Source organism: Melanotaenia boesemani, chromosome 9 (assembly GCF_017639745.1).
Source record: "Melanotaenia boesemani isolate fMelBoe1 chromosome 9, fMelBoe1.pri, whole genome shotgun sequence".
NCBI lineage: Eukaryota > Metazoa > Chordata > Actinopteri > Atheriniformes > Melanotaeniidae > Melanotaenia > Melanotaenia boesemani.
In genome coordinates this window covers 12,383,513-12,497,149 of record NC_055690.1, presented here as the reverse complement: position 1 = coordinate 12,497,149, position 113,637 = coordinate 12,383,513, and the positions used below count along the sequence as shown (strand labels likewise).

Sequence of the window (113,637 nt, the reverse complement as noted above, 5' to 3'; positions counted from 1 at the left end):
ATAACACTCTTTACCAAAGATAGATAGACAGACAGACAGACAGACAGACAGACAGACAGACAGACAGACAGATAGATAGATAGATAGATAGATAGATAGATAGATAGATAGATAGATAGATAGATAATATTATATAATAGATAATTGGATGGATACTTGTTTTTCTATTTTCATTTTCCTGTAAAATATTTATAAGTAAACAACAACAACAAAACAAATAAATAAAACCAAACGATTAGCATTTTCTGGTGATATCTACAGTTGAAGATTGCAATACTGAACCTGATAGTCAATAGTGCGTGAAGCAAAAAGTAGCTCTTGCTTCTCTTCAGAACACATACTGATGACTTGGACGAACCGCTCACAGACACGTCAACCAAGGTCCTCCTTAAAGTAATATAAATGTAGGTACACGTATTCAGTTCATTTATACACAACCAAATAGCAACAACGTCCCAGATCTGAATAAAATTAGAACACTCTGGGAAATATATAAATCTTGGAATCTCTATCTTGGAATTTGGGATTCATCGTAGGTTGTTCTAATACGCATGCGCACAACGCCTGTGAGCGATGGCGAAATTCCTGCCTTTTATTCGAGGAACAGGGTTGGATGGAAAGTTATCTCGATAAAACTAGCAACTAGGCTAGCATTATCGATAGTGATATCGTCACCGTTGCTCGCTAGTTACTTTGAACTGTCTAAGGCGCAGTTAATACAAGATATCGCCGTTCATACTACGAGAAAAGCTCATCATCTTGCTAACTATTAGCTAGGTAGCATTAGATAGCTAACGCTAGCATGTCACATTTTGCCTTTTCTTGTGTTTATCCAGGTAGCTAGCGAGTTATCTCTCTCAGGTGTTGTGGAAAGTAGCTGGCCACCGTAGCTTGGTGACATTAAGCATTCCGAGAAGAGCTGCATAGAAATCATCACTGTGCATCGGCGTGTCAGTCAAGACTGCTGCTGCTGTGCCAACTGAGTGAGTAACGTCAGCTGTACCATTCGTAATAACTCGTTTGTGTTGGGATTGTCTGTGGTGTATTAACCGTGTCTCTTAAGGGAACTGGAAATCATCTGTAAAGGTTATTATATGTCAGCAATGCTGACTAAAGGCTTATGTTGCTGTTAGATAACAAACAGCTATGACATAACGCTAATCACACACCTGTAGCAGAGTAAACAATTCTGTTAGGTTAGGTGCAAGGTAGCTAACGTTATAAACGCAGCCATGAAATAAGAAGCACTATTCCTAGACATAAACTTAAGTAACTTCGTTTGGCATGTATGCAGAATAGATCTTTAAAACTCAATGCCAAGTAAGCCAAAGATAAGTTTAGCTAAGTGGGCAACAATAAACCTCACTCAGATGCATCCACAAAAGGGATGCTAGCTAGTATGGCATTTAAACCATTTCTCCAGGTGATTTTCTGTAGATTTCTACTTTAAAACTAAGTTCTAAACAGAATAGATGTTGGTTTTTAAATGCTGAAAACAAATTATAGGCTTTTCTAAAACATGATACACCTTAGGCCATGTTCCTTAATATTTCCAGTTGGCCCCTGTCTAATTCAGAATAATGTGATTGAAATGAAAAGCTGTGTGCAGAATAATCTTTATCTCCTCAGTTCAAAGTGTCAACCGGAACTATAAGTGTAACCGAAAAACAGCTGTTGCACCCCCATGCACTGCTCTCTTAGCCACAAGCAAATATGAGCTACAGACAGGGCAACAACAGATGTCACCACAATTTAGCAAGAGAAGTTCTGTTTATTGTGTTCAGCAACAGGAAAAACTGCACTCTGGCTTTGGTGTCATGCAACCACAACAGGAATGCAGTGTTTGAGTCAGCTGGTGTTTTTCCACTGGCTTTTAATGGTGGGTAGTGGTTATTCCTGATTTAAACTTTTATAGCCACCTACTTTTTTTTTTTTTTTTTTGCATCAGAGCATAAAGGCAAATGGAAAGTACCTACATCATAAGTTAGTATGCGCAACATGCTAATCATTGAAGTATTTGATAACCAGAGTACACAAACACTTCATAATTAATCACTCACCTAAATGAAGTGATAGATAAGTTGAAAAATAAATAATGAACTTCAATGTTCTTTCATATGGGAGACCTGAAAAACAGCTTTGCCTCACCAAATGTGGAAAAGATGTGTGGTCAAGGGGAAAAGGGACTTTATTACTTGCCATTTTACTGGTTTATACACAGCTGTTGTTTGTGTGTGTTCTCTGCACATATTGTTTTTTACATGAACAAATTGATAGTGGAAGATTTGTAGAGCAATAGGCCAGCTGATTGCAGTGACTGGTTTGGTGGTCGTGGGTGGGGGGGTGTCCAGGTAGTTTGCCATTAATCTTAATTATGCTATTAATACGGGGCTAATCTCATGTCAGTCCTGCACTATAGCAATGGTTCCTGCAAATCTAGTTCATTGGCCATTAGACTGTAAACTGACTTTGTTGTTTAAGCATAAGGAGAGGAGGGGCTAAAGCAAACAGATAAGCCAGATCACTGTGAGCTTTAGAGATGCATGCGCTAGAGTGTAATTAGGTTCAAGGACATGTTACACTTCTATCTTGGTGGTGTTTTTCTTTTTCTTTTTTTTTCTTTTTTCCTAATTATATGTATTTTCTTAGCTATATTATCAAAACAATTTAGTCTTAAGTATTATTTTCTATTTAGGCTTTGATTTGACACTGTTTTTTTTTTTTTTTTTTGTTAATTTGTAGAATACACATTGGTATGACTCCATTTTCTGCTTTTGCACTTAGGTTTGTCATATAAAAGGTGAGCAGTCATTGGACAGCCCTGTGTACTTGCCTTTGGTTTAAAAGGAGGAGATGGTTTGGAAAACTGTCTTTAAATGAGGAGGTAGACAGTTTTCCATGTGGTAATTTATTTCAGATTTTTGCATCTCAAGTGGTCTGTGAAAGTCTTTATATGAACAGGATACGATGCTCATGCTCGGTTCATCACTCATAACTTGTCACTTTGCAGTTATGCTGCACAGAACATTTAGTCATTGTACTTAAGTCTCACTTTGTTGAATCAAGTTTCTTTCAATGTGATCACTAGGCAATGATCAAATAAAAAATAAAAAACATCAGTTTGGCTTTTTGGCACTGCTTTTTGTGCATTTAGCAGTTGGGAAAAAGTAATGGAATATCCAACTCTTGGAGGAAAGAGGTTATACAGAATAATTAGTGACCAGTTTTTAGTATGACTGATTCATTGTTGCATTACTTCAATGAAAACTGATGCAAATGCTAAGAAAGATACTTTCCTACTTTTTCTTTAAACTGTTTGATACTATTGGGCTGCCTTAGGCTAACTTCTTCTTGTGTGTGTCTTGGATCATAATTTGCCATTTAATTTAGATTAGAAAGACCTTTATTCATCCCTCACTGGGGAAATTTGGTCTGCATATATTATACACACAGTATACACAGAACCAAAATAGAAAGCACACAATCATATATATACACAAACCAAAGAAAATAGTGCAAAGGAGAAATGCTGTAGAAGTATGAGGGGAAAGAAACAGTATTAGGATTAATAGACAATATAGATAACACAAATTGCATGTTGGAAAAATTGATTATGATGCACATAAAATTCTCTCTGTATGTTTACCTCTATGTCTTGAATTTAGCGATTATCTAAATCTAGATCGAATTCCTTGTATTCTAGAGGGGACTTTTAAAATGAATTTTCACCTTGTATATGGCTTTCTTTTCTATTGTTTTACCAGCTGTCTTAGATTTAAAAATGGGTCTACACAATTTCGCAACTTGAAAATCCAAATATTACCATGTTTGTTTGGTTCAGCATTTGTCATTCTATCATATTTGTTTTCATTCCAAACAACAATGCTTTCAGCTTTGAACTGTTAAATATGAACCATTTTTATTAATCAGCACAAACCATAGATTATATTCAGAAATGGCGATAGGGAGGCGTGACAGCAGCTGGTGCTGCACATTTTGTGATTGGCACCAGATTTTCAGTTTGGAGCCAGGACTTTGCAGTACAGCTAAACAGTGGGTGAGGGCTGTTGTCTTAAACAATCTAAAACATCATCCTCTTGCTTACTGGATCTACAGACACACATGGCAGCACCAATCCAGTGATTTTAGGGCAACGACTTCAAGTTCACTAGATAATGAACATCAGCCTCAAGCATTTATCTATACCTCTATAAAGAGACGAGGATGCATGACTTTTTTTGTTTAGTTTAGGTATAGGATTGTGTCATCTAGCAGCTTTGGTTTGAGTTCATGAGATGCCATATTATATACTGGTATCTAGTTCTTAATGCATCGGTATGGTATGTCACATAACAAGAACATTTACATTCCATACATTCGTTTTTTGGTATATCCATGACATTTTTTTAAACAATATGGCCAGAAAATGTTATTATTCAGTATTTTACATTTGTTATGTTATATTATTCAACATAACTGGAAAAGAGCCAATTTGAAAATATATTGAATTTAATCTTAAAGTTGAGTTAATAGTGAGTGGTAATTTTAATTTACTGCACTGCACCATTGTCTTTAGTACACTTAGTTGAGGACACATGTAAATATGCAATCTGGGAAAGAGATTGTGCATCACGGACACATGTGCGTAAATGGTGTTATCAGCTCAGGCTGAATAACTGTCAAGACAATGACGTCACAAACCTTTGTGATATACTGTGTGGTCTCCCATTTATCGTTGTCTATTGCAGCAGTACCTCTTCAGTGGTGTGAATGAGGGAGACATGGCAGACCGCACGCCACCTCTGGAGTCTGGCCAGCTTCTCAGCCCTGAACTCCCAATCCTGGCCTCACCACCACCCTCAGCCATGGTCAATGGGGATGGTCCCCAGCAGGTACACACAGACCCCTGTTCACTCTTTTACACACATGCTGCAGTATGTTATGCACAAACTTATTTCTAGCTATATGGTTTGTAATTACAGCTGAAGGCAGTCAGAAATGGCGTTCACTACTTTTGTCTTTAATCAGTTTGCCTTAAGTGTGCTGGTGCTGAGTAGTTTTATCATGTTAAGAATAAAACCACAAATGTAATTTTTTCTCTTTCTTCTTTTGTTCATTTTGGAAATATTTACCCTGTTATGTATAATGCTGGATTTCTGTGCAGCTCTATGGACATTAATGCTTTTCTGCACACTGGACTTAGTGAAATTCAACATTTTAGCTGGGACACTTAAAGCTTGAGTGCTAGCTTAAGTATTATCACTGGAAACACCAAGATGGTGTTTTTAGTTTGATCAGAGTAACAGGGAAACAATAAAATGGTATTTGGCCATTTGTGTAATTGAGCTGGGACTTGTGTTGCAGGTGTTAAGGCATTCAAAAGTGTCTGAGCCCCTGCATATAGTTGTTTACTGCTTTAAAGATGGCGACATGATGTATTAATTTATTTTCTTACATGTATTTAATAATGACCTATCCTCTTGTAAAACATTAGTGGGTTTTTTCAGGCTTTTTTCGGATACTAAACACACTGAGCAGATATTGCTCTTACTCAAATAAGTATTGAAACATTTCAAATGGATTTAGTGTTCCTTTCATTGGTTGCTCATGAAACACAACAGGTGCAGTGTTAGTTATGAACCTGATCTCTCTCGGTTTTGATAGTTTTGCCTTACATGTACAGGATATGGGTTGATATCTACCATCATGCATTGTCAGTATGAGAGTGAGATTGAACAACCCCGACAAGACTGGCTGATTTCCTCGTCATTTGGAGGGGTTAGCAGTTTGATTTGCTTAAGTTTCGCCTGACTTCCAGATAGCATCAAACTGACACTGATATCTTTTCAGCCATTTCCTCAGTCTTATGTTCTACGTCCTGATAATGCTTGCTGATATTAGCACTGCCACATAAACTCGCCTGTCCACCCATCTCTGCTATTTTCCACAGTGGAAAAACCCTCTTCTGAATCAGGCTTTGTTCATGTACAGATCAAATTTTACTTGTTTTGTTCACTGCAAGGGGGGGTTGTTTTCTCATGGAATTCAGTTACCTTACCACCTCTCCCGAAGGTTCCCTGATTACCTGAACATGCCCCCTGTGACTGTTTACACTATTTTATGAATGCTAAAGGAATAAAATGCTGCTGTTGCTTTCCAGCTTACATCATTACCAGTCTGCTGCTCAGACCAATTTGAGACACAGCATTTTCATGAAAGCTGAAATTAAGGTTTTTTTTTTTTTGTTTGTTTTTTTTTTTGAGTGATTTTTTTTTTATAATTTTTTTTTTATATTTAATCTGGCACATCACAACCATGATACATTGTCTTTGATTTTAGTTATTTAGCCAATATTTGATATATCATGTTTACAGATGTATGCATTTCATAGATTTACTTCCACATTGGTGTGAAATTGATCAACAACTACTTTAGATATGGAGTCCTCTTTTCTAACTTCTTGAGGATAAGGATAATTCATTTTAGTTGCTAATTTAAGGTCTTTAATTTGACATTAAAAAATTATGTTTTTTTAATAATAAAAAAGAATAATAAAAAACATTAGGGAAACATATTTAATTATAAAATATGAAGCACCCGACACTTGAAGAGATTAATTCAAGTTAATAATAAAATTAATAATCAAATTAATAATAGTGAACAAGTGAAAGTGATCTTTTTGGCAATATCCTTTAATTCTATTAAAACTATGTCAGAGCTACTTGATATGCTTGGTGTAATTTTGTTTATATCCATTTTTATTAATACTGCATAGGTGTTTGCCCTTGGAAATAGGATAAAATGTTATTTGAATAGGGTTTGCGTGTAGTTTGTTTTTGTTAGCAGCAGTTTGCATGTGGTTGATTTTTTTTTCCTGCAGGTAATGTTGGAATAGATACTAAAGGCAACGTAAAGTATACAGCAGTCTGTTTTAATGTTTGTTTTAAAGGCAGGTTATGGTGATTAACACATCTTGGTTTTGACTTCTGTATTGATTAATTACCCCATAGGCATCAATTTACTTTCACATAGCAATTTACAGTGTTTTTTTTTTTTTTTTTCTTTTTAAATTGTATTAACCTTTAAGCTTTGTTCATGTTTTCATATAGCGTTTTCTTGGATTAAAAGTTTTTTAGTACCTTGTGCAGCGCACATATGGTTAAAGAGATTGAATGTAACTGATTTTTGTGTCTGACCCTTGACCAGCTGAAATTGACTAGGGAAGAAAAAAAGGACTGCCATGTTGTATTGTTTGATGCTGGGACTTTGAAGCGGTGTTGTTTGACCGATACTGTGAATGAAAGTAGATTGTGTGTTCTGTGTCTGATAAGGTGCGTAAATATCATGACAGCTTCAGAGTGAGGAGCAGGGACTACTGGAGGGGTCTGGGCCCTGACAGAATGAGGCAGGATTGTGGTGACAGTGAGGAGGATTCATGGCGATGGCTGACCCCTCTGTTTCTGACCTTTTTAGTTAGAGAAGCAGCAAGGATACTTCATTCTTTGTTCTTAGATTTTTTTTTTTTTTTTTTTTTTGGCTTGGTATTAACGCTCTATTGGACCAATTATTCTGAGTCAGAGAGGAAGCTGTTGTCTTGGGGTCATTACCTGAGATGATTCCTTTTAAGAGATGACTTTGGCTTCAGTATGATTCACTGCTTCCTTCCACTTAAGCTTCCCTCCTCCCTTTGCTTTTTCCTGCTCTTTCTGTTTGGTTTGTAGCTAAATTGGTAACAGATGAATCGGTCTGTTTCTGTCAATGTTTAAGCCTCGCTAATGGCCTATGCGCTCAACTGTTGGCTGTGCTAATAGATATGTATATTTTCTCCCACTTTGGTCATTACTTTGTTTTTTATAAACAGTTTTTTTTATATATATAGTTATACGGGTATTTTAATGTTCCTCAGTTTTGATGGATTTTAGGTCTTTGTTAATAACCTGAGATTTTAAGGGATTAGTGTTGCTTCTTGGTGCAGACTTCTTGTTTCAAATAAATATCAACCTTTTGGGAAATCTATATAGTTACAATGGGTGAGTAGGTATTATGTTTTTTAAGAGTGTTGTATTTTAGATGTGCATATTCATACATATTCATGTTGGTTTTACATGCTTCTTTTTTTTAAGATATGAGGAGATATCTAGAGCTCAGAAACCCGGTGTTTGTCCAGTTGTTTGTAAAAAAGACTGCAGCATATTGTTACTTCGCAAACTGTGCAGTGAACACAGAGCTATGAATGTGTGGTCTGCTTGTGGCTATGTGTATTGTGTGGGCTAATATTACTGTGGGATGGAGAGACTTGACTCCTAATTCAGCTGTGTTTAGTACTGGCCTTGTATGCTATTGCCAGACAGAAGAGACAGGGCCTTGGATAAGTTCCCCTCACAACTTGCCAGAGGGCTCAAGATGTTGTGACAAAAATGCAACCCACTCTTCTCGTCTCTTCATCGGCCACTGAATCATCTGTGAAGACGGGGGTGAGCCCACTATTTGTCAACTACTGTGAGGAGGCAGACAGTATGTGACTCAGCAGTGTTTAAGGCACTTTATTCTAAGCAAGTAAAAACAAACCGTATCAGTTAGGATTTTCTGGGGCAAAAACCACTTAGGCTCTATGCCTAAGTCTTATAATGGTGGTGAAGCTCCCACTGTTTGTCTTGGGGGTATATGCTATGTGTGTATAAATGCATGTTCCTGCGTGCAACTGTAATTTCTTTCTCTTTTTTTTTTTCTTCTCCCGTTATGCAGTTTCTTTTTGTTTTAATATGGAAGAATTGATTTTTCATGTAAAACACTTTGTGTTGCCCAACCATGAAAAGTGCTTTATAAATAAAGTTTGATTTGATTTGAAGGTTACCAGGACAGACATGAACTTCTCCACTAGCTCACTCACCTCACTAAGACCACATCCACACAGAGATGAAACAATTTTGTTTTTAAAAGTAAATTTTTGTTCCGACGAAAGCTTTTCCAATAAGGTGGGGATCCACACAATTCCAGTGAAAATGCTGTTGTCAGTGCCAGGCCTATAAGTGGCGCTGCAACACTCACAGAAATACACCAAAACTGAAAAGAAGACATGAAGCATATGCAGATGCAAACCACCAGCAAAGAAGAATAGGGAGGTCTGTGCTAGTGTGGTTCTGGTTTTAGCCCCAGCTTCGTTCTTGAGTCTCAGAACCTGTGTGCACGGATGGCTAAGCTTCGTGAAAACAGACCAAGTTACGTGCGTAACTGACGCAGGACACGGGCATAACTGTCCGTCTGTCTGTGTATCTGTCTTGTGCGTTGAGCATAAATGGGCCTTTAAAGGCAAACCTCAGTTCCTGCATCTGTTTGACTGAAGGCCAATAAAATGAATACTGCTATCCTCAACAGTACATAGACATCCCCTAGTAATTGTAATTCTGCAGACTGAACACACTGACTACACACTTCGACTGCACATGCACCTGGATCAGTTCCTGCTTGGAAAAAGTGCATACCAAACTACAAAGATCGTGAGCAGAAGGATGCTTGTTTTGAGGAGAGACTGGTGGGGAAGTATCACTATCCACACCTCTATATTGACTGTAGACTTATTACATTTGGCCTTGGTGTTGCTGAAATTTAGTGTGTGTTGGCTTGACTGGGACTATACTGAATTCTTGAGAGAAAAATGTGTATTAGTTTGTAAGACTTTTAAAGTTGCACTGCTGGCTGCAGTGGTTAATTTAAAGGGGTAATATCAACCCTAGGAGACTATTGTAAGCAGTAGCTAGTCTGTTACGAGACAACAGAAAGCTTATAACCAGTGGAAGGGATTCACAAATGGGAGAGTGTGTGTGGTTAGGTAAGAATATCAATACATCACTAGATGTTCACATACCATGTATTCTTTGGCTGCTGCAGAAGTAGGGCTGTGTTTAAAAATCGATTTATCGAATTTAATCGGTTCAAAGGAAAACGTACAATATCGATTCATAAAATTTGAGCTGTGTACTGTCAGTCTCGCTCATCTACTGTTCTTAAAAAATAGCTTTACGTATCAAATAGAAACATGAAAACTACTTAACAACGTTCATAGTTTGTAGGAAATACTTATGACTCAGATTTCAGTTAACACAATTTCTATGATTCACTTTTTGCCTTCATGTTTTGTGGTTCTGATATTTACATTTTCTGTGGGACTTATTCACAAGTCCCCCACCTCCATTTTTTTCTATCCACTGTGCTCTTATGCAGCGTTTCTAGGAGATACTGGAGGGTGGTGGATCATCAAATTGCTTTGAATCATCATTGCACACGCAAGTGTGATCCATCAGCTGCAGGGAGACTGCGTTAGTTCCTGGCTAGTTCCGACCCTGGCAGGATTTTCCCTGTGTCATTTGGCTCCTGTTTCCTGTCCACCCAGCTGCTATGCCGCATCAACACACAGTAAACAATTAAGAGGAACAAATACTGAGAAACCCGAACTCTGAGTCATCAGTGGCAGAGAAACGTCATGAGCACAGTGCAAGCTCATTCTCTTGGGTAATAAAACACAGCAGTGGCCACCTGTGTGACATTTTGTGTTAACTGATCCTCACTTTTTTTTTTTTTTTTTGCATAAATTTATATCTGAATGCCAGGCTTTACAGTGGTGAGGACAAGGTTTATCCCTGCACTTCTGGACATGAAGTTCTCTAAATTTGTATCACATATTTCCCATATATGTGTTTGTTTTGTTTGTTATTCTCTACATATTCTACATATTTTCAATACAAAGTACAGCTTGGTTTACATTGGTTTCCCATTGTAGATTGCAGCAAATAACTGATACTGATGTGCTTTTGTACCACCTCAGTTAGGGTAACTAATGAATACATTAACACAGATTTAGAGATTGATCTTTATTACTCAGCAAACCAGAGTAGTATTCATTTGTAACATTACTCTACATAAATATTCCATCTGACCTTATGGTCTCTTGCAGTCAAATTCAGTGCGATGACAACCCTTACCCCCCATACTTCTCACTTTTGCATTGATAACTTAGTAAAATGCCACAAACACATGCTGCAATGGTTATTAGGAGATCATGCTCACATCGTGGGAATATATTTTGCCGTGGAAAATTAAACCAACTGAAAAGCCCAGTAAAACTAAACTTAAAACATGTCCAGATGCTGTGCCACTTTGATAAAATCATGATTGTATGACCTCTCTGCAGTAAATTTAGCTATGCTTCTATGTGCCATTATCTCCCACAGAGGAAGTTAAAACCAGCGGAATACCGTGTTCGTTTGCTTACACAGTCCACAGCATTGCAGTCGGACATCCAGTACCAGTCACAAGTTTTGACGTGCTACCATTAATTTCAGTGGGTAAATGTTTCCGATCTTTTTGACTGGTGGTGTACTTGAGTTAGTTAATTCCTCTCCTGTGCATGTAAAATGGTACAAGGATGGTGGTTTAATTAAATGGTCATGTCGAGTTATATTCGTAGTTTGACTTGACGGCAAATGTAAATCTGAGTGTTCTAGCAGAGCTGTATTGTGGGAGAAAAACTTAGTGCTTTGACAACTCTCCTCAGTAAAAAGTAGCAATAACTTGTTTAAAATGTAACTTAATTTGTCGAGAAAAAATTCTAGCCGCAAAGTTGGAAGCAGCCACTGAATCAGCAGCTTACAGGGTTTAGAGCGGAGCTTAAAATAACAGAAACAAAAAATAAAGTTATATCAGTATAAGTAATGTTCACTCATTTTATATATCATTTTGTAAAGATACCATAAAAAATTAAATAGCAAAAATATCACCTGCTCTTGAGACGCCTTCAAATCAGATTTCACCACAGTTGTGCGGTGGGCACTGATGTTTTATCTCTGCAAAGAAGTTTAAAGTTAGCATATAAAAACTGCATGCTTGTTGGAACACATTTTAAATAAGATTAAATCTGGTAAGAAGCTAAATTTAGCTTTTTGCTCTACCAATAACTACATTAGTTAAAAAAAGAGAAAATAAATGGAGAAAACTCATTATTTAGTGGTTTCTCAGCTTAATGAGTGAATTTGGTTTATTTAATGAAAACGGTATTAAACGTCTTATTAGCTTCTGTGCTGGGTAAACTATGTGGTTTCGCTCTGTTATTTTTTTCCATAAATTAATTTTTAAAAAATGTTTTTAGTTTTTAAGCCTATTAAACACAGATTCAAATGATTACTGCATGTATCTATTCTTGTATAATAGCTTCAGTCCACATGTTTTTGCATTCAACACAGTAAAGCAAACTGTCGTTTCATTTTCTGCAGCATTTATTTATTTATTTTTTGCTTAGCAGTATTGTGATGCATCTGTTAACATGACACATGCTGATCAAGTGATCAGTACTGTCGCTTTAAGGAACAATCCATTTAGACTAAATGAGGACAGATGTTGAAGGCATTGAGCGCTTGCAAGCTGTGTGTACTGTGTCACTCTACAAATAGTGTCTGTTTTGACTGAGCATAATGCTTTGTGATCTTTGAGGACTGTAGCAAACTCAAACCTGCAATTGTCACCAACGCAATTGAACTTCCACTACCTCATCTCATGATTGGTCGGTGCATTAAGAGGATGTATGTCATGTTGGTCTGTGAATGGGAGAGAGAGAGCCAGAGAGTGTGTGAGGAGGAGGGAGTGAAGGGAGAGAGAGGGAGACAGAGGGACTGTAGCGTAGTCGTATATGTCAGCCTCAGAAGCTGCGTGGGTCGCTCAGTTCTCTCACGCCATTGTTGTTGTTGTGAAAAAGACTGAACAAAGGACTCCCCACGCTATGGACCCCTTATACCTTTGCCGGCTCAGCAGCGCTATGATCACACCCTGATGGAATGCTATTGAAATTAACCATATTAAGGAGCACAGCAGGCGTTAACTGAGCTGGCACACAGTCAGTGACAGAGGCAACAAGGAAAGAGAATAGCAATCTAAGGCAGCATTTAAAGTAATTTTTAATTTTTGCTGCTGTTTTCATGGGCTCATCTGCCTCCTCTTCCGAAGAGTGGCCACTGCTGATAAGGTTTCAATCCCTTCTGTGAAGGTTTGGCGCGGACGTCGCTGTGGCTTATTTGTTGAAAGGGTTGCTGTGGATACTGACGGCAGGGAGGCTGCACTAGAGCCAGAGGCAAGAGTGAACAAGTCGCCTGCTGCAGAGTGCGCCGCTATTGGAGCAGATGCGGCTGAACCAGGCTAAGCAATGAGATTCACGCCACACTTTCTGTGAAGACTATTTTCAGAGCAAAAGACCAAGCCCAGTACTGCTGTTTTTCTTGCATCTGGTCAGTCTGTTGCTGGACTTAATGCAGGAGTTGATGGAAGTCGAGGGTGTAAAAGACCAGTTCGACCAGATGTGTTAGCATCGCAGGTCATGTGATTTCTCATGAGGGTTGGGTGAAGTGGTAAAGGGTCTAGTAGACCCTGGAGCATCTTTTCCTGTCTGTGACTGCATGAATAGTGACACTTGAATGAGAAAAAGCAATGCGGGCAACAGTAAGTAGCATATTTTGCGAGCAAAATTCCCTTCCTTTAATTTTTATAATTAACGTGTACATTTCAAAGTAAATTCTGATGTAAAATTTAATGGAAAAATCAGAAAAATCATCCTGTTTGTTTTTGCTTCGCATCAAAGGGAGAGAACACCGAACATACACATGTACCTGAGTGAAGTACCCAGACTTTGATTTAATTCGACTCCCTTGCCCCTCCCACCACCACCATCATACTACACACACCGCTGACGTTGCTTGTGTGGGTTTGTATGATCTTATGACACTCTATGTGTGGCAGTCAAAGGGCTCTTTCCTGTCCCTGCTGAGCACATGAATGGGAGCATTGTCAGAGATGGAGGTGCTGATGATTTCAGTGTTTGAAGACAGCCATAGCCAAAGCCCTTTGCCAGAAGAGAGTAGATTCTATGACAGCGACTTCCACAAGAGTGAGGTACCTAGCGCCCACACACAGTGCCAGGCAACAAAAACCTTGTTATGCATGTTTTTTTTTTTTACTTTAAAAGGATAAGTTAAGGGAATGATGGATTTTGATTGAGTTTGGAAAGTGGAGTCTGAGTTTGTTTTAACATATTCAGATTTGCCAAATAAATTATAGGGTAACTGTTTATTTTGTGGGAAGCATGTAATTCTTTTTTTTTTTTTATACAGAATTGTATTGGAAAACTATAATAACTTGAAAGGTTTATTGAAAGAAAGAGCATATTTTCCATAGGGTTTTGTTCTTTTTCAGTCCATATTGAAGTCTTTTATAATGACTGAAGCAGCATGACTCATTGAGAACATGGCAGTGTGTACCTGATATTTCATCTGGAACTAAGTCCCTTTGCTGTGTGTATTGAGAAAAACAGTTTTGGTCTCGTCTGACTATTTTAATTTTTGTTTGTTTTTCTTTTTTCCTCATCGAAATTGTAATTTTTGTTTTTTCTGGAAATAGGTTGTGTTTATCTGATATATACAAGAGGGAAAGATGCAACTGTTCCACCAATTTAAACTTCAATAATCACAAGTAGATTTTATTTATTCAGGTTCATTTATTTTTGAAGAAATACAAGCCCACAACAAGTGTTTGTCTGTTTGCCAACTTGCTCTAGTTACTGAAATTAGAAAGCCTGTAGTTTTGTTTTTTGTCAGTAACATTTGGCCAAATCCAATGCCTCTATGTTTCTTCACAGGTAATCCTGGTGCAGGTAAACCCAGGTGAGGCCTTCACTATTCGACGAGAGGATGGTCAGTTTCAGTGTATCACAGGTAAGAAAGCGACTCTGCTTCAAATTTTACATCTTGTAAATATCATTTGTGTAGGTGCTGGTGAAATCTAGTGGTTAGTATTGTAAATTTTAAAGACACTAAGTATTTGTCACCCCATCTAGTGACCTGGTCTGGTAAAGGTCTGTCTGATACAGACATTTGCGTTTTTACGTGCAGTCCCTCCAGAAAATGTTCCAGCAGAGCAGAGCAGGTGTGAAACTAGCAGCTGACTTGAAAGGCTAATGTGTAATTTTACAGATGTAAAGAAATTATTGAAAGGATGCTAATTACAAATATCAGTAACGTTAGCCCAGTTCACACAGTGGTTTGACCTTATTGGCAGAAACAAACAAAGGACCCCCCCCCCCCCCCCCCGTCCCTGTCAAACACAACAACAATAATGGTGTTTGTGACCAACTGTGTTGTGATGCTGCTCCAGACAGTCTTGGCTTGTGTACAGGTTTAGCACCAAAACGCACTGCTTTTATAACACAGTATTGCACTACAGTACCATCAACAGCGGGAGCAAGCAGATATGTCATTATCTGTGCACACGCTACGTCTCGATTTAGCTCTGGAGTGTTAATCTTTAATTATCGTAGCACCCCCCACAGCCTTGTAGTATGTACCACAGATATTTCGTGGGGATGGTGTAGCCTTTCTCCTAGTTTTCGCCACCATTTTCCCACCTGAACTGGCTTCGGCGCCGTGTGGACATAGCCTTAGTTAGTCAGAGCATTGTTTTATGATCCTGACTCTCTCTTACAGAGTGTTATGCCTGTGTGAGGTGTATCAATGGGAGATCTACCCCTTCCACCTTTGTACTTTCACAGAGAACACGATGTGCAAGAGAAGCACAACAGTCCTGTCTTAAAATGGAAAGTGTGAAAAGGGCTATTATAGCCACTGTGAGCAAAGCATAATTTCTATAGAGAAATGTTTACTCAGTCATCTCTATTAAAACGTCCTGTGCTGCAATACAATACAAGTTATTGTCCAAAACAAGATAAATTCTATTTTTGACAAAGTGTATTCATTTTGTGTTTCATTGACAATGTTAGGCCAGAATTCACTTTTTTAGGCCTCTGTGATGGTGTTATAGAAGTACATATTTGTTCCTCACAGAAGTGAGTAAATTTATGGCAGATGTAGTTGTTTTGGACTAGTTTCTTCAATACATTAATTGGTGACTACGTTAGAAAACAGTGTGTTTTAGTTTATGTAAGAATAATCTAAAAACAGGGCAATCATTTAGTTAGAAATATTAGCTCAAAATTTAGTTGTACTTTTTTCCCCACTAAAACCAGACGACAAGTTAGTCACATTTTATTAGTTAAACATCACTGAGACCCTCCTTTGAGTCTACAACCCCACATTTCCGATAAGGAAAGGACAAAGAATAATAATAGAAAATAGGCAAAGAGCAAATCCATCTGACTTGAAATGCTTGCAGAGTTATAAAAAAGTAATATGTGTTTTTTAATGACTTGATCCCAAAGTTTAAACTTGAAACATCCAAGGATAGCTGCACTGACTTCATAGACTTTATTGAACCCAAGGAGAATTTCCAAGCCCCTGGACTCCCATCAACAAGTAGGCAATACTGCACAGAACACACACAAAAAGATGGAACTGTGGTGCAGCTGCATGAAGCATTTTTAAAAAAAAAAAAGAATCTCTAATTTTTCTGCAGAATGTAATGAGAATGTGGATCATTGTGCCCTTTGGGAAAAGAAGGAAGATTTGACAAGTCCTGCAACTTATGCCTAAATAGGACTGTTATGTTTAAGCATTGCTCTTAAATTTTGTGCAGGTAATCTTAAAATGTTCTGTTAAGAGCACCAGTAGTAACAGTAAAACAGATAGTTTAGAGCCCTGGATTAAGGGCTCTTGAATATCTTTGCCCACTTTGTAATTCCTAGTAATCACTGGGACCTGGAGCCATTCAGCTGTTTTCACTGTGTGCTTTTAAAAAGGGAGGTTTTGTGGTTTTGGTTCTTTACGGAAAGTAGAGAAGGCTGTCAGTGTCACAAATGCATATCGTGGTGTGAGCAAATAAATGAGAATGCACCTACGTCATGGTTCTTTTTAGACACTTCCCCAGGGTGGTAAAACAGTCAACAAGACTGCTGCCACTAGTCACCCAAAAAACTGGGAGAATAACATGTAAATATTATCTTAAGTTAAAGGTTATCGGACTTGACAAGGATCCAAGGATCCTTGGAACCTAACAGTGGAATATGGACATTACCATCATCAATATTATTTCATGATATTTATATGCACCTCATTTTTATGGTGGGAACATTTATAAAGCAAATCCTGAATGCATGTAAAAGCTCAGCCAAGCTTAATAACAGGATTTGTCAGTTAAAATTAAGGTGACAAGGATCCTAATGGATATTCTGGTTGTACTTAAGAAATTTAACTACTTTTTTTCTTTTACCATGCTCATAATTTGTAAAAGAATGAAATTCTACTATATTACCCACAGCGGAGCTCATGTTATAGTATGTGAGCGTTGTTGTCCCTTTCTCCATTTATCTTAAGTTATTGGTAAATATTTGAACTTATTTAAACAAATAAAAAAAAAAAATCACATCATTTTCTCTGCAGATATCATTTACAGAATATAGCCATTAACTTTGAGGTTTTCTTGACCGTTAACTGTCAATCACTAAACGCTTCAAAAGGGGCGTTGTTGAAGATGTTTTTGTGTGTGTGTGTGTGTGTGTGTGAAATTGTCACAGAGTTATTACAATTACACAGAATCTGACAGAGTAGTGGTCAGAAAATTATTCATATAAATCCAAGTTTTCGAGCGTGGAATCCAGCTGTTCCTGTGAAGGGCAGTAATCTATTTTACTCTCTTTTCTCTCTATAATTAGCTAAAAAAAAAAAAAAAACACACAAACTCCAGATTAATCTGTTTGTAACTGGTGTCAGAACAACTTCACAGGTGTGGATAAACAGCCTGTAATCGTTAAGTGAATTGCCTTTTAGCCACTCAGTCGGTGTAACCCCAAGTACCATGAGGTCTCTGAGGGTGTCAAATCGCAATCCTCCATATAGAAAATGCTACATCTTGACAGAAAATGTTATGGTACTTTGAAATTTGACTACATTTCTTGTTTAGGTTTTTGGTGTTTGTGTTTCTGGTACTCTGGTTTTTGCTTTGATTCATGTTTTTTTCTCTTATAGGTACTCATGATGATTGTCATCATTGCTTTCCTGTAAAAATGGTAGAAGATTCTTTGTTGTGTTTCTGTACAGGTGTAGCAGTTGGTTGTCTGGTGTTAAGTTTATTTTTTCTACTGTCCTTTTAATTTTTGTTCACACTTTCTGTCCCTTCCAGTCAGGTCCAGCAATATTATGGAAATGCTGTTATTCAAGATAAATAAAGAATTTAAATAAAAATCAAGAAGAGCCTTATAACTTAAAGCTCCCCTTGGCAAAACAAATTTGCAGATCACAGCAGCCAGACCATCATTCTGCTTGCTACGATGCTGGACAGGACAAGTTAAAAAAAAAAAAAAAAAAGAAATTTAACTACACATCATTAAAGAGGCACTAATAAGTTAATGACTGAGCTTAAAAATTGAATATACATTAAAAAGGATTCACAAGCCTGCATGTGCATTGAGATGTTTCTTGTGCGCTGCGATAATTCTTGTGTCTGCAGTGGCCATTAAATGATCCATTCCCCATAAGCCTCCAGTTTGAGTCAACTGTGACGGTGTTCACTGTTAGTGGTTGTATAATTACTCTCCTGAAGACTCTAGTTAAAATTTGTGAACCTGTTCTTTAAAATGCATGAAAATCTGTCAGACAAAAGAATAAACTTATGAATCTAACATAATTTTCATTCCTTACATCCCTCTATTGCAAGAGCTGCTTTTGCTGTTGACTTTGAGAGCTGATAAATAAGCCAGTGATTTATTATAATGTGACATCAACATATTGCATAATTACTGTGTTTAGTAAAGGAGTTCAGATGTTTATATTGGATGTGTTACTCATTCATATTTATCCTGATGGATGCAGTCGCCAGACTGGGAGAATAACAAGTGAATATTATCTTAAGTTAAAGGTTATTGGATCTGACAGGGATCTTTGCAACCTAACAGTGGCTGCAAGGATCCCTGTCAAGGGTTGAACATAGGACTGCTGGAGGAGATGTAGGAGGGAGTGTTGTGGGGTCATAACTGTAAACCATTATGATAAACAGTTGCCTGGTAAACATTGATCTGAAAATGATTCTCTTTTATGATGGATTGCTACACAGGACATTCCCTTCTGTATAATTTCCTTGTGCTCATAGCAACAGTTTTGTTTTTTTTTTTTTTATTTTATTATTCCTTGTGGCGTTGACATAAAACATAAAATAATAAAGATTTATGAGAGAATGTTTGACACCTGTTGTGACCCAGACAGAAGCAGAGGCAGTCACCTATACATCAACCAGTATTTAATATCTCCGTTTGAAGACAACTTGAGGTCTGTAGCCTTTATCAGAACCTTGTGTTGTATATAAATAATAAAATAATAAGCCTGAAATGCCTAGTGCTGATAACAATGCAGCAAAAATGAAAGATAAAAGGTGATGCTGCAGAGCCAGGAGAGCATCTTATGGTGTGTTCACAGCTGGGAATGATCTTCATGCTTTTGTCTAACTGAGCTCTAACACCAGCCCCCCATTATGAGCTGAGTAAAAGTTCGTAATAGGGAGCAAGAATACATAGTTTTTCCATCAGAGGAAAAACCTGGAACTAAGAGGTGCCACATAGATCAGTATGACTGCTACTAACTGGCCTGTCACAGGGTGCACTCATCTCTGTGACGTGAATAGAGGGATGACTCACCGTTTGCAGTGCAAGGAGGGAGAGGAAGAGTGTGTGTGTGTGTGTGTGTGTATATATGTTTGTGAGTCCAGGCAAGCATGGATATGCGTATGTGGTTGCTTTGGTTTGTTTTTTGAGCACAACAACAAACTATCTCTGCTCACTTAGGCATCTGTCATGCATATATGCATGCGATCATCTTTAACCCAAAAGTGTACTGGCAGAAATGGAAAAAGATACAAATCTAGACCGATCAGGCCAGCACATGTTTTTCTTGATTAGATGTATTCCAATTTAGTTTTTGTGTTTTGTTCTTGTATTTTTAGCTGCTAAGTAAGTAGGCATGATGTCTATGTGACAGCATGACAGCCTGCTTAATGTTGAAAATCGCAGTTTATACAGGGCATTTGGCTTTTTTGATATCTGCCTTGGAGGTTGGATCTTTAGCAGGAGAAGCTTATTAAAGAAGCCATTTAGCCTCCTTTTGCTCATTATCTCCCTTGCCCTAAGGGGGGCTCTGTATGTGAGTTGACATGCCTTCATAACTTCACCCCATGCGCTGCCTATGTTTACTTTTCTCTGAATTTGCCACAAGATTCCTGATCTGAAGGCTGTATTGAAGGCATCTGTAGCCACCTGATAAGCTTGGTAACCGATGAGGCAAGTCAGGATCGTAACGTTGATTAGATCTCTTCTTCTGGTGATTCACCATCACTTTGTATGATTCATTCTTTGGGTGATGGCTTAAAGCACTGTGTGGTTCCAGTGGGCTTTTTGAGCCAAACAGAGATGTACCACAAATTTTAGGATGGTCATTCTACCATTTTTACTAGAAGTTATTTGGAGATTGAGCATGATTTTTGTACTTTTGCTTTCTTTGTTTGGAAAGCATTGACACCTAAACATGAGTGTGTAGGACCTGCAATTTAGACATCTTAAACTCTAAAGTGAAAAGAAGTATATGCTATGAAAAGTAGTAATGTCTGACTTATAGGCCTTGTTTGTTTGTTTGTCTTTTACCAGAATTTACATCTAGAGAGGTCAGCAATTGACATTTTCCATAATTTGTGTTCAAAGCAAGCTTGACTTTTCAGATGTGGTGAAGCAGTATCATAAGTTTGACTCTGTTGGTCAGGTCCTTGTTATTATTTCAAAGATGCAATTATAAGCATAACATTTTTTACAGAGCTCTCCATTAGTTGGAATTGAATGCATTTCACTGTCATACAGTATCATATGTAAATTGGCACAAATAGTTAGGACATATATATAATAGATATAATAGATAAATAAAAGATAAAGGATCCTGTGAGAGCAGTTGAGGTTCTTTCCTGCTAATCCCTGAGCAGTGCACCAATTACAGCAGGAAATGGATGTGATTGCTTGTCTGCTGCAGAAATAAGTGGATGCCGTCCGCTAAGTCTGGCATTCAGAAGAGATGAGGGGCTGGGAGGTTGTAGTCATTCACCGAAAAAGAAAATGCAGCTTCTTGCAGTTTTAATTGTTTTACATATCAGGGCATCATAAAAAATCATCTGGTCATCACCAAGTCGTATGATTAAGTAAATGAAACCTCCAGATGAGCAACATCCTGTGAAGTATTACAGTCATCACTTATTTAACAAAAACCAAATCAAAATGTAGAAGGAGCACGTAAAAGACAAAGCACACCTCCTCTGCATTCATAGGAATTTAAAAGGTAAATAGCAGTCAAGTGCTATTGATCAAATACACCTATACAAGGTTGCTGGTCAGGAGCATTTAGGTGTGTGTTGTAGAATGCCAAGGATGAAAGACATCAGACTTGATCATTATGGGAACACTCACAAGGCCATTTAAAACAAATTGGGGTTCTTCAGGGTGGGGAAGAAACACATGGACATACTGTAAAATATATAACAATTAGACATTAAAAGCAGTTGCCAGTCTTCTCAAACGTGGAAGTCACAACAAGGTCAGACTGGTCTATGTTCAGAGAAATTGGAAAAAAAACAAACAACATCAAACAAAAGCTATATTTCAAACTCTCTAGGCTCCAGTTAGCATATTAAATGTTTAAGTTTGCGTCAGTACAATTAGAAAAATTCTGAATTAGTGTTTTTTTTCTCTAAAAACTTACAGGAGTTTGAATGGCACAGTCAAAGTCCAGAACTTGATTGGAATGCTGGTGCAGGATTTCTGCAGAAACAAAAATTTCAATGAACTGAAGCAACAATGTAGAGGCCAAAATTCCTCCACTGGCAATATTGCATACACAAAGATTACTAGAGATTATCCCTACTAAACGTGCTTCTATTTAGTTTTTCACACACTGTTCCTTCATTTGCACTTCATTTTTGTTAAATAAAGACATGTTGTAGGATGTTATGGTTACTCTGTTGTTCTGTTTCATTAGACTGTTCATAGTTATTGATTTAACAGGATTTTTTTTAACCCCCAAGTTTGCCTGACTCCATATTATATCATTTAAGAAAAAAAGCCACATGCACTTCTATATTACTGTGGTATTATTGTTTTCTTACCCACAACACCCTCTCACAAGCCCAACTCTTCACATATGGTTCACATAATTGGACTGCAAACACCAGACACATTAGCACTTTCTTTTTATACTCCTCACCTCCCCCACCTAACTCCAAGGACATGTACACAAACTGGTGTGCAGATGGTTCATTCACAGCTGCAGCAGTGAATAGCTTCAAGAAAGCTTGAGCGCAGCATTCATTCTGTCATTACCATGACAAAATTAGAAAGGCTGGAAAGTATAAGAAAAAAATCTTCTGATGATTCTATGTCATGTCAACTGTTAATGCATTTATGAAATTATGTCTGGGTTTTGGGGGGTTAACTTTTCTCAACTAGATGAAACTTGGGAGGAAATTGAGTTTTTAGAGTGGAATCTTTTATTTCCTAAACAAAGGCAAATAATTCATTATTAATACATATATATAAAAAGAGAGAAATCCAGCCCCTGCAGTCATGGCATCTCTCTTGCTGGTTTAGTCTGGCTCAGAGAAGCAGCCACAGCAGCGGGGCGTGATGTTCTGTAACAAGCACAAGCATGAAGGTTACAGATTCACTTCCTTCCTGTAAACATCATTCATACCAGTAGGATTGTAAGAACCACGTGGATGGCTTGACATATAAGGAAATCAAAGTATACTAACACCTGAGGAAAAATTAGCTGTTCTTATTAAATTCTTCCACTGTTTACTGCACCGCTTCCTCCCGTCGGCTTTGGTTTACAAACTGATCAGCATGGAAAGCTCTTTCCTCTTTCCTTTCCCCCAGCTCCATCTGGCTGGATTGGTGGCTGTTACTGACACATTTTAAGGTCACACATGGTTGTGTAATTTGCTGCATATTACCACATTCTTTATCAATGGAAGAGCATTCCTACCTTCAAGAAATGTAATCTCAAAACAGTTATAATTTGCCATTGTAGTTATTACTTTTATCACTTCTTTCCCTTGCTCTGCAGGAATTATTCTGCTAGGTGACCTTCTATGTCCCTTCACCAGTTTCTCTCCTGTTTACTTGTGGATGCAGACGATCTATTAACCCTAATCAATAATCAAGCCTACTCCATCTTTTTGTGGCTAATGTGAGATGTCTCATATGAAGCGTTTCTGTTCCTCTGTCTCATTATCATCTTCATCTACTTTTCTCCTTTTTCTTGATTTTTATTATTTACAACCTTCTATTAATACATACTTACTCTTTGTAGCATATTTTTCCTATTTAATTTTTTCCCCCAGTTTACTCAATAGTCTATTGCACATCTGATTAGACCTGGCAGTTTGCTTAGATAGTTGCCATAATTTCATCTGCAAGTCTTCTTAGCTTGCAAAATACCTAAAAAAAAAAAAAAAAAAAAAACCCTGTGAAGTTCCACTTGTGTGCATGCTGTGATCTTTTTCCATTTCTAGACTAGAGGAAACGGCTGAATGTTCAGCATTGGCTCACAACAATAGCATAGCTTTGTGCGTCTGTATGTGATCATGGAGAATACCTGGCGTTTTAGTTTCTCCCTTGTGTTTTTTTTCTTTCCTCTGGAGGAGGACTGATGTTTTTCCTGTGGCTGCTTCCTCTGGAAAGGCTGGCACTCCATGGCCACGTCAGCACTACCAATGCTCCCTCAGGGGAGGGGGATGGGGATGTGGCTTGTTTTTTTTTTTTTTTTTTTTTTATAATCTGATCTGTGTCAACAGTCTTGCGTCAGTTTGATGTAAACGAGTGTGTGTCCCCCACCCCTTTCTCCACCCTACCTCTCTTTTTTTCTCTCTCAGTCAGTTGCGCAAGAGTCCCTCATCCCAGCTTTTTCACCTTGCCAGTCTTCCTATCCCTATGGTCTCCAAGTCTGTATACAGTCTTTCAGTCTAAATGGACAACAAATGAGGACATGAATGTGATTTATTTGATTTGCTGTTTGTCAGAATCACCAGCACTAAGTAGAGTTGCCTTAATCAGTTATTAAGCAGGTGCACAGCTGAGCAGTATGCAGCATAATATCCACCTAATGGATCTTAAAAGTGAGTAGAGTTAACAATAAACACTTTGAACTTGCTCACAAATTGTATTGTAATTATAATTATGCAATTATGGCTGGGTCAGCGTGACTGTGTTCATGCTCTTCATGTGCAGGCTTTGTTCTCAGGGGTGTACATTAGTCCTTTTGTTTTCAATACAATAGGTCTACTTCTGTAAGTTTGATGCAAGAGTCTATTAACAGTTATTGGTCTCCATAGTTATGGCTTGCTGTGAGGTTGGTGTTTGTTAGAACATGACTGATTGATGGCAAGGTACACTGGGTCAGTGGGGTAAGATCATAATCGGGTGTCCCACATACAGACCAATGTGTGGCACCACAGATTCCACCCCGCCCCTCCTTGATGTTATCTCAAGCATAAAATCAGGATATTTTAAGAAACGTCGTTATTAGCTTTATTGTTAGGCAAGGCAAGGCAAGGCAAATTTATTTGTATAGCACATTTTATGTACAAGACAATTCAAAGTGCTTTACATAAAACATTTCAGCAGGGTGCAGAAAGCAATACAAGTGCATTAAAAAAAGGTTTCAGCTGATCTGAGGCTTTCTGGGAGTTTGTTCCAGATATGTGGAGCATAGAAGCTGAATGCAGCTTCTCCATGTCTGGTTCTGACTCTGGAAACCGATAAGGAACTGTTGACTCGCAACCGCTAAGTGTGGATCAACTCGCGCATCACTGGCACATGCACGCACACTGACACTTGACTTGTCCACTCCTCCTCTCCACGCACAATACATGAGGTCTGTCAAAAGAAAACGTAAAGCAACGGGATATTTGGCACAGAGAAGACTGTTAAGAACATCTTGAGTTGCAGTCTGGAAAGTTGATACACTGTGCTCAACCACACCTGCACAAAAATTATTGTAACTCAGAAAAGGTAATGTTAGCCTTATGAGCTAAACGTTATTAATAATGAACATCCTGCACCCTAAGTCAGAATATTGGTAACGCAATAAAGATGAAATGCAGTTATAGTTGGGATAGGCTATGGTAGTCTTATACCCATACAGGGGTGTCACACCTGTGGGGGATGTGGGTCTTTTGAGACCCATACTTTTCATGATGATGGCCCACTTTTTCCACAGCTTTTTAAATTTTTTTTTTTTTTTGCTTTGCGCAGTTTTGTGCAAATGTTGCTGCTCCAATCGGTTATCATGATGTGACTGTGGGTGATCAGCTGATTGGCTTTTTTGCTGCAGGTACCATCTCTCTTGCTTATCATTCATCTCGTGTTGAGAAGGAGGAAACTAGCAGGATGCTGATGCGAAACAGTAGCCTGTTTTAATTAGAGAGCCCATTGTTTGCATTTATTTTTTATTATTTTCATTATTAGCTGAGGTTTGCAGGAGTCACAGCTGTTAAATCTGCTGTTTATAATACAGCCAGATGGATCAGGTACAGATATCTAGTGAGAGTGAAACAGCAAGATGTAACAAGGAGATGTCTTCACTAAACTATTGGTTTACCTCTTAGGAGCCATGAATGTGGCGAAGGGAAATTATGAACAGGTTGTGAAATACAAATCAGAGCAGGCCCCTTCTCTAACCAGGTGGTTGACAGGTAATAGAAAAGATTTATATGCAGGTGCGGGTCTAGAAAAGTCTTGGTGAGGGGACCAGGCAGGGGCACTCATCAGGAACAGGAATTTTTTTTAAGGCCTAGATTTTAGAAAATAGTCAGATGGTCGTCAGATGTTATATTTATAAAAACAAAAAGCCAATGACATTTTTTAATGTTGATGTAGAAAAATATATGGAAGTGCATTACATGCTGCATTCACTGACACTTGGGACATCTGAAGTTTACCTAAGTGAAGATTAATTTACACTTAATATTTGTTAGCAGTTCATTTCCCCCAACCATGCCTTTTATGCAAATAAACGGCCTCTGATGGTAAAATAGGTATTTTGTTCATTCGTTATTCCCAAGCCACAGTTATGATTCAGAAGATAATCCTGACTTCGTTAAGCAGTGTGATACCGGAACAAGCAGACAACATTGAATAACCCCCTTTTGCAGTATAACTTGCAATATAAGAACTTAAAGAATTAAGATTGAGCTGAATAGTTTTAAATGTTTTTTCTAGCTTTTAAATGGTCTCAGCAGGTGACTGAAGAACAATAGATAAGTATATAGGTGTATATTTAATATGGCAGCTCAGCAAGTGTGTTTGAACGCCACCCATTGCAGACACTTTGTATACACCCCAGTGATCAACTCCACCAACCACCACGACACCGCAACACTCGATTCCCTCACCAACGCCAGGGGAGCACTACATATTGCTATCTGTTCTGTGGGAAACGCTGCATAATATGGTGTATTGTGCCTGGCGCTTGACAGCATTAATTCATAAAATAGTAGACAGCTGAGGCATGTATGATGTTTGTACACTCAGTGTATGTTCTACAGGGATTGGGCCCATTCATAAGGCAGCTGTGGCCCTGCTTCTTTCTATTAATACATTAATATCAAAGAAAAACTTACAAATCTAAAAAAGGCTTACTTGTTTACTTCTGTGTACATTCGTTGTAACTCTAAGCTCATCTGTCTCAGTCAATTAAATATAATTTTGTTTATATAAAGTGGATTTATTTAGCCACATCAGATCACCAGACTTTAACCTCCAGCCCTGAAAGTGTGACTGTCTGTATGGATGTCATCAGTTTTTTTTTTTTTTGTTTTTTTTTCTTTTTTTTTTCTTTTATCTGGGAAATGGTGGACTGCTTTACAAAAGCAACCAAATAAACACACACACACGTTTCCAGTCATATAACCAAATGGGGGTCATGCATTACTTCCTTTAGCACAAAAAAAGTTTCCTCCTTTCTTTCAAACAGCTGTTTTTCTATTGAGTTAAGTAAAGCTGTAAACGCCGAACCCCAGTCATTCTTGGTGGAGGTGTTGCCCAGTTACTACTGACGCCTTTATAACAAATCCTGCTTTCATGCCTGTTTGTCATCTTGATGGTTACGTTTCATAGATGAACAATGTTGGTTTTTTTTTGTTTTTTTTTGTTTTTTAGGAACAACTGAATTGGTTATTCTATATGTAGTTTATAAGGGGGCTGTATTCTTAAGCTGCCTAAGTTTTATCTAGATTACTGAACATGTATCTGCCTGAACTTTCTGTGACTCTCCTGTTAGAGCTTGAGGCTTAATGTCAGCAGGGAATGGTGCCATGTGCCAGAATGACTGTAGGAAGTTTCAGTATGTTCGTCCATAGGTCATCTTCTATAGCTTTGACCCCATAATGGCTGCTCATTCAGAGATGCTTTCTCTCCTTACACCTTTTTGATTAAAAAAAACAAAACAAAAAAAAAACAATTCACCATACAGAGTCCCTCTGGTCTAAAGTATATCTAGTATTGAGTCCCCGTTGTTTCTGCCTTGGGTTTAAAAGATGAGAAATGTGCTAATCTGCAAACTTGGCTCAGAGATTGCTCTCTGTTTCTCTCTGAGAGGCTTTCTGCTGAGCTGTCACTTCCCTGAGCTGAGCTAAGCCATTGAACTGGCCCCTACAACAGAGGAGGAATCTTTGTTTCTCAGCACTTTTGTAAAGTGGTCCTCTTTCATTTGCCATGTTAAAAATGGATTTCTCTGCCTTTTTTTTACCCACAGGAGTTAAAGTAAATAAATTAATGCATTAAAAAATATATAAAATAACTGAGTCGGGATTTACCCTACTAGAGGTTCATACTAGTTAAAACTAGGAAGTTTTCATTTGCAAGATCTGAGGAGTTTTATGTTTACCCAGTGCAGTAAAATGCATACATTATCTATACTAAAATACTTGAAGAAAACCATTTATAGCAGAAAAGTCTTGCTTTTAGTTTTTAATTCCACTACTTTTAAATAGTCTGACTTTGCCTCATTTCTGGTCCGTTTTTTTTTGCAGGCTGCCTTTATAGAACTATTAGACTGTAACTAGGGAATTAATGGCATTTTTTCATCTGCTGCAGATAAATCAGCTGTTGTGTTGAGTTTGATCATTTTCTCTCCTCTTTCGCAGGTCCTGCTCAGGTTCCCATGATGTCTCCAAATGGTTCAGTGCCTCCAATCTATGTGCCTCCTGGATATGTTTCACAGGTATTCATTTCCAAAATGTTTCCTGTCCATTTTTTGTCATCGTCATCTTCTACTAACTCTGAGCAGCTTTGAAAAATGTTGGTCGTGTTTGTTTCTTTCCAGATCATAGAAGAGAACGGAGTGCGGCGGGTTCTGGTTTTACCTCAGCAACCAGATTTCCACCCAGGGGGTCATTCCCCTCTCCATCATCCTCCACCTCCACCCCATGCACACCTGCCTGCCTTCATCCCACACCCCGCCATGATGCCCCCTCCACCTCACTTGTACACAGGCATGGCAGGGGGCGTGGGTGACTTGAGCTCCCAGTACATTTCCCAGTACCATCCAGCTCATATCTTCTCAGAGCAGGGTGAGTTGAAGGTAGCAGTCACACTGTTGGTTTGTTGAGATATTATTTACTTGCATACAATCAAGGCCAGAGTCAATCTGTGTAGTCTTTGAGCTTCTTAATCTTATAGATGTCCTGCTTTTTGTTTTCAGTCTCTACAGATTCTCACTCCCAACATGGCCGCCCATCCTTTGTCCACAGAGATGACAGAACTAGCAAAACGCATGAACGTCTTCAGAAAAAACTGAAGGAGCGTCAGGGAGGTGGAGGAGGAGGAGGGCAGGTGAAGGACAGCCCTCCATCATCACCACAGAAGTCCTGCAGCAGTCCCCCAACAGTGGACATTCATAACGGCATTGGTGGGAAAGGGCTGGACGCAGAGCATAGGCATGCAGTAGCCTGCTCTGATAAGCAGACTGGCAAAGGAAAAAATGGAGAGTCACGAGGTAAGGAAGTTTTATGGTACAAATTTGCCAAGGTTTTTCCCCCTGTGCCTCGTGGTTACATTAGTTAATTACCCCTTGTGACTTCATAAAGATTTAAGAACTCTTGGGCCAGTCTACAACTAGTATATAATATAATACAGTGTGAAAACAATTGCATAATTTCCTATAGGTCACGTGTGCTGGATTCAGGACTAGTTAAGCTACAGTTGGCAGTTTAAAGTGACAGTTTTACGTTTTCATACAGTGTTTGTTCAGAATAAAAAAACTATTTATACTAACAACTAGTTTTGTATTCATGGAGTAAAATTACACCCCATTGTAAACTTTTTCTATCAATTCTGTCAGTCTATTATTATGTTCACTCATTTAATACATAGCTAGATTGATATCACAGAACACCCTAAATCCAGTGGAGACAAACAGAATTTGCTGATAACATTATATCTCATGTACCCTTTTCTCTATGTCATGATTTCTGTTTTCTTTTCCTGATTTTTTTTCCCCTCCTTCAGAACTAGACAAAGAAGCTCAGGCCCTTCTTGCACTTTTGAATACCATCAGTAAACCAGTGGTAGGTTTTCACTTCTTTCCCATTTTTTACTGTCTTCATCTTAGAATTACATGGTTTTATGTGATTTCTGTCAATATCATGATGAATTGTTACTTGTCAGCTTTGTAGAGTTTAGCTTTAGTAGGAAGTGGATTCTTTTCCAGCCTTATAACAAACCACAGTGGTTTCTTAAATGGCTCTGACTTGAACTGTTGGAAGTAAAGGACTAAGGTGAGGCCCCAGGGCATGGGGTTGGAGTTACAAACTTGACCTGATTGAGTTCTTCCCCATATGATCCCCCCCCCTGCAGTCAAGCTCAGGCTATTTTTAAACTTCCAACAGAATGAAAAAATCTCAGTATTGCAAAGCACATCCCTGCAGCTGAAAACCTTTTTCCAGTGCTGCATCAGCTTGCATATTTTGATCTCTTGTCTATTTTTTCTCTACTAAGAAGTTAGATTGTTGTTTGAAAATGTAGGGTAGGAAATCTTATATGATGTTATTCTAAAACTTGGAAACTTTCTGAGGTGGTACTTTTTTTTTCTTTCTTGTTTAAAGACATTATGGGTGACATGTGAATTTTCATTGGCTAGGTGTCAGACATCCAGGCCAGAGGGGCAGTAGTCACCTGGAGTACACCCACCAGGCCAGAGAATGAGAATGGCAGTGTCGAGGAAGACTGCAGCCCACCAGAGCCCCTCAGCTTCGAGGTCTCTATTTCAGTTAGCGGCAAAGATGGCAAATACCAGAGTGCATACTGGTGAGTGTGAATAGCAAGACACCACAAGACTCAGCACAAAATGGTGCAGGAGATTTTAATATTCTGTTATAAACACTAAATAATACTGTTTATTTTCCTTTCCTGTGATACAGTGGGGAAGAATTAAATGCAACTTTAGAGGGTCTACGACCAGCAACAGACTGTCATGTCAGGTTGGCATAACCCTCTAACTGCTTTAGCTTCTGTCAATACCCAGAGAAACCTTGTGTAAACATGTTGTTTTTCTTCAGGGTCCAAGCAATGTGCAACTGTTTACTGGGAAGTCCATCAGAGGCTGTGAGCTTTACCACTCTAAACTGTGAGCCAGATCCTCCCAATCCTCCCAAGAAGGCCAGTGGGACCAAGAACTCGCTCGTACTCCAGTGGAAGGTAAAAAAAAAAATGGTTTATGATTGATGCAGCTGGGGTTTCAAACCACACAGTTCTTAATTTTTGGACAAATGGGAATAGCTTCTACCTGATAATAAAGGAAATAATAATTTTGATTTGATTCTTTTGACATTAAAGTCGAGATTAAAGTTTGGGACAACTGTACATACATCTTGATTTTACACCAAATAAAAAGGGACAGACCCATAATTTGTAGGAGAGTTTTTATTTTGATATGTAGCCAGAAACTGGTTGTTAAAATCAGATCGACAGATAGACTGTCCAGTTGACTTCTTCTTTGTAAGATACATGTCATTCAACTATTGTTACATAAGCTGGGAAACAGTTTACATCTTTGTCAGATACATATAGTATATAATTTCCTAACTGGTGTATTGTAATAAATAATGTCTTCTTCATCCGTAGGCTCCATGTGACAATGGTTCCAAAATTCAAAACTACATTGTTCAGTGGGATGAGGTAAAGTTGAATTTTCCATGAAACTATGCTGTCATTTTTTACATGTGTAGCTAAGCTTCATAGCAGCTTGGTTTGTGACTAAAGATGTTTTTTTTTCCCTTTAGGGGAAGGGCACAGGTGTGTATGAACAGTGCTACTATGGACCTCAGAAGCAGTACAGAGTGACCAAGCTTACCCCAGCATCAAGATACTCCTTCCGCCTTGCAGCAAAAAATGACATGGGTGTAAGGTAGGTGCATTAACATGCTAGATTCTTTCCTGAATTGCACCCTCACTGCTGTCCATTTTCATGTTACCTTTTCATCCATTGGCCATCTCCATCTATTTGTGCATGTGCATCTCTCACTCTGTCTCTGCTGTCTCTTCCTCCCATTCTATCCCATCCTCTGTCTCTGCCCTTCCCAGCGAGTTCAGTGAAGTGGTGGACCTGTTCACCTCATGCAGTGTGCCATTGCCACCCTTCCCTCCAGAGCTGGAGATGGCGGGAGTGACCTGGCTGTGTCTGAAGTGGCAGAGGCCCAGTAGCTCTCCAAAAGAGGATGACATCTACTATAGTTTGGAGATGGAGGAAGAAGGATCGGTAAGTCTGTCATTATCAGCATTGCCATATTTAATTTAGAAAATAAATAAATAAATACAATTTGCATATTATTGTTTGACACTTTTGCTCAAAACTTATGCGGCATTTTTATGTTAACCCCCCTACTTTTTTGTGTAACTCCACCCACTGCCGAATTTTAAAAATGCCAGTAACTGCAAGGGTTGGGGTGATCAGGGAGCGGAGAGTGGGCGGGTCAGGACACACGGGCAGAAATGATTGACACACAGCAGCTCAGCGGCCACTAGATGGATGGGAATGAGATTCACAAAGCACCTACGCCACAGAGCTGTCTTTGAGGTGGAAGACTTTCCCCTCCAGAATCTCCTCAGCTACATATGAACAAGGTGGTCCTGAAATGAAATGAAATGAAATGAAAAATACTTTATTAATCCCTTTGCAGGGAAATTCATGTTTTCAGTACAACCCATCCAACAGGCATACTGACTGAGCAGCATATCATTAGCAAATCTACACTATATAAGTTCACATCCCTTCATATGCATCGGTGGGCATGGTTTCTACGTCTGGAGGGAGGGGCTGTGGGGGTTTTTAAAAAATTCTCGTGACATAGATAATCTCTCTTTCATGAAAAACATAACCTGGTTTTACTCTGTAGAGCCATTTTCTTAACCACAAAATCCCATTTTTTTATTAAATAAATAAATAAAAAACAACAGATTTTATCAACAGAATATGTGGTTTTTATCACAATTAAGTAATACTGTGTTTACAGCTAAAAAAAAAAAAAGCACATTTTTGGGTGCACTACCATTTTAAGCAGCTGCCTGCAGATAAAGCTTTTGTAAGAGAACACAGAGAACTTCCTGTAACTGTTTCTCCTGTGGACTACTTTGTTTTCTGAGTGATTGTGAAGTAAGTCATTGCTCAGCATGTTGTTTTCTTTCTACCTTATTTTTCTTTGTCCCAGGGCTATGGCTTCCAGCCAAGCTACGACGGTGACGAACTCTCCTGCACCGTGAGGAATCTCCATAGGAGTACCAAGTACAAGTTTAGGGTAAGAGAGCTCAGTGTCAGAACTGGTTATCTGCAGGTTTAATTTTGGAAGTAGAGTATATATGAGTGGAGAGGGGCCAGGCATCAGGGAGGGAGGGGTGCCGAGTCCTACGTCGGCCCTATGACTCATCCATTTACAGGATTCTGCCAGCAAAGCAGTGGGAAACTGACAGCATCAACAGGAGGACTTGAGTGCGGAGCCCCAGTGAGATGCTAGTGGAACAGTGTTTGACCAATATGTGGCCTTTTGGCTTGCAGGAATTTCACAGAGTCTAGGGACAGACTGTGGTGTTTCTCTCCATGTCACTGTGTGTCTGTCTTTTCTCCGTCACTCTGTGTCACACCTTCACCGTCATTCCTCATAATAATAAAGCTGTATAATGTCACCTCAGTTAAAAATAGGCATAGATCAGAGATCCTATTTGAACTGTACAGACCTGCATGTAAGGTGGAAGATTTGTTATCTTAAAGCTTTTTTTATAACTCTTTTTATAGGTCATATGTTTCCAGATACATTTATAGATGTTTTAAACCTCTTAAATGTGGCTTGTGCTGTAATCGTGTTCACTTGTGTGTATCCTTTACACCACAGAGCTTCTTTAAAGAAAATAAAAAGATTAGTTAAGCTAATTTTTCCTTTATCCTTCAATCTGCTGTCAGTAACACCATATAATAATTGAATTATGGGTATTTTGTGCAGCAATTTTTAATGAACTCAACAAAAATCCCCAATAGAGTTCAGTCCTTTTTGATTAACAGTAAAGACTTCATTGCTGATGGGATAAAACTGACAATGTAATGGAATAAATTGTTGGTTAAAACAATTTAGAATTACAAACATTTTATCAGCATGTTTCTTTGCACATATTTTGTGTTATACCAAAGTAATCCTCTTCAAATATCCATAAGTGTTTATACTCTGTAGTTATCAGCCTGGCAGCTGGATTACAGGTATTTTGCTGCAGTTCAGTCAATAGCTGTTGTTACTGCCGCTTGCTGCGAGAAAATGACTGCTGGCTTTTTTTCTGCCCACTTATTTAAGAAGATGAAATTAGACTGGTAAAAGAAAGTGTAAGTTTTACTCAGTTAGCCAGAACAATCTGTGACACAGCTCTAATATGTTACTGATAGAAATCACTCGAACACATTAACACATGCATAACTGATGGAAGTTCCTCTTTCCCCTAAAACCAATTATCCAGCTGCACAGTGTGAAGGGAGGTGGGGTGCTGAGGAGTTTTTCGTTGTTTAATGTGAATGAGCTCCACGCAGCAGGCTCAGAGACGTCTGTATTATTGCAGATGTTTCTCACTGAAATGCAACAACACTAACGCTGTATTGCCTCATGGTGTTAATGATTATGGTTTCTAAACAGTTTTGTTGTAAAGTTTCTTCAGATACTTGTTGATTATGTGATATTTGTCAAGGGTCATTTTAGTTGCAGGCGCACTGAATTTGCATCTCAGTCTAATTAGTGCTCGCTATCAGGAAATGTAATGGCCTTTTTATGTTTGCCTTCATTAACCTGCAGTGCAAACTGTTGCCAGTTTTCTAGGAATTATTACTGATCACTGTTGTGTGTTTTCACCAGGTGGCAGCATACAACTCCGAAGGGAAGAGTAACCCTAGTCAGGTGGTTGAGTTCGTCACAAAGCCAGACAGACCCAGCTGTCCCTGCAGGCCTGTCATCAGAGGAAAAGTCCTGCCCAACAGCTTCAAAATGGCCTGGGGTGAGATTTTCCTCTGTTTCCTTTCCTAAAACCTCTCAGCCCTGCATGTCAGCAGCCTGGCAAGTCTAGCTTACAGATTCACTCTTTTCATGGAGCTCTGCTTGACAGTAGATGAGGCAGATGACATTCCAGGTAGTCCGTAAAATGGATGGTATACAATTCTCTCTTCTATTTAGTCGTCGGCGAGGATCATTCATACAGCCCACTGTGCAAACACATCCCTCACTGCTGTGTGCCTGGTCTCTGCTTCCCTTTTTCAAATAGAAAAACATGTCCATAGTTATGAAAACATTTAATTTCTCTGTGTGCCATAATGAGCTTAAATTTTTATCTCTAATAGCTTTACCTGTATGCAACAGAGGCAAAAGGCAGCGAGTCATCACGAAATTATTCCTCATGTCATAGTTTCCAGCTCTGCCTCAGATCATAGAAATTTGTAAATCCTCATATGGATAAGCAGGAAAAGCAGATGGATTAATAAGCTACTGAAATTTTGTTTCTCTTAAAATTAAGAGCCCCCTAAAGATGATGGTGGAGCAGAAGTCACAGAGTATATCGTTGAGCTGTCCGAGGGCTCAAGTGGTAAGTTCCACAAGCTGATAATTAAACTGCTGAACATTTTATTTTGGGGCATATTAGAAACACCACTTTTTTTTAGCTGTAATTTAAATGAATTTTAAACATTATTTTTTTTCTTAGGTTTATCATGGGAATTGATCTACTCAGGGCCAGCTCTGGAACACATGTGTGATGGTTTGAAACCTGGCTGCTCATACCAGACGCGAGTTTACTGCAACAGCGAGGGAGGGAAGAGCCCAGTGAGTCATTCAGCATCAGTACACGTGCACACGTGTTGTGTGTACAGCTTTGTGTTTCCAAAAAAAATAATTCATGATCGCTTAGATTTCAGTGATTGAATTAGAGAATATTTGCACTTTTATCTAGGCTACCCTTCTTTTTTTTTTTTTAAATCATTAACACATTTCTTGGCTTTCACTTTAATTGTAATTGTTACAGCAGGAAGCCAATGATGATCTGATTTCATTTTAATGCAAACAGTTCTTGATGTGCATTTTATTTCTGGTGAGTTTTAATAGGAAATTGTCATTTAGTGAATCTATAGTAGGAGATTAGATTATTCTTTTTGGTATGTAAGTACAAGACATAAGCCTACTAATCAATTAACGTTACCTGCATGTCAGAGGATGTTTTTCTTAATTTGTTCAGTTCACAGGCTCTCTTCGTTAATTTCTCAATAAGCTGTTTGTGCATGCATTTATTTGCAACGGGGCTGGTAAAGTCATATGAGTCATTGTGTTGAGTTCCTGCTTTTCGGTGCAGCTCAATGTGACACAGAACTCACATGTTTTGCTTTGTCACAGACGTTTGGTCTGATTTTCACTTGTGAGATCATCTAACTTTAGAAAACAACATATTTCTTAGTGTGCTCATTTACCTTTAGACAATGTATTCACATTTGTCTCCTCCATGGTCCGATGTAGCCTGAATCAGTCTGATAAGCTGTTGAAAATGAAAATTGTATCCAGTATCTTTTGTGAAGGCAAGTGAGAGGAGGGTGTGAGATTGTCAATTTGTTATTTTCTGTGGGTCTTAATTGGCACATTGTATTCCTTTGCAAGCTGTCAGAGACCCTGCAAGTCCAGACTCCCGCAGTGCCCCCTGGGTCCTGCCAACCCCCTCGACTGGTGGGCAAGCCCAAAGCCAGGGAGGTGCAACTGCGCTGGGGTGAGTCATTCCTCTCAAACATAGATCTGTGTGGGATGTATGCATTTGTCTTGTTAACTACCACAAAGTGAGTTTTAATTATGCAACATCTTATTCATTTTCAGTTGTATGTTTTCTTTGTATATATACTGTTTTTTTATGTGTTTAAATTGCACTGATTTAACCTGTTATGTGCAAACATCTCAGGTCCCCCTCAAGTAGACGGTGGAAGCCCGGTGTCCAGCTACAGCGTAGAAGTGAGTGGGCCGCAGTCTGAGGAGAGCCGAGAGGTTTACCAGGGTCCAGAGCTGGACTGCTCTGTGGGTGGGTTAATGCCTGGCAAAACCTACAGCTTCCGGATCAAAGCTGCAAACAAAGCTGGGGTGAGAACTGATCTGTTAATAACAGGAGGAATAAAATTTCTTTGTAAAACGCATATTAAAAATCTACTGTGAAAACAACCCATTTGTTTCAATAGTTGTTCTTCTTTGGCAAAAACAGTTCGGGCCTCTTTCGGAGCGCTGTGAGGTTACAACTGGCCCCGGAGCTCCTGAGCAGTGCAAGGCCCCCTCAACCACATGCAAATCCCCCAGCTGTGTTGTTGTGAGCTGGGAGGTAAGACCGGCTTCATTTCCATCTATATGCATCATTATTTAATGGAAGAATTGCTCAAAACTGCTTCTTGTATTCTGCAACTGTCACTTTCAGGTACCTGCTTGCAACGGAGCTCCAGTGACAGAGTATCGTCTGGAGTGGGGAGCAGCTGAAGGAGCCATGATGATGTGTTATAGTGGACCAGGACTCAGCCATGAAATGAAGGGACTGCTGCCTGCAACCAACTACTTTTGCCGGGTGCAGGTGAGCATTAACAGTCACATTACTGCTTGCTTTTTGTTTTTGTGAAGCTTCACTTAATGTCATTTGTTTTTTTGTTGATTCAGTCTACACAGTTGTTTAAAAGCATCAGCATAGATTTACACCTCATATTAGATAAAGAATAGTTTTATATTTTAAGAACTAATTTCAGCTTGAAAAAATTGTGAGGTCTTTACAAGAATCTAGGACACTTGCAGTAAAAATAATTTCTATTGAACCTACAAGAATTTTGTAGGTTCAGTTTGGGATAGAAATCTAATGATGGATAATAGTGATGTGCGCTCCATATTTTTTAAATTCCTTCTTTGGATTTTTAGTTGTTAACTGATAATTTGATGAACAAGTTTAGCAATCGTTTATTTTTTAAGGTTTTCGACGTTGCTGTTTGCATGTACTGCTTGATATTCCTGGCCATGACAACTAGCTAATTAATCTTATGTTACCAGTGTTCAAAACTTGTTGGCCTTGTTAAAATGTCTACATTGGAACACCACCTTGTGGTCACATAGAGACATTACATATAAGTCCTCGCTTTGCCCGTCACAGCTGACGTTGGCATGTCAGGATCAATCTCATGTCTTCCTGTGCAGGCTGTCAATGTGGCTGGTGTGGGGCCCTTCAGCGAGGCAGTGCTCTGTCAGACGCCGTGCTCTGTGCCTGCAGCTGTCAGCAACATCTACGTGCTCAAAGAGTCTGAGCTACAAAAATACGAGACGCCAGCTGATGCAAATGAAGACGAGGAAGAAGAAGAAGAAGAAGAGGAGGAAAGTTGTTCTCAGCCTCCACCAGTCTTCTCTCCATCCACCTGCCTAGGTATTTGCTGGGATCCTCCATGTGATCATGGCTCAGAGATCACTTCCTACCTGATTGACCTCGGAGAGAGACAGCCTGTTGTTGTTGGCCCCGTCACCAAACACATCGTCCAGCATCTGCAGCCTGACACCAGCTACAGGTTGGTGCTTTATTGCTATCTCAGATGGTTGCAAAAGGCTGCATTATGCTTGCACTGCACGAATTTAAACTTTTCAGATGTCAGCTTGAGTTAGTGGTTTGAAAGTGTTGGATCGCTGCATGCGTAAATCATAAAAAATGATATGATTAAGAAAGACACAGAGTTTGTATATAGACTGTCTGCAGTGCTTTGCATGTGAAACTGTTCTTAATTTCCCTCTTAAACATTTCAGGTAGTTATGCTGCTCCCTTTCTTCCATTTAATTTAATCATTTATTTAATATATTAAACACTGCAGTACCAATGGGGGACTCTTATCTGTTTGTCAAGTTAAATCCAGGTGGGGGAGGTTTTTTTTATAGCTGGGCAATGAATGTAATTATCTATTAAGAAAGTCTTATTAATCTAAAATTTAATTTTTCTCTGGATGCACAGCTTTAATAAAGTCTGTTCATGTTCAGTCACCTAGTTCTGTTGCAGGGCAGAGTCAAATAAAATCTTTCTTCTTGTGTCTTAGGATCCGAATTCAAGCGCAGAATAGTCTGGGAACAGGACCCTTTAGTCACACCTTTAAGCTGAAGACGAAGCCCCTGCCCCCACAACCTCCACGCCTGGAGTGCACCGCCTTCAGCCACCAGACTCTCAGGCTCAAGTGGGGCGATGGTCCAGCCAAAGCTGCCACCTCAGACGCCCTCCAGTATCAGCTGCAGATGGGGGACAAGAACGGCAGGTCGGTGGTCCGGAAGTCAGGCAAAGGGGAAAAGAAACAAGATATGAACAGATAGTAATGAAAGCAACTCACCAGACAAAGTGCCCTAGAAGAAGAAGATAGAGATTGCTTAGGCTGCTGCATATTAAGAGTTTCTTTTTTATTTCTTTTTTTTTTTTTCCTTTCCATATTTACTCTGTGCTCATTAAATCCTTTCTCTCCCTTTTTCATGTTCCTGTCATTGCAGATTTATATCCTTATATAAAGGGCCATGCCATACACACAAAGTCCAGAGGCTTAATGAGTCTACCTCTTACACGTTCCGCATCCAGGCCTTTAATGAGGCGGGCGAAGGGCCCTTCTCCAATGTTTACACATTCACCACCCCACGTTCTCCTCCAGCCCCTGTGAAAGGTACAGTGCCACTTTTCTTTCTTTTTTCCCTCTCATGGTACAACAGTTCTTATTATCTTCACAAGCATTTCTTTCTGACAGCCGGTGTGCTCAGCTTTTAACCTCACTTAACCAAGACTAGACTTTCATTTGAGTAAGACTCAGCCGTCACAGATTCACTTGTTGGCCGTCATCATGAGTCGGGTTGTTCAGCTCTGTCGTCTGTTCTCTGCCAGCCTCTTTTGATCCTACGCAGTGCAGTCAGTAATGAAGTTGTAGGCTTTATTGTCACTCTGGCAGCTTTTTTTAATCAGACCAGAATGCACCAGAATTGTCAGTGCTTCTCAAAAGCGAAGGACTCAGACAAAAACAGTTCATGATAAAGTCTAAATGCTGTGTTCTTCATTGGTGTGTTGATATTGACACAGACTGGGTGTGGTGGGTATTCTTTCGCCCATCTTGATGGCAGTAAGGAGGTACTGCCTCTCTGAGGGAAGCTTAAATAAATGGATATTCCCTTTTTCTTTTTGTTTGGTTCTTTTAATAAATAAGTAAAAGGCCAAGAGGTTTGCAAGGAGTACGTTTGTGCACCTCAAATTTCATCTTTTAAATTGTGTTAGTGATGCTGAACAATATGTGCTGTTATTATTTGTCAGTAAATCTATTGCAACTTGTTGTCCTTTGATCTGATTGGACACATTAATATTACATTAAATTGTCTCTCTTCTGTCTTTTATCTTCACCTTCCAGCCCCTAAGGTGGAGCGTCTAGATGACAACTCCTGCGAAGTCACATGGGAGGCCCTGACACCCATGAAGGGGGACCCAGTTATCTACACCTTGCAATGTATGATGGGAAATTCTGAGTTCAAACAGGTACTGGTGTTGCTGTGTTCTCCATCTTCATGTCCTTCCCTGTTACCTCCGTCTGACCTGTCATTCATCACAGTGGCCTTTTATGCAGATCAGGATACAGATGGATTCAGGGCCTTTAATGTTTTCATGGTGGCACTGTTGCATTCTGTATTAGTCACCACTGATTTTAAATTGCCCACTTATGCAAAGGTCATTGATCCATGAGGTATCCCAGGTGTCTCGCCCCCTGCCAGCACATTCATCCCTCATAATGGCCTGCAGCCATGTTAACATGGAATAATGGCCACTGCAGGTTTATGGTAATCTCACCAGATAGCAATTGAATCAGGAACTTGAAATCTGTGGCTGTCCTTCCTGTTTGTTTTTCTCCTTTATTGTTGGTGTCAGTGGCCTCACTAGATTTAAAGTCCGGGTTTAAGAAAGGGACATTATTCTTTTTGTGAGGATAGGAGCAACTGCTGGACTCTTCACAGTAACTGTAATACTTCTTCTGATTTGATGCAGTAATGCTGGTCTCCAGAAGATTTTTTTACCTCCTTCTTCAAATGTATTATTTTTTTCTTTACCAAGAAATCTTCAGTTTGATTAGTTAACAGTTTAAATAGTATTTAGCACATTTTTTAAAAAAAGAGAATAAAAAACCAAACCACAGAGATAGTGGTCACTAAAAACCTAAGGGAATCTGAGGTTGGCAAAAGCAGATGGCATCCCACTTTTACCAAGGGTTAGTCTTAACAAATTCAGCTCAGATATACTTTATTATTTCAAATATGGTCAAGGCTACAATAGGAATAATATATAAGATGGGAAGCTTTTTTTTTTTTTTTTTTTTGTCAAATTTTCATTTATATGGGAGATTTAATAAAATAATCCTCTTATCTCTTCCTCCTTCCTGTTTACAGGCCTACAAAGGTGCTGCCACATCCTTCCATGTTCAGAACCTACAGCCCACTAGCGACTATCGTTTCCGAGTATGTGCTATTAGGCAGTGTCAAGACGCCACAGAGCTGAGCGGCCCCTACAGCCCCACGGTGACCCTCTCCCCCCAGCGGAACGATGTGGTGCTGGGCAGCAGCATGGCCGGCTCAGGGTCCAGAACCGGCACAGAGTCCAACCGAACCAGACAGAGCCTGACAGACGAGCAGTGCGCTTTCCTCCTCCTCATGGTTTTTGCTGTCATCGCTATCCTCATTGCTTTTGTCATCCAATACTTTGTCATCAAATGAGCCGTATGCGCCACCCAGCTGCAGGGTTATAGCTTTACCCCCCCTCACCTCCATCTCTCTGTTGTTTTGTATTCTTTGTTTTGTATTTAAACTGTTTTCCGGTTTCAACAGAGTAGTTGCATTAGTTGAAAAGGAGTGCTGCGGGAGGATGAGCTGGTGAATAAGAGAGTGATAAAATGAGGATGTAACATCTCATTTGGCACCTGTGATACCTTCCGGACTCTCCTGCCTTTTGTCCCCTCGTCCCAAGTTTGTTGTATGTGTTCGTTTCAAATCTCTGATACGTAATGATTAGCCTTTGCGCAAAAGGAACTCAGAAAGCATATAGTTCTGGTTTGTTTTGGGGAGGGGAGGGAGTGAGGAGAGAAGTGGCGCATATATAAAATGTATAGAAATAGTCTTTATTTATATTTCCATTTACGTGTCCAGTATAAAACTGTTTTTGATAGATGTGTTCCAAAAATAGTATGTAGGTGTGTCATTAGCCTATGCGCTATTTGATCATGGGACCTGATGGGCCAGTGTTTGCACAGTGAGATGTGTCCAGATGTGTATACTGTATGTAGTTTGTACACGGCTAGGAGGACTTCAGGGCCAGATGAAGGGACTTATCTTCCAGCATGCAGGATTTTCAGGAGACCAGAAGAAAAGGAAAGGAAAAAAAAAAATCTTGATCACAGTATAGAACGCTCATTTAGCACTTTCCAACCTTTTTGATGTTCACAATGTTTAAGGATGCAAAAATGACTGGAGAAATGTTAGTATATTTTTGTACAGCGAGGACACGAAGATCTGTAGGATTGAGGAAAAAAAATGCTCAGTATAAAGTTAGAAAACAAAAACCAAACTAACAGTGAATTCTAATTATTTTTACTATCATATAGTTATACTGTAGCTTGTTTTTACAATCATGCAGCTGCTTTACTCTGAAATATTGTTGTTCAGCACAAAAAAAGTGTATGCTTTCTTGTATGTTTTTTTGTTTGTTTGTTTTCCCCTGGTAATTGATTTTGCACATTAGTGGAGAAAACCTTGACTGACTGTGTTTTGGTCTTGTGATGCATTTTATAGAACACACTTTGAGATTGTGCAAGCCCTACTTGGGTTTTGGGTGTTTTAAAAGTTGTAGTATCACATGATGTGTCACTGAAACAGCTAATCTCTCAGCAAAAAAGGTAAAAAGAAAAAAAAAAAGAAAGGAAAAAAATTTGAGAAAAAGGTATGTACCAGTTGTTTCAGAGGCCTTAATTTGAGAGGAAAAAAAATCTCGGGAGAATTTTCTTTTTCTTAAGTTCTTTTATGTTTGGCTGTTTTTTTCTTTTAGTGTTAGGAAATAAAACACTTTTAGTGTTTTCTTTCCTTTTACTTTTGCAGCATTCATTTGAAGTTAGTTAACATGTAATCATAAGAGAAATGGAAAGTAGTTCTATATATTAAGATTTATCTTGGTTTCTTTTGTCAGGTCATACATGTGTGAATTTTATTTTTTTATAATATTGAAGTAATATAAGTTAATACTTTCCACAGAAGATGATAAATCCTGAGTAGTCATCAATCATGGAATGCATAAGGCAGATACAAAACGTGTTATGTACTTCCTGTGAATCTAAATTTGCCTTTTCTCTGTGTTAAGTATTTGTGACAGATTGCAGACACTGAATCAGTGGTAATCTGGCTGTAGGGTCTAGTGTTGTTTGGTTCTGGGCAGATCACTGCTGTTTGCAACTGTAAAAATTAAATGCAGGTACCTTGCAAAACGTCCTGAATAATTACATGATTTGGTCCTTCAGACATTCTGCAAATGTCTTCTCTTTGTCATTTAAAGAATTCAAAATTCCTATTTTTGATAGCGATTGCAACGTGTGCCATTTTAACACCTCTTCACCGTGGGCTAACTACCTTTGGCTGGGGAGATTAACAAAATGCTACAAAATGAGTAAAATATGCACAAAAATAGAGACCATTTTTATGTAATTTTAATGTTTGCAGTTACCTCATACACCGTACATTCCAAAATGAAAATTTGTTATACTATACATACTACCAGACATATCACTTTACAATGTTCGTTATGGGAAAAATGTATAATCATAGATATGTATCTAAAGTGTATCTGTATAGCCATGATATCTACAAAGGATCCATGCACAATAAAAGATTTATAATTCTTCATCATGTTTGACATTTCAGCATGTTTGTCTTTGATTCCTCTTTGAATTTAACAAGACTGTGTTTGAATGGCAGATACACACCTAACAGCAGCTATTAACTCACCTTTTTGTATCCTTATGCAGAGCCTTAATCTGCACATCCTGCTAGTTTGAGCTTTAAAGACTTTGCCCATGCACATCATGATGACATTCAAAATGTGGAATTTATTGTGAAATTTGTGGTTTCTAGGTGTTTAAGCTTTTTCAGCTGTGAGGATTTGCTGGGAAAAGGTTTGTAGAAAACAAAAGTAGTTGTCTTTCATCATGTTGCCCAACTTAATGTGATGTCAACTTGGGGCTAAGTAAACCTCAGAAACGGTGAGAAAAATCCACAGACAGTTTAAAAAAAAACATCAGTATATACCTTTCAAACTACAATGACATACTTTTAGCATCAAAACACGAGTCAGTTATTCCTGCCATCATGAAGATTGATATTCTATCCAACAAATTACAGAAAGTATTATACCTTTGTACACAAGCCAACTCAATTTACTGAGACATTAATCTCTGAAATCTGACATGCTTTGATCAATATGACAAAAAAAAGCACAGCAGCTTCTTGTTCTTCCATTGGTTTCCACCTCTGTTCAAATGGATCCTTTATGGGTGTGGAGGGACTCCCATCTCTTTCTCGGGTCTGTCTCTTGAGATCCTTATCACAGCACAAGAGGGCACACAGTAAACTTTCTAAAACGGGAAGGTGAGTTCTGTCTTAGAGAGCCATGGTTCTGAAGATTTTAGATGTTTCCCTGCTTCAACACACCTGACTCAAATGAAATGAATCCCAACAGCTTATCAAGTTCTCCTCAGTGACTCATCCATTTGAATCAGCTGTTTCAGGGAAACAGGGAAACCTCTTAAACTTGCAGAACTGTGGCCCTTAAGGACAGAACTTGCCTTGTGTACCACACACTAAATTAAGAGAAAAATACTTTACTGGCAACTTTATTCTCAGGTACTTTAATTTTCCTTGTGGACAGCTATTAAAACCCAACTCTGAACATTAACTACTGCTGATTGCTTAATATCACCCCTGACAACTCGCCTCACAAATCCTTTCCTGCTGCTTTATTCCTCCATGTTTTAAGCTTTATGTGGTGTAAATGAAAAACTTGCTTATATGGCCAATATTTGACTGTCTTTTAACTCTTCACTTCCTAAGGTACAAGTACATGGACAGGAAGGAGGCTGGAAAATTGTAGAGAAGCAAAACTTTATCCTACAAAAAAAAAAAAACAGGCAGGGTTGTATTTTTCTAAATTTTTGAGTTGGAGGTGAGATGTTGCTCTCTTCATTTCTCCTTTTCACCAGAGGGATGATGAGTGATTTGGAGAACAGTATTACTTCCTATCATCTTCATTCATTCCATTTACATTTTTATCACATATTTAATATAAATATATATGAATATAAATACATTGCTCTGAGAAAACACATTTTATTCAGATCCTCCAACAATCCATCTTCCTGATGGTAAACCTGCTGCTGGACTAATACACTTATTCATATTTTTGTTGCACATTGTTTTGATTTCATTATTTAAGTTATTCCACAGATTGGTTCCTTTCACTTAAACATGATTCCTCAGTCTAGTTCTGAATGTTATTTCCTCAAAGATCTCTGTTTCTTTTAAGTGATGACAACCTTCCCTTTTCTTTTGTCTCCTTTGAAGTTTGTTCGGCTTTGAACAAGTTTTGTAAAATGCAACACTCCACTAAATTCTGAAATTTTAACTATTTTAATGGGAAAAATAAAGGACTTGTTGGGTCTATATTCAGTTTCTTTCTAATGGCTCTTTTTTGTAAAATGGAAACGGACTGTGCCCTGCGATAGCCTGGCAACCTGTCCAAGGCTAATGCTGCTGGAATAGGATCCAGCAACCCTGAATTTGAATGAATGAATGAATGAATGGATGAATGAAAAGGTTAGATAGGTGTGATATGGAATGATTGTTTGGTCATTTGACAAATATATAACACAGCAGTTCTTGAATTTTTCACTTTCATATGTTCTGTGTTTTCCATTTTAATCTTTCCTCCAAAATCACCTCTAGAAACTTTTTTTGCTTTCACTACTTTCTGTGTTTAAAACATCCCAGTCTGTGTTTTTGTTAGAGAATATCATAAAGTGAGTTCCACTAAGATTTAGTGATTATTTACTTAAATCAGACCAGCTTATAATCAATATAAATTATCTTTCCACAATCTTCACTATACACAGAGGCTTCATCATATATATTATATTATAATATTATATTAGCAGATATAAAATAATCTTTTATTACCAAGATGGTGATTCCAAAAGGATAGAAAAAGGCCTTAGTTCACACACACACACACACACACACACACACACACACACACACACACACACACACACACACACACACACACACACACCTCTTTGCCATCACATTTCATTACACAAATCACAGAACAGCTGGACAAATATAACTGAGTGTCTCTTTAAACGTTGTGGCTACATGGAATTATGGGATGGATTTATTTATTTATTTAAAAATCCCATATTATACATATTTTCAACAATTTCATATGGGTGTCTGAAGTCCAACAACATTGTTTTCAAAGTTTATTACCCCAAATTCTGCCTTGGTCCTTAATTTCAGCCATTCCAAATGTGGCTGTAGTGAGGTCTAATGAGAAAGGGCTGTTTCTGTGTCTGAACCTGTAAATGTTCATGAGTGGTGCCTATCAACGTCCCTCTGTGGGAGAGGACAGGTTCAGTTGCCCGGGGAGGGTGGATCAGTGACAGTATCAACTACCGGGGGCAGTGGTTACTGGTGGTTTGTGAGGTCGCAAAGTGACAGATCCCAGACTCACCCGTTTGAACACACATTTGCTAAAAATGTGGAACAAGCAAGAGAGGAGACAGAATTTTCTCATTTTTGGGCCTCATACACAGGCTATGAGGACACATTTGGCTGTTAGAAAAACTTCTAGAAAGTGAATTTAGCATAATACGGGACCTTTAAGGAGTGTGTCTGAAGCTGAAGGACATAATAGAGGAAGCACTGCTCGTGTCATAGCTGAGACTGTGGACTGTACAGTTCTGATATTATAATCTTTCTAAAGTCTTAACAACTCGTTTTAAAGCAGAGGTTTTGGATACAGGTTTTGTGTTTCTCCAGTGGACCAAGCATTTAGATGCACCCACCAAATTTATACTTGTGCTTTATAAATAAAAAAGAATAATACTGACGATATGAAACCTTTTAAAAATTCTGCACTGCTGGATTGTATTTATCTTATCACAAAGACGAGAGACTGCAGCATGACCTCAAAGGACTTTCAAAAGCTGAAGGTCCAGCTGAATCTGTGATGGTGAGTCAGTTTTCAGTGAAATAATTCATACAATGCTTGCTTATGCACCTGTCTGCACATTCTGTTCAGGGATGATAATAACTTCTATCTTTCTCTTTTCTGTTCTCTACATCTCCCCCACTTTTTCCTTTTATTTAATATCGCAAAATAAGAAAGAGCATCCTTAACAATCTTTGAAAATGATCGCTAAACTGAGCACAGCTTATTATAAGTAAAAATTAAAACGCATCTGCTGCCTGGTCGTCCGAGTTTATCACTAATGCTTTGTTGTGTATGTGGGTGTGTGCATGTAAGAGACAGTGGAAGTTTCTGGGAAAGGATTTTTCAGTTTCTCTTGACAACACTAGCGCTCCTCAGTGATAAAACACAGCCACTGTGATTAATGAGGCTGAGAGCTGGTTAGCTCATCTTGTTCGCCGCATTATGAACAACAGACTCTTGTTGAGAGATGGATTGCAAACACTTAAAAGAAAGAAGAAAAAAAAACAAAAAAACAAACGAATAAACAAGCTTTGACATAAATAAAACAATGACACAGAAGAGAAGTTCCTGCTGAACCTCTGGGGTCTGAGTGGTTCATCCAGCATTCACACTCAAATAAACCCAAATGCCAGTGTGTCTCTTGTGGCAAAGGTTCATTTAGTTCTAATGGATGCGAGAGCTCTGAGTCAACAGAGCAGAGCAGCCGTCATTTCGGCTTTGTTGATTAATGTTACTTTGGACATGAAATAGGAAAACCTGCAGATCAGGAAGTGAAAATACATGTCCATTCATGACATAGACCTCTATTGTGATGCCCAAGTTGGTAAAAACAAGAATTTTCTTTTAATTTTTCAAATTTCTTTTGAATTCCTATCACCTTAAAACACATTGAAACTCCTTAAAACTTCATGAGTCAGTGGAGGTTCCACTAAATTAAAACTTAGAATTCTACGAGAAAACAATGACATGCTTCAGGATTTCACTCTGTGATAAAATTGAAATGACCTTAAGCTCTAACCGTTTATCTAAACTAAAACTAAACTAAAATACTATGTTTGCTGCTGTTTCCACATAAATCATGTCATGTATCATATATCCATATATATATATATTGTTATTTATGCACAATCAAGTCTTTTTAAGGGTGCTCAGTCTAGTATTTTATTTCCAGTTATATTAATAATATTAAAACTTATTACTATAGTTAGAAACGTTACTATATTTGCTATTATTACTTATAGCATTGTATATTTTATCATAGTTATTAAGAATCAGCTGAATAGCAAACGTTCAGCACACATTGAGGCTTCCTTCTTCTTCTGCTACCGCTTCTTCTTCTACTACTACTTCTTCCTCATCTTTCTTTCTATCTCTACGGTTGGAATATCCATTATTTTTCTTACTTTAGCCTAAAGACAAAAATGTTGAGGTGGAAGGGAAGGGTAGAAAAACAACTATGCAAACACACAAATACTCATTTTTTAGTGATCTTTTAAAGACAGTACTTCAAACACATTTCACTAATTAGTGCATTAATTAAATCGAATAATAATGTCATTTAATTTTTCTCTATGGGTATTTTCTTTTTTTTATGAATCTATATTAACATGATGCTGAGTGTACATCTATTCTCAGAGCAGAGCACCTCTGGCTGGGAGGTTGCTTTAAATTCTGTTCCCTCCATTCTTTACCGTTTACCATGATCTGTCTTGCCATCATTTGATTACTTGGGCACACACGCAGCAGGCAACCCCCCACTGATGTTCCCTAGCTCCTCAGGGTGCTGTGGAGGAGGTGCTCCTTTCTTCATCTTATAATACAGCTCAACTGGTCATTAGCATCAGGACAGGCTCTGCCACTTCATGCAGTTCCCCTGCTGGTGTTGTTGCTCTCCATCTGCACACAGTAACTCGACAGGGACTGAAAAGTCAAACGGTTGAAGACTCAGCTTAATTTAACAGGTAAAGTCACCATCAAAAATTTCTTTTATACCAGTTTTCTGCTTTTAGATTTGAAGCTTATGTTGTTTTACAAGTGGTTTTACTGTTTTATCACAATTACTGCAGCATTTTATACTATTGGAACTTTAAAAAAAACTTAAAACAAATTTTTTCAAATGTATTTTAAAGCATACCTGGTTTACCTAACATCTGTACAATGTGAGCATATGGCAGACTAAAGTTGCGCAAGAACAGAGTGCATTATGTCATCCTGCCAGCTCTCTGATAATCATCAGACAGCAGTATATATAAAATGTTTAGGCGATTACAACACAGGTGTAGTCCTTTAATATCAAATATTTCTCTTCCAACAGCTATTGACTGAGTCCACATTTCCAACTTCACCGTACCAGAATTCAGTGAAATTGGTATGCCCTGGGCCAGACCCCAGGTGGACCTTCATGCTGGTGGAGCAGAGGCCATGGACCAGTACAACAAAGACGACCACGATTTCGAGGGCTCCCTGTTCCCCACCTTCACCCTCATCCCTGTCACAGTCATCTGTATCCTCATCTTTGTCATTGGGGTGACAGGCAATACCATGACCATCCTCATCATCCAACATTTCAAGGACATGAAGACCACCACTAACCTCTACTTGTCCAGCATGGCGGTGTCTGACCTCATCATCTTCCTCTGCTTGCCCTTTGACCTGTACCGGTTGTGGAAGTATGTGCCCTGGGTTTTTGGGGAGGCAGTGTGCCGCTTCTATCACTATATCTTCGAGGGCTGCACCTCGGCCACCATCCTTCACATCACTGCTCTGAGCATTGAGCGTTACCTAGCTATCAGCTTCCCCCTCAGGAGCAAGGTGGTGGTAACCAGACGCAGGGTCCAGTACATCATCATCGCCCTGTGGGGCTTTGCCTTGGTTTCTGCAGCTCCAACGCTCTTTCTGGTAGGGGTGGAGTATGACAATGACACGCGTCCTGACTACAACACAGGGCAATGCAAGCACACCAGCTATGCCATCAGCTCCGGTCAGCTGCACATCATGCTCTGGGTGTCTACCACCTATTTCTTTTGCCCAATGCTCTGCCTTGTCTTCCTTTATGGCTCCACTGGTTGCAAGTTGTGGAAAAGCAGAAATGACCTGCAGGGCCCCTGTGCATTGGCCAGAGAGAGGTCACACAGACAAACAGTCAAGATCCTGGGTGAGTTGTCACTGAGACATCATTTCACCTAAACTAATGTTTATGAGCGGTAAAGTCAAGGATGAAGAACAAACCAAACACACAAAACATTAAGCTCTTCATACTATAACCCCTTTTGGTTCAATTAATAAAAAAAACTCACAGTAGTAATTTATTCCACTTAACCCACTCAAAACACTGAACTGATTTAATCAGAAAGGAATCAATTAAGTAAAGTTGGTGGAAGATAAACTGAAGCCCAATGTTTATGTAAATAGTAATGAAAAAGCTGTTAACATTAACTACTTAATAAGATTTTCCAGAGTTTCTCATTAACTATTGTTTAACTAACAGAAGCAGTTAGCTGCTCATACATTCCTTTTTTTTTTTTTTTTTTAAACTACCCAAAAGTGTGTCTGGTTTGTTTGGGTTACCTAACAGTTCCAGCACTGTGACTCAAAGTTTGATGTGTGCTCTTTGCAAACAACCCCGAAGGTAATATTCACCATGGACCATACACAACAGAAATTTCACATTTAACTTCATAATTACAGCCTTTTTCTGATTTTCATTCACAGAAACTAAAGCAAACCGATGCAGGAGAGACTGAATCTTAAACTCTTTTTTGTTTTTTGTTTTTTGTGGGTAAAAAATGCTTAAACCAGAAATCCACGTGTTTGCACAGTCAGTTTGCCTTCTGGTGGTGCTGAAGAAAGGAGTCTCAGATTTCTGTTTTTCTGTGCTGGCTGTGGAAGCATTATCCCTTTTTAGAACTTCCTTTTTTTTGGGTCAAAGAAAAAGAGAAAATATTCATCTCTCCTTCAGCATGATGACTGATAGTTGTTTCAATCTCTTTTATGAAGAGAAAGCTGGTGCCATGCGTGCTGTTGATGATATGATCTGGTTAATTAGCGTGCTTTGTCTGAAGCTAATCATGTCCTGCCACTGCATGCACTGATTAGCCTGATTTCCAGCTCTGCTATATTGTGAAGGAAACCATGTTTTACACTAGAAAACTGGTCAAGCCGGTCCATCTTTTCCAAAAGTTTAATTATGGTGCATTCATTATGATATTAACGCTGTTCATTAACTGAGCAGAAACAGTGCAGAGCTTATGCAAACTTCAAACTCACATTTCTTGAATCTTGAATTGAATCGTCATCAGAGGTTGACATCAATCAGCTTCAATGGCAGTTCACTTGCAGACCTGGATCCATTTTCTATCTACTGATACATTCTCATAAATCACTCAAGTTGCAGCTGTGGCATCATTGTGTTACTGCTATTTTTAATTCACAGTCAGGGCAGACAAACCTTTCGTTAATTACAGGACTGACATTTACTGTCCTTACAGAAATTACTGCATCTACTACAGACTGACGATAGTTTTATCTGTAGTGGCTTCTTGATCAATACTGGTGACTCAATAATTAGCTCGACCCTCACACATCGCTACTTTTGTTTTTTGTTGAATTTGAGGCAAGTTTTCTGCTCAGTGGACCTTTCTGCTGCATTTGTCCTCTAATGTCTTATACCTACCTTTCTATATTATGTGACTTTAGTGTTGGAGCCAGTTACAGACTACAGTCACATCTGGAAACTAGTCGGTTGTGTGTGGGGTGTGTGTAATGTGTGTGTGCTTCAGGAGAAGCTCATTTGATGTTTCAGTAATTGCTGCTGGGAATTAATAAATGTGAAGGTGACAGGAAACTTAAAAAAAAAAAAGCTTGAAAATTAATTTTCTTAATCAGGCTCTTGTTATAAACACGCCCAGTATGATTTTACCCTTCAAGCTGAAAAGAAACAGGTAAGTTTCACATATTAATGATATGTTTTTTCTTTTCTCAAAATTTGAAACAACAACGTAGATGTAGCTGACTGTGTATAAAATGAACAAAGCATGCCGGTCAGAGCCTTTATAGATCACTTATTTGGTTTTGTTAAAAACAAAATTGTGAATGGAAAAACGTCAGTTCTTTGTGACTATTTCATGGCCATTTGTAGTGACTTCTGTTGTTGCTTGGCAACCTCATGGTGAAGCCTGGAAGTAACTAGATGTCATTACTTACTTACTTACATTTAATACAGACCAATGGGGGAAAAAAGTTTTAATAATTAATTTTATTTTGAGCTGTAATTTGGTTGATTTTATTGTTTTGTTGCACCATGGAAGCTGTTTTACCTGCCAAATGGCTTAACTGGGCTTAACCTAACCCCCAATGTGCTAATACTTATTTATTCCTCCCAACTTTCTCTCCCTCACAGTGGTGGTGGTGTTGGCCTTCATCATCTGCTGGCTGCCCTACCACATCGGCAGAAACCTCTTTGCCCAGGTGGAGGACTATAAAACGGCCATGCTGAGCCAGAACTTCAACATGGCCTCCATGGTGCTCTGCTACCTCAGCGCCTCCATCAACCCTGTTGTCTACAACCTCATGTCACAGAAGTATAGGGCCGCGGCCAAACGCCTCTTCCTGCTGCACCAGGGGCCCAGACAAACCCACCGCAGCCAGAGACAGCTCTGTGTGATTGATCACAGCTCCACCCTGAATGAAAGCCTGACTGGGGTCTGAGCTCTTGTTTAGCTGTACGAACTGGAGGGAGTTTGCAGGTTTACTTAAAGTTTAAAGGGAAACACAGTGAGGATGTGCAGATTAGGGAAGTTACCTTTAAGAGGGGAAACGGGGCTCTGTGTGTCACAGCACACCAATGCCAGGTCTGATTTATTACTCCTCTGTGATATTCTTATCACTGAGACATGATGATGATTATCTGCCAGGTCACATTGTAGTTTTTGTCATGAGCGTATGTGTTCAGCGTCTGAGTGTTATTCACCTCATGCAGCAGTAGTCACCCCCAGATTGCACCCTGCTATCTAGCTTTTTGTTATGTGCATAATTTCAGTTCACAGTTATGCAGCACTGATTAATAACTAATCTCTCTCTGTTAATGAAAGATGTATAATGACTTCATTTGTAATTTTTGATTGTTGTCAACCACATGCTGGTGTGTGATTGAGTTTGTTTAATGTACAGTGAACAATTGCTGTGATAATGTTTGTTCTCCTAAATTCAGAAGAAAAAAAAACCAAGTAAACCTATTAGCAGTGGGCCATTAGTTCTGCAGATCTGTAAGTGTGTATTTTGGTGTGTGTGTGAGTGTGTTTAAACAGATACATTTGATGAAAGTAGATTAGAATGAAAACAGGCATTTGTTGTTTGTGTGTGAGGCCACCTGAGCCCGGAGGTTTTTGGGGCTGTGTCGTCGCTGATATGGCTATTATATTAAATAGGTTCTGAGTTAGATTTACACGGGCAGCCTGCATCCCTGCATCACCATATTCAAAGTAATGGCTGCTCTAAGTGCTTTTCAAAGGAGAACAAAGACATTAGGTTGTCAGCTGAAGCAGCGATTATTACTTTTACTGCTTTGACTTGCATATGTTGTACAATTCTTTTTCAGTAAAACAGATATCAGAAAAACACTTTTGTACTCATGTGCTTCTCCAAGAAAAGTGTTGTCAGAGTTATGTATTTTAACCCTTGAAACATCTAAAATAAAGCCTTTTTTCCCAGGTTCTGCCTATCATACATAATGTTCTTTAAAAAGAACTGTCATGATTTTGCCCATGAATCATCAGGCCTTGGTTTGCACAAACACAAAGAGACATAGTTGCTCTGGGCTAACTCATCCACATGACACTTTTTTTCACAGTCATTCATCTCCTCACCAGAAGAGCTGCAAAAGTCTGTGAAAGCTCATATCCCACAGACCATCCTGCCATCACCTGGGGGAAAGATCAACAAGCAGTGTGGCTCCTCTCATGGTTATTTTCCTTGCTGATAATGAAGAAAGTTGCTGCAAGCTGTTTATCCAGAGCTCTCAAAAGCTCCTTGAGGCTTTTTTTTAAATGTTTACTCAAATAATTTTGCTTCAGAAATACACAATTTATTGTATGTGACTTTGCTTTTCAGTACATGCCTTTTACGGTCTCAGAAAACTTATGTATTGTGCAGATTGCTTTTTGGCTTTAGTATAAGCTCAAAATTATTTATTTTAACCATTAACTTTGAGTAAAATTTAATGGCACAATTACTGAAATATTTACAAAGCTTATGCCATTGTTTCAATTTAAAAGATTTGTACATAAAATCTGTTGTCATCGTTTTAGTGCGATTATCTTTTCCCCCACAAGGGGGAGACAAAGTTTGTAGCAGCAATGCACCAACAACCAGGGTTTTTTTATTGTTTAGAGTAGTTTTGCTATATATTAAGTAAAACAATGATCAGAAAGTAATTTAAACAAACAGATTAAACAAATACAAAATAAAATACCATCATATATAATTACCATATTTTGAATAAAAGCTTGTTGATTTTTCCTTTAGATTTAAGAAGACCTTCATCATTCTCTCCTTTAGGCCCATTGCTACAAACTATTAACAGCAAATGATCACTTCCTGTTTAGCTCTTAATGCTGTTTTGAGTGTGGCTACAGGGAATTCTGCTAAAACGGAGTTTATTTAGAACAACTCACTCTTTAAAGCTCAAAGGAGTACTCCTATCCTTGTGACGTTTTTGCCGTTGCAGTGCCATCTCCTTCGCTTTGTTCCCCTCCCCAAACTGGAAGCTTTTCCCACCCTGAAATGACTGTGAGGTCAGTCATCTCAAACTACAACTGTTCACCATGAAGACTGCAGTAATTGAGAGCCAAGGGGATTTCGAATGACGCTTTTTGGAGGTGTGAAGTAATTTATCTTGTGTGAACATAAAAGCCTGACATGGTTTGTGTAACTCACCTGTTCATCTTTTTTAGTCTGAAGAGGCAGACATGTTCCAGAGCAGGCTCTGTGGGCTTGTTGCACAACTGGGTAACATAGAGATGACAAACAAGCCATTGGCTTATAAAAAAAATCCCCAGGCACAGTAGCACTTTAATGGGGGGATGGTAACAATGATAAACTTAATGTATGAATCACTTATCACCTCATTATAGAAAGCTTTTAGTAGCCTGCTCTCAGTGTTTAATGGGCATTGCTGCTCAGAGACGAGCCAGTACTCTGTCTATCTCCATGTTATGGGAGATTCCTGCAATTTACAGGTCTTGTTTTTATCCACTCTGTAATGTTGGGAGTACTTTTTCATGAAAATGTAAGTGTTTAAGATTGGGTCAGCTGACAGACAAACTAAACTCTTTAAATCTGTCATTGTCAAATCTGTCAAACTAGATCACATCTTACTTTTGAGAAAAAATAATCAGGTATAAAATCACGTAAGAGGTACGGTTGGTGTCACTTTCCAACCCAACATGAGAACTTATTGTAAAAGGAAACTACCCTCTGCCCAAGTTCAAAATTCTCATTATTTGTTCATGCAGGTCTAAACAGCCATGACTACTGGAGAATATGTGACTTCAAGTAGTCAACGCATGCCAGTTGTAGAAATAGCTGCCATGAGTATGATGTCAAAAGAGAAAGTGTTTTAACCCTGATTAGGAACATTTTCTAGTCCCAAACTATTTATATTATTGCCTGAACCCAAAAAGGACATGTCATAGGTGCTTTGGTAAAGTTTTGCTGTTTTGTTAACTGAATGTATCTCAGAACTGAAAAACCTGTTGTCTCATGTTGCACTTGAACACATCACAAACACATTAACAGTCCTCCATCTTTCACTGGAGGATTTTGTGGCATTTTCTTATTTTCTATTGCTTGCAGGCAACCGAATGTTTTCATGGGGTACAGTGTGTGACAGTTACTGACACCTAGTGGTAAAGATTGGTATAGCAATGACTTCAATTGCCAAGCACGGTTGTGAATGAACAGTGGCTGTCAAGGGCCAAAATTCTTCCAGACATATACTGTACATGTTGTGAGTGGATCCAGTGGCCTCAGTTACAAGCACTACAGGTAATTACTTCAAAATTGTGTTCATGTGTACTGTCGTCTTCTATTTTCCTTTTTAAGATGCACTATGTAAATTTCCAACCTTAAAACTTTGTGTTCCTGACTTTTATTATGCACATTTCTGGAGCTTTTGCTGCCCAGCAGAGTCCCGGGACTGAGAAGCCGCACTTCACAACTTTCTTTTCCGAAATGTTGCAGCTGAGTTTCACTTGCACGCCACACTAGCAAGCAGATATCAACAGTACTGTGGCTGATTCAGCAAAGAAATGTAAAAGGACATTATTCTAAGTAGAGAAAAAGAAATAAAGAAAGAACAGAGCAAGAGATAAGACAAAAGTCAAGATAAGAGTGTCTTTAACTGACTGGAAAGAGCTTACAGTAGATAGGATGCAAGTTGGATGACAAATTATCTGTTGCTAGGGGGGCACATCCCCTGCAACACACCTGGTTCAAATGAAATAGTTCTCCACCAGCTTAATGTCAAGGTCTGTGCCAGCCTCTTAACAACCCATTTATGAGTCAGGAGTGTTGCAGCATGGACGTATTGAAAACCTGCTGAATACTGGCTCAAGAGGTCTGGAGTTGTTTTGTTTTTAACATTTCATCCTGCCCATCAAGACATGCTACCTATACCTTCTGCACATGCGTATAGCATGAAAACGTCATTTCTGTTTGTAGTAAGGACACTCCCATAAATCCATGTTGCCCTCAAGTCTGTGTCTAACAGCTGTACCTCAGTGTTGTGAGGCTTTTGTCAGCTGTACCTCATGAAATAAACTAATAACTTTCATTTCATATGTATTCCATATGTATTTTAGGTATTTTCATAGAAACTGTAGGCATATATATATTAAAAGTATTCTGAGTTTTTCATTATTATAAAAGCCCAAGAATATAAACCTTCATCAATTTATACTGAAGCATATCTTTATACTAGGACTGAGTAACTGTTGTGGCATCTTGCATGCACAAATATAGGCTACTGTGTAAGATTGCACTTTTTTATGGTGTATATATAGCATCATTTTATACTTTTGAGGCATCACAGCTTTTCCGTGTTGTGGAACTTTTGCTTTGTGAACCAAACTTAATTTTTATTTATATGCTTGTTCATAGAAATTGTATATTATAAATTTGTTAAACTAGTTTGAGTGTTTCATTATTATATGTGAATATCTACATTCATTAATCTACACTGTGGAATCATCCTACCTGCATAATATGCTCCACAAGGTAGCATACTTTGATGGGATCATTTAAACCATCTACTGCCAAATCCTCCAACCTGCATTAATATATATGGTTTGAAGAGGTAATTTATACTGTAGAGTCATCCTTCCTCCGTTAATACAAAAGGTAGCATACTTTGATGGTGTAATTTATACTGTCTAGATGTCCTACCTGCATAAATATATGATATAAAGCAGCATACTTTAATGGGGGTCATTTAAACTGTTGAATCATCCTAGCTACATTAATTTATTCAAAGTTTAATTTTTGAACAACCGTGATGTTATTTCTTAAGGTCGTTCCTAAAGGGTACTTTAGTTAGTTTAAAGATCATTAATCCACAAATATGTGATCTTTAAACTAACTGACAAAGTAGTTTTGAAACTGTGACAAAACTGAATTGTATGAAAAATACTCATGGTTTTCTGTTCTGATAGGGCAGCACAGATCCACAGATAAGCCTATAATTTCAGCCTGTGGTAGCGCGTTTCGATAAGATAGCATGTTTTGACAGGACACAGGTGCTGCAGTTTTAAAGATCAGATGTTTCTCATTTCATACACAGAGTTGTTTGTCCGTTCAGAGACACCATAATAAAAATGATGTCACAACTATGGTATCTCCCATGTATCCCATGGCAAGTAGATATAAATGGCTCATTCTGAACGATTATTCTGAACAGTTATTTTTGTAAAGTGATTAGATACCAACAGAAACACATTTTTTAATTATATATTTCATATTTCGGTCGTTGACCTTTGATTGTGTTAACATGCTGCACCTTTAAGAATATGAACAAACGACTTGATCATTTCACTGAGAGGACAAATGAAGCTGAGAGTGACCATGCCAGCAATTATTTATTTCAATAGTTATCTTGAGATCACAAGTCAATTATTCTGTTATCTCAAGAAAACCAAGCTTGTTTTTGCACGATAATAAGTTCATTTATGTTGTTATCCTGAGAATTTGACTTTTGTTTTAACCTGACCCCTTAATGATAACAGGCTACTTAATGATGATAACATAAACCAGAAGCTACAATATTTTCCTAAACCTAACCAAGTAGATGAAATGATTCTGTTTGACCAAAAATCTAATTAAACACAAACTGAACTGAAAAAACAATCAAATAAATAGCATGCAAGCTGCATGGTGGCAAAGTACCCGGCTAGATTGGTGGGAAGATTTTCTTTTTCTTTAATCCATGAATGAACGGTGGATCTAGGCAGAAGGAAACTGTTGACAAAATGCTTTACACCCCGGGAGTGATCAAATGTTAACACTAGGTGGAGTCAGAGAAAACCGATTTTTCAGGCTGCCTCGTGTTTTTCTGTTAGGACACAATTACATTTTTTCCCCAAATATGCCAAATGTTAGTGTTATATCAAGTTTAGGTTATTCTGTATACGGAAGAACAGTATTTTATATTATAGGAAATTAATGCTACAAGCTAATAAAGAGAATGAAGGATTTAATACATCAACTTCAACAAGAAGTATAGTTGGAGGGGAAGAAACTCAGCCCAGTTTCCAAGTTTCATGTGCACACACAGCTTAATGACACACACACTGCCTTGTTGCTACTTGGGAGTCATATGTGCGTAAAAGTTGTGCGCCCCTCCTCTTCTACGTCCACGAGGCTGATTTGGCTCCAGATATAAACACAGCGTTGCTCTCTGTCTCGCTTTTCTCATAAAGCAGCACCCACTTTGTTCCAAAAAGCCAAAGCAAAGGAAAAAGAAAAGCAGGAGGGGACGATCTCGGGCGCATTCCCTAGGATGGAGGTAGAAACTATTTGACTCCAAGTGTAGTTCTCCTGTACTTGTAAGCCAGATGTTTTTGACATTTCACTGTGGGTGTGTTGCCATGGTGTGGCTTAAATTGAAGCATTGCATCTGAGGTACGCTCAGTGAATTTTCCATGTTTATGACGCTGCGTTATGTTGTGATAATCTTGAAGTTCTGGGGACTTGTTTTGTGCAGCCGCTTAACTTTTTAGTAGTTTATAATAAGCTGTTTTCCCCCGTTGTGATTCCTACAGGCTATATCCTACCTGTCGCATTTAGTTTAACTTTTTTTTATATATACCACAGGCAAATTTCATAACAAGCGACAACAGTGTACAAGGAAGGAAATAGAGCTGATAGATCGTCTGTCACGAGCCACTCATTGTGTGCTGCAAACGTGTGGAATGAATGTCATTAGTGATTTTCCACAGCATATGTATGTTGAATCCTTTTTTTAATCATCTCACCTCGCTGTCATAAGCCAAACTCTGTACTCGCCTCTGTATGGGGAGGATTTTCTTCTTCTTGTGTAAGCTTTGCGGGCAGATTTGGTGGCCTCCTTCCTATTTATTTATTTATTAATTCATTTTTGAATAAGGTCATTTAGCCTTTTAAAAACATTTAATGTCATGTAGAGAGTAGAGAAACACCCCCCCTCACAACATACCAGGCAGCAGGGAAGTCATCTGCAAGAAAGTCCTCTCACATTTTAATTTTGGGATCTAAATTATGCTTTTGACCAAAAAAGTGGTGTTCAAAATTGCATGAAATTGACTTACAGGATCAGTCCAACTACAAGTGTTAGTTTAGCTAGTAATCACATTTACATGGCACTGAAACAAAACTGGTCTTTCAACATGTTGGTCTGACTTAAAAGCGACTATCTCCAACTGGGCTAATACGCTCAGATAATGTGATTTGAGGTCAAATACTCCTGTATTTATATGTTAGCTAGACTAGATTGTGCCGCAGAGCTCCCAACTTCCATATAATGTACATAGATGTGAGTTCCCATCAAAGCTGCTTTTATACACATATTTTGTTTTTCTTTTTACAGACGGCCAAATTAGTCCAAAATTGTAACTGAAAAGCACCTCATTGAAGACTGTGTCAACTCTTCATTGTATCAAGCATTTCCAATTTCTTTATTTTCATAATATTCTGATTTTTGTAACAACATCATCCTCTGTCAAAATTTTTCTTCAACTAACTTAAGAATGATGTCATTGCAGTAAATACATAATTTGTGGCACAGTCTCCCACAGAGAGTGTTACAAGTGTCCTCTACATTTGCAACAGAGTTCAGAGCATTTCCACAGTAAACATACTTCAATCAAAAAGTTGAATTTCTTCCTGTGCATGTATACTGGGTCAGGTTGAGCTAAACTTGACTCGCGTGCTTTTAGTAGTGACGCAAAGATCTGAACTTCTAGGGCGAAATATGGTCATTAAATCTATAATTGGTGGAAAGTAATTTAAAGACAAAGACCCTTAGTGTTTCAGTAACCTTTGTACTAATAATTTAAATTAAAAGATGCAAATGTGGCATCCTCATCCCTGGCGTATGTTTCACCACCAAGTTAGTGGCCAACTCCAAGCAGGCTTTTTTTTTTTTTCGCAGTCACCATAGTTTGGAGTCGGGTGGAAGGGAGTATTGTGTAGTTTGTAATTTCTCTTAACATCCAACATATTGAACCTGTGAACTTAATGCTTCTACCTGATTTTGGTGAGGAGCTATCTGACCAAAGCGCTGCTAGAAGTTGTTCATTATTTGGTGATGGGGGATGTTTGCTTTTACATGTATAGTCCAAGGGGTAGTGACCAGTTGTGGTTGATCAAGCTTTGTATGAACACAGTCGCAAAGTGAGCAAAAGGGCATAGTCATGAAAATATGAGTGATTGGTTCCCTTCTCCTGAGGAATGGTCTATCCTGGATTTTCCAGTCTCTTATTCAGTGTGATCATCACTAGTTTTATTCAAAGCCCCACAGGAAAGTTGTGAATGTTGTGTAGTTTTCAGAGAATATTAATTCATGGAAATTCCTGTATTTTTATGTTTCCTATCTTGGAATGACAAACAGCTAATCGGCAAACTGGAAAGTTGTGCAGTAGAGTGCATGCTTGTACCTGAGGACTTCTACTGTGTAGATGTGTGTTTTGTGGAGTGGTGGTTTTCCTTTAATGGAAAAACAACACCACAGCTGGAGGAGTGAGTATTTGGGATTGCCTTGCCAACCATATGGTGAGCACATTTATGATGTAATGCATAGTAAACTTAATAGACCAATAACAGTCTGTACCAACCACTTTGCTAATGAGTTATTGACGTCATCGTCACAGTATAATTATGGGCCCCTTTACTCACACCTTTACTCAAATATTGCAATAATGTTTTGGTGCAGGATGAATTTGTCACCCTATGAATATAAAGCATGATACCTGATTCACCACGAGGCTTGAAATGAAGACTGTCAGCTTTAAGAAAAACCTAAGAAACTGTTGTTTCAGTCAGAATTGTTATGGTTGGATCTGTGGCAATCACACATCTGTGTGTAAAATGTGTCCTTTCTGTACTGCTGGTATACCTGTAAAAGTCTTGTAATTAAAGAGTCTTGATAAGATGAGCACATTGGGATAAAAATAGAAACCATCAGCACCTCATGCAACATTTAAAAACTCAGATTTCACTGACATTTTCTCATTTTTTTCTAACATTATCTGTATTTAATATTGTCTAGCTCATTTTCAACCTTGTGCCCACATAGTTTAACTGCATCATGTTCTGATGTATGAACTTTAAATATCCCAAAGGACATAATTAGGAAATCGGTCTCTGCAGAATCTTCTCACTGAAGTTACTGCAGTTTGTTTCTTGCTGTTGCACAACACCTTGAGTTTTTCTGGAAATAATGCTGTGAAAGCAAGTAACTGGCTTTCTGGCAAACTGTTGCTGTGTCAGTTACATTACACTTACAAAGGTTGATTTCTCTGAAGATTACTTGTGGCGCTGCTTAGTTGTGCTTTATATGACATAATTTTGCATCTCACTTCCCCACAAAGTGACACAAGTATGCAGCATGGGCAAAAGATTATTTTCTGCTGAGGTTTTAACCATATTAAGAGCTGATGGATAAGTGTTCAAATTCAATGCAGTCATGAAAGATAATGAGAAGATGATAATGCAGGTTTTTTAAAAATCCAAAAGAAGGCTTTGCAAATGTTTCCTCTGTTAGGAAGAGGATTCGGCGTGTTTTTAAAGCCAGAGGGACTCATGTAGTGTGCTTTGGTTGACAAAGAAGGCCTTTTATGCTTCAAAATCAATTTAATTTGATTAAATTAGTACCACTGTGCACCCTAAAAGCCATTAAGTGTGGTTGGTATGAAACACTTTCAGAACTGGATGTTTAATCTGAAAGATGGTAGATTACGTTGGTCTGTTGTAAAGTTTGCACACTGATTTATCTGCATTTACATCTCTATATTGACATGTGGGTGCTTGGCTCATTGGAAAATAGTTGCACCTTTATGACCAAATAAATGGTTCATAAACCCTCATAATCTCTTTACTATTTTTTCTGCCTTTTTATTGTGAATTGTTTCTCTACTTAACTATGCTATTTGCAGTCTTTTCTTTAACACTGTACATGCAGTGTACTTTGACTCTTTGCTATCATTGATCTGTTTGGGTTAGACTCTGCCTCTTGAAGTTTCACTCCAAAGTAGTGCATGGCATAGTGAGATACAGAAGGTGTAGAGGGAACTACAGACAAGATAACAAGGATGCCAGTCTTTAAAAAAGAAAAACACCCAAGCTTCTGGCTTGCGTAGAAGTTATGCAATGAATTAATGCAGGTGACAGCTGTATACTAAAACTTAACCACATCAGCATGACTGACTTGACAATTAACATCTCACTAAAAGCTGGTTTGGCATGAGTTGTCTTTAGGCATCTGCAGATTGTTAAGCAAGTTGAATTTTGTAAGTATAATGTCTTTGAATGTGAACGCTGAGTCTTTCGATGGACGTAGGAACTGCACAACAACATCATCATGAGTTTGCAACTTATCAGATTGCCCCACACGAAAGATAGTCTACACCGCCTGCACCACCCTTTTCTAATTTTGGCATTTGGCCATCCTTTTGTTTCCCTTTTTTGGCAGAAAGGAATTCAAACATAAGTGCTGCAAGTTCTACTCTGCAAGTGCCATTACCCCAACCCCCCTTCACCAAGTCTCATTAGCATTTCAATACAGGCTGATGTCACAACTTATTCTAGATTCTTAGTATTTATGATTACGTCATAATTTTGTTCTTGATATAATTAATTTTAGAATTGCACTAAGAAGCTCCAAGAAGTAAGAAATTAAACTCTTAAATTAATAAAATACACCAAAACAAATTTGATATGATGCCCATTACAGCTACTGGGGCTACATTACCAGTTTATCAGGTGCACCTAGTTAAGACTGACCTCTGTTTATGTAGTACAACAATCCTGAAATAGATCAAGTCATTCAAACTGTGTGTAGTTTCATGACTAAAACAGTGTGTACACATGAAGAAAGAATTATGTATATACATAATTTTAACCACATTTATAAAACCATGCATTGGTATGTTTCCTTTTTACAAATTTATAAACACGTGCAAACTGATTTCCTTATATAGTTATCAGTTCTTATATAGTTAATAATGAATGAATGCAACATTTCCCTATTTTGTCATTTTCACATAAGACTTTGCTTGTACCACAATTAACTAGACATGGGGATGAAAGCGACAACAAAGAGGAAGCATAACTTTAGCAAACCTAAAACTGAAACATAGAAAAATTGAGAAAATGAAATTTTTATGTTCTGCTTTCAGTCCTAGAAACATGAATTAATAGAAAAAGAAAGTAATAAATTTAACAGATTAAAGGATCCTGTCTGGATTACAAATGAAAGTCAACACAGTGTCACACTCATGGGCGGACGGTGGAAATCTTGTGTGGAGAGACTCAGGAGAAACATTTATGTTGTTTTTTTTTCTTGAAAAGCCAGAAAAAAACTAAAGGGATTCAGCCAATATACTAAAAGTTAAGAAGGGTCTCTTGATATGTCTTAACTTTTAAAGTTAAATGCGATGAATGGCTGCAGATATTCAGAGTTCCCATATTTTATAAGTTAAACTGTCACCTTCCCACTCCACCTTATATATTACACTGCTAAAAAAATGTCTGCAGACCTGAAGAATGTATGAGGTGCGCACACACTCTCATCCCACATCTTCTCTGGATAAATACCAGTAAAAAGGCATAAACACAGTTTTTATGTCTACACATCTTGATGTCGGCTATACATGTCAGATTATAAGTGTTTAAGGTACTTGATTGTGTGGCCATTTTGCAAGCTGTTTCGTTAGGCTTGTACGTGATAAGTCGACAGATTTCCTTCCACTTTACTGGTTTATTGTAAGAGAGAGATTTGAGGATAGAGGAGCGAAAACTCACTAAGGAGTTATTTGGTTGTTTTATGTCAATCTTAAGAAACATGAAATTATGCAAAGGCTACGTTTTATATGTCACACCACTTGTCAACGCCTCTAAATATTAGTATACATGTGACTTTTTATACTCCTCTTGCAGATTCACTATATTCCTCAGCATGCATTTAATGTGCTGGGACAAGGTCAGAAACTTTATAATATCCCCATTACTGCATTAACATTGTTATAACTCCATCACAGCATAGGCTACTGCCAACCACAGCCGAATGTGACCTTATGTATATAGCTAAGCAGAGATGACTCCAGACTGTGTGGCACAGAAACTACACTACAGTTAAGTTAGTTAACTCACATGGCTTCTACAAATGATATCATCCAATGTTTTTCTGTGCAAAATTGGCTTCCATGCCAAACCTCTATCTTTCCAGATGTTTCTTTTTTTCATTCTTGTTGGATAAAGAGGGATAAGAATACCAGAACACCATGTGGATCCCCAAAGGTTTCTTGTCTAGCTTCAAACATTTGGGAGAAGCAATCTTTACAGTGAGCTGTTAGAATTTACTTAACTTCTGTTTCTTATTTTTCACTCTCGTGTCAGGTTATGTAGATGACGGGCTGCTGCTATCATACTGAAATATTGCATTGCACGCTGCCTTCAGTTCACATATCTTCAGAATCTGTTAAACTGCAGTTGAAATGCATGTCAAAGACTCTTGAGATCTTAATGCCTTCGTTGAGGCATGTTATTACATTTAAGAGAAAGATTTTGGCCTTGTGGACTGTCTCAGGGAATATCACTTTTATCAGCAGCTTTCTGTTCTTGATACATCTGAATTTATCTTCCCACCACTTGTTTTATTCCATATTTGTTCCACTTACAAACATGTACCGGTCTGTGTCAGCAGCACCCCACCCTCATTCCCTTGAGGCGGCAGCCACATGTGGATGGGTTTACCTCATCTTTCTGGTTGAGGACCACGCTGTACTTGTGCCAGCGAGAACTGTGAAAAAATGAGATCTTTAGATGAAATCTGGTTCACATCATACTTTCCTGGAAAGGCAGCAAGCAAGGTAGCTGTTTTGGTTTGTTATTGCTGAACAAGTGTAAGGAGAACAGAGCTGGTGGTTTCTCTCACAGATCTTGCTGACAGCTGAACTACTTTGTGATTTATCTGTCTTTCCTGTTACAGATTTTTGCAGCTTCTAAGGACATACAGTATGAGGATATAGTTATTTTGATAGAACTGTTTAAAGTCTTCAGTCTGACAGCATCTTTATCAGCTCAGTAATAGATCGCAAGACCTGTTGCCCTCAGATTACTGCTATTATATCAAGAAAATATGTTTACTGCTTGGTATTAACTGAGCCTGATATCATGTGCTTATGTGTGCTCTTCTGCCTCTGGAAATGAGAATCACAAGAATAGTCAATAACTGGCTTTGTGTGATCGCTCTGCTACTTTTTTCCTTTTGCATCTGCTGGTCATGTTGTAAACCTCGTGTTGCCATTCACAGTCCGGAAATAAAGACACTCTTAAGCACAGCGCATGGGGCAAATGTACAGTTGAAACCAGAAGTTTACATACAGTGTAAAAAAAGATATATAAACCTTATTTTTCTTACTGTCAGAAATTAAATCAGACCAAACCTCTCCTGTTTTAGGTCAGCTAGGAATACCAAAATTATTTCTATGTGCTACGTGCTGCAATAATAGAAAAAAGAATTACTTTCTTCAAAGTCAGAGGTTTATATACACAAAGATTATTATGTCTTCAAACAATGAGGGAAATCCCAGATGATGATGACATGGCTTTGGGAGCTTGTTTGACATTATGGGAAAATCCAAAGAAATCTGCCAAGATATCAGGAAGAGAATTGTGGAGCTCCATAAGTCTGGTTTATCCTTAGGTGCAATTTCCAGATGCTTGAAGGTACCACATTAATCTCTTCAAACAATTATCCGCAAGAACAAACAACATAGGAACGTCCAGCTAACACACTGCTCAGGAAGGAGACGGGTTCTGTGTTTCAGAGATGAACGTATTCTGGTCTGGCATGTGCAAATCAACCCCAGAACCAGAGCTAAAGACCTTGTGAAGATAATGGCTGAAGCTGGTAAGAGTATGTCACTATCCACAATCAAATGGGTCCTGTACTGTCATGGCCTAAAAGGTCACTCAACAAGGAAGAAGCCATTACTCCAGAAGCAACATAAAAAGCCAGTTTACAGTTTGCAAATGCACACGGGGACAAAAACCCTCATTTCTGGAGACATGTCCTGTGGTCTGATGAAACTCAAGTGGAACTGTTTGGCTATAATGATTATTGTTACATTTGGAGGAAAAAGCTTGTAAACCTGAAAACACCATCCCAACTGTGAAGTATGGCAGGGATAGCATTATGCTGTGGGGCTGTTTTCTGCAGGAAGAACTGGTGCACTTTATGAAATAGATGGCATCATGAAGAAAGAACATTATTTGGAAAAACTGAAGCATCATCTCAAGCCATCAGCCAGGAAGTTGAAGCTTGGTAGCAAATGGGTCTTCCAAACGGACAATGACCTTAAGCATACAGCCAAAGTCACAAAGTGGATTAAAGACAACAGAGTCAATGTTTTGGAGTGGCCATCACAAAGCCCTGATCACAATCCTGTAGAAAATTTGTGGACAGAATTGAGAAGACGTGTGCGAGCAAAGCAGCCTACAAACCTGACTCAGCTACACCAGTTCTGTCAGGAGGAATGGGCCATGATTCCAGCAAACATTTGAGAGAAGTTAGTGCAAGGATACCCAAAATGCTTGACCCATGACATACAGTTTAAAGGCAAAGCTACCAAATACTAATAAAAGCTTCACTGAAAAAATCGTTCTCCCATTATTGCAGCATTTAGCAAATAGCAATAATTTTGGTAATCCCCACTGACCTAAAACAAGAAATGTTTAGTCTGATATAATTTACAACAGTGAGAGGAAAAAAAAAGGTTTATGTATCTTTTTTACACGTTCTGTAAACTTCTGGTTTCAACTGTATGTTTGTAAAGAGTTGACTTTGTCTTGACTTTAAGGCCATGGCAATTTCTGGAAGAATATATTTTCCCAGAAAAAGTAACAGTTGTAGTAACATCAGTGGATAGAGTTTTTAGTTTATGTAACAAAAAGTTTTTTTTTTTTTTTAGCCACTTAAGTCACATGGTTAAGACACCACTTTGAAAAGCTGTTTTTTGTTATTTCCTTTTTAGACATGCTCAATTGCTCCATATGCTTGATTACAGTTTGTTTCAGATGTGGTCTAACATATCCATACACACTCTCTGAGGACCTGAGGGGTTACAGAGCAGAGCTAGGATCCAGGCTCCATGAACAGCTCTGGGGCTTTTTCCCAGGCCTAGAGCCCCAGAAATAGTTTGCCCTGCTCTCTCCTGCAGAGAAACATAGTTTCCCACTCTTTTAGAGCTGAGCTTGGGGTCCCAGTTGTGTAACGCATGTTCAGTACTGATAAGCAACTCTAGGCCTAGCATGACTCATCACTTTGTTTTGTCTTCCCAGTTACACAGCTGTTGCAAGAGTTTGTGAACAGATCGAGAATTAAAAAGAAAAGAATAAATAAATATATATATATATATAGACATTTTTCTATAAGAAGAAAAAACAAACTGTCAAATACTAAATACTCATTGGCCATTTATTATACTTTTTTATAACCCCATGCTGTTCCCAGTGTGGAAGATGGAGTCCCATCTTAGCCCACAGCAGCTGTGATGTTGATTCCAGTTAAATGTAAAGCCAATGAGATGATGGTGAAACAAAGCTTAGGTAGGATTAACTTTTAGTTTTAAAGTAAACAGCTGTTAAGATGTTCCTTAGTCATGGATTAGACATGGATTATAGTCACTCCAATTTACAGAAGATGAGCCAGCCTCTTAGTAAAAAAGATTCAGTTTTCTTTTACATGTTTAAAAAAATAATCCTTAAGTATAAGAAAGGAAATATGGCTACAATGCAGAAATGCAGGCAACCCAAAAGGTGAACCTCTACCAAGTTCTTCGACCTTAATAGCCTATGGCTTTAACTTTTATTTATTACTATCAAATTTTAAATAATTGATGTTTTCAAGAAGCATTTCCCAGTTGCTGATAGAACAGCTGTAAAGGATTGCTAGAAAGGCAAATAAAAACTCCCTAAAAGTTATGTCTTTGGCTGCAATGTAGCAACATATTAATGGACAGGATGAATTATGAAAATAAAACCACCACCTGCTAACCATGAAGGTAAATCAGTCATACCAGGGGCTTGTAATCATGACATGCATTTTACTGGTAGAAGGAAAAATAAGTTCAGTAAATGCTCTACAATTATAGAAACAAACATGATGGCATGCGCAAACAAAAAACAAAAAGGATTACTTATATGCTATCTACAACAATATGTTCTTAACCACACAGTATAGTCCAGATTCAGCTACCTTAAGGGGAACCCTCCTTAGCTTAACCTTTCATTTCATTTTAACATGATCAACTAAAAACACAGAAAGGCACCAAAACTTCAGGGAGAGGCAAGGCCAACATTATAAATAAAAAACATCCCTAACTAGGAAATAATAAGAACAATTTACTTAACCACAAAAACAAACTCCTTAACTTCAACGTAAACAGGTGAAAAATTATTTTCGAAAAAAAAAGGCAGCTCTCTCTTACAAAGCCAATCTGAGAAATTTAAATTAACAAGGGAACGATAAAACACAGCTTTTTAAGATACAACAAAAATAACATACAGATACAACCTGAAACCTAAGCCCTACACACATGAACACACAAAAAACAAAAACAAAAAAAAACATGGCATAATGACTAAAGTGGCCAAAAGGCTCCTCAATGCAGCATTGATTGGCTGGGAGAGACCACTGTTTGGCAGCAGAAGGAGCATCTAGAATCATCTGGAAAACAGCACATTACACAAGATTTAATCACTTTAATCAATCCCTGTTGTTCATGTAACAAGGAAATTACACCTGTGTGAAAATTAGCCAAAAATCCCCTAAATAATTTTTTCAAACTCTTACCTAGCTGCAGAAAGCCTTTGCTGGTGTGATACTTGTCCTGGAGGTGTTATAGAGTTCTGAACATGCTTTAACCCTGTGCATATTCTGTTTTTGTTATTTGTCAAATGCTTTAACTCCTGTTTGTCATTGTCATTCATTCATTCATTATCTACCCCTTAGTCCATTATGGGCTGTGGGTAAACTGGAGCCTATCCCAGCATTTTAACAGGTGAGAGGTAGGGCATGTCTTTGGATGGTGCGAGGAAGCCACACATACACGGGGAGAACACGCAAACTCCACACAGACACCACAGTCCAGCCTTGTTTGTCATTGTATATTATAATATATATATATATATATGTATATATATGATTCTAAAATTCTAAAATGCATTTTTCGTTTTTCCATCAAAAGTTCTCAGAGCAAAACTAAATAACAACCTTAAAACGCTGTGCTTCTGAATCGTATTGATGATGTTCACTATACACAGTCCTGGAGCTGCCATTGCGCTGCAGCATGCCAACGCTTAGAAACCAAACTTCAGAACGTTTTTTTTCCAGCCTGTGGCATCACATGACAGCTGTATTTTCTTTACAGCACTGCATCATGAACTAGCAACTGGATTTCAATACATTGGCTGTTTTGGACGCACAGCATGGTTGACTCAGCAAAAAACACAAGGAGGAAGCAAGGAAAAGAAAGAACGAGATAGAGCAAAGTATAAGACAAAAGTCTACATCAGACTTTTACTGGCTGGGAAGAGCTCAGAGAAGACAGGTACTGAATTAGCCTTTGCTAGAGGGCGCCACAGTGAGAAAATCTGCCAAAATCCATTAGTGTTGGTTTTAGTTAACTCTGAACTACCAAAAATAGGAATAACAGTGTCTAAATTACATCACTTTTGCATGAAACCAATAAATGATCAGCATATTATTTTTGGTGCCCATGAGCAGAATTCTTTTCCCAACATAAGATGTAAAGTGCCGAGGCAGCCTACAACAAAACATGAGAGCAGTGGCTATAAGAAAAAGCCCTCTTTCTTTTGCTTGGACTGTTGTGACTTGAGTTTGCTCGGGAAGAGGCGTTTGTTTTTGAAGGACAGGAAAGAGTTAACAATTAGAGGTCACAAAATAATGGAGAGGCGAGTGGGTGGTCCCTGGTAATGGCTGTTTATCACGTATGAGAAAGGAAAGTTCAGGAAAAGGGTTGGCATGTGGATCAGGAAAACACAGAGAAGCCTGAGCAGAGGCACAGCAGGACTAGCTGGTGCTGTTTCAGATATGGGTGGAGGGAGCAAGGTGGTGAGATCATGTTGAGAACAGGGGTTGGGGGGAATAAAGCGTGTGATTAGCATGTGGTATGTGTATCTGTGACACCAGGGAGATCCATGTGTTCATGGGCAGCGGTCCAAATTGTGCAGAGAGGAAGTGGGGTATGGTGAGGAACTGGGAGTACACACCCAGGAAACATGACAGAACTGGCAGCTGTGAGAAAAGCTTTATAGTGGTCAATAGAAGTAAGATGGAAATGTGATGTATTATGAAAGCCAGAGAAAGAAAGGGTGGGGCCCCACAAGCAGTGACTAAGATGCAAATCATTAATAGCAACATGATGCATGAGAATTTCCACAATCCTGGCACAGCTCAGGCTGCAGACATATGTAAACAAACGCCTTGACCCATTAGTAATCCAAACACCCTGTAAAAATGAACCTGGAAAAGGAGAAAATGTTTTAAAGCTTACATTCCAGTCCGACGCCAACTTATCACTTAAGCCACAGATATGTGGAGTGAGTTACTGTTCATGAAAGGGAAGTGCGGAGGAGGGCCGTGTAGCAATCAGCTTGGGAATAATGGAAGAGGGAGAAAGGGGCCAAGAAGTGATAACAGTCTGAAGCAGCAAGGACAGGTCCCTGCTGTCACAGGCTGCAGCGTGATGATCAGCAGCTGCTGAGAGAAGAGCTCACTTCCTGTGCTCTCAAATGGGTTCCTCAAAAGATGGCGCCAAAGCCAACATACTGGTAAAGATGGAATCCATCCTCCCTGCTGTTTCCCAACTCGTCTGCATTTTCTCATGAAGGAGAAGTGAAACCCTGTCTTTATTTTAGAAGGTCAGCCCATTTTGCTGCTCTCTATATGTCCCTCCTCAGTGTGACAACATTGAGATGGTGTTTGCACATCTAATATGGTAAATCTTAAAGCTGGAGTAATGATTGAACCCGCAGTCATGGTGAGAGGCTGAAATAAAGGTCAAACAATCAAATTATTTTGTATTGTTAAGGCTTTTTTGTCATTTATTTTCAAAATAATGCCTGTCCCCAATCTGGGGATTAAAGTTATCTACTCTACTTGAGCATGTTTCAAAGCTGTTGTTCAAATAAAACATTTTCTGTTTTATATTTTTTTCCAGAAGGATTCTCCATCCAAGCCATCTGTGGCTGAGTTGGCTGGAAGGTTCAAGGGTCATATTCTGCCAATGCCCAACTCCAGTGATGAGGTAAACATGATTCAGACAGTGCCACATTTATGTACATATATTTTTATAGCAAGCCAATTCCAAAAAGTTATTACGGATCTTGCTTCTTCTTCCTCCTTTTTACTTGTAGTTGCCATTTAGAAGAAGACCTCCATGTTCCCTGAAGTTGCAAAATGATAATGAAGAGTCAGATGTGAGTAATTTTGTAACTCATGAAATTTGTGGGAAGTTCCCAGAAAACAGATTTGGATTTGTTTTTTTTTTTTCTCACTGCGGCCTTATAATTTGTTGACAAATCTACAGTCTTTATATTTTCTTACTTATTCTTATATATACCTGCTAATATGTTTTATGTTTTTTATTTACTTTATTTCTGTCCCTTTATATTTTTCTTTTAAAATGTCTCAAATGTTCATATTGTTCTCCACTTCCTGAATTTATGAAATGCAATGCGTTCATTTCAGTCTCTTGTCTAGGATCAGCAACCTTTACTTAGAAGTCACATTGCAACAGCATAGAAATGCCAAAAAAAGACAACAAAGAGAAGAGTGAAAAATGAATAAGGGATCAATTTAAATAATCAAAAAATATATATAAAGCCAAAACAGTATCATAAACAATTTATTTACTATATATTTCCACTTTTTCACTTTTTTGTGATTTTATGTCTTCATTATTATTTTTTTTTTCTCTTTTGAGTATTAATTTTTCTAAGTTTGTTAGTCTTTTACAGATTTATTCATTGTTGTGACGCCATCGTTGCACAGATTTTTTACTCGGCTTCTAACTTCTCTGCTGACCTGTGCAGAGAACAGATGCAAACATTCTTCTTTCATATGGCTGCAGTTACAGATGACAAACAGACATTATTTATAATATAACTTGAAGATCTTGCAGAGTATGTACGTTTTGGGAGGAATAATGCCCATGTAACGTCACAATACAAATGGAAAGAGGCGTACATCTTGAACTTCTGACTGGACTGTGTTTCCTTTGTTCCCTCGCAGAAAAACGTTTCGCCCAGTTCCTTTAAAATAAAGAAGAACTCTGCCATCATTGAAAAACTGCAGGTTGGTTTAAATTTTTATTGGGGGGGGATTAACGCCGTACTGTGATGTGGATTTTGTATGACCAGGAAATTGAGTATGTTCCAAAAACTGCCCCCTACTGTTGTGTTTGTGCTGGTGTCAATGGGCATTCATATACTGGGGAGAAAGGGGAGGGGCTTGTCCCTGATGCCACAATCGGCTCAGATTAATGAGCTAAAGGGATGAAGGGCCACAGAGGCTCTGGTGGGGCTCTAACTCATTCTAGATCCTTTAGTTAGTTTCACCCAGCAGGCAGCCATGGGACAAAAAGGCTGCCGATTCTCCCTCTTCCTCTTCTCCCCGGTACAGGTAGGATGTTCTATTTGAGCATGAATCCTTTTATGGGAGAGGGGGCAGCTGATTTTAGATTTTATGTATTGGTCTTCAGTTGTCACAGCACTTTGAACATTTGAAGGAAATTTGTGGAGTGGGAAGGTGGCATGTGCAAGCACAGCAATGTCTTGTACAAACCTGTGTCATACTAAATGCTCATGTAATGTTTTTTTTTTTTTTTTGTGGAAAAAAATGTTTACTTTTTTTTTAAGTTAATTTAATATTAACTTCTACAATAACAACTACAATAATAATAATAATAATAATGATAAGAAGAAGAAGAAGAAGAAGAAGAAGAAGAATGTCTCAAATTGAGTCTGGTGCTAATTAGATTTTTCTCAAAGAAATTTTTAAGGTTTACTCTTTTTTTATGTATTTTTTTTTAATCTACTAGATGTTATTATATTGCATAGATTCAGTATCTAGCTTTCTTTCTGCAGGCCAACCTTGCTTTGTCACCCACTGCTTTGCTGCCTTCACCCAAGAGTCCTGATGTAAAGCTGCAGCCTGCATCACTGTCCCCAACAATGCCCTGCAGCCCCCTAAGTCCCACCGTGAGACTGCCACATCTGTCCAGCGAAGATGAGGATCCCATCAGCTTCGACAGCCCTCCTGAAGGCACTCCACTGCCAAGCTTCAACAAGGTAAACACGTCAAATGAAGCTACAATATTAAAGATAAATAGATCTGATTGTTTGTTACAGCACCTCCTACAAATACAATGGCTTTGGTTTTATCAGGTTAAACAGTTGCAATCAGTTGATGTGATTATTAGAGCTTATTTTCAAATACATTTTAATACATTAGGAGGTGCGTCTTTCAGCTATTTAATTATTTAATTTTTAGTTTTTCACTCGAGCTGATTGACGAATAAATAAAAATGAGGTCTTGTCCCTTTGGAGTCCCTGAAATCTCTCTCACGCTACTCGCCAAGTGAGCTGTGACGACACAGCCGTGCACATGCACAGACTCCCCGCTGATGTGCCTTTCATTGGACACTGTGCATCTTCAGTTTAAGCAGGTCTCAGATAAGCTGGAGCAAGATGGTGGATTGAAGATGTAATCCCCTTAGCCTAGTTAGAGTCCTTGCTTACCATTTGTTTGGTGTTTTTAGCACGCAAGAACCAATTAGATTTGGACTATTAACAGAAATTTTCTGAGCATAACTGATGTTTTTTTATATTTCTGATGTTTTGATAAAAACTTGTAGATTTGTGATGTTGACAGTTGTGTTAAACATCATTGTGGTTCTTGCTCATCTTTTCCTCACAGACACGAGCACGATTATCATTCAAGAGGCGTCCGCCCACAAGACAGCACCGGAGGTCAGCTGGAGAGGAGGCGGGAGCCGCTGGGAGTGGTCTGTCTCCGTGTGAACTGCATGCCCCAAATGAAAATGGGGACAAGGAACAGGTTTATGACAACCTGACTGAGGAAGCTGAATTTAAGCAGCTTGATAGTCTGACAGAAGTTAAAAATAAGGATGAGGACTGTGAAAAGATAGATGCTGATGCAGCACAGAATGACCCAGACGTCAGGGAAAAACCACAGCAGGAAGTGGAACAAGACAAGTGTGCAGAACCTCTTGAGGAAGAGGAGGAGGAACCGAAGCCTTTCAAGTCTGCCGAGCAGATGGAGGATGATGTTAAGACTGAAGAGGGTCAAACACCCCAGGAATCACAACATGATGGGTGTGAACTGTGACTGTTTATAATAAGGAAAAAAACAAATATAAGTTATTCTGTGCTTTTTATTAAGAAAACTCCTTTTGAAGAGTTAATCAGTTTAAAATGTTCTGGTTCATGCTCTTTTAATTTCCTCTGTCACCCTCTCCTGGCTTTTTATAGAACCATAAGTGCTGGAGAGTCAGGAGAGGTAGCTGTTATTGTATACATGGAAATAAGTATGACAGTAACCATGACTACAGGAAGTTTCCTTCTTTCATGTCGCACCAAGTCTTCAAGACTCTTGTTTTTATAACATTTTTTTTTATAAACAAGTCAAAGACTTTGATAAGCGTGCACTTCCACATCAGGAGTCTGTGTCATGTATTCAGAACGTCTAAAATACTGAATGAAAGGCAAAAATGTTATTAGATTTCCTAAATGTATGCTGACACACACACATATATAAATATACATATATATAAATATATATATTAACATAAGATTATATGCTTTGCATAGTTCCATGTATAGTATCTTGGTCTATTTTTCAGCTTGTTTTGAGTGCAACCTAATGTAAAAATTGCAGTCCTGCTATGGAGTGGATCAGGTCATCAAGAAATGTTCAAATAAACAGCTTTCCATAGTATGTAAAGAAAACTTTATATTACACATTACTTTGCTAGATGCAGCCAAATGGTTAAATTTTTAAATGGGAGGTAATTCATACATATGCTTATTTAAAATCACCTCCAAATGTGCAAACAGCTTTGTTGGGCCTGTTGCACATTAAGAAACATTTTATTTGCTAAAACCACATTATTATTGTTATTGACACTAATTATTTTTCTATATTTGTACATATTATCCATTTTGACACTCTGTGGACAGCAGTACTTCCCACAATTTTAAAAATGTCATCTGGTTTTCCAAAATGCTACTTCACGTGAACGTCTATTTCTGCCAGTATGTACTTAGACTTTTTATAGTTTATACTCCAGGTGGCACTGACGCATTGTAAACTGATCAGAAAGTGAGTTCAAATATATTTTATAATATGTGAACACATTCATTAAGAACAGAGAGAGAGAGACATTCTGACCCAGATATAAATTCAAATTGTCATCAGCTAGTGATATTTGCCTACAGTTTGCAAATCTTTAAAAACCCTTTGCCACATATTGGGCAAACTTTTCGCGTGACCGTGTGACCGAAATAACACAAAGGAAACCAGGATTTGGTAACTGCTGGGCTTATTGTAAATGTCGTGACTTAAAAAAGAAATTGCCAACAGGGTTGTACCAAACTCCTTGACTGCGCAGGTCTTGCGCTCCGGCCCCTCCTCTGACCCTTCTGTCAACAGAAACTCGTGAGAAAACTCACCTGACTTTTCGGGGGAAGCGCTGTAAGGAAAGACTCACACCCTATTTTGATATTTTTTTCTTTCTCATTGCGTCATATCGAAATATGAAAACTGTCGCCTCTTATTTGTGCGACTCTTTTTGACTGAGACTTTTATTGTCCTGTGAGTTGTATATATTTCTAAGTATTGAAAAGTATAGGCGATAGGTGCTTCCGGGTTCTTACGTCGTGCGCGCATTACAGCACGGAGACGAAGATCAATATGACAGAGATGGATGAAATAACTTCGGTAAGTTGGTGTTAAAATAAAAAAATAAAATAAAAAAAATGAATGTTAATACCTGGTCAGTTTAGTAAACATAATCTTTAATGAACTTTAGTTAATTCACAAAAATGATGACATTGTATTTTTTTTAGCAATAATTAAACGAGAAACATTTTGCACACATATTTATTTAATTTAGTTTAATTGATGTTGAATTCTACAACTTAAAAATTTAATTGTTGGTAGTGTTAAAAAGAGGTATTCCTAACATACCTTTTGTTGTGTATTGAGCAATGTATGTAGGTTTACCGCGTTTTTCAGGTTTTAAACATAAAACGGTAACTGTTCAAATTTACCAAACTGAACAACAAAATGGAAATATTCCTCAGTAACGGTTCTTTGCGTAACTTTTTTTGTACTAAATAGTTATTTTATGATGAAGTTAACCCATATTATTAAACTTGCAGATCACAGCAGATAATGGAGCTGCAGTGGTCAACATCACTGCTGATGCAACAGAAACAGATGCGTTTCTCATCCAGGTGAGGTTTAAACAATGGTGTGTTCTTGTTTTTCTATCATTTAGTTCTGTTGTTTTCAGTATGCACAAGATAACAAGATTAACTAATACATTTTGCTCATGTGTGTCATTTATATTTGACAACTCCTTTTAGTCATGAGCCTGCACCGTTTGAGAGTTAACTATCAACATGCTATTTCTAAATAAGTTTTCCTATTCTGTAACAAAGAGAGGAACTCACGTATGCCATTTTCCCTCTTGTATTTTGTCAGAATAATGGCAGCAATGGGAGGATAACAGATTCTGGCCATGAAGCAGAGGGTAACACAAAGAGGGAAAATGAGGTATGGAGTTGATCTTAATGGATTTTTGTCACAAAAATCCTTGTTAGTATCATACTTGTTCCCTTGCAGACTGCAGCTGCATTTTGCCAAACAGATTTTATTATCCTTTTAGAATTGCTCTATCAGGAGAATAAAGGAACAACTGAATGAAATTGTCTTTTGGAGAATCACACTATGGATGGTTTTGATCGCCCTCTTTTTCCTCATCATTTTGGTGATTATCATCTCTCTCGCTGTGTGCACAGGTAAAGTTTATGATGGGTGTTTATATATATATATATACATATATATATATAATGCCATAAGAATGAGTGAGTTAATATGCAAAACCACAAGTTCTTTTGTGTTATGCAAGAACACAACTTCCATATTTGCAGTTGACTTTAAGAATACTTAAAATTGAAATCTGCTGATGTATATAGTGCCCATTTTAAGGCTCTGATCCTTTTTTTTTTTCTTTAACAGCATTGCATGAAGATGAAGATGAAAAGTTTGACTCTTCACTCTTTACAATTCCTCACTATTTTACTGGAAGTTTTCAGATGTCTAACATCTCTTCTACTCCAAGTCAAGTATCAAGTGTACTTCATGGAAAGGTATCAGCAGTTATTGTGTGTACTTAACATGATGGATTAATGTATTGTATCACTGCATTGGTACAAAAAATCTTTGGCAATCACACCACCATTAATATAGTATCACAAACTACTATAGTACTCATTATGCTCAGATTGTCAGGGTAATGTTGGGGGCAAAGTGTTGCAAAGATTGCAAAGTGAAAATATTCTGCTCCCTTACCCTGAGGCAAAATGCATATTTATAGATGAATATAAATGTTAAGGTTGCAAAACAGCCCTAGCTTTAGTTCTAGCATGCCAATTCAAGTCTAAGTTTGATCCTGAAAGTCAGGTTAGACAAGCCAAAATGACTGAACCACATTCCCAAATAGGACTGGGTCTGTACTTGGGAATAGTGGCAGAAGTTAATGTCAACACTTGATTTTTTTTTTTTTTTACTTTCTTTAGAAGCCCATACAGTGGATTCCCTATTAGCACTAAAAAGCTGGACTATTTACAAGGCATCTTAAGGTTCTTTTTCATCTCAAATGAAAAAATGATTGATGCATATATACAGCAAAGGGTCATTGTGTAGAACTGAGTGACATCTAGTACTAAAATGGTACTTTCCCATCTTTGCATCTCTTTTCAAACAGGCAAGAAAAAATGACAGAAGCTGCAAAAATATCTCCAGGTTTGTCCCTTTTGGGATGCTTTAGTAACACAGCAGCAAAACACTGTTGACATGCAGTCAGTAGATTTAAAATACAGCTTCTAACACCGTTTAAAGTCATGAAAACACAGAGATTCTCATTGTTATTTACTGAAGTAGAACAAACTGGTACCTTTATGTAGCTGTGTAAAGATGCTTGTGTGTTTCATGTTTAAAAGTAAAAGTGAATGGCTCTGTTATGAAGACAGAGTAAGGTCATTACAATAAAATTTCTGTGTTTACTTTAAAGACCTACAGAAAGCTGCAAAAATGAGTAAAGAAATGCAATTAAAAATAATATTATTGATGCATATAAAGTTTGTAAGGCTTTTTTAAGGCTTAATTTTTTATTGTGCTACTAAATCTTCAACACAATGAATTTATTTAGTTAGAGTTACATGTATGATTTCATTTTACTGAAAGTATTGCCATTTACGAGGATCTGACTTGTAAGCCTTTACTCACAGAATGAAACTCGAAGGAAAACAATAGATTGTTGTCAGTAAAAGCAGTACTTTCTCATTTGCTTTTGCATGTTTCAACCTGCCCCACCCAGCTGACTGATCTCTACAGATCCTCTCCTGCTCTGGGGCGGTACTTCTCTAAGGCTGAGATAAATGATTCCAGGTAAATAAACATCACACTCGGTGGTTACAGACTAGTTTTCCATTTGCTACATGAAACATGTTGAACTGTTTCTCTTTCACTGCAGGAATGACTCCATTGTCATGAAGTACAACCTGATGTTTCTCTTGCCAGAAGAGGAGCAGGAGGAGTTGAGAAACTTCACTCTGAGCAGGGAGGTGGTGTACAACGTGTTCAGACAGTTCCTTTATGACCAGGATCCGGTGGAGTTGAGGAATTTCTATATTGTTCCAGTTTCCCTAGAAATGTCTTCAATGCACTAATGAAATATGCTCACACATCAACAGAGACACTGATATATATCTGTGAGGTTTGCACATGCAGCATGAAGCTGACCCTGCACTCACCCACAGGCGCTGATTAAGTGCCACTGCTGTCATTTTTATTTTCATGCTCTTTCACTGTGATTTATTTGTTTGTGCATATGAGAAACTACTGTGACAAGCTGCATTTTGATGGAAAAGGCACATGTTTATATTTACACACCTGTGCAGTTAGATTGCCTCAACTGATATCATTTGCAAATAGTCAGTGGAGTTACCTTGAAACATGTTCCTAAGATGCCTCAGACACTAGGACAACACTATATATATATTTTTTCTTACTTAACTGACAATGTTATATACCTTTACAAAATATATATTCTACACACAGTTCATGCCTCTTGATACATGTAATTTTTTACTTGATTCATCTCAGTAGGACCTGTTTTTCTCATAGCAAAACATTCTTTGAATCTTTTATGGGCTGAACAGCAGAGGGCGTTCATGTCCCACAAGCAAAGAATAAGGATAAGACGAGGGTTATTGCAGTTTATTACATTTGGGGTAAATCATTCACATTTTACACAAGCATAACTGAATCAGTACATCAGATTGCACACTTTTCTGGCTGTAACCCACATGTCAGCCTTCCAATATTGGTACCAATGTGTTTAATGTGGATACACAAGCATCTTGTTAGTTGCAAACGCCTTGTTTGCATCAAGCCTGTGACCCATTAACATCACTAAATTTTTTAATTCTTCTTTTGAGATGCTTTTCCAGGCTTTCATCTTACCCTGTTTCAGTTGCTATTTGTTTTTTTGTTTTTTTTTGGGGGGGGGGTCTTCTTCAGCAGGTAAAATGCTGCTCTATGAGGTTTAAATCTGAAGATTTAAAGTCTAAAATCTTCCACTTTGAACTCCTGTGTTTCTTTGGCAGTGTGTTTGGGGTCATTATCCTGCTGCAGGATAAAGGATCGTCCAATCAGTTTGGTTCCATCCGTCTTTAAACTGGCAGACAAAAGGCTTTTGTAAACTTCTGTGTTCATTTCATTGTGGCATTCATGTGTCACATCATCAGTGAAGATTGAGGTGGTTCCAGAAGAAGCCATGCAAGCCCAAGCCATGATGTTACCTCCACTGCATTTCACAGATGAACTTGTATGGTTACACTTCTGTTTACTCAGGAAATGTGTGTTTTGTTACAAAAATGCCATATCTCCAGTTGTGCATCAAATCCAGATGTACATACCTAAAAATAAAAATTGAAATGTTGATCTTTTGGCTCATATTTATCTTTAAATATAAAACCTGAATGTTTGCAGTCTATAGCAAAACAAAGAAAGAAAGAAAGAAAGAAAGAAAGAAAGAAAGAAAGAAATAACTGCCATCACTGTTCCTTACTGTTTTGCCAAGGAGTGTATATTTTTTGTCTCCCTACATCAAAAGACTGTTCAGTTAGTCTTTTTTACTCTTTAGATACAGTCAAAAATTGATCATAGGTCTTTATTCTGCAGTCATTTAGCAGAAGCTAAATTTCTTCAAAGCGACTTACATCTGAAGGTAGTTAAGCAGTAGCGTTATAGGTCCTGCCTAAGAACCCAACTGGAAGGTGTCAATATTCGTCCCCTGTGGGATGGACGGTTGCCCTGCTAACTGAGCTATCCAGCCATTTTATCACTAGTCCTGCAATGCAGTCAAAATACAGGAAGCCTACCAACCCAGTCTTTTTAATGGTATTGCATCTCTTTTTGGTCTATGTTAGAAAATAACAGAAACACATTAATAAATGCATAGTTGTCATGCTGAAACAAAGCAATTCATTATTTTGGCTTTTCACCTTTCCCGGTTTCTGAGGTTTTCCCGTTTTGATGAAACGGTCAAACATGTTGCTCTGTCTGGTTTTGTCCTGTTTATTGTCAACAATCAGGTCATTTATGATACACTGATTTAGCAGATGTTTTATCCAAAGCAACTTCAAAGTAAGGAGCACACAAGGGCCAATGTGGGGTTAACTATCCTGCCCACGGACACAGGGATTGTTGAGGATTGAACCAGCCATGTTTTAACATTGAAGAATATTCACTCCACGCTCTGCTCTCGTTCTTTATTGAAAAAAAAAATTATACACACTTTTGTCTACTTTGGTCTCAGTCAGGACTCCTTCTCCTTTTGGTTCACAATTCTACATCAAGACTAATTACCAGCGTTTAATCCAGGGTTACCCATTACCAACAAAGGAAAAAATGTTGCATCTCTGTTAGAGATTTTGCATTTTGCACATTTACATTGCACTTTTTGAGCCTGACAGGATAATTCCAGTTGACTTTGGATGGCTGTTGTGTATTGAGGACTGAGATATTTTTCTCTGGCTCACTCTGTTCTGCTGAGGTTAATACTAATCCTTGTTAATTGCTGGCAGCAATGCAAGATCAACAATTACTCTGGTTGTAAATGTCCGATAGGCCAATAGATATTAGCTACCTACACTGGCGGCACCTCTTCCAATCCTATTTTGAGAATTGTCAGTCGTCTAAAGCCAGATTTACTATAACAAGCACTAAGCTTTGATTGCTTTGTTCCTCTAAACAGCAGTGGCTACTACTAAGGCTCCTGTGTACCTGTGCAAAACTGAACTGGTCACAAATCATGATTTGAAATTGTACCAGTTTTTATTTGCAGTGTGTAATTTTTGCCTTTAAAAGGTGCTGTTGTTGTATTGTTTTGCTTTAATGGCTTGTAGTCTTCAATTCTAAATTTAACCATTGTAACTAATGTCACATTTTGTCTTTGTAAACCAGCTGGAAAATAATACTGGCAAACACTGGTGTATTTACTGGCATGTACACTAATGTGCATGTCAATGAAAGAAAAAGAGCAATTAAATATAGTTAATCCATAAAAAGAAGTTCATGCAAAATATTATACCTTTCAACACTTAAACTCTAAATTTTTATGTGGTTTATTGAGATTTTTGGATGTTTAACATAGTTAAAAAATAAAAAATAAATAATAATAATAATAAAAAACTCCTTCCCCTTGAAATGTTAACATCATTTTATTTCTTAGCATTAACAACCAGAAAAAGATGACACCTTTTTTTGTTCTTGTCTTTGAAAATAATCGTGTTAAGTAATGAAGATGAGAAAGAAGATGCCTCTGTACTTCATTTTTTTATAGTTATTGTTCGGTGTCTCTTTGAAAACTTTGCACAAACAACAAAGATGTGAACATGCATGGACATTCTTATGCTAAACCTAATGTGTTTTAAGTATTGTTTATGTTTTGACCCTGTTACAAAATTACATCTTTACATCATTAGGCCATATCAATCATAACTGGGATTCTTGTAAAACAAATGTGCAAAATTGCCACATGTTTAATTTGAGTTAAAGTCAAGTTTGCCTGCATGTTTATAAAAGAGGATGTTGATCTGGCTCCAAGAAGTATTCCCCTGGATAAATCCTTGAAGAACTGTAGGGGTGTTAACCTTTTAATCAGGGGTATTTATACATTGTTATATCATTTCAAAGAAAATATAAAAGAAATATAAAAGAAAGACATTAAATGAATGGATGTACTTTTAAAAATATTTTCTTTTATTTGTCAAATATTTTTTAAAATGTAAAAAAAAAAAAAAAAAAAGGAATAAATATAAATTTGCGGGGGAAATTGCTGGTATTGGGCAGATTGTATAGGAATTGTAAAATACATAAAAATAATAAGTCATATATGAAGAAACTAATACAAAAAGTGCAATTTTGTATAGTTATTTTAATATTTGCACATCTTTCAGAGCAAAACCTTTAGGAACCTCCTTTGTGCCACATTTTTATCCTGTCATATAGAACATTGGTGCCAAGCCCTTCTTCAGTCAAGAATGCAAAGTCCTGAGGTTCCAGGAAGACTTCTACAGTTATCCCATTAAGGGGTTATCTCTCCTTTTGGCTTAAAGATTAGGGCAGAATTTGCGTCAGGTTTCAGTCAGACTTCAGAGGTGCTGGTGCCACAGTCTTTGCCAGAGACAGGTTCCCTGCCAGATTTTTGCAGGATTCGTGACAAAGGTGTCTGCTGGTTTCGTGAGGAAAAAATCACAATCCTTTAAAGGAATAATGGGTTCTCACGGCTCAAGCCTGGATGATATCCTGGAGGAGGACATGCACCACTGGTACACAAAATTCATGAGGGAATCTCCATCAGGACTCATCACACTGTTTGAGCTTAAGACAATGCTTGAAATGAACGGTATGACAGAGGAGGCCAGCAGTTATGTAGACCAAGTCTTCTTCACCTTCGACATGGATGGGGTAAGAAAATACTGCAAGACATTTCTGATTTCTATGCTTTAAATAAACCATTGATACACCTTACTGTTATCACTGATTCTCAACTTTGAAGTAGAAAATAAAATTTTTGACGTTTAGATAAATAAATGTTTAAAAATACAGCATTTCAATACAAAACAACAGACATGATCAGTTATATTTGATTTTGTGTAAGGAAGCAGATGAAATTAGATTGCACATTGGTAGACTGTAGCTCATTAATGACACTAGATAAATAAGTTAAAAATAGATAGCTTAGTGTCTATGATTGCAATTCTTACTTTTTCTGGGAAAATGTTGAATGATTTAAGTGGTCTTACTTAAAAGAAAATAGGAATTTAATTTGAATAAATGTTGATAATGCAGTGCAGACCAAGAGATTTACCATCTTTTTTTTGTCTTTCTCCATCTAGGATGGATATATAGATTTTGTTGAATACATTGCAGCTATAAGTTTATTACTGAAAGGAGAAATAAATCAGAAATTAAAGTGGTACTTCAAGCTTTTTGATCAAGATGGAAATGGGAAAATTGACAAGGATGAACTGGAGACTATATTTAAGGTATGTTTCATAACCAGACTTTAACATTTGTGGAAATGAGGCACTTGTAGATTCTTGGGTCAAAAAGATTAGCTCTGAAACGGCAAATATGCTAAGATGCCATGTCATAAGCTATTCATGACATTTAATCCAGACACAGCTTACCTCACCGATAAACAATGTCTTTGATGTGACCTAATTCATAGACTGAGTAGGTCACAGAACAACCATCCTGAATATCTGACACATTTTCACCTGCTCATACCAGATCATGACCTATTTATTATAAAATGCACTTCAGATTAGTGCAGTTCAGGCTGCAACCAGTACTCTGTTTTATGCTTTTATATGTTACTCATCCTGCTGCAAACTTCACTAACCTCTGGAAAACTCCTCTCAGGCTATTCAAGATATCACTAGAAGTTATGACGTCCCTCCAGACGAGATTGTGACTCTCATTTATGAGAAAATTGATGTCAATGGAGAAGGTAATAAATAATCCTTGCAACTGAAATAAAGCATACGTTGTTTGTGATTTATTGGTGTAAAAATTATCCCCTATTATGAAAAACCCAGCAATATTCTAATTTTGTAAGATGCTTTTTATTTTTTTGGTTTTATCCTCTCAGGTGAACTGACACTGGAGGAGTTCATAAGTGGAGCAAGGGAGCATCCTGATATCATGGAAATGCTCACTAAGATGATGGATCTTACCCACGTCCTAGAAATCATCATCAACGGTCAACAGACAAAAGCTGCGAGCTGAGTTGGGACTCAATAAACAGGATTACACTGAGGATTGAGCGTTGAGTAAAAGACTGTACTGGAAACAATTAAGTCCGAACTGACTGACTGCACCCTTTCCTCCTCTGCTAGCATTCTGACATTTACTGTACAGGTTTGTGTATGTTCAAAATCATTTTGCAAGACATTTGTTTGGTATATTTCAGTGAATGGAGGCAAATAATCTCCAAGGTTCTCATTATGGTTCCAGGTGGTGCAAAACAGGGTGAAAAAGTCATTTTATTTAATTGAGAGCACATTAAAATGTATTGGTGTCTTCATTTAAACAGCTTATTTCATTTTCATCCATAATTTATATCAAATTATAATTGAAGTTATTTATATAAAACTGAATTCTGACTAGTTTAGCTTAAAACTGCCAAGTACAATATAAAAATCTTGCTAAATATTACAAAATGCACCACTTGCACTGGCAACCTTTCAATGGATTAGCATTTAGGAGTTACTGCTGTATGATTAACATCTAAAACACTCACAAATGCTTTGTATTTTTAATTGTTGGTCTGTATAAACTATACTGGTGGTTAAAAAAAAGCAAAACAAAAAACAAACTAAATTAAACCTGGGGATTGACCATAAATACCATAAATACGTAAAGACACATATGTACAGAAAAGTGATGTTTCACATTTTGCTACTGTTAAGGTTACAAAGTTGCCTTAAAATCCAGGTTTTTGCTAAAAACTGGTCTTTTTTTTAAATAAAAATCAGAACAAAATCTCTCCTTAGATTAAAATGCAGACTGGGAAAAATCATGTTTCACACCTAATAAACTGAACTGTTCTTAAATGACTGTTTTGTGATATAAAAAATTACTACATTCTAATGCATATACAAGTTGTAAATTGTAGTTACTATGTTAAAATGGTAGATAATAGGGTTTGAAACAGATTACATAAATGTATATCTCACGTAGCAAGCAGCATCATTGTAAATAAAGAGCTGATGAATGCAGTTTAGACATTTCATTATTGAAAGAGCTCAAGAATGCCATCTTGTGACAGCAACTGTTATGTTAGGACTTTTTGAAGCCAAGGTCAAAAAAGGATAGTATCACTAAGTTCCCAGACACTTTCAGGATGTTCTGTAGCTGTGGGACATTTTTAGTACCTGTTAAAAGGTCACAGTTTGTCAATATAAAACCATGAGCCCACACTCCGACAGCATTCAGAATGATGGTCTATGTGGTTAATGATTTGACAGAAGTACAATTTTGTGCCCACTGTTAAGAAATTATTTGAAAAAAAAAAGTCCCAGACACTGTGGGTTGTGCAAATCAAATAAAGATAAGAGTTTGGCTTCACATGACACTCATATGCATCGGATGATTCACTTGCGTAAATGCACTGATTGACCCACAAGGGCTCATCATATAAACTCCTGTGTCTGCTCCCACGGGCTTGCACTGCACACTGCTCCCTAAGGTCTGCCACTACAGATCAGGAACAGCCATCCACATTCATCTAAAAACATGCAGTCTTCCGAATCCAAATTCAGCAGAAACAGTCTGATCTTGACTCTGAAACGATACAGCACTGCTGTCAGGAACATGGAGCTGACCATTCTCCTGCCGAGCCTGTTGCGAGATGTGCCTTCTGAGGAGGTGTGTGACTGTGAAGCAGCAGAAGAAACCTGCAGAGATCTGTATGCTAACTATTTGATGCTCAAGGCAATTCGGAACACAGTGGAGAGCAGTCTGGCTCCTTCAGACGACCGCAAGGCCAAGAATACAGCACTCAATCTGACCATGGAGCCTTACTTGGACACGGATCCTGAAGCCCTCTTCCACTTTCATTTGAAAGGACTGTTTTCTGTGATGAATGACCTCACGAAGAAGACTCAGAGCATCACTAAGAAGTACTTGGAGATAGTTGGAGTGGCAAATTAATGATAAAACTATGGTATACAGACAAATAAAACATCTGGTGTTTTTAAAATCACATTGAAATCTCAAATATTTGAGCTGTTTCATTTACTGAGCTCAAGCTTCTAACATACTGAATAGGAAATAAACGTGCTTTGCCAAAACTGATCAGTTATACTTCATCATTATTTTTGTCATGAAACAGCAGTTGTGTGACCTTGTTTATGATTGAACACAAAAAATAAAGTTCAGTGCTCAAGAAGACGTCAAACAGAAAATTAAAAACTTGGGTACTGCGATTTATTTACATACCAATATTTTACACAATATGATAGATTTCGTAAAGAAAGCTGCTGAAGACAGCCTCTTCTCTCTTTGTCATCTAAGCAGCCGCTGAAGCTTAACGCGCAGGATGGAAGGGCTCGACAATCTCTGCAAAAGTCTTCTTTTCTGGTGAAATAAAATAAACTCATTTTAAATGCTGCAAACTTATGGCAGTGCAAACCACAAAAATAAATGTTTAGAGCAGCCTTTCTTGTGATGATCATGACAGTATATATGGAAAAAAGAGAGTAAAAACAAATGAATAGGAAATAAAAATGCACGTCCAACGCAAAGTTCTTAATTATTACATATAGAGAAACTGCTGCATTTTTCTGTCTGTAAACACAGCCAAACATATTTAATAAATAAATAAAAATGACGTCATGTCCATCAACAAAAAGAGGCGTTTGAGGCAACTTTAAGCAAAAATCACAACATATGAAAAAATGGATGACACCTATATCTGACTTACCTTTTGGTTCAAATTTATCTGGGTGGAGTCTGATGTACTCATTCATGTCTCGATCCCGCCTGGCATAAGTGTAATTTTCATATTTCGTAACATGGTAGCCAATAAACCAGCCAATTGTTGCCAGAAGGACTTGTCGATGAACACCTAGATGAAAAAATAGGACAAATACTATCAATCTGTTTTAAGCTCATTTCATTATGCTAACAGTGGAACTAAGGAAGGACGGCACTGCTGTAAGAACGAATAAATATAAACCCATTTTTACACAACGAGTTAATATAAACAAAATGACAGAATATTTGAGCACATTAGTCATGCTGGAAAGGACTAAGAGGTAACTGTATTGTAAGGGAAACAATTAAATGTTGTTTTCACTTGTGTGCTTGCAAATAAGGAAAACAGCTACAATGCTAACCTGATTTCAACGGTGGCCTGCGGTTCAGACCATTGTGAAGTATTGCAGAGATCCAGCCTATACCGCCCAACCACACAGAGTTCCTGTTCACGATTCCCGGAGGAGGGAGAGACTTTCCCTCGTCAGGAAAAAACCCCATGGCGTATAGGTTAACCTGAAATTTGCAGTTTTTGTGACCTCCGTTTTGTGTGCTCCTACTTCTCAGCTATCACCTCTTGTAGGAAGTCAAGGGCATGGTGTGCAACCGAATAAAAAGTTCGGGTGCAACAAGGAGAGTTGCTTCTATTCCACTCATTAGTCTCCTAGCAACCAACGCCAAAAGGCACAAGTTGCAGGTATTGACAGGTATTTGCTACAGACTGCTACCAAACAGTTACGTTGGTAGTCTCTGACACCATTAGAGTCAGATTGCCACATGTAACAATTGGTAAAGCTAGTACTAGTAATAACTTTTGCGATAAAAGTCAGCCTTCCCTCCAAGTTATGTATTGCGACAGAGCCGAAAGCAACATAAGTTTCTATAATAATAATAATAATAATAATAATAATAATAATAATAATAATAATAATAATAATAATAATAATAAAACTGTTATTAAGTGAGTTGGAAAAAAGGCTTAAAGGAGGAAAAGCTGTACGAAAGTGGATGTAGAACTAATGACATCATTCAGTGCTATACCCCTCCTCCTCTCTCCTCTTCCTCACCTCCTCCTTTATCAGACAGCCTGCTGCTGCTACTGGGCTGCTGAGGATACACACAACACAGCCAGGGGAATTATGCCCTGCCCAGCAGCGGCTATGCCTTTTTAAAAAGGTGACCTATGCATACTAAATAGCTGTAAGTCCGGGGATATCCCCGTGTTTTTGGTAAGTGCAAACTATTTCCAGGCTCAAAGCTGGCTTTGATTTTTTTTCCCCCTCCTGCATCTGCAGATAGTGCCAAAATGGCTAGAATCGCACGGTAGCGGCTAGTTGCTACTGTAGCTAGCTTCGCCGTTGTAGCTATTAAGTCGGATTCCGAATTAATCATTAACAAGAAGTGATACGCAAACTGAGATTAAATATATATCGTAGACTAGATTTCTTTGGATTCACCAAAAGTAAAGGAAAATTCGGAAAAAGTATCACGGGAATTAATTGAATTTAAATGCAAGCTACGGTTAAATTAAAGCTCCCAAACTGTGGCATGAAGATGGTTCGTAATGGGTGTCTTCTTGCAACAGTTTGTTTGCTTAAGCAAAGAACCATTTTTACAGTGATTTATTCTATTTTACAGTGATTTATTCTATTTTCACGCACGCTAAGAAAGGTTTTATCCGATTGGTCATGGAACAAATGTAACGATACTGCAGTGCAAACACAATATGATCTATGTTTACCTGAAATTACACATGCGGATGAAAAAGAAATATTTTAGGTTACGGATATGTTAAAACTGGAATTTCTAAGTGATGAAACTTTTTTTTTCTTACATGTACAATATTTAGTATTAATACACAAAATAAACAAAACGAGTGCTTAAACAACATCAGAGATTGTAAGATAGCACGAGCTTATTGTCTGCAATGCAAACTGTGTTTTTTGTTACTCAAATTCACACACTAAAGACCTAAAGCAAGTCACTTTATTTAGTATAAAGTAGAAGTTTATTCAGGTCACATGTAATCTGGGATTGGAGCTCAGAGGATGCTGCCTTGTGTGCCGGTTTCTCAACAGGTCTTTGCTTCATTGTCTCTTCACTAACCACATATCTATTTTGTTCCTTTTATTTTTCTCAGTTTAATATGAGCATGGAAGATTATGACTACCTGTTTAAAATAGTTCTCATAGGAAATGCTGGAGTTGGGAAGACATGTCTCGTCCGGCGCTTTACTCAGGTTTGTATTTGTCTATGTTAAAGTTATTGGATATCAAAGTCAGAGTATGTATTTTACTAATTTATTATTTTTATTATTATTATTACTATAATTATAATTATAGGGCCTTTTCCCACCTGGACAAGGGGCTACAATTGGAGTAGATTTCATGATTAAAACTGTGGAAATCAAAGGGGAAAAGGTCAAGGTACACAGAGATTACAGTGATCTTTTAAAAGTTTAAATGAGCATGCATTTATGACTTGTAATAGTTTTGATGGCACACTTGCCATCATGATATGTTGTCTTTTCCAGTTACAGATATGGGACACAGCTGGACAGGAGAGATTTCGCTCCATTACTCAGAGTTATTACCGTAGTGCCAATGCCCTCATTCTTACATATGACATTACCTGTGAGGACTCCTTCAGGTGCCTTCCAGAGTGGCTGAGGGAGATTGAGCAGTATGCCAACAACCAAGTGGTGACTATATTAGTCGGTGAGAAAGCCTTACTTTGTACTTTCAATTGTCTGTTTTTTGTCTACAGTGCACCCAATTCTTTGAACTGGTTTGTCATACTTAGAACCACTTTTGTGTTTTTTGATCTCTTTGAAAATCTTGCCATTTCTGGGAAAAGAATCATTCTACTGAAATACAAAGCTCACACATATTCCTCACTAAAATTCATTCTACACGTGGAAGCACGTACATACACCTCCATTCCCATCTGTTTCATTATGCACACTCATCACTACTCAGACTTTTGCTCAAAATGATGTGATTTAAGAAGCCAAGCTGTCTTTTGATTAACTGATTGATTAATTCTCTGTTGTTGTTTATTTATTTATTTTTTTAGGTAATAAGATAGATCTTGCAGAGAAGAGAGAGGTTCTGAGACAGAGGGCTGAAGACTTTGCCGAAGCTCAGAGTATGCTGTATCTGGAGACGTCAGCCAAAGAGTCTGACAATGTCGAGAAACTTTTTCTTGACCTAGCGTGTGAACTCATTCGAGAGGCCAAGCAGAACAAGCTGGATAACAATGACACTGCCCCAATGCCTGGCGAGGGTAAAACCATCAGTTATTTGAACTGCTGCAGTCTCAATTAAAGGGAGCTCAGCTGCCTAGCCATGGTAACTCAGTAGCCATTGACTAGATGGTAGATGGCTGAGCCCCAATGCCTCCGTCCCACTAAGATGGTAGAAAGCCACCACTTAGTTTGGTCATTTGTAGTCCCATGCCTTTTTTAAGCTGTACAAAGGAGTTAGTCAAATTTAGTTTGGCCCTCCAGGAACAAGCATTTTATGATGCTGCCATTTCTGAGAACACTATCCTCACTGGAACAAGAATTGTTTGTCTGATACATCCAGGAATCTTAGGGCTCCATTTTATCCTCACCATGATGAAAGTCAGGATTTCCCTGTTTGGGCTTTATAATACATTTTCATCAAATGTCAGTATTCACCAGCAGTATTATGCGAGTGAAAAGCTCTGTCAGGTATTTTGTTAGAGACGCTACATAGCTGACTCATAGTTTCATGATGGTTGGAGGTTATCGGTTATCGGTTATCGGACATGTTTACATACAGTACATTTGTGAGATTACAAAGTTTGATCAACTTCTAAGGAAAGCTTTGCAAAACGTCCCCTAAAATCTGTTGCACATTTATTTTCCACTACAGTTTCCTCTGCTCTGAGAATCACATCCAGTGTTATATTAAAAATTTAATTTCCAAATATTTTTTTGCACCTGGCATTGCATACTGTGAAAATTTGTTCCCAATAGACGTTCTTTTACTTGCTGCTAGAATATGTTTTTGTCAGATAACAAAAACCGAAACACATGTGTAAGTACTATGGTATTCTGTGATACTATTATGTTTTTAGTAAGTTTGAAGTGCTTGTGATAGTTGATTTAATTTGTAAGAGTTGGAAAGGTTGCTATCAGAAGAAACATTAAGTAGTTTAATCAATTGAGAATTCTTTTTTTAATGTCAGCAGTTTTTGTTATCCATTCACGTGAATATTTCTGCATTTGTTGCTGCTGCCTAGCCATGACATTGTTTTTAAGGGGCATGACCATGTAGTTCTAAATAACTTGTTATATTTCATATGCTTTTACCATCAAATTATAACTTCTTGTTCAGCATGATTAGCCATTAATTGTAATGTTTAAAGTTCTTTCCTTTATTTGCCATAACTGCAGTCTACCGTATTGCACAATGCCATATACTGCACACTTATTATTTTTAATTTTATTGTAACATTTAGTTTTTTGTTGTACAGATTCAGTACTGTAGTACATCTTGGCACTTTGCTTTTATAATTTTGTATTTTCAGTAATCCCTTTGTAAGAATGGTGAGCATTCTGTTTTGCCTTGTAACTTAGATTTAATTGCAGTTACTTGTGGTTTATCCTTTGCATTGACTCGTCAATACAAAATGGGGAAATACAACAGACATGCTGTTGGGATATTGTGCTTCTTTTTAAGTGTACAAAATAATCCATAAAATACTCCTGTGTAACATTAAAGAACTACACTAATTATTGTGTATTTGTTATATTTTATTACTAGGGTTTGGTAAGATATATTTGAAATATTTAGTTACTGAAAATAGTCATTTTAGTCAGTTTTATCCAATCTGGAAAGCTTGGGATTTTTACACACAGAATTATTTTTCTCACATTTAAGCATTTTCTCATAATTAAAATGTTTACATTAGACAAAGAGACATAAGCTCTTTTTAATCAAGTGAAGCGCACAATGAATAATTACACAATAATAAGGGATAAAATGTTATCTAAAGTTGCATTTGATAAAAATGGTAAGTTGGCTGATTTATTTGAAAACTTGTAAAGTTAATTTACTCAAGAAATTATGCAGGTGCAAAGTACAGAAGTGCTTTTTTCTCTATACGTTTCAAAGATTAAAATAGACGTTGTTTATGCATTTGTTTTTAGTAATCCTTGATAAAGAAACTAATTTACTGACTTGTTTGACTTCCCAACGCCAATTTTACGAATAACATAACTGCTAATTCCGACTTTATTTGAACGTTTCACCGGAAATGCACGGAACTTCACAGTGGAGGTCACGTGACAAGAGGACCGCTTGTTTGCCAAACGTAGTCAGCATCTTGCTAGCAAGTTCGATAATGCCCTCGCTAATTTCACTTTTATAAGCAAATTACAGTAAGAATAATTCATGCAATTTAAAATAATATTTCTCCTTAAGGACTCAACGTAGATTGCTATTAACTTGTACTTTGTGACAAGTGTTTTTTTTCCCCGTGAAATGCTACCACTCGTGTTGAAACTTAAATGGCCATAAAGTTCTATTAAGTGAATTAGCAAAACACGTATTGATAATAATCCATCAAATGTGGCTCATACAGTTCGGCGACGTAGGCTACACTACCCCTATTTGTTCGTAAAATCAATTTCAATGCTGCACTTCGTTTGTATGAGCGCTACACAATTTATACCAAACTTTTATTTTAACCATATAGAACTCACACCCCCATGAACCATTGCAAGTAATTTACAGTAAGAGTCGTCCGCCGTTTGTATATATACCTGACTACAGTTAAAAGTTTTATAATTGTGTGGACACTTTAAACCCGATGCCTCCCGTTTTGTCAGTGGACTGTCCTAGCTCTCGTGCTAAGTTTAGTTCACAAGCTGAGTGGCAACACCTCTTTGGACCTGCTGATAGGGGAATCTCACTTCCTCAGACGGGCCATGTCTCTTCTTGATTGAGAACGAAAATCAACTGCTGCGTTAATCTTATGCGGAAGATTACTTGGTTGAAGACTGTGTTTAACAGCAGCTGAGTGATGGCTACAAACAGGGCACAGATTTTTGGGAGATTTGCAGCTGTTTGCCTTATATTGTTGTGTTTCGCTTGTTTACACGTGACCGCCCTCAAATCACAACTTACTCCATTACTCCAGCGGAGGTTACTACGTTACTCCAGCGAGCCCCCTATCAGATATGAAACATTTTATTTTGACCAGAAGGTGAGTTAAACAGTTATCTGTAAAATTTTCTGCATGTCTTTAAAACAGACTTTTAAAATGACAGACTTTTAAAATGAGGATTTATCTCAACATTCTTCCTCTTAATTCTTTCTGTTTCACTTCTGCTTTAATGCTTAATTTGTACCTTAAAGCTGAATTAACTGTATCTATTGGCGTATAAGTAGTCCTGCTATTTTGCATGAAAAATGGTGTTTACCTTATGAAAATATTATTAGATTAAGTTTGGTACAACATAGGGCTTCAGAAAACAACTCATTATTTGTGATTATTTTAATCACTCTTATATTTTCTACTACATTATTTTGCTTCATTGTTTTGCAGTGTACCAATTACAGGACCACTTGCTCTTTCTAAAAATTCCCACTGCACTTAATTGTATAGAAGTTCATGTGTTGTGTCTGCAGACAATAGACGTTTCCAGCTGGCTTCCTGTAGTGAAGGGAAAACCACCACAATTGGCTCTGTTCCTGCCAGCAGATCTGTAGCCATCCTTCCTGGCCCTCTGCCTAAAGAGGTCTCCAGGGCCCAGTGAATATGAAACGCTTTACCTCATGGGGGTTTGAAAGATCTTCATTCAGCTTTTACATTTTCTCTTTATTGTTACTTCATGGAGGTTCAAACTGCATGTTGAGCTGAATTCCATAGTACACAATGCAGCAAATAGTGTAGTCAAAACAAAAAGCCGATGGCTGTAGACGTGTAAAAGGCTCTTATTTGTGCTCTACTTAAGACAAAGATGTTCTTAGACTAACACCTTTGAGAAAACCAGTGTCAAATAATAGATATAGTTTGTGGTTGATTTGTGACCCCAGCTTCCAATATTTTGCTATATTTTGTATCGCTTTGTGGTCAGGTTAGATTTAGTTGTATATCTGCTAAATGTTTGTAACATTTTGTCAAATATTTTTCATTTATTTCTTGCCGTTATGCATAATTTTAGACTCATATTTGTTTTGTATGTGCTTTTGGGGGTCTTGTTTCTCACTTGGATCAGCTTGTGTTTCATCAGCCAGTTTAGATCTTGTCATGCTTGTTTTGTAGCAACTTTGTACCTCTTTGGAAATGGTTTAATCTTTTGTACTTGTTTTGTCTCGCATGGTGGTGTGTCTTTCAGTGAATTTTTGTTTTGTGTTCTTGGGCCTCAGGTCCCTTAAGCCTGTTTGGTAATCTGTATGTGAAGTGATTCGTAAAGCTGACTCATAGAATCACAAGACTTTGTTTCGCTTTCTCAAGTCAGCTGACAGGGACGGTGACGCTAAAGATAAAGTTAATTGCTCACATTGACACAACAGTGTTTAATATTTTGGTGTGACACCAAAGTCGCTTTGGATAAAAGCGTCTGCTAAATGACTGTAGAATAGAATAGAATAGACACCATTCAGAAAAACTTAAGAATAGTAAGCAATGTTGAGTTCAGACAACCAACTAACCAACCAACTCTGTATTAAACTGAAAGCACTTAAATTAAAAAAATCTAGTTGACCTTAAAACAGCACAATTCTTGTACAGTGTAGTTCATAATAAAACAGCCCCCAGTATCTAGGGGTTGTTTAATCAGAGGGACAGCAAATATTGTTTACAAGAATTATGTATGTTTAAAAATAATCAAAAAACCACAACAAGAAAAACCCACTAAGAACTAAAAACTTAATTGTCCTACAATCCAGGAGTCAATTTAACAACGTGAGAAATAAAATTATGTAAAATGATGATCACAAAAAATAATGTACTGAACAAGTACAGGATGTATACACAGGATACATTTAAGATCTTGATTATAGTTTAGCTGCTAACTGAGAAAACTCCCATCTGTGACCAAGGGAAAATCAGAACCTTTGATCCTTCAAGTCAGGTGATCTGGTGGCTCTGTGAACCTGTTCTGCTTTGCTGGTATGGTGTCTGTCCATTTGTATCCTTGGTGGAAGGAGTCATTGCAGTTCAGTATAAAACTATTCTGAGTGATCACGATTCCTGGAAGAAACATTTTAATCTGATGCAACAGTTCTCTCAACCACCAGATTGTCTAAAAACCTCACTAAGGAAATATCCTTCAGAAGATTAGCCTCTCATCTTTTTAGTCAACTTCCACAGACTTGTGGAAGCTGTTCAATGCAGTGTAATGAGTTAACCTACTTTCCTGCTGACTAAGATCTATGACAATTTTGCCAGCACTTTAAAAGTCAGACTTGTTATCACAGGAACAAGAGTTCTTGACAAACCAGAGTAATTTGACACTGTCTGCGCTGCTCTTTTAAGTGGTGTTACATAGTAATTGGTAGAAAGATAAAAAGGTGAAACTTCAGGGGGTTTGCCAAGTTTTTGATTGTAGGATGAACTGCTTTTATCTGCAAAGTGCAAGCTTACACAAGACGCAGATGTGCTGCAGCATTGCTTTAATTAACTCATTTAGCAAAGGAATTATGGACATATTAATTGACACTGACATTAACTGTGGGAATATTGAAATACTATTTACAATGTTGATGCTCTTAAAATGTGTTTGGATTTGAGGACAATACTCCACACCTGTTCCAACCCCCAGCATCCTGCCTAATCAGCCAAGCTGACAAGAAGATTAAAACCATTTCCTCCCTTCTTACGCCCCCAGTTTTGTCTCATGTTGGTTTCCGTTTGCCCATCAACAAGATATTGTATGCCTCTTCTTGACAAGTCCAATAATTAAAGCTCTTTGTGGTAGCAGTGGCAAGTCTGCTTCTACCTCAAAACAATCATTTATCATGCAGCCTTTTTTTCCACATTGTATTACAAACTGCTATAAAGAAAGCACCAAGTGATCCAGTGGTTGTCGTCAGGAAATCCTCTTGACTGCATTCTGCCTCCAGACAATGAATGGAAGTGTTCTTTAGCATCCTTCAAATTAACTGCTGCAGTTCACTGGAGATTGTGATTCGGCTGTTTCCTTCATATCTCCATTTGCTGTAAAACAGATGCAGCTTCTTGTAGATGATCTACAGCATGTTTACTGAATTTAAGTGGAAGCCAACTAATGAGGTGCTGCCTGCTGTAGCCACATGGTGGCACTACTTATCAGAGTGTAGATATGTTAAGAAACCACTGTCACAGGTTTTTGTAATGTGCATACTGACCAGATAATTACTCACATACTTTAAGCTGAAACCCTTTATATAGTAAGCCAGTTTAGTTTTTATTATAGTTTTTATTATTATTTATTGGAATTTTAGTGTCTTTTAAGTAGTTTAAAATTGGATATTAACAATTTGGTATAGATTAATGATTGATAATAAGAAAACTGACAATGCTAAATCTATGCAAATGGTGTTGTTTTCATAACTCCTTATGTTAAACGTTGGGAGACCAAAAGTAAGAAAAATATTCTCTGCTGCCAAAGTGCTGAACTTTTCTTTTAAACTGCCTCTCCTCGACCTTAAAAGCACTGCCAAATGTGAAGGAGTCGAGGCTTGAATGAACACGCTGAGTCCCCAGAATCTTTTTGCTGTCATTGGCTCATAAAAATGCTGCCTCCTTTGTATCCATCAAGGGGGGAAAGGAGTAGCGATGGGGTAAAAACAACACAGAAACATTTTGTATTATCTGGTGGGGCTGTTTTCATAAGCTGGACAACTGCAGAAGCCTCACAGAGTTGTCTTCTCTGTGAAGCTGCTGTTTCTCTCTCCCTTTGCTTAGTACAGAACACAAGAAATATTCTTGAAAGAGGACGACAACCCAGAATCCCCAAGGTTTTATGAAAGGATACTCGGAGTGGATTTTCAAAGTGGAACTAATTTGGCATCCCCTAAACTTGCGCCAGCATTTTTGGATACAAATTGGGGCTAATTAATCAAGAATCAAACATTAGGACTGCCATCTTACAGGGGCCATGTATTCAGTACTCACACCCAAGTCAAACACCCACTGTAGACTGAAGTAAATCCCCTAAAGTGCTATCCTCTGAATTATCTTTTTAATTTTTGTTTACAAGTGCAGCCTATTACCTCTCAAAAAATAGTCTTTTACTGAGATTAGTTTAATTTTACATTTTGCATCATCAGGCTCTAATTTAGTGGAATAATTGCTTTGTGGTTAAAAGGGAGATTACTGTGGTCAAGATGAAACCCTTATTTAACCTTGACTGCTAATCATTAATGATGGCAGTTTCTGTTGTTCTTCGGTATTAGTGTGTCCACAGGCTATAAAAGGATTTTATCTCAACAAGTCTCAAGTCTCAACAACTGACACGGTTAAAAGCTGATTATTAGATGCTTAAAAGGAAGAGTAGAGTACATGGCTCTAACCACAACAATCTGAAATAAATTAGAGATATATAGAGTAGATGGAATTAGTAAAGACAAGATGTTAGAGGGAGAAGAGAAAAGAATTAAATTGGGCTGTTTTATAGATGGAAATTATACCAAACGTGTCAATTTAAATGCACATTCTCCATATGAGTCAATGCGTACATAAACAAAATTAGGATTATTTTTTTATGCATTTGCTTTTTTTCCCTTTCCCATTTATTTCAAGTTATGGCAGTTTCAGTCCTCCATACATTTATCTAATTCAAATGTAGGTAGTACTTTTGCAAAGTTTTGTATGAGTTTGATGTTAAACTGTCCAGGTGTCTGGTTGAACTGAGCCATTAAAATCAAATGACTGTATTTTAGACCTACCACCTCAATGTGTGCAATAATTAGCTTTCTGTCATTGCTATGCAAGAAGAGGTGCAAGATATTGTTATGCTCAAAGCATCTAGCTGAACTTAAACCTAATTTTTGTCAAAATTCCTTGACACTTTAAAACTTTTTCAAAAAGCTGAAAGGTTTAATCTCACTGGGGTTTTCTGCATTTCCCTTGGGGTCCAGAATCCTGTGAAGATTAGGCAAATTAGTCTGCTGAAGTGTTTAAAAATGCCTATCATTGCTGCTGTGTGTCAGCCTGCAGGGCTGCCTGCAGCACCCAGACTCAGTGGAGTGAAGCCACAGTGGAAAGAAGGAAGTGTGCATTTAATCAAACTCTGGCAGTGTGTACAGACTTTTCTCCCACTCACTGATTCTTGCAGGAATACTCAGGGTTCAACATTGTGTTTACAAACACTTACAAGCTTTTTAAAATAATTTTAAATGAAGCAAATGTTGTGAGTATTCAGAGGAATATGCTGGTCCTTGATCAGTCAGCTTAGGGCTGCAGGCATAACCCTGGAAAGACTCAGTAATACTATTTGAGCAGAGGGAGGATATAATTTAAGGGTTATAATATATTTTCCCAGCAGTCAACTCCTTGTTTGAAACACATGATATCAGGGAAATTTCACCCAAAGTTTCTAGTCCTTTAGGCAATTTCCCACTTGAAAGAGAAAACAAACAAAAAATAAATAGAAACAGCAGAACCATGCTTGTTTATCCTGTCTTAGATACTCTGGCATCATGCTTTGATATTAGGGGATTGAAAATTAATGACAATGGTCTTTTTTCAATGTAACATTAAAAAGTAATATAAGTATTGTCCTGTTTATGTTTTCTATAGATCGATCATTTTGGATTTCTTGAAGATGGGACCTTCAAACAGAGATACCTTGTGGCTGACAAACACTGGCAGCAGCCTGATGGACCGATTTTATTCTACACAGGAAATGAAGGCGACATCACTTGGTTCTGCAACAACACTGTAAATTTCCAGCTGTTCTCTGTATCGAAGTTGCACATATTCCTCAGTCTAATACAACACGTTACTGATTCTGCCTCAGGGTTTCATGTGGGAAGTTGTGGAGGAGTTGGGTGCCATGCTGGTTTTTGCAGAGCATCGTTACTATGGAGAATCCTTGCCGTTTGGACAAGACTCTTACAGTGTGAGTAAAGAAGCATAGTCACAAGTGCACACTTAATCAGAATCTGATCTAATGTGTGATTTCATGGTTTTTTTCTGATGTGTATTCTTCATTAAATGTTATTAAAAAAAAAGCTTATTTGAACATTTTAATGACACTATCTGATATACCGGTATGTGCTAGTGGAAGCTGTTAGTATCTTACAGCTGGATGACAGTTTGATAAGCCTACACATTCTTTACTTGCAGGACAGCAAACATTTGAACTACCTGACCTCAGAGCAGGCCCTTGCAGATTTTGCAGTACTGATTCAAAACCTCAAGGAGACATTACCCTGGGCTCAGCACAGCCCTGTCATCGCCATCGGAGGTTCCTACGGAGGGATGCTCTCTGCCTGGCTACGGATGAAATACCCCAATGTAGTTGTTGGGTAAGATGTTAGAGCATACAAAAATACATATGTGACAACTCAATTGTTACAATATATTTCCATTTTCTCCCAGTAAATATGTTTTTTAGAGATGACAGTTGAGTTGTGTTGTGTGTTTTTTGTGTGAAAAATCTTTCTCTTGTGTTTCAGAGCTCTGGCTGCCTCTGCACCCATATGGCAGTTTCCAGGGATGGTGCCATGTGGAGACTTTCACAAAATAGTAACACAAGACTTTGCCAGAAGTGGCTCTAACTGTGACGCAAACATCCGAAGGTCATGGGAGGCTATTAATAATGTCTCTTCCACCGGTAAGTCCTGCTGTAAAGATGCTCCGGTTTTTTTTCTGCTACATTTTAGGAAGCATTTCTTAATATTTGAACTGAAACAATCTGTCATCAATAAATACTTGCAACTCTAATAATAACACTGGTATAATAAAAGAAAACTGATATAATTTCCTAATAAAGAGCCCTTTATAAGGTAATAACTAATATTCAATTATTTACAAATTCTTTATAGAAATAGCATGTACTGCAACGGGTACTTTTAGAAATCCTAATTAATTTTCTTTTTAATTAACTTAAGATTTCGAATGAATGCATTAAGCCAATTTGTTAATGATATTAAGCTGTTAATAAATGGGTTTTGGCATTTGAACAGTTCATCAGGGAGAAGAGGCTTAAAGAGATTATGCTTTATGTGAAAACTCACTAACAGACTGTTTTTTCCAGCTGTGGAACAATTATAACTCTCTGTTGTCTGTGGTTTCTCACTGTAGTTAACAAGAATAAATGCACATTAATAACATGTAGGAAGATCTCAAGATTATCAAGTCTTTAGTGGTAGAGAAACTATACAACAGGAAAAAAAAAAAGGCTATTAATCATTATAATTAATTATTAAATGACTGATGAAAAACAATGAAACATAAGTTAAAGCTAATAAATATTTTATCTATGGTTGCTGTAAAAGACAGTACTAACATTATACAGTATACAGTCACTTTCATCTGCTTCGAATATCCTCACATTGCAGCTTCCTAATCTCTCCAGCAAAATGATAAAATCAAGGGAAGACGTATTTCTTATTCTGGTGAAATCTTTAACAACATATATGAAGAAAAGATTACAGAATAAGCATGTTTTGGAGCGGGGGAACACACAAGCTGCAGTGAGGATTCCTTATATTAGTTTTTGATGATTATTTATATTACAAGCGAGCAAATATTCAGGTTTATAATCCAAGGATCTAAACAGTTCATTGCAGTGTCAGAGAAAACTCAGTGCATGGATGACTGTTGAGACATTGTGTTAATGTTGGCTTCTAGTGTCTGCAGTAGTCCTAAAAAATGTGGTTTGCATTAAATAGTGATTCAAAATGAATAACTTTGAACCATTTTTCTGTGTCCTTTGACAGCATCTGGTCTTCAGTGGCTGTCTGAAGAGTTCAGTTTATGTTCCCCCCTTAAAAATAAGATTGATGTTATCATCTTCAAGAACTGGCTTCAGGAGACTTGGGTGAATATGGCAATGGTGGACTACCCGTACGAAGCCAGTTTCCTCCAGCCACTGCCTCGCTGGCCAATCCAGGTATATACAACCACTGAGATTCAAATCAGCATGTTGTTGTTGAGCTTCTATTTGGCACATCTTGATAATTCACTACTTTTCTTTCCCCCCTCTTATCCGTTCTGGAGCTTGACCACTGACCACTGCAGCCGGTGGTGCACGCTGACTCGCCGTGAAATATCTCCTCCAGAACTTTTAAACACCTAATTCCTGTGGTGGAAATGGAGGGGTTGAGGAAGGAACTGGCCAAAAGATCCTAGTTCATGAATAATGCGTATACTTTTATTAAACTTTTTACTTTAATATAACTTTTATTAGGCAGCTAATTTAGTCCAACAGCCTGTCCTCAACGAATGTGCGATTCAGCCAATTGTGCTACAAGTGTTTGTTGTGTTCTTCCAAGTTTTTGTTTACAACAGCTGTCAATTAACTTGATTAATATTCGTAAGGATTTCTTTAGATTTTAATCATCCGTTTCTCCCTTCTGTTGTACCTCTAGTTCTCTCATTTGCACTACACCTGATCTCCGTCCTGTTAGGACGCTCACAAGACGCCACAGAAACTTTTTGGCACATTGCAGCTCATGAGGTCGATTAATAAAAGGTTGCCTCTCTTTTTTTAATGGGGACAATAACAAAGAAAAATTAGACACTTGTTGGGAGAAAGTAATAACAATAAAAGTAAAAAATCATGCAGTGGTGCTGAAGGAAAAACTGTTTTTGTTTGCTGGACTTTACTGTTGTCAACGTTACAAGATGTCCTTTTCTTTCATGTAAATGAGCTGGTGGCAGTACAGCCGTGTTTCCACAGGCTGATTGACTTGGTGCAGTTTATTCTGCCAGTCAGCTTGGCATGTCATGTGTATATAGCAAACTCTGCTGTTCTCTCTGAACTTTCTCTTCAGAGGCCCTCACAGGAATCTCATTCTTCAACTGGTGTGATACATTTTTGTTATTTATTATTAAGCCGATGAATAGATCCAGGAGCATCATGTTTCATCGTGTGAAATAAACACTAAATGGTCACTTTGAGTTTGTTGGCTCACAGCCTTTAATGTATGCGACCCCTATGGGTTGTTTAAGCGGTTTAGGCAGTGGGTGCAAAGAGGAGCTTTTTTAATGACAAAGCTAATGTGATTATCTGAGTGAGTGTGAGAACGGGGTATTGAAGGCTTAGAGGAGGGAAATCTGTTGGCAGAGATGAATGTATAAGCCTAATCCTATCTGAAAAGTAAGGAGAAGATGCTTTGGAGCTATTGCAGTCTTTTTTTTTTCTTCACAGTATAAATCTTTGGTTGGACATGTCTGTGGCCCTCCTCATCCATCGACCACCAACTCCTCCCCGGCCCATAAACAAAAGCCTTAGTAACAAACTCTGCACTGGTGCAGCTCCCCTCCAACCTCCAAACAAGAGAGCCCAGTTTCACTGCTTCACAAAGAGTGCAGAACAACAGCCACTGCCAATTCTGCCTCTGCAACCATAACAACACACAGAAATCAAACAAGAGCTGAAATACAAATATTTATCATTCACACTATTAATTCAGAAAAATCACAAATGGTCAAACAAAAGAGCCGTAATGATAACCAAACCCTTAAATGTTAAATCATTCAGATTGTTGCATTTAAATAAATGGATTTTCTTTCTCTACTGCCAAGATTAGAGCAATAAATCTAAGTTCATTCCAGGGAATTTCATATGCAAATTAGGCGCCACAGCTTTTTGTGTGGAAACACACTTTATGGGCAACAAGAAAGCAATCTTCAGTCTTGTAAACAACTCTGAACTAATGGAATAGGATATTTAAATTTTCATCATCCACAAAGCTTTTAATAAATATCACAGCTTGCCAAATATTTGCTGTAATTGCCTGTAAAAATGTTTTGTTTTTAAGGTGGTGTGCAAATATCTTGGTTTCGATTCCACTGTGCCCGAGTACCAGCTGCTGCATGGGGTCTCCCAAGCAGCAAAAGTCTACTATAACTACACTGGAAGCTCTTCTTGTCTCAACACATCTCAAACTGCAACTAGCAGCCTCGGAGCACTCGGCTGGACTTACCAGGTGCGTAAAACAGCTCAGGGATCAGCCTTGTTATGCTGAATAAATCAGTGCACACAGGTGTCAGTGGGCAGCTTTACCTGTCAGAGTGAATATGTACTCAATCCCTCATTTCCAGGCCTGCACAGAGATGGTGATGCCCATGTGCACAAATGGTGTGCAGGACATGTTTGAGCCTGAGGAGTGGAACTTCCAGGCCTTCTCTGACGAGTGTAATGCCATGTTTGGTATCAGACCTCGTGCTGATTGGGCTGGCACAGTCTATGGGGGAAAGGAGATCACCTCTCATAGCAACATCATCTTCAGGTAACCATTGCTTGTTTGTCTTGCTGAATGAGAGCAATTTCACTGCAGATTTTAAACAGCTTTTATTGCAGCCAAATCATCATTTCTGGTGTTGTTAGCTACTAGAGGTAGAAGTGTGGAATACAAATGACTTTGTGGCTCAGTGAGAAAAACTTGCTGATGGTCATAATGGGTTGAATGCCACTAATAACTGTTGTCAAGCCTGAAATCAGCAGAGTTAAAAGTTTTGATGATGGTGCAAGCGAAGGGTTCAGTTAACACAGTGTTTATCAGGTAAAACTGCAAAAAAAATGGGAAGTTTCATAATCTTCATTACATTTAATTATTAAAAAACCAAAAGCATCATGATGGTCGTGATCTTCAAGCCTTCTGGCAGAACTGCATTAACCAGCAGTGGGAATAACTGCATAGCCTTCAAGAACACCACTAAAGATCAATGTTAGACATCACTCCATTCAAAAATGCAATTCTAAAATTTAACTTGCAAATAGAAGAACATACATACAAATAAGATCCAGATATGCTACGTTCTGTGGTCCAGAGCTCATTTAAGATGGGCAAAGTAGAAAATTCAATGCTTGATGATATATAAGGGGTTCTAAAGCTTCCACCCTGATTTTTCAGTGAAGACTCTGCTTGTTTGAGCAAGACAAAACCAAACCACATTTTGTATGTTTTATAAAAGCATGGCTACAGAATGAAACAGACTTGGTTTCACAATGAACTGCCTGCCCATTAAAATAACTTTTCTTTTTTATTTTGTAAAAAGGGGTTTATTTACAGTCTGCTGTTAGAATTTCTTGGAAATACTCTTGTATTTGCTATGTCCAGTTCTCACTGCATGTGTCTCTTGTTGAAATTTAGTAATGGAGGACTGGATCCGTGGTCAGCTGGAGGAGTGACTCACAACATATCAGATTCTCTGGTTTCCATTATGATTCCTGACGGAGCCCATCACTTGGACCTCCGCTACAGCAATAACCTCGATCCACCTTCAGTCCGGACTGCTCGGGCATTAGAGCTGAAGTATTTTCGGGAGTGGATCAAGCAAGCTAGAGAAACAACAGAAGCAGCTGTCACCAAAAACAGAAAGTTGCAAACTTCTGCCTGACCAGGATGTTTATGTAATCAATGATTTAGCTTTAATTTTCTTTCTTTTATTGTTTTTCTTTTTGCTCTGTCATAACACCAAAGGTTGTCCCTTTGTAAATCAGTTTCTGTCTTGTTCAGGTTGCTGTGTTTGGTGCTGGAAAATCAAAAGACCTCTTTTAACCTGTTTACAGACACTCCATTTATTTATGCCAAACGAAACATTATCAAGAGCTTCGTGCCAAGAAGTTCCACTATGATCAGCAAAAAAAAACTGCTGCAAATAATTTGCTGACAGAACTGTCACCGGGAAAAGACAGGAGAAATATAAATTTTTCTTCTATATAAAATTGACTTAGACTCACGTTTTCTTATTTTAATTTGCTTTCAAATCCCTGTTTTGAAGATTTTTACTACACCAAGTTCAACATTAAACTTTGTCATTTACAGAAGAGCAATTTTAAGATTTGTATTTTTCTGTCATTCCCCAAAAATATGTCTTACCATGAAACTAATTTAAAAGCTGCAGACTTATAATCTTTATGCGTTTTGATCATGAACCATTGTTCTGTCTGGGAGACTCTTTGTCATGTTTTAGGAAAAAAAATGAGGCCATAAAGTTCCATTTTCACCCAGCAAGAACAATTGCACGTGCTTGAGATTTAATAAAAACCCAATCGGAGGAGGCCAATAAAGTGAGTGGTGGGAGGTTATTGCGGCTACGCTTGCTGACCTTACCCCTGTGGATCATCCTGTGGGATTCCCCCTGGCATGCATTAATTCACTGGCTGCCATTAAAACCCTAAATTGTGGCACCAAGGCAGCCTGTAGACTCTGCTTGTTCCCCCCTGCAAGCAATATTATTAATACAACTCCTGTGGTGCTGAAGAGGTTGAGCAGGGTTGATGGAAGGTTAAGAGCGAGGTGGTGAGATGATGCAAGAATCAGCAGGGACCAAGAGGCCTTTTGTACTTCACCCTGAAGTCCTTTTTTTTGTCAAGAAACTCATGATGGGGAAATAAGATAGAAAAAACCCCAATTTTGAGTGCTTATGAAAACATGCTTTCTTGCTTTGTCATTTTTCTTTTCACTCCACATCTTTTTAGTATTTTCTGTCTTCCTCTTTAACCCAAAAGTTCCTGAAATTACGTAACTTTGTGAAGCAGATGGGGAAACATTTTCTACTCAGGAATGCATGCTGATTTTCCATAAGGGAAACAAAGCCAGACTTTTAAACAGGCTTGACTGAATTTCAGAAATCTCAGTGGAAGGAAACGCAGCTAAACATGGGGGAGGATGGAGCCTCTGCCATTAAATGCCCTCCTTAAATGTTTCTCAGGACTTTGAGAGGTCATTCATTTTGCCGGCCCTCTTTAGGTCCCTGACAATCGTCATCAATCAGAGATGTTAATAGTATTCGCTCAACCTCAACCTCTTGAGTATGTCCCTGCTCAGACAGGGACCACACACTATTAGGAAGAGATTAAGCCTGTGCGTGTCACATCATGTTGTTTTGAGCAGCCCCTTCTCATCCCCTTAGGGTTGGGTGCTACTGAATAAGTTAACTCTCTTGAACAGAGCGGTGGGGGGGTAAAAACAATATCTCAACAATATGGAACAACTGTGAAAAAAATGACAAAGATCACAGGTAAAAAGAAAATCCATTTATCTTTACCTCTAGTTAAAAAAAACAACAACAAACAATCCATGGTTTAATGATTTCCAGTTGATGCTGAAATTATCTTTTTTTTTTTACCCCCCCAAAAAATCTTAAGCCAAACAAGACTAAACCTCTTCGGCTGTGTTCTCAGTCTGCAACAGTCATCCCGTCTACTCTCTCTGCCTTAATGCAACAATAGAAACTTGTTTCCGGGATCCGTGCGTCAGGCTCTGTGATTTGAATGACCTACCAGCACAAAAGCCAAGACCCCCTGACTAGAAAAAAGGGGGCCATGACTGTGATGATGTCACTTTGCCAAAGTTGTGGTGCTGGTAAAGAGAGTTCAGTACTCCACCAAATCTGAGCGATGCTATGAAATGTATGCTGCTATTTTCCTCTTTCAAGACATATAATGAGCTCATAAAGCTTTAGGTTTTAGTCTCATTGAGTTTTGAATCTTAAATTTGTTTATAAAGACATTTTGTTAGATATGTTCTGATAAATATGTACAGTCTTTATGCTTGGATTTATGTATCAAAAGATTTGTAATAGGTGAGCAATAAAATTCTGTAAGGCAAACATGGCATTATAAATAGCCGTGCAAAGAGGTGGGTAGCCTTTGACATGAGCACATGTGCTGAAAAGTGCCTGCATTTCTCATCAGTCACAGTATTGTCCCGTGGATAATTATTACTATCAGTTTCATTGTCTCTTTTCTTCCCACTAATTAACATAAGACAGAATTTTCTACTTTCTTCATCTCTTAGACTTAAATGAGTCAATGCTTCAGCTCAGTATTGGTATTTGTTAGAGAAAAGATAGTCATTTCACTTATGAGGCCACATTTACTCTTTAAATAAAAGAAATAAAATTATGTGCTCTAATGATGGGACAGAGAAACTGATGAAGTTTCCTAAAATCTATATGCAAAGATGAACAGCAACAATAACCGAATATGACTAAGATCCACTTGAAATTCCACTTTGTATTCAGATAAGTGCTGGTAGCTCAGCCATGTGGCTGTTGGACACATCCCTCTTTGTATTCACTGCTGGCGAAGAAACTTCCTGTAAATACGTTATTGTTTACAACAGAAGTTTCATACCCAGGATTTCTTAAGGTCAACATTTCTTCTGGCACACTGAGCCTGAACTGCACTTTATTCCCCTTTAATTTAACAGCTCCGGCAGCTTTTCTAGTTAAATCGACTGTTCATTATTGAGACCCATTTTACGAAGGGGCTGTGAGGTGCAATTTAATGAATCTCTGGCACAAAGCTCCCTTTCAGTGCTGCACGAAGAATAGAGGCTATTTAGACCCTGTAGGGCTTTATGTCAAAGGCAGCCCATAATAGTTGTCAGGCCAGGGCAGAAATTCCCACTGGCCTGGGAATGCACTAGAAATCAACTTTTGCCATGAGCAGATTAAGACACAAGCAAGCAGTTGGGAGGATTCTCCCAAATACTGGCATCTGTTTGGGCACAAAGATTTTCCCACAGAAAAGAAGTCTTTCTCACAGCTGTAAAGCTGTGATTTGATTGTGGGGGTTTTTCAGTACGCAAATGAACAGTAATTAAATAACTTTCATTTGGCAATTCAAAGAAGAAACACCAAAGTAGAAATAATTGGTTATACACTTGCTTAATATGCCCTGAAAACAAAAAAGAATACCATTCATTCTGGTGTTTTATCTTCTTTTTAAAATATGTTTTGTTTATGATAGACTGAAATTTTTGTGAGAACTTTGTGTTACAGCTTTGCTTTGCATTAATACATCAGCCATGAGGCTTTTCTTCTCACTGTTACAGTAATATCCTCCAGTTTCATCAAAGCTTTTGTGGTTCAGAGCACACACAAACAGTCAAACTAGAAGAGGAGAGTTCTGACAGAGGTTTTTGTCTTCAGCTCAGCAGGAAATTTCAGACAAATCCCTCTTAGATGCAGGTGGTCGGGCACAAGCAAAGAGTTAAGTCCTGCGGTTCCTTTGCCCCTCCTCTTTGATGTTCTGACATCATCAGTCCAGCCCCCTGAAAGATCTTCTTGCTTTCTGCAGAGCCCGTCACTTTTACACTGGAATGTTTATAGCAACTTCGGGAGCAGCATCAGGACCAAGAGTTTATCAGGAAGGACAAGAAGTCATGCTCTGAAGAAACTTTTGGTTCAGGGATCACAGTGGATGCCACAGGTGTAGCCGCTGGGCTCAACAAAGTAATGGCTGTTCAAACTGCAATCATGAACCCTCAGTTCATGAGTTTCTGTTTCCCTGGTTCTGTGATGGAGTATGATGTGGAAAAAAGTATGGATGGGAGTCTCCTGGGCGAGGCAGAAAATGATGAGGACTTCAAAGAGACCACTAGGGACCTGCTGAGCTTCATAGACTCAGCCTCCAGCAATATCAAGTTGGCTCTGGACAAGCCTGTGAAATCCAAAAGGAAAGTCAACCACCGGAAGTATCTACAGAAGCAGATCAAAAGGTGCTCTGGTATTATAACACCAGGAAACATGGCAGAAGCCCCGGTAAAAAGACAAGGTTCCCCTTTGACTCAGCCAAGCGCTTTGCAGAGCAAAACTCTACCTAAGCGTGATGGGGTCCAGGCCAACTTACAGAGCAAGAGCCTGGCAGCTCTTTTCAACCCTGTGAAGGATATAAGAGGGGAGAAAGCAAAGAAGCCACCCCTGAGGCATCGCAATCTGCCTCCATCTTTTTTTACTGAGCCTGCTAACTGTTCTAAAGTCAGCTCCACATCCGGGATGACACTAAAGGACTTTGAACGAGGCAATCCTGAGGCTGCAGAGTTCTTTGAGATCCTGGGACCTGATTACAGCAACATGATAAGCGACCAGGACCTTTATCAAGGCATGCCTCTGCGGGTACAACCGGAATTGGGAGTTCTGGATCCTGCTTCGTACGATGCTCACCACTTAGTTGGTGGTCTCTTCTATTCTGAGCCCTGGACTAGCTGTTCAGGAACCTCTAAAAAGCAAGGAGAGATTCTGAGTACAGGCCCAGCCCAGCCTCCCATCTACTGTGAGTCTGAGGATGCTTCTGGGCCCATGGATGACAATGCACTGTGCACTTTGACTTTCCCTAACTTCTTCACAGAATGCTCTGTACCTCAGGTTACCTATGATTTAAATGGTGGTTATAACAGAGTGAGTTATTCCTCTCTATGATGATCTGACATTTAGAAAAACTGATAAATAGCTAATAGATAATTGGGCCCAGGTCTAACAGTACGGTAGTGTGAGACAGTTTGACTTTGTACATCCATTGTGCAGGTGATATTGCAACTGAGAAATTTGTAATAGCATCCTTGCTCAACAAAAAGTACATGCAATCTTACCCCAAGTCTAGCTTCTTAAAAAAGGAACAAAGTCAAAAGCTTCTTGAAGTAATCAGATAAAGTTTTGTTATATTTCCCAGTTTTAATTTCCAGCCATTTCTATTTAATGTTGAATTACTTAACTTGTGGAATTTTATCATATCAGCTGTTCACAGTTTGACAGTTTGAGTAAAAATACATCTAATTTAGGGTGCATTTAAGATTTTTCCATGAAGGTTACTCTTATGGGAATTTGCCCATCAATTATTAGTTTACAATATTTTACATCTTACAAAAGGGAAAATCAAAAGCTGCAGGAAGTTATTGGATTAGTCTGCTAATAATCTGTTTATCCTAGAGAATGATAGTGTAGCGCAACAGATGCACTTTTCCAATCCTTACATTAACAGTTCTGTGCAACAACAAAAAAGGAAAAACTAATTTTTTTTTGCTACTATTACAACTATGTATGATGCCATGTTTGCCTTACAGAATTTTATTGCTCTGAATTTATTTTCAGCTGGCAGATCCACCACTTGTATACGACAAAATAAAGCTGGTCTTTATTACTGTGTCTGTTCTGTTTTTTTTGTGTGTTTTTATATTGTAAGGCGGTTCCAGCTAAAAATGCTGCACTGAAAATAGTCTATGTCTGTAATAAAACAGTTTTAGGCAGCATCACGCATCAAGGAAACACACAATGATGTGTGATTTATTTTAGATTTTTTTTCTTGCCTGGTAACAGGCCTGTGCTACATTACAAAACCTTATTTATATAACATGATTTATGAAGATGAAAACATGCATGTCTTTTTAGATAATTATCCTTGTTCTTGAGTTTGAACCAAAAATTTTCAAGGTAGCTGAATTGTTACATTTTTGTCCATTAAATTCACATTTATGGCCAATATACCACTGCAGTATTCTATGCAGTGGCCTTATGTCACCACAGTTTCTATCTGATGGTACACAAACCCCAGTATTACTTGCAGGACACACCATTTCCTCCCTCTGGTGGCTGTAAAGGTTAATTTATTTACATTCAGTTCATGGTGCAGAAATTCAGAGATAATGGTTTTTATAGGGTTTGCATGCTAAACTATTAAAATACTGTGTTAAAAACCATGTTTGAAGCATTGTTTGGAAGTGTTGCATGAACAATAATGATTTTGAGCTATTCACAAAAAACTTTTTTTTCTACCCTGCAAACAAATGTACACATCGTTCCACTGAAATCATGTCTGCTTATACAGCAGGATTCTTCCTGTGAAGACCAGCTCACTTACTTTCAATACAAGTCAAGAATTTAGGTTCATCACAAGTTTTGTTGAGTTATTTGTGTATGTAGAAAAACAAATATTCATCTTAGTCTAACAACCATGCTTAGTGCAGGGATTTGTGGATCACACATCTGCAGCATATCAACATATGGCTGATCATAAGAAATATGTGGAATTGCTAAATGTTTAAGAAGATGAGAGCAATTTTTAGTTTTTCCCACAGTTTTTTGTCTCATAACTTACTCTTCAAACTTTTTTTTTTCCAGAAGATAAAATCACCTTTAGAGGACCACTGGCATTCATCCAGTTGCTTCACAAATACACTAGGTGGCAGTAATGCTATATGAAAAACCCAATTTTCACCACTCCCATCCAGCAAAAATAATGGATGATATTTAACTGCTGATTTCCATGACAAAAACTATGTGGTTAAGATGTCTTTCCAAATAAATATGACCAAAGTTTTGTACTTCAGAGAGGAGTGTCTGGTAGATAAATGTAATTTTTAATCTCTCTTTTCCAGCTTTGGGTGAAAAGGATTCTAACTCAACACTGTGAAGGTGCTCATTGCCATCGGCAGAAAATATGACAGTAACCATTTTCATAGTAATACATACCCTGTTCTAAAGCTAATGCTCTTCTACAAGAATCTGTCTTATGTCTATCTGTTTTATGTTCATTTTAAATCTGATGGCACCAACTGATCTTTAAAGAAAAAAAAAATCGGAGAAAACCGAGACCAGGTCATGTTTACCACTGTATAGCATCTTCTCTTATTTTAAGAACACCATATGTTATAAACCCCTGGGAGCTGAGGAGATCTTCTGCTGGAACTCTGAGAGAAAATGATCATTCTTCTCATATGAAGCACTGTGCAAAAAGATTTGTCTTTTTGTATTTCACTTCTCAGCATCCAGACTAAGCAAAAGCAAAGCAAAGACCCAACAGGACTTGAGAAATTGATTTGGAACTTCAATAGATTCATCCGTTGTTGGCTGAAACCTCTTAAGAAACAGTCTCCATGAAACAGTGGGTGTCAAGAAGCCATCTTACTGAAGGGAAATTGAGAAAAAAAGCTAAGGTATGGAAAAATGACACAGAACTGGACTGAGAATCAATGACAACAGATGTTCTGCAGTAAAGAAACCTCGCCAGAACCTGGACCTCAACAATATTAAAGAAGTCTGGAGACATCTTAAAACAGAAAGGAACAAAGGCATTAAACATCCAGAGAAGAATCCTTTATGTCTTTCAAGTCCTTAATCAAGCCTGAAGAACTATTCCTGAAGACTACTTTATAAAAGATAACAAGAAAGTTTGCATAAAAGGGTTGTCTATTTTACAGTGATAAGTGAGTCTGTAAATATTGATGAAAATGTCATTAATGGCTATTCAAAAATTTTTTTATGTTGCACTCTTCTTTTTTTGTGTATTTATGTGTCATCTTCTCTTTTGCTTTTCCCGTATTTGCATGTGGTTGTTTGTTTTTTTTTCTCTTGATGTAACAAAACAGGGATAAAGAATTTTGATAGCAAATAAAAATCTAATACAAAAATATAATCCACACAAGTTAGCAGGATTATAAGCCACTGGGAGGTTTGGCTTGTCTGAAACCCATAACTTACTCTTACAGCCACCTAGACTCTGGCAGCTTTTTCCAATATTGGAGTATAAATAATGATTCATTTTTACTATAAGATGAAGAAACCTTGTCAGCTGCATAGAGACAGAAGATGTCCAGCAGCCTGAGATTTAAAGTTTAAAACAAGTAAAAACCATCAAAGTGAGTCAACAGAATTTTCTACCTTGTGTTTACAGAGCAGAGGAGAAAACTGCCAAAATGAACAAACT

The 113,637-nt window shown here is 38.0% G+C and overlaps 10 protein-coding genes across 18 annotated transcripts; 9 read left to right on the top strand and 1 right to left on the bottom strand.

Moving 5' to 3' along the window:
• The first annotated feature begins 546 nt into the window (after positions 1 to 546).
• On the top strand, positions 547 to 43,453 carry fndc3a (fibronectin type III domain containing 3A). Of its 3 annotated transcripts, none has more exons than XM_041994305.1 (26): positions 547 to 983; positions 4,752 to 4,892; positions 14,675 to 14,750; positions 28,153 to 28,229; positions 28,332 to 28,578; positions 28,710 to 29,003; positions 29,516 to 29,574; positions 30,147 to 30,313; positions 30,427 to 30,486; positions 30,565 to 30,703; positions 31,130 to 31,183; positions 31,288 to 31,412; positions 31,589 to 31,763; positions 32,713 to 32,799; positions 34,390 to 34,528; positions 35,042 to 35,110; positions 35,228 to 35,346; positions 36,169 to 36,274; positions 36,461 to 36,636; positions 36,755 to 36,868; positions 36,962 to 37,111; positions 37,720 to 38,081; positions 38,598 to 38,810; positions 39,037 to 39,203; positions 39,933 to 40,057; positions 40,960 to 43,453. In XM_041994305.1, exons 2-26 carry the CDS (start codon positions 4,782 to 4,784, stop codon positions 41,281 to 41,283), a joined length of 3,735 nt encoding a protein of 1,244 aa, XP_041850239.1. In that variant the 5' UTR covers positions 547 to 983; positions 4,752 to 4,781; the 3' UTR covers positions 41,284 to 43,453. The 3 variants fall into 3 exon arrangements, with proteins under 3 accessions (XP_041850239.1, XP_041850238.1, XP_041850237.1); XM_041994304.1 differs by having other exon boundaries at positions 4,749 to 4,892; XM_041994303.1 differs by lacking the exons at positions 547 to 983; positions 4,752 to 4,892 and adding an exon at positions 13,819 to 13,932.
• Positions 43,454 to 49,189: 5,736 nt separating this feature from the next.
• On the top strand, positions 49,190 to 52,525 carry mlnr (motilin receptor). The gene is made up of 2 exons (XM_041995139.1): positions 49,190 to 49,973; positions 52,218 to 52,525. The coding sequence occupies exons 1-2, from the start codon at positions 49,190 to 49,192 to the stop codon at positions 52,523 to 52,525; spliced, it is 1,092 nt and encodes a 363-aa protein (XP_041851073.1).
• A 6,201-nt stretch (positions 52,526 to 58,726) lies between these two features.
• Positions 58,727 to 75,308, top strand: zgc:153184 (uncharacterized protein LOC751652 homolog). 6 transcript variants are annotated; one of them, XM_041994876.1, is made up of 6 exons: positions 58,727 to 58,874; positions 71,809 to 71,895; positions 72,005 to 72,067; positions 72,882 to 72,944; positions 73,736 to 73,939; positions 74,568 to 75,308. In XM_041994876.1, exons 1-6 carry the CDS (start codon positions 58,869 to 58,871, stop codon positions 74,997 to 74,999), a joined length of 855 nt encoding a protein of 284 aa, XP_041850810.1. In that variant the 5' UTR covers positions 58,727 to 58,868; the 3' UTR covers positions 75,000 to 75,308. The 6 variants fall into 6 exon arrangements, with proteins under 6 accessions (XP_041850810.1, XP_041850811.1, XP_041850809.1 ...); XM_041994877.1 differs by having other exon boundaries at positions 58,742 to 58,874; positions 71,812 to 71,895; XM_041994875.1 differs by lacking the exon at positions 58,727 to 58,874 and adding an exon at positions 69,940 to 71,419.
• Positions 75,309 to 76,216: 908 nt separating this feature from the next.
• On the top strand, positions 76,217 to 80,901 carry LOC121646024 (TPA-induced transmembrane protein homolog). Its single transcript, XM_041994880.1, has 7 exons — positions 76,217 to 76,610; positions 77,054 to 77,128; positions 77,379 to 77,450; positions 77,563 to 77,695; positions 77,916 to 78,046; positions 79,276 to 79,346; positions 79,432 to 80,901. The coding sequence occupies exons 1-7, from the start codon at positions 76,584 to 76,586 to the stop codon at positions 79,625 to 79,627; spliced, it is 705 nt and encodes a 234-aa protein (XP_041850814.1). The 5' UTR covers positions 76,217 to 76,583; the 3' UTR covers positions 79,628 to 80,901.
• A 2,469-nt stretch (positions 80,902 to 83,370) lies between these two features.
• Positions 83,371 to 85,516, top strand: guca1c (guanylate cyclase activator 1C). The gene is made up of 4 exons (XM_041995029.1): positions 83,371 to 83,933; positions 84,365 to 84,514; positions 84,894 to 84,981; positions 85,123 to 85,516. The coding sequence occupies exons 1-4, from the start codon at positions 83,739 to 83,741 to the stop codon at positions 85,257 to 85,259; spliced, it is 570 nt and encodes a 189-aa protein (XP_041850963.1). The 5' UTR covers positions 83,371 to 83,738; the 3' UTR covers positions 85,260 to 85,516.
• A 1,213-nt stretch (positions 85,517 to 86,729) lies between these two features.
• Positions 86,730 to 87,329, top strand: LOC121645931 (thyroid hormone responsive). The gene has a single exon (XM_041994723.1). The coding sequence runs from the start codon at positions 86,769 to 86,771 to the stop codon at positions 87,183 to 87,185; it is 417 nt and encodes a 138-aa protein (XP_041850657.1). The 5' UTR covers positions 86,730 to 86,768; the 3' UTR covers positions 87,186 to 87,329.
• A 118-nt stretch (positions 87,330 to 87,447) lies between these two features.
• Positions 87,448 to 88,627, bottom strand: ndufc2 (NADH:ubiquinone oxidoreductase subunit C2). Its single transcript, XM_041994724.1, has 3 exons — positions 88,373 to 88,627; positions 87,958 to 88,101; positions 87,448 to 87,611 (listed from the first exon to the last, which is right to left on the bottom strand). The coding sequence occupies exons 1-3, from the start codon at positions 88,509 to 88,511 to the stop codon at positions 87,562 to 87,564; spliced, it is 333 nt and encodes a 110-aa protein (XP_041850658.1). The 5' UTR covers positions 88,512 to 88,627; the 3' UTR covers positions 87,448 to 87,561.
• A 451-nt stretch (positions 88,628 to 89,078) lies between these two features.
• On the top strand, positions 89,079 to 92,773 carry rab30 (RAB30, member RAS oncogene family). Of its 2 annotated transcripts, none has more exons than XM_041994722.1 (5): positions 89,079 to 89,239; positions 90,151 to 90,249; positions 90,353 to 90,436; positions 90,550 to 90,727; positions 91,086 to 92,773. In XM_041994722.1, exons 2-5 carry the CDS (start codon positions 90,157 to 90,159, stop codon positions 91,334 to 91,336), a joined length of 606 nt encoding a protein of 201 aa, XP_041850656.1. In that variant the 5' UTR covers positions 89,079 to 89,239; positions 90,151 to 90,156; the 3' UTR covers positions 91,337 to 92,773. The 2 variants fall into 2 exon arrangements, with proteins under 2 accessions (XP_041850656.1, XP_041850655.1); XM_041994721.1 differs by having other exon boundaries at positions 89,081 to 89,239; positions 90,544 to 90,727.
• Positions 92,774 to 93,337: 564 nt separating this feature from the next.
• On the top strand, positions 93,338 to 105,975 carry LOC121645940 (prolylcarboxypeptidase (angiotensinase C)). The gene is made up of 9 exons (XM_041994738.1): positions 93,338 to 94,247; positions 99,771 to 99,911; positions 99,991 to 100,092; positions 100,320 to 100,501; positions 100,652 to 100,809; positions 101,918 to 102,090; positions 103,964 to 104,131; positions 104,247 to 104,434; positions 105,299 to 105,975. Exons 1-9 carry the CDS (start codon positions 94,065 to 94,067, stop codon positions 105,543 to 105,545), a joined length of 1,542 nt encoding a protein of 513 aa, XP_041850672.1. The 5' UTR covers positions 93,338 to 94,064; the 3' UTR covers positions 105,546 to 105,975.
• A 2,900-nt stretch (positions 105,976 to 108,875) lies between these two features.
• Positions 108,876 to 111,080, top strand: LOC121645941 (protein FAM181B). The gene has a single exon (XM_041994739.1). It carries the CDS (start codon positions 109,395 to 109,397, stop codon positions 110,355 to 110,357), a length of 963 nt encoding a protein of 320 aa, XP_041850673.1. The 5' UTR covers positions 108,876 to 109,394; the 3' UTR covers positions 110,358 to 111,080.
• The last annotated feature ends 2,557 nt before the right edge of the window (positions 111,081 to 113,637 follow it).

What these genes read in the sequence shown, in the direction of transcription:
- LOC121646024 (XM_041994880.1), top strand. Translation starts at nt 76,584, where the DNA reads ATGACAGAGATGGATGAAATAACTTCG. An exon ending in CAAGTGTACTTCATGGAAAG is followed by an intron (nt 78,047 to 79,275) that starts GTATCAGCAGTT and finishes TGCCCCACCCAG; the next exon opens with CTGACTGATCTCTACAGATC. An exon ending in GCTGAGATAAATGATTCCAG is followed by an intron (nt 79,347 to 79,431) that starts GTAAATAAACAT and finishes CTTTCACTGCAG; the next exon opens with GAATGACTCCATTGTCATGA.
- fndc3a (XM_041994305.1), top strand. Translation starts at nt 4,782, where the DNA reads ATGGCAGACCGCACGCCACCTCTGGAGTCTGGCCAGCTTCTCAGCCCT. An exon ending in TCATATCTTCTCAGAGCAGG is followed by an intron (nt 28,579 to 28,709) that starts GTGAGTTGAAGG and finishes TTTTGTTTTCAG; the next exon opens with TCTCTACAGATTCTCACTCC. An exon ending in GCGAGGGAGGGAAGAGCCCA is followed by an intron (nt 35,347 to 36,168) that starts GTGAGTCATTCA and finishes TTCCTTTGCAAG; the next exon opens with CTGTCAGAGACCCTGCAAGT.
- rab30 (XM_041994721.1), top strand. Translation starts at nt 90,157, where the DNA reads ATGAGCATGGAAGATTATGACTACCTGTTTAAAATAGTTCTCATAGGA. An exon ending in TCGTCCGGCGCTTTACTCAG is followed by an intron (nt 90,250 to 90,352) that starts GTTTGTATTTGT and finishes TTATAATTATAG; the next exon opens with GGCCTTTTCCCACCTGGACA. An exon ending in TCAAAGGGGAAAAGGTCAAG is followed by an intron (nt 90,437 to 90,543) that starts GTACACAGAGAT and finishes TGTCTTTTCCAG; the next exon opens with TTACAGATATGGGACACAGC.
- mlnr (XM_041995139.1), top strand. Translation starts at nt 49,190, where the DNA reads ATGCCCTGGGCCAGACCCCAGGTGGACCTTCATGCTGGTGGAGCAGAG. An exon ending in ACAAACAGTCAAGATCCTGG is followed by an intron (nt 49,974 to 52,217) that starts GTGAGTTGTCAC and finishes TCTCCCTCACAG; the next exon opens with TGGTGGTGGTGTTGGCCTTC.
- guca1c (XM_041995029.1), top strand. Translation starts at nt 83,739, where the DNA reads ATGGGTTCTCACGGCTCAAGCCTGGATGATATCCTGGAGGAGGACATG. An exon ending in AACTGGAGACTATATTTAAG is followed by an intron (nt 84,515 to 84,893) that starts GTATGTTTCATA and finishes AACTCCTCTCAG; the next exon opens with GCTATTCAAGATATCACTAG. An exon ending in AATTGATGTCAATGGAGAAG is followed by an intron (nt 84,982 to 85,122) that starts GTAATAAATAAT and finishes TTATCCTCTCAG; the next exon opens with GTGAACTGACACTGGAGGAG.
- LOC121645941 (XM_041994739.1), top strand. Translation starts at nt 109,395, where the DNA reads ATGGCTGTTCAAACTGCAATCATGAACCCTCAGTTCATGAGTTTCTGT.
- ndufc2 (XM_041994724.1), bottom strand. Translation starts at nt 88,511, where the DNA reads ATGGGGTTTTTTCCTGACGAGGGAAAGTCTCTCCCTCCTCCGGGAATC. An exon ending in CAGGCCACCGTTGAAATCAG is followed by an intron (nt 88,102 to 88,372) that starts GTTAGCATTGTA and finishes TTTTTCATCTAG; the next exon opens with GTGTTCATCGACAAGTCCTT. An exon ending in AGATAAATTTGAACCAAAAG is followed by an intron (nt 87,612 to 87,957) that starts GTAAGTCAGATA and finishes TTATTTCACCAG; the next exon opens with AAAAGAAGACTTTTGCAGAG.
- LOC121645940 (XM_041994738.1), top strand. Translation starts at nt 94,065, where the DNA reads ATGGCTACAAACAGGGCACAGATTTTTGGGAGATTTGCAGCTGTTTGC. An exon ending in TAATAATGTCTCTTCCACCG is followed by an intron (nt 100,810 to 101,917) that starts GTAAGTCCTGCT and finishes GTCCTTTGACAG; the next exon opens with CATCTGGTCTTCAGTGGCTG. An exon ending in CACTCGGCTGGACTTACCAG is followed by an intron (nt 104,132 to 104,246) that starts GTGCGTAAAACA and finishes CCTCATTTCCAG; the next exon opens with GCCTGCACAGAGATGGTGAT.
- zgc:153184 (XM_041994874.1), top strand. Translation starts at nt 71,584, where the DNA reads ATGGTAAATCTTAAAGCTGGAGTAATGATTGAACCCGCAGTCATG. An exon ending in TGATTGAACCCGCAGTCATG is followed by an intron (nt 71,629 to 71,808) that starts GTGAGAGGCTGA and finishes ATTTTTTTCCAG; the next exon opens with AAGGATTCTCCATCCAAGCC. An exon ending in ATGATAATGAAGAGTCAGAT is followed by an intron (nt 72,068 to 72,881) that starts GTGAGTAATTTT and finishes GTTCCCTCGCAG; the next exon opens with AAAAACGTTTCGCCCAGTTC.
- LOC121645931 (XM_041994723.1), top strand. Translation starts at nt 86,769, where the DNA reads ATGCAGTCTTCCGAATCCAAATTCAGCAGAAACAGTCTGATCTTGACT.